We start from the raw sequence: 117,423 nt of genomic DNA, 5'->3' as shown, positions 1-117,423 counted from the left end.
TTAGCTTTGAGTAATTCAAATTAAAATGTACCATTACACTCAGAGGATCAATATGAAATTCAATATATGCTAATTTTGTATGAAGTACATGACTGATAACTGTTCTGTCCTGAGCTTTTGTTTTTATAGCACCCACTTGACCACACCAACAGTTTCTCGCCACCAAAAGGGGGTACTTGCAAAGAATAGGGAGGAATATTATCAGAAGTGGGGAAGGTAAGCCCCAAAGGGGGTGATAACACCATAACTTTCACTTATGGTCAAATTCTCAAAATTTGACCCCAAACTTGAAAAATTCTTCAAACATTTAGAGACAGAGTGGATAAACATAATGTTGCAAACCACATAAGGATGGAGCATTGGAATCGATAAGATGGTGAAATAACACGCAGTAAAATGTTGATCATGTTGATTATGTTTATTCCAGTGTGCAGAGCAAGGTTATTATCGTTAACGAAAACTAATGAAATAACAAAAACTAGAAGTGAAAAAAACATTTTCGTTAACGGAAATAAAAATAAAAACAAAAAAGGGGGTTGGGAAGCGTATCTGTAACCGGAAGGTCGCCGGTTCGATCCCCGGGCTCTCTGTCCTGGTCGTTGTGTCCTTGGGCAAGACACTTTACCCTACCGCCTACTGGTGTTGGCCAGAGGGGCCGATGGCGCGATATGGCAGCCTCGCTTCTGTCAGTCTGCCCCAGGGCAGCTGTGGCTACAACCGTAGCTGCTTCCACCAGTGTGTGAATGTGAGAGTGAATGAATAGTGGCATTGTAAAGCGCTTTGGGTGCCTTGAAAAGCGCTATATAAATCCAATCCATTATTATTATTATTATTAAAACTGTAATGAGTGTTCACAAAACTTGCGAAACTATTAAAACCCTGGTCCAGACTAAGATGGCGTTGGACATCTTCAGGGCGGAAAAGGGTTGGTGTGACCAAGGTGTGGTTTGGCTTGTTGTATGTATATTTCGAGATGATCTGGCTCTGGATGGACCAGTTACCAGGGCATGGAAGGAGGACAGACTCATTAAATGAGGAGAAGGAAATTTCTGGGATTGGAAATCCTCTGGGTGAGTAGTTGACTAAAAGCATGCATAAAATAAAAGCAATTTTTTGTTATTGATTGGTAATAGATTGATAATTGGCCACATTTACAGCTGTATTGACTTGTTGTGGGCGCAGTCTACTTCATGTTTAAGCACTCTAATTAACAGATTGAAAATAGTGACATTAAAGGAAGAGTATGCAGCGCCACCCTGTCAGACGCCAGTGACGGTGGGGCTCAGTGATGAATCAGGTGAGCTGGATTCATGGCTGAATCAAGACAAAGTTTCCCCTGCTGTGGTCAGTAAGGGAAAAACGGGGGGAAATAAAATTTAAAAGAGGCATTTATAAACGTTTATGTGTCAAGTTTATAAACGGGATAAAAGGGGGTGTTTTACTGTTATTTCAGCATCAGCATTATTATTGCATCAGAATCATATGGATGACGCAGACTGGGACATGTTTCGGTGCAGCTCTGATGACATCAACATGTTTACGGAAGCGGTTGTGGGATTTATCGGGAAACTAGCGGACGACACAGCAGAAAGAACTATCATCCGAACGTTTGTGTGATTTGATAAGTATCTGAGGCTGAGACCACAGGACTGTAAAACATGATTGTTGGGCTTCATATCTGTACTGAACAGTCATTTTAAGATTAGTTAGTAAATAACAATTAGCTAATGTTGTTCATGAGACTAAAGTCATCTCACTTTGGTAATGTAAATATGGCCAATATTATAGTTATTATATTAATAATTACCGTATTTCCCGGACTACAGAGCGCACCTGAATATTAGCCGCACAAGCTAAAATCAGGGGAAAATCCTGTTTTGTACATACATTAGCCGCACCTGACTAAAAGCCGCAGGTGTTTCAATGTTGACTTATCATATGTAAGAGAATTGTCAAAAAAAGAACAAAGCGAATTGTCAGGAAAGAGATGGCTGTTTGGAGACATCACTTTTATTAATATTTTGAAAAACAAGTTATGGGTACATATTTGCACATGTACTGTGCTTCATAAATGAGTAACAAATGTAGTATATAACAATAACCTACAGCACACCAGAAAAATAGATTCAGACTACCTTTTAGGCTCAGGTGCAGTGACACGGCTTTAACAAGAAGAAAAGTCAGTCACTCACCACCATCTTTCTCTTCTTCCTGCGCACTAAAACCACCAAAGTCCTCTTCTCCAGTGTCGGAAACGAACAGGCTCAGGATGGCTTCGTCATCCACTCTCCGCTTCTCTCCTTCGTTGTCACTTTCAAAACCAAACAAATCCTCGTTGTCAGTGTCAGAGTCGAACACCCTCAGAAGGGCCGTGGCGGTGTCCTCCTCTCCATCATGCAGCAGTCCAGCCCTTCGAAATCCGTTGGTGATCGTGGATGTTTTCACACTTTTCCACGCTGTCAGAATCCAATGGTGGAGTTGGGCATAACTTGCTTTTCGCAAGTTTATCGCCGCTCATCATCCAGCTGAACGCGTAGCGCTACTTTGAAGTTTGTTTTTCACGCTACTTCGTACGGCACTACGTTGCCTGGCGGATGGACATGTGACCAACATACCACTCTTGAACCCCGATCCTTCCGCCAGGCAACGTAGTGCCGTACAACAGCGGAACAAACAAAACAAATCCGCTCATGGACAATCCATAGAAAAGCCGCACCTGACTAAAAGCCGCAGGGTTCAAAGCTTGTGCAAAAAGTAGCGGCTTATAGTCCGACAATTACGGTATTAGTTATTACAGCAGTGAGTTTGAACTCTGTGTCAAACACTGAGCTTCAGTAAAGATTCAAATTGCAGCTATTTATATGTCCTATCACCTTAAATCTTCACTCAAAGACAAGTATCTTTGACAGTGTATCTATAGATGTATTATATATAAGAGACAAATATTGTTCTTTTAATATGTTGGCATTACTAAATTTGGCTCAATGCTTACATATATGTGTAAAAAGAAAATGTATGAGCTGTGATAACTGTTGCTGATAAAATGAAGAGTAGACTGATATATTAAATATTCCTTTATTGGGTGAGAAAATCAGACCATGTCATAACTGCTTTAAGTCATACAGAATAGATATCAGAGCCTTAAACAGTCTGACTTCTGTTAAATGGGTCAAACTGGGCAGAAAGTCTACAAACACATAACATCCTTATAGAATATGATGTAACAGTCGTTTCCCAACCAGAAGCCGTGGGTGGATAAAAACATCCGCGACGCTCTGAGATCACGCACCGCTGCCTACAATGAAGGTCTTGTCTCCGGTAATATGGACCTATACAAGGCTGCGTCCTACAACGTGCGCAGCCCGGTCCGAAAGGCAAAGCGGAGCTACGGGGAAAAACTAGAGTCACAGCTACGACAGTGCGACTCTGGAGCCTGTGGAAAGGACTGCGGACTATAACGGACTATAAACGACCAGCTTCTTCAATGATGAATGCAGATGCTTCACTGGCTGATGAGCTGAACACGTTTTATGCTCGCTTCGACGCCGCAGCAATTAAAACAACAAACGGCTGCGCGCGCTCGGAGTGCACCAGTGAAGAAAATGCATTCGTCATCACAGAGCATGCCGTGAGGAACACCTTCAGGAGGGTGAACACCAGGAAGGCAGCAGGACCAGATGCAATCCCTGGCCGGGTCCTTAGAGCCTGCGCTGATCAACTAGCACCGGTGTTCACGGAGATCTTCAACCTCTCCCTGGCCCAAGCTGTGGTTCCCACGTGCTTCAAACAGTCCATTATTGTCCCTGTTCCAAAGAAACAACAGCCTGCTTGCCACAATGACTACAGTCCAGTAGCACTGACTTCAATTGTGATGAAGTGTTTTGAAAGACTGATGAGAGATCACATCACTTCTTCACTTCCTGCCACCATCGACTCACTTCAGTTTGCTTACCGGACTAATCGTTCCACAGACGATGCCATATCTCACCTGCTCCACACATCCCTGAGTCACCTGGACACTGGCAGAGGGAATTATGTTAGGATGCTGTTCGTGGACTACAGTTCAGCATTCAACACAATAATTCCCTCTAAGCTTTTCACCAAGTTGACGGATCTAGGACTCAGCTCATCACTGTGTCAGTGGATCCTCAACTTCCTCACAGACAGACCCCAATCAGTGAGGGTGGGAAAACAAGTCTCCCCCTCCATCTCACTCAGCACTGGAGTGCCTCAGGGCTGTGTTTTAAGCCCCCTGCTGTACTCACTGTACACTTATGACTGTGTAGCCACATCAGACACCACCTCCATTGTCAAGTTTGCTGACGACACTGCTGTTGTGGGCCTGATCTCCGACAACATCAAGACGGCCTACCTGGAGGAGATTAGGAACCTGGAGACCTGGTGCCAGGAGAATAACCTCCTCCTAAACATCAGCAAGACTAAGGAGCTGATCGTGGATGTCACTACAAAGCAGGCGAGGAATTACAAACCCCTCGTCATCAGTGGCACGCCAGTGGAGAGAGTGGACAGTTTCCGATACCTGGGTGTCCACATCACTCAGGACCTGTCATGGTCCTGTCACATCAACACCCTGGTTAAGAAAGCCCGTCAGCGTCTCTTCTTCCTCAGAAGACTTCTAGACTTCGATCTGCCACTGAAGGTGCTCAAGAACTTCTACTCCTGCACCATCGAGAGCGTCCTGACGGCAAACATCTGCACCTGGTTTGGGAACAGCACCAAGCAGGACAGACGAGATCTGCAAAGGGTGGTGCGCTCGGCAGAACGCATCATTCAATCAGAGCTCCCTGACCTGCTGTCCATCTACACCAAGCGGTGCAAGTCCAAAGCTAGGAAGATTATGATGGATCTCTCCCATCCCAACAATGGACTCTTCTCACTGTTGAGGTCTGGGAAGCGCTTCCGCTCCCTTAAGGCCAAAACAGAGAGAATGAGGAGGAGCTTCTTCCCCCAGGCTATTCGGGGCCTGAACCAGGTGTAGGACTGGACTCTCCCAAACACGTCACTATAAGACTGGACTCTCACACACGTCACCACACGCACCACCACACATTTCCTATAATCCTATAATTCCTGTAATTTATAATCCTTATCTTTATAATCTCTTTTGCTATTTGCACATTCTTTACTGTAAATTCCTAAGTTGATTTGTAAATTTTTTGTAGTAAACTGTAAATTGTAAATATTGTAAAACTTTTCTTCTGTCATTTAATGGTTGGGCATTGTACAGCTACAAGCATTTCACCCCCATGTCATACTGTGTATGGTTGTGCGTGTGTGACAAATAAAATTTGAATTTGAATTTGAATTTATAACAAGCATTGCATTAAACATTTCTTGAAGCTTTTGACATTGTACTAACATTTGTGTTCCAGTGATTGTTATAACCTCAGGTTAATCTTCTATTTACAGGTGTCAGGATAATCATATGATCTTTCATTGCAGGTGTAACCATGATCATTTTTATACATATTGCAGTTTGTTGCTCATTATAGAGTTGTGCTCAAGTTAATAAGGGTTAAAAGCTACAGTCAGCGCGATGTTTGGCTGATCTATGGACTGGAGTGACTTTGGGCATGGAAGGCCGCACTCGCTTACATAACACTGATATCATGCTTTTCTTTGTGATCTTTTATTCAGTTATATCTTTTGCTAAGTTTTAAGTAGTGGCAGTTGATTAAACAGCATTCATTTAATATTACATACCTGATTCAGAGCATTATACACAGATCAACTTAACAATCTGCAAAACCTTGTAGCTACAATGTTGTGTCTCCATAAGGGACAGTTGGCTCCAGGAGATAGATGGGAGTCAGTGCCCGTCCTCGAGAAGGAGAGAATGTTCCTTTGCTGTGTCAAAAGTAGTCAACAAGTTCATATTGAAGTGAAGTTCATATTAATACAGGTTTTGTTTCTTGGCAATTCTGCGGACGCAGGCTCTGGGCGGAGCCAGGAGTTGAACAGATCTAACATGACAATTAAATTGATTTCATTCCCTGGCACAGGATGACAAGACTGGAGCAACGACACTGGATAGGAGAAGGTCTCATACTTTCTAAGATATGAGGTCACTAACCTTTTCTTTTAATTTTCTAGCTTCGTTGATTTGACATATGGGAATGTGTCAAAAAGGGGGGGGGGGGGGGGAGTTGAGTTTTAACATCAAACAAGGGTTATATGAACATTTTTATGACTTCATTTGTGCTTTAATAACTCAGGTATGGTAGAACTTAAGCTAATAGTGACCCAAAAGGTTTCCGGACTTTTTTAGAGAATCAGTGAGAAGCATAAATCATTATTTATATGTTTAAGCATTAATCATTGAAATGAACTGAATAGCGTTTAGAGGATAAAATGCCCGTGTTCATGAGAAGCTGAGTACCACACTGGAGAGGAAACCGTGGGATGGTAGGCAGAAGGAAACACGTGATTTTTGTGAAAACGGGGGCAAATGTTAGGATTAAAAATGGCTAATTTGTTTTTGATGTCTTTTGTTAAAATGAGTGGTTTTAATAATTTTCAGACACGCCTTGCAAATGTGCTTATAATGAGTTGGAGTGGCACTCGGTCTTTTGGAGGTCGTAAGCTTCGTTCGGCGTGATGGTCCGGACTGATATATTGCAGGTATTGACTTTGAGTGCAGAGGGCTAAATGCAAACACGCTTACACACACATAGGATATGATTGGAATAAGTCCCTGGGACATTCTGAATATTCTAAACCAATTCTGAATCACCAGAAGATCAGTAGATAACAACATTAGATTATTAGAGCTAGGCAGAGAGGTATTTTGGTTTTCTGTCTCTTACAGAGAAAGGAACAGACACCAGACGAGGTCACAGATATACGAGGATCCTTCGCAGCAGAGACAGACACAGTGGCTGCCGAGACACCAACTGGGTTCCAGTGTCATGGCGTTTGGGCTCCAGCTAGTCACCTCAAAAGGATGGATCCCATAAATACAGCAATAACCATGACGGGGTTGGCGGAAATCCAGGAACACCAGGCCAACGAGGTTCAAGAGGCTCTTGGTCAAAAGGGGGACACGTTCCTGTTCCTTTTTCTGGGGGATACACAGGATACACAGGACCCGAGGATACACAGATCGTTGTTTGAAATCGGGGCATAATAATCCCCTGATCTGTGCAACGTCTGAAGGGTTGTCTAACCCCTGAGGTTGAAGAAAGAAGAGCAGAGGATCACCCAACTGGAAGACACTGGTGGCTGCAGCAATAAAATAAAGGCTAAAAGCTCCTCGGACAGAGGTTCTAGTCTGAGTACATCTGAAGGGTATAAGGTCGCACCAAAATAAAGCTGTGGAAGAACTGGGGAGTGTCATCTGTACCTGCTATTGTAATAATAGTTTTTCTTGCATCTGAACTGCACAAACTCAGAGGTCATCTCACATATGGTTCACCCAACAGGGGGACAAAGGGCCTCAGGAGTGAGAAGAAATGAACCCGCCCACACTGGATTACAGGGTGTAGGCTAGCTCTTTATTCTAAAGAGCTCAACAGGGGGAGTGTGGGATTATAATATTATTTTATGCCATGTTATACCCCTAATTAAAGATTGTGAATTATTATGTAGATTTAGTTTGCATTATTCTCCTGAATTAGAAGAAGGTGATAACTATTGCATTTGTTAAACTGATTTGCATTACATTAGACTGCTGATTTATTGTGAATGAATGATATTGTTTATGATGCATTGTACTGCTGAGTAATAAGAAATACTGTTTGCAGAAAGTCATCGCCTTATTTGTCTGATTGGAAGAGAACAGAACATACTGGAGTTTTCTGCCCCATCTCAGCAGGAGCAGATAAACAGGGAGCCAAGGTCGTAGCTTAGGCGCCGTGTGAGAGAAAGAATGTGAATGTGTAGGCTTTTATGATTAGGTGGGGGCCACTAGAGGCTATAAGAGTTTGATCAATGCTCCACCATTTTGAGATCTGATGCTGCGTACGGTGTCCATCTCCCACACGTGTGATCATTAAAATCATCGTTTGACTCAACCCGGCCGGACCAGTGTTGTTATTGTGGTTTTCCTCTTGTATCCATCCCCAATATTTGAATCCGTAATAAGAGCCCACTCCGGGTCGGGGATGAGTTCCTGCCCCAAGTGGAGGAGTTCAACTATCTCGGGGTGTTGTTCGTGAGTGATGGGAGAAGGGAGCCGGAGATCGACAGATGGATTGGTGCTGTGGCCACAGTGATGCGGACACTGCACCGGTCCGTCGTGGTGAAGAGGGAGCTGAGTGTAAAAGCGAAGCTCTCAATTTACCGGTCGATCTACATCCCTACCCTCACCTATGGCCACGAGCTGTGGGTAGTGACCAAAAGAACGAGATCGCGAATACAAGCGGCGGAAATGAGCTTCCTCCGAAGGGTGGCTGGCCTCTCCCTTAGAGATAGGGTGAGAAGTTCGGTCATCTGGGAGCGGCTCAGAGTAGAGTTGCTGCTCCTCCACATTGAAAGGAGCCAGCTGAGGTGGTTCGGGCATCTGACAAAGATGCCTCCTTGGCACCTCCTGGGCGCCTCTTGGGTGAGGTGTTCTGGGCATGTCCCACCGGGAGGAAGCCCAGGGCAGACCCAGGACACGCTAGAGAGATTATAACTCTCGGCTGACCTGGGAACGCCTTGGTGTTTCCCCGGATAAGCTGGAGGGGGTGGCTGGGGAGAAGGAGGTCTGGGCTTCTCTGCTTAGGCTGCTGCCCCCGCGACCTGGCCCCGGATAAAGTGAATGAAGATGGATGGATGGATGGATGGATGAATCAAAAGGAAAAATACAGAAATCGCAGAGCAACAAAGGACCGAGACGACAGACTGTACACACAGAAGGTTACAGACACAGGTGAGGACAATCGAGACCACTAGACAAGAGGAGGAGCCTGAAACTAGGAGGAGCCTGTGATTCAGTGGTGCCTGGAGCAGCATCTAATAACCAACTCGCAAAATAAAACATAATAAAAACACAACAACAAACATGAAAACACCAGACATTATGATACAGACTTATAATTTGCACCGATGTTTTTTCGAAATTCTGTACGCGAAAAGTGAGCGCAAGAGCCCTCGGTGCGCCTGCTCACTGCTGAAGTCAACTTTATTGTCATCTCCGCTACATACAGTCCAGTATATAGAGAGATGAGATGACGAGGCTCCAGTTACAGCAGTGCAAGTAAACAAACAATAAATATAAGAGGAGTAAGAAAATAAATAATCACTTTAGGACTAGGGATATGTGACACAGGACCCACACACACATGGGTTATGCTTAGTGTCTTTTTATTTTGGAAATAATCTGCGGTTTTTTGGCACCCGCCTCGGACGCAGCCACTCCCTCTCTCTGCCAGTATCATCTGCTCCATCTCACTGTGGGCACACAAAAAGACATCTCCCTCATTAACACAGTTCTGTACCCCTGTTGCCTCCCCGCCTCCATGCTGCCGAGAGAGTTCATTGTGGCTGTATCCCAATTCAGGGTCTGCAGCCTTAAAGTACGCAGCCTTAACGGTCCTCAAGGGCCGCGTACTCAAAGACCGCTAAGGCCGGAAGTGCGAGGCTTGTAGGCTTGTGAAATGGGACGGTCTAGCCTCCGTCGCGCTGCCCAGGTTGCCATGATACTAACAGCTGGAAATGTTTCATACAGCTTTGTTTGACAGAAATGAAGGAGAACATATTTTGTACATTTGTTTCTACATGAGCTTTGTGTGATTTGATAAGTATCTGAGGCTGAGACCACAGGACTGTAAAACATGATTGTTGGGCTTCATATCTGTACTGAACAGTCATTTTAAGATTAGTTAGTAAATAACAATTAGCTAATGTTGTTCATGAGACTAAAGTCATCTCACTTTGGTAATGTAAATATAATATGGCCAATATTATCGTTATTATATTAATAATTATTAGTTATTACAGCAGTGAGTTTGAACTCTGTGTCAAACACTGAGCTTCAGTAAAGATTCAAATTGCAGCTATTTATATGTCCTATCACCTTAAATCTTCACTCAAAGACAAGTATCTTTGACAGTGTATCTATAGATGTATTATATATAAGAGACAAATATTGTTCTTTTAATATATTGGCATTACTAAATTTGGCTCAATGCTTACATATATGTGTAAAAAGAAAATGTATGAGCTGTGATAACGGTTGCTGATAAAATGAAGAGTAGACTGATATATTAAATATTCCTTTATTGGGTGAGAAAATCAGACCATGTCATAACTGCTTTAAGTCATACAGAATAGATATCAGAGCCTTAAACAGTCTGACTTCTGTTAAATGGGTCAAACTGGGCAGAAAGTCTACAAACACATAACATCCTTATAGAATATGATGTAGATCAATTTAAAGCATATAAACAATTACAGCAATATGATGCAACAAACACAGCAGTGCTACTAATCCAAAATACTCAAAGCTTCATAGAACTGAAACAAACATTTATCTTTAGGTCCATTCTGCTGCTGATACATACTTTAGGTTTCTGAATATTAAACTTGTTTCTGCCTTTCATAGTGTGTAACGTGAAGGCCCTGAATACTTTCTCCCACACTGAAAACACTGGAATGATAAAATGATTTGAACATTACCTAATAAGACGGATTCAGGACAGACAGTTATTTTAAACTTTTCTAGCAGTCATTCACAAACAGGGAACAGTCTGTCTATTCTCTCCATCTGTCAGCTGCTGCTGGCTCTTCCTCCTCCTCTTCCTCACACACTGCTGAGTTTGTCCTGGTGGATCATCAGGGGTGCAAAGCCTCACAGATGATGTGCAGCAGTGGGTCCCTCAGTCTGTCCTCACTCTGGACACTTGCAGTTGTCACACATGGAAATCAAATGTGTGATAAGCTGCAGAATTCAAACACAAATGTAACTTATAAATACATGTTCAGACTTTTATTACACAATCAGAGAGAAAGAAAAGAAGAGAGAGTGCAGGACAGACAGGTGACAGTCTCAGGTGTATACACTGCTACAAAACAGCACAAGAGAAGGAGAATTTAGTGATTGTGTTATTACGAGTACTAAACAAGAAGAGTTCCCAGATGGTACAGTGGACACATGTGTGACTCCTGTGATTAAAGCATCTTTCTATCAGCTTAACGAGTGAACCGTCAGCTCGTCCAAACAAACGTTAAAGTCCGTTTGGCTTGACACCACCGAACAGAGGCAGCAATATAACATAGCTAACATTAACAGTGCAGTGGATCCTGCTTATGCGGTGATATCCAGGACCGCAAACCGAGCAGCATTCACTGACTTTCAGCTTGTTGCGTTTGTGGATATATGACTGACTTTAATTATCCACAAAATCATCACATTCTCTGTAAGATTAAGGCCAACTATCAAACGGCGTATAAAGTAAAGGCTTTAAAACAAAGTAAATGCTGAAAGTACAAACATCGCTAATGTCACATAACTTTGCCGGCATGTGGCCAAAAGTAATGTTTTAATGTTCTTCATTATTAAACATTTGCACATAAATAAGTGACATAATATTCAGTACTTATTGTATAAGCCATGAGACCAGTTTTCCCGTGCTTCACTCGCGTACGTCAGTTTGAAGAGGAAAAAGAACTCCACGGGACTCCGATGTGAAAAGATGTAACAAAAAATTTATTCCACAGTTTGCATCTTACAGGAGTGGTCAGGTTTAACTTATCCTCAACAAAATAACCTACTACGGTAGGAAAACCGTGTGGCTCTGTTCTACCCTGCTGCCGCTTATAGCTTATGCCGTATTAACTCTTTTTCTCTCTCCCTGCTCCCGCACCGCATGCGCTAATTTGCATATATCCATGTTATACCCCTAATTAAAGATTAGATTAAGAGCCCACTCCGGGTCGGGGATGAGTTCCTGCCCCAAGTGGAGGAGTTCAACTATCTCGGGGTGTTGTTCGTGAGTGATGGGAGAAGGGAGCCGGAGATCGACAGATGGATTATATATCCGTGTTGCCCGGATTTTACTATAAACACGAGTCTTTAAGGCACATGCATTCATGGTACTACGTAACCAAACCAACACAGCAATAAAATAATTTTAGTTCCACCATAAACATGCATTTACTTCTTAAATTATTAATTACACAAACAAGCTTAACAATAGTGAAATATAAATACTAAAACATATGAACTATCTTAACTTGGCTCCGGTATGTGGGAGCCAAGTTAAGATAGTTCATATGCTCCCACATACCGGCCCCTAATTGTGACTCTATTACACAATTACCCAACTTGTGGAGCCAAAGTACACAAACTTCAGTCTCTGCAGTTGATTACTTCAGTCCGATTCCGGCAGAAGGCAAATCTTCGTAATAGGTCTGTCCAGTACACTCGTTTTGGTCTTGAGCCTAACCTGCCGCACCATTCCTGCCTTGTCCGAGATGGTATGGATTACTTTCCCTGTAATCCAAGAGTTGCGTGGGGCTGTATCATCAACAACAAGCACAATGTCTCCAACCAAAAAGTTGCGAGATGGACGGGTCCACCTTTGCCTCTCTTGAAGTTGTGGCAAATATTCCCGTGCCCATCGTTTCCAGAATATTTCTGACATGTATTGCACTTGCTTCCATCTTCTTGCATAGAGATCTTGCCTGTCGAACAGTCCGGGAGGAAGAGATGGTTTATTCCTGAGGATCAACAGGTGATTGGGAGTGAGTACTTCCAAATTATTTGGATTGCTGGACGCTTTGGTTATTGGCCGACTATTAATAATGGCCTCCGCCTCACACAGAAGTGTATGCAGGCTCTCTTCCTCCAGTGTCTGCAGCCTCAAGGTAACGTATGGGATTTTCTTCACTGACTTGATCAATCTCTCCCAGACCCCTCCATGATGGGGTCCTGAGGGAGGGTTGAACGTCCACTGAATGCCTTGTTGTTTTAGGTGGTCTTCAATTTTGGACACATTCCATTCAGCAATGGCTCTTTTAAGTTCACACTCTGCACCAATGAAGTCAGTTCCATTGTCAGAACGAAGGATCTTTATCTGGCCTTGTCTGGCTATGAAGCAACGGAGAGCATGGATGAAGGAATCTGTGTCCAGCGCGGCTGCCATCTCCAAGTGTATTGCACGAGTAGTTAGGCAGGTGAAAATGACTCCATACCTCTTCACCGTACTTGGACCACGTTTGATCTCGAACGGACCAAAGTAGTCTACTCCGCAGTTAGTAAATGGAGGGTCATCTGGCAAAACTCTGTCTCGGGGCAGGTCAGCCGTTTGCTGCTGCCCTGCAACTCCATCCTCACGCCGGCAGGCAATACACCTAGCGAGTATTTTTCTTACTGCAGAGGCACTGGGTACCCAAAATTTTGTTCTCAACTTGGAGAAAACATGATTGCGACCACAATGAGCCAAGTTCTCGTGTATTTCTCTGAGGATAAGCTTCGTGACGTGAAGATCCTTGTTCAGGATTGCTGGCCGCTTAGACTCCTCGGGTAGTGCTACTCTGCTGAGTCACCCTCCGACCCTGAGGATGCCTTGTTCAAGTACTGGACACAGTTTGAAAAGACTACTAGTCCTCTTCACCCCTTGACCTTTAGAAAGTGCGCTGATCTCCTTGGGAAATGTCTTCCTTTGACGGTAGCGAATGATTGCTTCTTCAGCCTTAGCAAGGTTCTCTACAGTTAGCTTGTTGGTGTCCCCTTGAAACAGGCTGTCCTTGAAACCTTTCATATCTCTATCGACTTCAGGATGAGTTTTAACAGCACTCAACTCCTTCCTTTTGAGACACAGTTGCAGCAGAATGCTCTTGACTTTAAGCATCCATGCCACTGCCCTTTTAAGCTTAAACCAGGATGAGAAGTACTGCAGGAACTCCAGCACTACATCTTCACATTCCTTGATTGTACTAGCACACACCAGGTTACCCTTTACGTCTGGGTCATCTGTAGTCAGGCCTTCAACTGGTTGCACCTCTTCTGGCCACTCTTTCGTGGATTTGGTGAGAAAGTCCGGCCCCTGTACCCATGTGTGGGACTGCAGGTATCTCTCTGCTTGGAGCCCTCTTGACGCAAAGTCGGCAGGATTCAGTGAGGTGTTGATATACCTCCATTGCTCTGGACTGGAGCATTTCAAGATGGCATCCACACGGTTAGCAACAAAGGTATGGAATCTACTTGTTTGATTGCTGATATACTTGAGTACCATGGTACCATCTGACCAAAATACAGATGGTTGGAGTGGAAGCTGCAATCCAGATGTCAGAACCCTGTCCATGCGTGCTGCCATTGTTGCTGCGGTAAGTTCCATGCGGGGAACTGTAATGGGCTTAAGTGGGGCCACTCTTGCCTTTCCCAACATGAATGCGCAGTAGACTTCGTTACGGTTGTTCCTCTGTAGCAAGTAGCTTACTGTACCGTAGCCCTCTTCACTGGTATCAGCAAAGTGTTGCAGCTGATTGTATACTGACTCTCCAAAGCCCACAGGTTTAAAACATCTTGGAACGCTTATGTTCTCCAGCTGGTGGAGCTCATGCATCATCAGATACACTTCATACATAGGTCACACCAAAACCACAATGACTTTTAACACAATTTAAAAAGGAACATGGCATCTTCATGGCAGATGTTTCCTGTCAACCTTTTGACTGCCGCTTCTCCAAACCCGCAGTTACAAGCAAACACGATTAACCTCTCACCTATCAATGATTCTCTCTAACTGAGTGTGTGTGTGTGTGTGTGTGTGTGTGTGTGTGTGTGTGTGTGTGTGTGTGTGTGTGTGTATGTCGTCCTTAAATGCTCTCTCATCTCACCCGTTGCACTTCTGACCTTTTACCAGAACAGAGGCTCATCCTTATGTGTAATAACCTAACTGGAACTATATGTAGTATGTTGAATAAATGTTTTAATCAAGAACCTCTACTAAAAGCTTAATAAAAGAATATAAGAGTATAAAAAGACAATTTGAATAACCTGCCCTTAGACTCTGCTTTCGGTTTCACTTCTGCAAAAGGCACACTCTGCAAACCTGCAATTTCCTGTCAGCCTGCAACTTAGTCTTTCTGAAAGACACACACTGTTTAAACATCTGAATACAATACCAATGCTGTAGATTATATTATTAATGCAATGGTAATGATGATGATTATTAACAATAGCAGTAAAATAATTTCCCTGATCTCCACAACAGCTGAAGCATAGTCCTTTAGTTCGCATGAAGTCAAGCTTTTCCTTATGAAGTGACTTCTTCATCCTCTTGCACTGTTCCATGGTGTGCTCTTCACCACGACAGAAGAGACAGGGTTTAGAAAATGCACACACCTGATTTCCGCTGACCTTGTTCCTTTCTTTAGAGGGTAAGTCCTGTGTAGTGGTGATAGTTGCAGCTGTGGTGAATCCTTTTCTGTTTCCACTTCTCCTTTGCAACCTCTCATCCACTTGCCCTCTAACTTGGACCTTTAAGGTGCTGTCCTTTATATCACCGAACAATGGATGCAAAACTTGTTTGGCCTGCTTATTGACAAACTCCGCCAGATCTGCAAACTTGACTCTGCGTTTTGCCTTGTCTAAGACCCCGCAAGCAAATGTTCTCCACCTTTCTCTCAGCTTGTACGGAAGCTTGGAAACGATAGCACGCATGTTGGCCGTGTTATCCAACTCCTCCATGTACTCCACATCCATCATTGCATTATGACATCCAGTAAGATAGAAGCTGAAAGCATGCAGAGCCTCTCCATCATCTGACTTGATGGTTGGCCAGTTAAGAGCCTTGTGAATGTATGCCACTGATATCTTGTAGGCATTTCCAAAGTGCTCTTCCAACAGTCTCTTAGCCGTTTGATATCCATGTATAGGTTCCATATGAAGACAACTCCGTATCAATTCTCGTGGTTGCCCACTTGTGTACTGTTCCATGTAGTACAATTGATCCTTGTCACTCTCTGTTCTATGCTCCACAACATGTTCAAATGACCGCATGAACAGCCGATACTCCAATGGGTCCCCTTAAAGTCACAGAAATGCGGCCTTTAAGGCTGCAGACCCTGAATTGGGGTACAGCCTGTGTCACCCCTCCTCTGCAGCAGGCCAGCAAACCACGCCCCCGACACAGCTTCCCCACCGGCCCACCGAGGCCGGGGACTAGGGATAAAAGGCTCAATAACAATTTAAAATTTATAATTTACAGTTTGATGATTTAAAGTCACACACACAACACGTCGAAAGGGGAGGGGCCGGCTGCCTCGAAATAGAGCACATTTCATTCATAATGTGGAATATCTAAGCCCATTATGTATTCATGATTTGAATCCTGGGTTGTGTGAAATCCCAGAAATACACCTTAGACAAAGTGAATCTGTGAACTAATATGTAGGTCTATTAGGTTATGTTGTGGTGATCCTCGGGTTGAAGGATGGGTGTTCATACTGGAGTGCATAATTAAAACCAATGGAAGATGGACAAGAAAAGTGTCATGGTCCCGGGCCATGTGGGCCCGGTATTCTCAGTTTTTGTATGTTTTGTATTTCATCCCCTAGTCATGCCTTGGTTCCTAGGTTCTTCTGTTAAGATGTTCCTTATTTGGTTACCTCCTGTGTGCCCCTGTGTAACTGTGAGCCCTCGTGTTTTATTCCATGTCTTCCTCAGCCCGTTATGTCTGTGTTTTCCCCGTGCTCTCTCTCCTCCTGTTTGAACCTCTGTACTTCCTGTTTGACTCTGCCTGTCTCCCGTCAGTGTTATGTTCACCCCGCCCTGTCTCGTTATGGTTATCTGTGTCAGCTGTGTTCCCCGTGTGTTCCCACTTTCCTCGTTAACCCTCTGTGTATTTCTGTCTGCGTCTCCCTCTGTTCGGCGTCGCATTCTCCCTCATGCTGTGTGTGATTCCCCCTGTGTTTCCTGGTGAACTTTATGTTAGTTTTTCCCAGTTTAGTTTTCCTATTATCTTTTGTCAGCAATAAAGCTGCATTTTGAGTTTATCCCTTGAGTCTGTGAGTTTTTGCGATTGGGTCCTCATCCTGCCTGCCACACAGCCGTATCATGACAGAAGAACGCGACCACGACATGGACCCAGCAACTCACAACCCCTCCGCTGAGCTCCGGGAGGATTTGATCTATACGGTGGAGTACCACTGTCAGGAGTGGGAGGCGCTGCCAGGAGACGAACATCGGGAGGTCGTAGCCGTCCGTCTACAGCGGATGGTGTCCGGACTCCCGTGGCTGTTCGGAGCGCTGCACCCCCACATCCGGGACTTCCTTGTTTCCACCGTAGGCGTCCGCCCGGAGCTGCCTCTCCAGTGTGAGGGGTCGGAGGACGTTCAGCCCGGTCCGCTGGAGGATTCGCGGCCCGGCTCATCTCCTCCCCCCTCTCGGCGAAAACGGCGCTCACGCCGCCGCCGCCCTAAAGTTTCTGAGCAAACTCTGGTGGTGAGTGACACTAACTGTTTCTTCCATGCCACTTCCAAGTCGGACCAACTCGGACAATATTCTGTTCCTGAGTCCGCAGTTTTTCACGTCTGTAACTCATCAGAGATGAACAGTAAGTTTGAAGCTGCATTTTGAGTTTATCCCTTGAGTCCGTGAGTTTTTGCGATTGGGTCCTCATCCTGCCTGCCACACAGCCGTATCATGACAAAAAGTTCAAAGCCATCAGGTGCTCAGTTTAGAAAAAAGAGAAAAGAAGAGGAGGAGAAACGAGCAAAAGATACAGGTAAGCAGATGTGTCATTGGATAATGGCAGGTCATCCTGAAACAATCAGAATCAGAATACTTTATTAATCCCTAAGGAAATAATGTGGATTACAGTTGCTCCAAGAAGAAATGGTAAAAATAGTAACAGTAACAGACTAAACTCCAAACAATACATTATGTTACAGATTTGAATAGTAATTAGTCATTGTCAATTGTTGATTTGTCCTGTTCTCATTGTATGACGAATTATGATGGCTGTTTGGTAGCCGTTTGCATACAATGCATACTCTCTCTCTCTTCAAATCAAATCAAATCAAATCACTTTTATTGTCACATCACATGTGCAGGCACACTGGCACAGCACATGCGAGTGAAATTCTTGTGTGCGAGCCCCACAAGCAACAGAGATGTGCAAACACAACAACACAAACGAGCAAAATACAAGAATGGCCAACCTGAAACTAATAAATATATGTACAATATATAATAGTGTATGCATTTCTGGATGTGTATACTAAATATTTTCCTACGTGTGTGTGTGTGTGTGTGTGTGTGTGTGTATACACATTTTTACAAATTAAATAGTAAAAAAAAAATAATATATATATATATATTATAATAATAATAATAAAATATATAAAATATACAGAGTTGAATATGTGCAAAACAAGTGGCATTTATATACAGTGTGGAGTGCATAATGTTGAAGTTCCAGTAGTGAAGCTGAGGTGTCTATGACGTGTTCAGCAGTCTGATGGCCTGATGGAAAAAGCTGTCTCTCAGTCTGCTGGTACGGGACCGGATGCTGCAGAACCTCCTTCCTGATGGAAGTAGTCTGAACAGTTTATGGCTGGGGTGACTGGAGTCCTTGATGATCCTCCCCGCTTTCCTCAGGCAGCGCTTCCTGTAGATGTCTTGGAGGGAGGGAAGCTCACCTCCAATTATCCTTTCAGAGCACCGCACTACTCGCTGGAGAGCTTTGCAGTTGTAGGCGGTGCTGTTGCCATACCAGGTGGTGATGCATCCAGTGAGGATGCTCTCAATGGCACAGTGATAGAAGGTCCTGAGGATGTGGGGGCTCATGCCGAATCTTTTCAGTCTCCTGAGAAAGAAGAGGCGCTGCTGCGCCTTCTTCACTGTTTTGTTTGTGTGTACTGACCACGTAAGATCCTCAGCCAGATGTACACCAAGGAACCGGAAGCTGCTCACTCTCTCCACAGCAGCGCCGTTGATGGTGATGGGGGTGTGTACTTCTCTGCACCTCCGGAAGTCCACTATCAACTCCTTTGTCTTTGCGACGTTGAGGGTGAGATGGTTGTCTTGACACCAGTGGGTCAGGGCGCTGACCTCCTCCCTGTAAGCCGTCTCATCACCGTTGGTGATAAGACCCACCACTGTAGTGTCGTCCGCAAACTTCACAATGATGTTGGAGCTGTTAGTGGCCGTGCAGTCGTAGGTGTAGAGTGAGTACAGGAGAGGGCTCAGTACACACCCCTGTGGAGCACCAGTGTTCAGTGTGATGGGGGATGAGGTGATGCTGCCCAATCTGACCACCTGGCGTCTGTCAGACAGGAAGCTAAGGATCCAGCTGCAGAGGGAGCTGCTCAGTCCTAGATCCTGCAGTTTCCTGTCCAGCTTCGAGGGAACGATGGTATTGAATGCTGAGCTGTAATCTACAAACAGCATCCTCATATACGTGTCTCTCTTCATAAGTGTGTGTTTCTCTGGCGAAATTCAGTATGGTTCCGACAACAGTTTTATGTTAATGCACAATCCTTAATATGTTTTGTGTGTGTGTCTGTGTGTGTGTGTGTGTGTGGGGGGGGGGCGCCAGAGGGAGTGTTCACCCGGGGCGCCAAACAGGCTAGGATCGCCACTGCTTACAATAGAAAATAGACATAAAAAATATTTATTCTGTGACCCCAGTTCCACTTAGTCTTGTTTTTCAACAGTAATCTGCTGAAATTAGCCGGGCTGCTTTCATCTTTAGCTGAGGAGAGAATTTAATTCATTTCACTAATCTAAGCAATTAAAAAGAGCCACTGAGGTTCAGCTTCAGACTACAGAATGAACACTTTAATAAACGCTACAGCTTAAATAAAAGCCCCCCCCCCCCCCCCCCCCCCCCCGAGGTTAAACCTGGAACCTGGAACACTTAGCAGATGCTCTGAGGCCTCGCTTGGGTCTGACTCAGGTCATATTCCAGTACAAATACTGATTACCTGAAGATTATGGAGGCAAAGGTCAAAATAATAATGATGATTCTAGTTTCCACAGCAGGAAGTTCTGACTCTGCCTCCACCTGCAGGCCTGCGTCCGTGCTGTGAGGAGGCACAGTGGTTCTCCTTCTCAGTGAGTCAAACCTGAGCACCAGCACCCTTCAAAGGAGGCTCACCGCCACTTACATTCACCCCCACCAGCTTTCAGTCAGTGACAGCTTCACAGCAGCTACACCAACCTGTCTGTCGTCTCCAGCTCCTCCCACCCCCACCACCCAGGAACAAGAACCTGAAGGCATTCCCACCTGCAGAGTCGAGACAGAGGTGTTAATCCTGGACCTGGTGTAAAGACCTCAGGACCGGCTCCTCGCTCACTGACCTCCACCCCACTTTAAACTCCTGTGGGTGGTGTTAGAGCACCATCAGCATTATGTAGCTGAAGTGTGCTGATGAGCCGTTATGTAAGCCCGTGTCAGAGCCTGTCCTGTCCCACTGTGTGAAGGTTCACGCTTCAGCAACATCATTCTCCACCCACAGCCCGTGCACACCCAGCGTCCCTTTATTCTGCAGTGGAAGCACAGATTTCCTCGGACGCTGAAGGAAAATCAAGCCAGAGAGTTCATAACTGAGCACTGGTTAAGCAGAGATGTACTCACAGTACTGGAACATGGCTCGGGGACGCGGGCCGGACTACAGGAGATATACGGTGAGTATCACACAATGCAAACCACTCTGATCCTGCTACACGTGAGACAGATGAGCACAAACATCTGTCCTAGGTCTACGCTGAGCTCACTGTTGAATGTGCTTGGCATCATTTCTAAAGCTTGATTCAGACTAACTTCAGTCCGAACTGATCCTCAAGTCTTTTCGGTACATGTCGGTGTGGAGTTGCTTTTCTCCCACGGTGCACATCAGGTTACTGCGTAGGGTTAAAATGGCGTTCTGGTTATGGCGACGTATATTTCACACGGCAGCACGATGGCACGGTGGTTAGCACTGTTGCCGCACAGCAAGAAGGTCCTGAGTTCAATTCCACCATCAGGCCGGGGTCTTTCTGTGTGGAGTTTGCATGTTCTCCCCGTGTTTGCGTGGGTTCCCTCCGGGTACTCCGGCTTCCTCCCACCGTCCAAAGACATGCAGCTTGTGGGGATATGTTAATTGGATAATCCAAATTGTCACTAGGTGTGAATGTGCGAGTGAATGTGAGGGCGAATGGTTGTCTGTCCCTGTGTGTTGGCCCTGCGACAGACTGGCGACCTGTCCAGGGTGTACCCTGCCTCTCGCCCTATGACAGCTGGGATAGGCTCCAGCACCCCCCGTGACCCTGAAAAGGATAAGCGGAAGTGACTGGATGGTATAGTTCACGTATAAATGTGTCAAACTTGCTTTGCTGTACTTTCATGCAGCTTTCATGTCTCGCTCTGATTGGCTTGATGAAAACAACCTGATTGCCCTGTTTTTGTTTTAATTAATTATCAAAATAAATATTTTGATAAACAACAGAATAAATATGTGCTGCTGTAGCCGACTCCTGACCAATCACAACAATCCATTTTACTCTGACCAAAACCCGACTCGTTTCAACAGAGGATGCCACATGACTCGAGCACGCCGAGGGTTTGGTTCCATCTGTTCTTCAGGTATCCACACTCCTGGGTTCTCAGTGGAACGCTGTTCACGCACAGCTTACCTGGTCAGTTTGGATTAAAGACATTTTCTATTGAAATTAGAAAACCCGAGACCAACAGACAAGACAAAAGTTAGAGCTGAAAGTAGAGACGGTTTCTACTGGTATGAGTGATCAACAGTCTATTGCTCCCTTTCTTTCACATGTGCTCAGTATTTATGCCCTTATACTTCTGTGTCTCTGAATGCATGCCCTGTTCTACACACTCCACATTAAATGTATATATGCACACCTGTATGCAGGTGGTGGAGGGGGACACGCCTCTTCCTTTGGGCTCCACCTGTTGCAGGAAACGCCTTCATTCTGCAGGAGAGGACGAAGAGGAGGAGTTGAGGAGGAGCTGCGCATCTCGGCCCAATCCCGAAGGCTCGCTGTCGGCTGGCGAGCTGAGCCGCTATGGCGAGCCTGAGGAGGAGGAGCTACAGAGACTGTGCCAGCGCTGCCACATCATGGCGTCCCAGCTGAACCGACAGGCTGCTGCTCTGGCCGACACCGCAGCGCTGAAGGTCAGAAACACATATGCACACACGTGTCTCGGAAACACGAAACCCGGCACCAGTGCAAGGACATCACTGATGTAGTTTCTGAATGTCTCTTTAGGCCTGTGGCGAGGGCGAATAACAGCGCCTGCCGAGCCACAGCCGCCTTTGAGGCGTGACCACAGGCTCCCATGAATAAACGTTAAGCTCTGTGGCACTCACAGATACGTCATATACATCCTGTATGTTCCACACGCTACAGTTTGTGGTTTTATTGATGTTTAGAAAAACGTTCCCATTAAAAGGAGGCTGGCTCCAGGCTCCAAGATTCACAGGGACTCTAACCCGTGTGTGACCACTGCACTCACCTGTTCTGTAGTTGTTTTCAGTTTGTTGTCAGAATTTGAGTGTATGTCGATGCAGGCAGGCCTGCGGTCTCTGATAACGCCGTCCACTCAGACTTCTCATCGTTTCCTTTGCTCATGTAGTTTGATGGAGTTCATGTTTCTGTATTTGCTATGAACTTTGATTGGGAGATTTGGAGGTCCACTTCCTGTCCTGGTGAATGTTTGACACTGAACTCCTTTGTCAGGCTTTTTTTTATATCAATGCATGAACATCAGAGTGGCTCACGTCTCCGTTGGGCCAAGCAAGCTTTGCTCTTCGCTCTCGCTCGCTCTGCAGAGCGGGTAGCTGTGATTATTCTGATGATCTCTCTGGTCACCGAGTCGCTGCTCGCTCTGCTGAACACAATAACATCACAAAGTCTGAATTACTTGTGTTCCTTCACTCGCCTCTTTAATCTCTTTTTTCCCCTCCATCTCGTTGTTATGTGTATTTTAAGTATATATTAGATCCAGAGAAAATAATTTTATCCTGGTATGCAGGAAGTATTTAGATCATGTATGGAAGGAAAAATTGTAAATTATTACTTGTAAATACTGAAATCCTTAAAATGAGCACTGACCGCCAGTTTGTGTTAGCTGAATTAGAACAGCCTTGTTCACTGACAGTCCGACGGATTAAAGTGTTTCCGGTCCGAGCATCTCCAGCGCTGGACAAGCCTCTCGTCTCTTTGTCTCTTTCATTGAACAGAAACGCATCTGCGGTCGTTCTAGCTCCAAGTTTAAAGGAAGTACAATGTAACTGCAGCCGTGGGACTCATGGTGTCCCGATCACTAAATAGACGAAGAATCCTTCTCAGTGTGGACATGAGGATCAGCAGCAGACTTATGGCTGACCTTGTGCTGCGGATGGATCGCCTCAGACATACTCTCTGCTGGACTTCGGTGCATCGTTTGTGTCTTCTTCCTGCCCATCAGGGACCCTCAATGTGAACAATTTAACCCTTAACCTCTATATTCCTGTTAATGTCTTCCTGTTAGCCTATCCAGAGCTCATTAGTTAGCAGTACGTCATCATCTGCCCTGATTTCACCAGCCCGCCAAACATCTCTGATATTTAGAATAAACTGATCATTGTGTGAGAGCTAAAAGGATCTGACTGGTTTGTCTGTTTGGACCCGGAAACGTCTCCTGGTGTCAGACTGATTTAGCTCGTGCATGGTGATGGGTATTTTATTTGGAGCAAGCAAAAACAATTTCATCAGTTTCTTCTCTGATTTCACGTAAATCTGCGCTAGAACTAAATTTCTACAAGTTTTCACATTTGCTTTAATCCTGAATCCTGTTTGATTATGGTATGCGCTACTGCTAAAGGTCTCGCTCCAGTAAAAGCCCTGAGGATGTGCTGTGTCAGCAGCAGCTTTATAAGCCTGACCTCAAGAGCCTGACAGGAAGTGCTGAGCGTCACTTCTGCCTGTGCATTCAGGCCCAATATTATCCTGATCATCACCACAGCACATATCTCACTTCATGATGGTGATGGGGATTTTGCAGGTTTTGAGGAGAATAAACTCTGAGCTCGGGTCTTCAGACTTTAAAAACCCAATTTAATCATTTGAAATGGGTCATGTGAGCAGGATAGTAATTTAATGAAGTTCTTCCATCATTAAATATATAAACCCAGTTTACTTAATTGATTCTCCGCATAGTGTTCTGTTTTTGATGCTCAGAGCGTACAAGCTGATAATAATTTCTATGATTCAGGTTATAGGTTTGATTAATTAACAGCTGGTTTCATAGGCAAACACACTGTGGACTCCTGTATGCACACACCGGGGGGCACTGCTGCACATCATTTTCAGAGCATGAAAGAATGGCTTAAAGAGAAACATCTAGGCTGTTTGTGTGTTGCACATAAAAGCAGCCGGCAGCTCTGATGTGGAGTCTGAGCGTCTTCTCAAAGTTTGATCCTCAGCCTGAGGAGCTCCAAATAAGCATCAGAGTCAGTGAAAGCTCCACCCTGCTGTCTGACTGCAGGGACACAGACACTGAAACATAATGCTCTGAAATGCGGACTACAAGAGCATTTCTTTCAGAGTCTGAGACCCCGAGGAGGCCTGCTGAGATAAATGACTGTGTGATGGAGGGCAGATGAAGCTCCACCTCCTGAGAGGGAAGCCCCAGATCTGTTAGAGACAACAAATGGAGTCCACGCTGAGCTGCTAATGCAGGCCGGCACGGACTGAGACTGATGGGGTGGTTGTAGCTCAGGTGGTAGAGCGGGTCATCTACTGATCGGAAGGTTGGTGGTTCGACCCCTGGCTTCCCCAGTCTGCATGCCAAATGTCCTTGGCATGTTATCCTTGACTAACCCCAAATTGGTCTCCGATGCATCCATCGGAGTATGAATTTGTGTGTGAATGTTACTTAGAAGCTTGTGTGAATGGGTGAATGTACAAGTTGTGTACAGCGCTTTGAGTGCTCAGAAAGAGTAGAGTAGTGCTATATAAGAACCAGCCCATTTACCATGATGATGCTCTCTGCAGGACCCGCTCATCGACTCCATCCTTCACCCCACCAGCTGTAACAGGAACATCTTCACCCTCACAGAAAACATGCAACATATGTGACCTTCAATCAAACATCTAAGGTTCTTCTTTGAGGCTGTGAACGAACAGACAGATTTCACAGCTTCAGAGCAGCTGAGGTTTCTCCTTTTCTACTTTTGGAAAAGACTGGAGATGCACAAATTTACATTCTTATCCATTCATACACAGTCACATCGTAGCCCTGCGAACATCCTGTCAGAGGTTTAGTTGAGGTTAGCAGGGAAGGAACATCTCCTACATCCAAAAGATAATTCTTTGTTTTTAAATTAATCAGGTCCCAATCAGCCCAAATAGCAAAGAGAAATTAAAAATGCATGCCATTAAAGAGATCAGGTCTTACGAGTTAAAGGCTTTACTCAACTTTATTTCCTGTGGTGAGAAGAGCAGAGCGGGAGAGAATAAAACTCTGCTTCTATAGTGACGTGTTTCTATTTTCCCGTTTCCCGTTTCTGTGGTCCTATGTTTCTATTTTCACGTTTCTATGGTCACGTGTTTCTGTGTTCCCGTATTCACGTTTCTTTGGTCACATGTTTATATTTTTACATGTTTCTGTGTTCATGTGGCTCTATTTCAACGTTTCTATGGTCACGTGTGCCTATTTTCACATATTTCTGTGTTCACTTGTTTCTATGGTCACGCGTTTCCATTTTAATGTGTTTCTATGGTCACATGTTTCTGTCACAGCTGCGGTGGCAGTCGTGTAGGGTTGAAGGGGAAAGGACCCAATCGCAGGCACTAATGATGCAAAGAGTGGGCTTTATTTACATGAGGTGATAATACAGACAGAGCAGAGATGGGACAGACGGAAACTAAGAACAAACCTAAACGGGGACAATCTAACCAACAAATCTGAAACCATAACTCACAGGAAAACATACTGGGAGGAACACAAGATGACCAGTAAGAAGCAGAATAAAACACAGGGTTTATATACACACAGGAGCAATCAGGGAATGGGAGACATTGGGAGACTGTGTTTACATTTCTATTTTCACATGTTTCTACACTCTTAGAAAGGATGTGTTAAAAAATGACACAAAAAATGTGTTGTTACACTATTAACACATTTTGTGTAAATTTTAACATAACATGTGTAAGAAAATGTGTAAACATTGAAAAAATGTGTAAAACGCTTAACACACTTGATGTGTTGCACAGTTTAACACATTTTGTGTGTTATTTTCAGAATCTAACAACAGGACCTAAAATTAGCAGCTCAGTAATTTGATACTAGCCCTGTGTTTAAATGGTAAATGGTAAATGGCCTGTATTTATATAGCGCTTTACTAGTCCCTAAGGACCCCAAAGCGCTTTACATATCCAGTCATCCACCCATTCACACACACATTCACACACTGGTGATGGCAAGCTACATTGTAGCCACAGCCGCCCTGGGGCGCACTGACAGAGGCGAGGCTGCCGGACACTGGCGCCACCGGGCCCTCTGACCATTTAGTGAAATAAATTGTAGATTAACAATGTATTATAACTATATTAACTGAATAAATAAAATGTTTAGTTATTGTTTGTTTTCCTTAATCCTTTCCTCATTACTTTCAACAAATAAAATATTTTATAATGTAATGTGGACCAAGGTATGGTGTACTAAAATTCTGAAAGAGGATTAATTTTTTATTTCTCAATATGTATGGCATACCAATTAATGGCCATGGCTATACTATAAGCATAAGTATCCACAAAGAACAGGCTTAATTTTGACCGTAACATGTGAATACAATTGAAGCAAAAGTAGAAAATGAAATGAGTAAGAACACACATGCTTAAAATTGAAACAAATTCTGCCCAGCAACATGACATACCGGCGGCGGCGGGAAGGGGGCGCTATCTTTCGCGCCAATGAGACAAAGGAGACAAAGATGGAGGTTACGTCGCCTAGTATGTTGTCAGACCTTACAGTAAGTATCATTTACCAGTTTATCTTAATGTACTGAAAATATGCCGGGTTTCTGGAAGAATGTGAATTTATATAAAATATAGGAGTTTAGAGTTTAAGTTAATTACTGCTTAACTATACCTAGCTAACCTTAATGTAACAGTCTTGCTAACATATCCTACTCTTAATTTTATTATTAGTTCTTGGATTTCGTGCCATACTCCATTAGAGTTAATGTGTTTTGGTAGTATTTTTATGTATTACTTTATTCATGTATTTATCTATTTACTTTATTTATGTATTAGAGTATTCAGAAATTGCTCTTAGAACCAGTGTGGTAGTTGGCTAGCGGCTCCGACAGGCATTATGTTGTCTATGAGCAACGCCAGAGTCAGCACCTAACCGTAGCAGTGTTGAGTAAAATGACAATATTGTCGTTAGCTCTGAATATAGCAAATGTAGTTATCACCGCGACCATTCGTTTACTAGCAGAGAATAGGAATAAAGACTGAGTAACTTTAACATGAAATATACCTCATATTGACAGAGATAATTATTTTTTCAAGCAGTTAAAGCAGTTTTTGCATCTAGTATGATTAACTAAAGTATGTGCACATTCTTTTTTAAGGCTTATTGCTGGAAACATGCTCTGATATAGTTTCTTTTTTATGCAGAACGTCTGAGGAAGTAATAGTCAGTGTTATTTAAAAAACCAAACAACAGCAACTTAACCATGCAAATTATCTTACTTATTTAGCCATGTGTTTCATTTTTTCAGCACACATATGACAACTTAGAATCTGTCAAAGTCCTTGTAACCACTTTTATAGATGAGAAAGAAATTTGTAAAAAAAAAAAAATTCTTATTGTCAGCAGTGCCACAGACATCAGACATCACTATTAGTCAGGATCAGATTTATTCACCAAGTAGCAACTAGAAGATAAAATCAATTTATTTATTATTCAGAATTTCTTTTAGTCATTGCGTTATAATCACGTAGTTAAGAAACCGCCTTCTTCTGCTGCAGCTTTTTGAGTAAACTCGTGCTTTTATGCTCTGTGGAAATTTGCTGTCATGACTTTGAAGATTATTGCAGAGAGGTAAAGTGTCTGGTGTTGCCTTTACACAGTCTACCATTACCACAGAAGAACAAAGTCAACCCCTGAAGTCACTCAGGAAAGCCCCACAGATTCTTAAGGAGTATGAAACCTGTCGGTGCCATCGAGGAGGCTCCTTGTGAAGACTTGCATTGGGGATTTGGTGGAGAGGTGTGGTTAGTAAGTATCGCACTTTACTGTACTTTGTTAAAATTTTGCAATGAATGTTTTCCTTTAAAAATGTTGAAGTGCACAGAAGTAAAAAAGTTTACCTTTGTTTTCCAGTTACCCTCTTAGTGCAGAGAAGCTAACTGTAGCAAAAAGCATCCTCACCACTTTTCCACCCTTAAGTGGCAGGACAGGGGGAAGGATTTGTAAGTAAATTTAGCATTTTAATAATGTAAATTCCACTACATACTGTAAATTGCACTTGTTCCCACTTACTGTGTATCGTTTAACCTTTATCTAATTATTTATTAGAGCTTTTTTTCTCAGTTAAAATTGCTCAGCTGTTACCCATATACCTCTGTCCTTTCTTCCTCAGGAGCATTATTATGATCCAGTCTCTCATTGTGGATTCCTAGAGACTAAACTGCGCAACCTTAGACGGAATCTCGACCAGGGGCAGAGACATTATAAGAAGCGAAAAGTGACAGATGACTGTGGTGAAGACAAGAAGCTCAGGCGAGAGGATGGGAATACCAGCAGCACAGATGAGTGGGTCACCCAAGTTATTGCGGCCCTCAGCTGAGAACCTTCCAATTATCATGTCAGGCATGGAGGAAACATACACCAGTCTCAGAGCCTGGAATATTCGGAGAGTACCCACGGTTTTTGGACATGCCAAGTCTGGTAAGTTGCTTGGTTCTCTGGTAATGGTTTATGTACTCCTTCTCCACTCAGTTGTGTTTTGCATACAAAGTATGTAACAGGAGTCGATACATTTGGAGGTATGTTTATGAGCTCCTAGTGAATATTTTGAAAGTTTTATAACTTCAGAGTTTGATCATTACTCCCTGCGCACTGATTACAATGAGCATCACTTTTCACATGGTCCAAAATCTTAGTCGTACCACCAAATGACTATCTAATAGTAGGGACATCAAATGACAATGCAGAAAGTGCTGCTTGTGGAAGTGAAAACCCTACAAAAAAATCACCTAAATCTGTATGAAACTCTGCTTTCAGCAGCACTATTTTCAACAAAAAAGCTCTACAGGACAAACCGCAGATAGACAACATAAGAAATTGTCTGCTAGAAAGTTGAACATCAGCTAAAAAGTCCTAATTTTTTCTCAGGGTCTGATGGGACCCAAATCATAGCTAAAATTAAGGAATAATGGACTTGTATTCAAATACCACTCCAAGTAAATTGTTGTTTAACTGTGTAGGTAAGCTAGATGTGGAATGGGTAACAGAAATGTGATACTGTAAAGTTTGATCTTAGCCATACAGCTACCAAATGGACAGAATGTACTTTTGATTTAATGTATTTAATGCTTCATTTTAAACTTAAACACTTCTTTTATTTCCGTAGGCTGGACTTGGAGTTTGGCAATTTTACAGGAGGAAAGGTGGATCTCTTTTTGCGAAAATGGGAAGCCAGTATCATTCCGAAGCTCAAATCAATAGCTGCCCTGGAAACAAGAACCCCCCCCCGCCATGTGTTAACACACCTACTCCCACCAGTTGGTGCCAGTCGTTGCAGCCTTTTTTGCACTGGTATGTATTCAGTAAAGTTCTCACGGTATTTACCTGAGGAAAGCATTTGTCTACACCTCACTGAATACTATCTTTATCTTCCCCCATCTCCAAGCCTGGAACAAGTATTGCATCGCTTTGCAGTGATCCTGAAGCATCATCCACAACACACCAACCCCAGCTGATATGCATCGGTGATCTAAAGAGGGCAACCAGGCAGTACATCATTGTTGCTAAGAATGACAGAGTAACCATTTCTCTGAATGATGGCCTGACGTGTGCTGTGGATAAGCTTTTCAAACTGTACTGGGTATGTAACTTGTCCTATCCAGCACCACTTGGCTCCGTCTTCACCTTCTTTGATTTTGTCTATGACCTGCCGCTGTCCACCCAAAGGAAAACCAAAGTACTGGAGCTGATTGCACAGATTAAAGGATGCAAGTAAAATGTTCACCTGTCCAAAATGTAGAGAGTCTCTGTTCACAGAGGTGAGAAACCTCATTTGGCATCTTTGTCAAATACACTGCTTATCAGGACTGACCATTTTTATGCCTATGCAGTGGAAAGGTCAGACAATATGAACTGATTGGCTGAAATTTTTGATTTTTGTATTTAAACCCAAGGTACAAAATTGTATAACCTGGATGCTATATTCGCCAAAATGTATGTTTTTCTGTTTGCATGCAACTGCACATTTGTTAAATGTTGACAATTTGTTGAAGATGACAATTGTTACCTTTAAAAATTTTAATTCATGTATTGTCTGGATTATATCAGAACATTATATATATACACTCAACAAAAATATAAACGCAACACCTTTGTTACTGCTCCCATTCCCCATGGGATGGACGTAGAGACCTAAAATTCATTCCAGATACACAATATAACCATCCCTCCCAAACAGTGGTCACAAATCAGTCCAAATGTGTGGTAGTGGGCACATCTGCTATATTGAGATAATCCATCCCACCTCACAGGTGTGCCACATCAGGATGCTGATCTGACATCATGAGTAGTGCACAGGTGTACCTCAGACTGCCCACAACAAAAGGCCACCCTGGAATGTGCAGTTTTTTGCGCCATTGGAGGTCTGGGGACCCAGAACCGGTCAGTATCTGGTGTGACCACCATTTGCCTCATGCAGTGCAACACATCGTCGCATGGAGTCTATCAGATTGTCAATTGTGGCCTGTGGAATGTTGGTCCACTCCACTTCAATGGCTGTGCGAGGTTGTTGGATATTCGTGGGAACTGGTACACGCTGTCGTATACGCCGGTCAGGCACATCCCGAACATGCTCAATGGGTGACATGTCCGGTGAGTATGCTGGCCATGCAAGAACTGGGACATTCTCAGCTGCCATCTGCCCTGAACAATGTGAACCATGATTCATCCGTGAAGCGCACACCTCTCCAACGTGCCAGACGCCATCGAATGTGAGCATTTGCCCACACAAGTCTGTTACGGCGACGAGCTGGAGTCAGGTCAAGACCCCGATGAGGACGACGGGCATGCAGTTGAGCGTCCCTGAGACGGTTTCTGACAGTTTGTGCAGAAATTGTTTGGTTGTGCAAACCAATTGTTCCAGCAGCTGTCTGGGTGGCTGGTCTCAGACGATCTTGGAGGTGAACCTGCTGGATGTGGAAGTCCTGGGCTGGTGTGGTTACACGAGGTCTGCGGTTGTGAGGCCGGTTGGATGTGCTGCCATATTCTCTGAAACGCCTGTGGAGACGGCTTATGGTTGAGAAATGAACATTCAATGCACGGGCGACAGATCTGGTTGACATTCCTGCTGTCAGCATGCCAATTGCACGCTCCCTCATTGCTTGTGGCATCTGTGGCATTTTGCTGTAAGACAAAACTGCACATTCCAGGGTGGCCTTTTGTTGTGGGCAGTCTGAGGTACACCTGTGCACTACTCATGATGTCAGATCAGCATCCTGATGTGGCACACCTGTGAGGTGGGATGGATTATCTCAATATAGCAGATGTGCCCACTACCACACATTTGGACTGATTTGTGACCACTGTTTGGGAGGGATGGTTATATTGTGTATCTGGAATGAATTTTAGGTCTCTACGTCCATCCCATGGGGAATGGGAGCAGTAACAAAGGTGTTGCGTTTATATTTTTGTTGAGTGTATATTGGAAAAATTGAAAAAAGGGCAATCATATATATGATTGCCCTTTTTTCAATTTTTTTTGACATTTTAATGATCTAGAGAGATAGAAAGCTAGTCAGATATGAATTTTGTTTGATTTTGTAAAGTAAAAATTGTGATATAGCTTTGGCTAAAATTGAATTTAAAACATTTTAATTGAAAAGATTCTGACAGTTGTTGTTCATTCAGTTTGTAATGATTTATAATATGCCAAATAAAAAATGGAATTCAATAAGTGTATAATATATACCCATCTTTTTTCTCCTTTTTTAAAAAAAATTGAAATGTACACATTTTAACACATCTTTGTGTCAAAATAACACATCTTTGTGTTTACATTTTTTAACACAGAAGATGTGTTAAAGGAGCAGACACATTAATTGTGTTAAAACTGACACATCATGTGTTGTCCCTAATCTGATGCAGCACATGTGTTAAAATTTAACACATGATGTGTCAATTTTAACACATCCCTTCTAAGAGTGTATGTTTACATGTTTCTAGCTCCTGAAACTTCTCTGGCTTCAGTTTCAGGATCGTTTCAGCTCATCCTTAAATCCTGAAAACATTCTGTGTGAACACTGATCCACGGCGCCCTCTGTGTGGCCACGCCCCCATATTATTTCACTCACTGTCCGTTTTCATTTCTCTTGGTGATGAACTCAGTCATGTGTCGCAGTCTCTGATTAATTTGCCAGCTACTCTTAATTAACAGATCAATGTGTGTGTGTCTCTGTGTGTGTTTTTTCAAACAAATTCAGACAAATTCATGTTTGTTGATAAGCATTTGAATTTCATTAACTTGCAACAAAATAAAAATGTAACAAATAAAAATGAAATTCTAATGAATCAGACAAGTGCAAAATCTGACTGTAATAAAGACAAACTGTTTTTAGCACTGCTGATTAGTGGTGGGCAGATCAATCCAAATATCAGTTGTATACCAATACCAAGTCAGCATAAGTATCGGATTGATACTAGCCTGGTGAGATCGATTCTTTACTTTAAGTTCCGCTCTTGTTTGCAATGTTGTGCTTTCGGCAAAGACGAAACAGCCAGGTCGCCAGACTCACCGCTGCTGTGTCAGCACAGAGCAGGCACACTTTGCTCCCCCTCCCCCCTCTTGTGCTTAGATATTGCGTTGTTACGTGACTTTGGTGATAAAGTGGCTTAAATATTATTTATATTTATTTATTTATTTATTTAATAATTTTTTTTGCCTGTCCCGTTTGGTTCTTTTGCCATCAGAATTATTGTCTAAAGGCAAAGAAAGATGCCCAACGGATTTACTTTACCAAATGGACCATCCCAGCCTTGCCGTAATGGTCTATTTGATTCACCTTTTGGTGTTTATTTTATTTTCACTTGCTAAATACAGGACAGACTTGACTGGGGAACAGAAAGGTGAGAAAGAAAGACGGAAAGAATAACAGCGGAGAAGAGGGACGGTGATAAAGGGCAAAAAACAAAAAACAACAAAATAAGCAGACAAAAAATACATATATCAATCACCTGGATCACCTGTTGAGAAAGAAAAAAGGAACACAAGCAGAAGAAAAAGAGAGCAATATAATAAACAACATCACGATTATCTATGGGAATATAACGGTAAGTACTAAATAGTAAACATTATTGTGCAGCACGTAAGATCGACAGCGCACAGTGTGCTTTGAGGTAGGAGCCAAAAAGGGTGTAGTTTGTATGTGTGAGCACCCGTGTGTACACCTGTGAGCATGAGCACGCTTGTATTTAAAAGGTTCCTTCATGTAATGATCTGGGTGTCGGGAGCCACAGCCCCGTCCACCAGGGCATGAAGCAGGTATGGAGGAGAGCAGGGGCCCGTTCTTCGTACCTCGCTAAGTAGGTTAGCTGGATTTGATTGTTGACGATTTCGCGTGCTCTTGGATCGTTCGGTTCCCCAAAGCTCCTCCGGGACTTGCTGTCATAGCAACAGAGCCGTAAGCGTAAACCTACTCGGGAGCAGGTTTACTTTATGTAAACAGGATTAGATCGCGGCCACGCAGGTATGTCCGCTTCATTTATACGAAAGCAACAGCGATATTCCACCACTGTTTCACCATAAATAAATAACATCAATGTAACTAAAGACAATGCAGCACCTGATCCATTTATTGATTTCACACAGATACATACAGGTCATTTCCTAAAAAAGGGAAATGTACTATTAACATTCTATTACATGTATGTGATTATTACAGATGTAATTCATATTTCAGAGTAGCAATTGCAAATTACTTCGTGTAATCAAGATGAGAGACCACGGCTATAAAAGCGAAGGCGGATTTGGGAAGTCTGTCGCAGCCATGTCCTGTCCGTATACGCGAGCCACCCATTGCGGAAGGTGCAAGATTGATAAGGAGAGTTTTCAGAATTCAGCGTATATTGTGGGACAGACAGGATCCTTTAGCTCAGCGCGACAGTGTGCTCATAGAGAGATATCGATTTTCCCGTGAGGATATTATTTACTTAACCAACTTGTTGACGAGGGGGGTGCAGGACCACCACCTGTCTTTTTTTTGCTCTGCCCTTTTCTTGGTTGCTGTTATAAACAAACAAACAGATTATTTCAGGGTCTCTTTCCAAGAGACGAAAAGCAATATAAGTGATAAATATTACCATGCTGTAGAATATTCTTATATTTCACTTTTACTTGTTCCCATGTTCTAGTGGGTCCTGTTGTGGCTCTAATGTGAAAGGGGATATAATATAACATATTATAATATAATGTAATATAATATTGGATAATATAGTGTAATATAATAAATCTACCCTACCGCCTACTGGTGTTGGCCAGAGGGGCCGATGGCGCGATATGGCAGCCTGGCTTCTGTCAGTCTGCCCCAGGGCAGCTGTGGCTACAACCGTAGCTGCCTCCACCAGTGTGTGAATGTGAGAGTGACTGAATAGTGGCATTGTAAAGCGCTTTGGGTGCCTTGAAAAGCGCTATATAAATCCACTCCATTATTATTGTTATTATTAAATTACTTACGAGTTTAATTTGTCAGCAACTTTCTGCCAGCCCTCTCTCCTTGCTTTTGCAGCCTTTGCAGTGTTCCCTTGCGTTTTAATTAAACTCTGAAACTCCTGAAATCCCTCACTCAAGAGTTCTTGCTCTGCTGCCGAAAAATACCGAGCCGAGCGCGCTCCGTCGACATTTTCACCGACCAATCAGAGGGTTGCCGATCAATGTTTCCACTATCGATGCGTAGCCCCTTTTACGACACCCAGTGATGTCACATTACTGCGTCCAGCTGTACTAATCGTCAACAGCAGGTGTGTTCGGGGAACCAGATTAGCGAGCTCACGGTTAGCGCGATGGTTTGGTCTTGGATGTGTCATTTGATCTTGGATGTAGTAAGCGACGTACGAAGAACGGGCCCCAAGACTCCAGACATCCAGAGGCCCTCAGAACACAAGAGACCAAGGAAGAACAACGGAGGGCCAGCTGCATCAATATCCCAGAAAGAGCTGAGGAGAGCCCCAGATGAGGGGTCACTCAGCTGTGCCAGAGTGACTGAGCCCCAGGCAAGTACAAGTGATTACAATAATCACTTGTACTTGCTGTAACAGTACATTCAACAGCTGCAACTCTCCCGCTGCCAGCGGTACACATCACCAACACCACCAACAACAACAACAACACAAGCAGAGCATTGTTGATGCTGCAGCATTGCTGCAGGTTGCTTCACCAATCTCCGACAGCTACAGCCAGGACTGTTTTGAAGCACGCGCCTGCAGGGTCCCCGTGAATCTCGGCGAGGAAGCACTCCTCTGCCGCCACACTGATGATTAATGAGTTAATTAGCAGCGAGGGAGGCGAGTTCAGCTCCTGCCTTTAAACACGCTCAAAAGAGCCATTAGCTCTGAAAACTCTCTCACGGCCTCGCGGGAGAATTAGAGCACTGATTGATGCTCTATGTAGGTGTGGCAGAACCAGCTCTGACATGAGCTTCATGGTAAATGGTAAATGAACTGATTCTTATATAGCGCTTTTCTACTCTCCCGGAATACTCAAAGTACTCTTCCCCTTAGCACTGACTCTAAACTGAGTGCTTTTCTAACAACATTCACACACACATGCTGCACAATAATGTTTAACATTTAGTATTTACTGTCATATTCCCATATATAATTGTGATGTTGTTTATTCTATTACTCTTGTTCTCTTCTGCTTGCTTTCTTTTTTCTTTCTCAGCAGGTGACCCAGGTGATTGATATATGCATTTTTTTTCTCTGCCCGTTCTGTTGGTTTTTGTCTTTTGCCCTTCTCCCCCGTACCTCTTCTCAGCTGTTTCTCTTTCCCTCTTTCTTTCTCCCCTTCTTTCCCCCAGTCAAGTCTGTCCCGTATTCAGTAAGTGAAAATAAAATAAACAATAAAAGGTGAATCAAATGGACCATTACGGCAAGGCTGGGATGGTCAGTTTGGTAAAGTAAATCCGTTGGGCATCTTTCTTTGCCTTTAGACAACAATTCTGAGGGCAAAAGAGCCAAACGGGACAGGCCCCAAAAAAAACAAAAAAAAACAAAAAAAACATTCACACACACATTCATACTCCGATGGATGCATCGGAGAGCAACTTGGGGTTTAGTATCTTGCCCAAGGATACTTGACATGCAGACTGGAGGGGCCAGGGATCGAACCACCAACCTTCCGATCAGTAGGTGACCTGTTCCGTCTAAAACTTTTTCACTCTGTCACAGAGAAGCAGGAGTGTGGCCTTGTGCTGGGGAAGAGCGCTGCAGAGATTTAGAGAAGGTCAGGGGCAGCTTCACTCTGTCTTTAGATAAACTTTAAACCACAGACTGTATATCAAAGGTGGATGTTGCAATATCCATGAGGGGTGGATCCAGTTGTGAGCCAGCGCTCTCATTGGCTGATGACTTGTGACTGACAGGTAGTTAGCCAGAGTGAGCATGCTCTGAATAATCCAGAACATACAGACTTCATGTTTCACTCAGTAAGACCAAAATCACTCAGGGAGGGGCAGCTATCTGCTGTGACCGGTTGGGGTGAGAGAAGGAAGACAGCATAAAAGACATGCTGTGGAAGAGAACCAGAGATTCTTCTTCTTGAATTTGCCCCTCGATTGGCGGTTGGTTGTCGCATCTCCGTCGGATGTCCTCGTTTCGAAGGCGGTCTGGGAAGTGATACTCATAATACTTCCCAAAGGCAGTGCATCTGGAAAACTTAGAGTTTGTTGAACCAGAGATTAATAACAACTATGAATAGGGATGGGTATCGTTTAGGTTTTATCCGATACCGGTGCCAAATCGGTACTTTTGAAACGGTGCCGGTGCTTAAACGGTGCTCAAACCAGTGCTTAAAGAATGGAGAACACAAAATTGGTCCAAAAACCTCTCATGTTCAGCTGGTTTTTTGTAAAAAGATAACAATGTTAGCCTTTTCTGCAGCTGTGGGGCATATATGGTATCACTCTTGGCTGGAAGCAGTGCTTAAACAATGGAAAAAACACAAACTTTGTCCAAAAACCTCTCATGTTTAGCTGTTTCCCTCTTTTTCTTTGGTCATTTTAGCCTTTTTGGCCAGGGTGAAGGGAGTATCTGCCATCAAACAAGAAGACAGCTGCATGTAGCTATGATGATGTTTGCTAGTTCACCTTACATGCATTAATGTAATAACGTGGTTAGCCTACTCAATGTAAATTGCACCCGAACAACATTAAGCTACTCACGCAGAGAAGAACGGCTGCTGCTGCCATCATCATCCGTCATCACTACATCACTACACTGGCAGGGCTAGGGGCCAGGACTCTCCTCTTCGTGTTTTTGGGGGATGTTGCTAACTCCGGGTCCGATAACAGGCAACCCACCCGCAGTAGATGTGCTCGGTGTGAGGTCTCGCAGCAAGCTATCAAATACGGCGCATTTCTCGGCTTTTTAAAAAAACGCTATGCATCGCCAGGTGTTTCATCGGATTTGAGGTGTTACCTCCTTTGACAGTATCACAGTATCAGCTTAAAGCACTTGTTGCAGGCTGCTGAGTTTGCATATTTTGCTGTGAAGTACAGCCAGACTTTTGACCGCTTCGCCTTGGGCATTTTAATTTGTAGCTCTGCTCTAACAGAACGTACGTACCTGGACCCGCCTACTATCCTCGGAAACGTAAAATGATTGGCTAGAAGTGTATCACAGCTCAGGAAAAAAAAAGCACCGAAATAAAGCACCGAAATGTACGCTGCTTTTCGGTCTGGTTACTACCGTTTATGTCAGAACCGGTGCCATCATGGCACCGGACACCGGTACCCATCCCTAACTATGAATCATGTGATTAAAGTGAGTGTGAGGAGCATGCTCGGATAGTAAAGGGCCCTCCTGAGGAGCTACACAGCGGTCCTGGTGGTCAATAATATAACACCCTGAAACACTTTGAGTGAGCTCACCTCAGCACATCTTCTCACCTCCAACACCTTCAACACCTCCACCTCCAACACCACTTCCAACACCTCCACCTCTGCTTCAGAGCAGGTATTACTCTTGAAGGGATTTCATGCATCATATTTAAAACGTTGATATCCTTTGTGAGCATGCAGCCACAGCTGTGACTGACCACAGTGAGAAAAGGAAGTGACATCAGCACAGGGCCTGCTGCAGATGCAGGGTCCCAGCTCATGGAACAGCTCTCTGTCATGTGTGTGAATAAAAAGTGATTTAAAGAGAGGCGCCGGCTGCTCTCAAACTGAGACTACACTCAGCGTGGAAGTAGCTTCGGGATCAGACTGCACAACCTGGACTATCCAGGGAACCGGGGTCAGCTGGTCCAGGGAACCAGGGTCAGCTTGATCAGGGAACTGGGATCGGTCATTCAGTCTGTTTGCAAGTGTGTCGGCTTGAGCGGTAAGGTGTCAGCAGGTAGAAAAGGTTTGATAGTTTGACGTTACAAAGAGTTTGAGCTCCAGATGAGTTCAGTGATGATGTCATGATTGAAGCTCCACCTACAGCTCCTGCTGTGCGTGTTTCAGTCAGGTGGGTTCATGAGGTTCTGCTCGGTGTCTGTTTGCAATGATCTTGTTCAGCTTGAGCTGTGCATCTCCTGGACATGGTCACATTACGTGAAAGCTTCTGACTGGATGATCTTTTTAATCATTTTAGGAAGTTGCTTTTTGATGAGAAATGTTAATTTCATATTTTTTCCCCATTTTACCTCATCTGGCTCTCTCCATCTGTCAGCCTCCTCTGTTACTTCCTCTCTCTCATGGCTCGTATTAGGCTGTAAAAGTTCAGAAGTGGTTCTTGTTGATGAGGTTTTTTTTAACTGAAATCCTGCCAGCTGCTCTGCAGCAGCAGATGGGAGAGGTCAGAGGTCAGAGAGACTGTCAGAGAGATTTGTTTGTGTCGGAGCAGCTGGTTTCTGAAAGTGACTCCAGAGAGAGGCTCTTTATTTGGGCCAAAGTGAGAAATTTCTTCACGTGAACATGAACACAGTTCAACTCCTACATGGAGCTTGCCGCAGCAGCCAGCAGGACAAACGGCTGCAGGGCCGAGGAAACGTGCACGTTTGATTTTAGGGTGAAGCTCTTCAGCTCGGGCTGTTGGGCTGCAGCTGTCTGATTGGTCATGTGAAGTTATTCCAATCATGCAGGGCGCCAACCTCCATTGATGATCAGTGACTCGAGTCAACAGGAGGTAATACCCTGACACAGCCAACTGTAAATCTGAGGTTGACAGCTGTGTATGTGTGTGTGTGAGTGAGTGTGTGTTTGTCTGTGTGTGTGAGAGTGTGCATGTATGTGCATATGAGCATGTATTCGTATCTTCGTGGGGAGCAAAAATTGGAAGTTTACTATACTACACACTTATGGGGACCTAAATCCCCGTTCCTACAAGTTTGAAGACATTTTTGAGACTCTTTTGAGACTTCTGGTTTTAGTGTCAGGGTTACAGTTAGATTATGGTTAGGTTTAGAACAGTGGTTCTCAAACTTTTCACAATGAGTACAACCTCTTAAAATATATGGCTCTTGAAGTACGACCCTTATGACCGACATTAAAGTACAGTAGAATAGGCCTATTTAACACCACATACAGTTTACACGAGACAATTTTATTTCTTATATGAATGTTATTTATTTTAACTGTCATAAACAGGATGTGACATGTGATAATAATAACAACTGTACTGCATTAAAACATTTGCAACAGGTGGGATCTTGGAGTGATGACCTGATGAAACCTAGTTGCGGGCCCAAACAAGGATGTTGTGTTTTTAACATGTTTTACTGCTATTTAATCTGAACAAGCCCCTAAAACAGTCAGTGATCACCGACGGCCTCTTTCAGTTTTTATCATCACTATTCATTTTCAAGCTCAGTTTTTAAAACCTTACGATGTAACTACAGCTCAGCAGTATTATTATATTGCAGTACATTATATTGCAGTTGTTCTCCTGACATTTGTTCATAACCATCGGGAACCCTCACTGAGTGGAAAAAAAGTTAGCGTTCATCCTCCAGCTTCACTGTGTTTATATTATGCTAACATAGCTGTGTCACTAGCCACCACACAGCACATCATTATATACCAGCTAGCCCAACATCGGTAACCCTACAGACACCACTGCTGTTTAGTTTTCTGTCTTCATTTACAGTGGGGCAAAAAAGTATTTAGTCAGCCACCGATTGTGCAAGTTCCCCCACCTAAAATGATGACAGAGGTCAGTAATTTGCACCAGAGGTACACTTCAACTGTGAGAGACAGAATGTGAAAAAAAAATCCATGAATCCACATGGTAGGATTTGTAAAGAATTTATTCGTAAATCAGGGTGGAAAATAAGTATTTGGTCAATAACAAAAATACAACTCAATACTTTGTAACATAACCTTTGTTGGCAATAACAGAGGTCAAACGTTTACTATAGGTCTTTACCAGGTTTGCACACACAGTAGCTGGTATTTTGGCCCATTCCTCCATGCAGATCTTCTCGAGAGCAGTGATGTTTTGGGGCTGTCGCCGAGCAACACGGACTTTCAACTCCCGCCACAGATTTTCTATGGGGTTGAGGTCTGGAGACTGGCTAGGCCACTCCAGGACTTTCAAATGCTTCTTACGGAGCCACTCCTTTGTTGCCCGGGCGGTGTGTTTTGGATCATTGTCATGTTGGAAGACCCAGCCTCGTTTCATCTTCAAAGTTCTCACTGATGGAAGGAGGTTTTGGCTCAAAATCTCACGATACATGGCCCCATTCATTCTGTCCTTAACACGGATCAGTCGTCCTGTCCCCTTGGCAGAAAAACAGCCCCATAGCATGATGTTTCCACCCCCATGCTTCACAGTAGGTATGGTGTTCTTGGGATGCAACTCAGTATTCTTCTTCCTCCAAACACGACAAGTTGAGTTTATACCAAAGAGTTCTACTTTGGTTTCATCTGACCACATGACATTCTCCCAATCCTCTGCTGTATACTCCATGTGCTCTCTGGCAAACTTCAGACGGGCCTGGACATGCACTGGCTTCAGCAGCGGAACACGTCTGGCACTGCGGGATTTGATTCCCTGCCGTTGTAGTGTGTTACTGATGGTGACCTTTGTTACTTTGGTCCCAGCTCTCTGCAGGTCATTCACCAGGTCCCCCCGTGTGGTTCTGGGATCTTTGCTCACCGTTCTCATGATCATTTTGACCCCACGGGATGAGATCTTGCGTGGAGCCCCAGATCGAGGGAGATTATCAGTGGTCTTGTATGTCTTCCATTTTCTGATGATTGCTCCCACAGTTGATTTTTTCACACCAAGCTGCTTGCCTATTGTAGATTCACTCTTCCCAGTCTGGTGCAGGTCTACAATACTTTTCCTGGTGTCCTTCGAAAGCTCTTTGGTCTTGGCCATGGCGGAGTTTGGAGTCTGACTGTTTGAGGCTGTGGACAGGTGTCTTTTATACAGATGATGAGTTCAAACAGGTGCCATTCATACAGGTAACGAGTGGGGGACAGAAAAGCTTCTTACAGAAGACGTTACAGGTCTGTGAGAGCCAGAGATTTTCCTTGTTTGAGGTGACCAAATACTTATTTTCCACCCTGATTTACGAATAAATTCTTTACAAATCCTACCATGTGGATTCATGGATATTTTTTTTTTCACATTCTGTCTCTCACAGTTGAAGTGTACCTCTGGTGCAAATTACTGACCTCTGTCATCATTTTAAGTGGGGGAACTTGCACAATCGGTGGCTGACTAAATACTTTTTTGCCCCACTGTATGATACATTTTAATTTTTGCTGTGGCGGATAAGATGCCGGATTTTTGGCATCACGACCCTACTTCATGGTTCGTGCACTTTGAAACTCAGTTTGCTCTTCGTGGCATTTCAGCCGACGACACAAAATACCATCATGTGGTGGCCTTGCTGGATCAGCTGTCCACCCGCCGTGTGATGACCCTCCTCCGGGATCCCCCCACCCAAGGGAAATACACCGCTCTCAAGGCACTGCTGCTTTGGCGCTACTCCCTCTCTGATGCAGAGTGGCTGAGAAACTCCTCTCTCTCTCGGGCCTGGGTGATGGTACCGCACTCAAGCTTATGGAGGGCACGCTGTCCTTGTTAGGAACGGATGACGGCGGATTCCTCTTCACTCATGTCTTCCTACGATAGGTGCCTCCCCAACTACCTGCTGCTGGTCGCGAAGGATTACCACTCACTTGCAGAAGAAGCGGATCGCATTCTCCTGGCTACCAGGAGCTTTGGCATCAAGGGTTCCGATTCACTGGCGGCATCTCCCGCAGCCCTACCAATTCTCCCACCAGCGCTCCGTAGCGGCCACGACCGCTGGCGATAAGGAAGGGCTACTCTTTATAGAGGACTGACGCTCAGTGACACATTTTCTGGTTGACTCCGCCTCCCGGAAAAGCCTCAGGAACTCTCGTGTCGTCTTTGCATACCTCCACAATAGTATATTATTTAATCTTTAAAGAAAATTGAGATTTTCCGCATAGCACCAGAGACAGCCTGTGTGCCGTACCACTCTTTGAGAAAGACTGGTTTAGGGTAAGCGGTTAGGGAAAAGCAAAATGTCAATTAGATGTCCCCACAAGATATGAATACCAGATGTGTGTGTGTGTGTGTGTGTGTGTGTGTGTGTGTGTGTGTGTGGTTTTCCAAGCTTGCTGCTCTGACAGTTTTTGGTTGTTGATTCATGTTGTCGTCCAGCTGTACCAGCAGTGAGCTAACTTATTTTGAGATTATTTCTGCCAGCTTTAATTCTTCATGGTCCTCAGCTGTGTCAGTAACTGGATTTTGGTGTTCCTGTTATTTTGTCCAACCTTCCACATGACTGTCCTCTCTCTCTTCACCTCTTCCAGGATCTGGCCTATGCCTCCTTCCTCTTTAATAAGCTCCAGCGTCTCCAGTTGCCTCGCCGTGTTCGCCATACTTCTATCGAAGCCCACTGTGATGTATGCGGTGCCTCCTTCCAGCAACTGAGGCAACTCGCTCTGCAGCGGGCTCTGGGCATCAGCGGGGAGATGGCACCACGCCCTGCCACTCCCAGCGCTGCCCCAATCTCAGAGAGCAGCTGGGTCTGCAACGAGCTCCCAGTGAAGCAGCAGAGGTGGAAGCACGAGGAGCAGCAGCAGGAGGGAGGAGCCCCATGGAGATCGAGCATAGTGCAGAGCACCTACCTCGGTGGGGGCGGAGCTAAAGGGCTCGCCACAGTAACGCCCCTTCCCCTGAACCCAGCTCAGAATCTGGAGGGGGTGTGGAGGGTCTCCTGCTGCACACCTGAGCTTCGAAACAGTGCGGTAAGCACCCTATTTAGCTAGTTGTTCAGGAGAACCACAGATGTCAAGGGTCAGGGGTCACCTGGGTCAGGATTGTATTTTCTCCAAACGTGCGCTCTCTGCTGGTCTCCATATGAACTGTTCAGTTATCTCACACCAGTTTGCTCAGTATGGCTCCACCTGTACTCACTTGTGCACAACTGTAAACACACACACCTGTGCACACCTGTACACACGTGCACACCTGTACTCAGAAACCAGAAGCTTCAGCCTCACATTTCTTTCTGCATGTTGGGTCTGCGCTTCCACAGGCCCCGCTGGTTTAGAAACGTATTCCTATTAACGAAGCAAGGAAGCAAGACAATCAGCGATCGATCAATTTCACTTGCTAGCAAAGGGAGCCAGACGGCAGCAGTCCTCTGCCCTCGGTCCTCTGCCCTCGGTGTCAAACGAGTCCAAAGAACCAGCTTCCCCTGCCGCCTTTTATTCTGTTACACACAAACAGTTACAGTACACACAAGCACCACCCTAATACCCCCCCTATGGTTCTAAAAGATAAGGTACTATGTGTGTATGTGTGTGCACGTGTAAGCACATGTGTGTATGTGTGTGTGTATATGCATGTGCGAGAATGTGTGTGTGTGTGTATGCATGTGAGTGTGTGTGTTTGTGTTTGGGGGTGCGTTTGTGTGACCTCCTGCCCACAAAAGGGTCATAAAAGCAGGAAGCTTACTAAACAAGAAAACAGAACCCTCACATAGGATGTCTCATAATAAAACACTATAGCCTCCCCCACCGTTCAACAGGCTGGGCATGTCAACAGAAACAAAAGAATGTCATTGATCCTATAGTTTGTAGGGAACGCCAGGACTGACATAATGAATTAATTAAATAGACCATTAAATAATTAATTAAAATGAGAAATAATTAATTTAATAAATATTTATGACACCTTTAATTAATTATTGACTGTTTTAATTAATTAATAACACATTTAAATAATTATTGACAGTTTTAATTAATTATTTACCGATTTATTTATTTAATTCATTATGGCACTATTGTCCCATTCATGTCTCACTTTGAAATAATTTTATCTGTCAGCCTCACCCATCAAACTAAGTGGGCGGGGTTGCCACTGCAGCTTCTCTAACATTTGATTGGTTGCTGTGCAAAGTAAGTCAAGACAGGTCGATCCTAGATAATCGATGGACTTGGGGAAACCAGGTATCCCAGAATGCATTTCAAATCACAGGCAGTAATGGTGGTGGTGTAAAGTTTTAAAATGCCAGCTGTTTAAATTACAGCTACTTATGCAGTAACCATGGTAACCACGGACTCTGAGCGGCTGGATCGACGGAGGTCAGACAACAATTTTACATATATGATCTTAAAACAGGGCACAGCCACTTTACGTCCTAGCCTAATATCAAATGTGAACTCAGACTGAGTCTATGTTTGACGTTTTTTTTTTATATCTAATCTTCTCTCTCAAACATTTAAACAGCAGCGAGTCTGCAGCTGAGGGAATACAAACTCAAATTGTCAGAACAGGTTTGATAGTTTCTTCTGTGTATTAATTTGGTGATTTGTTAAATGTACAAATGTTATTCTAATCTGCTGCTGAGTCTCTTACGCTGATGAAAATGCAGAAAACACAGATCACGAACACCTGTTCAACCAATCACTTTCATTTCACTTTGATCTGTGACAAACTGACGCGCTCATCTCTGTTACAGTGTTGCGTTAGACTGCTATAATTTTTTGTTCTTTATGCTGTAGATTTTCACGTCTCTGGAATAGTGGGCAGTAATAAGGATGATTTTCTGTTAAATCATATTGATATGACCCGTGAATTATTCGTAGATGACCGTTAGATTAGTCAGCTGGGAAACGCTGGGTTAACTCAGAGAGCTTGTGGAGGTAAGCATCAACGACACAGAGCTCTCAGTTCTCACTCCTTCTTTATTCGTGTCCAACATCAACTGCGCATATCGCGCCACAAAACACAGGAACACACTTCCTATACACTGGGTGTGAGTGGAGCCCTCTAGTGGTCCACCACACATGCCCCCCGAACACCCAGCAGAACTAGTCCAGGACCCGGGGCTTAAGCAAACGGCCGGAACGGCTGAACCGGGGGGTGGGGAACTGACAGAGGGCAACCCAGTCCGGGAGCGAGGCTGGCACTGGCGGTCAGAAAAAGCTGCAGACGAGTCGGACTCCGTTGATTTTGGGTCGCTCCTGGGGGAAAAAACAGAATCCATCAGCCCGGTGACAGGTGGGCGGCCGCGGCGAGGGGCCTGGGCCGGGACCACCTGATCCTCTTGCATAACATGTGCAGGCTTAAGTCTGTCAACAGAGACAACCTCCTGCCTACCGCCAAAGTCCAAAATGAAATGTTTGTTGCTTGGTTTAAGAACTCTGTATGGCCCGTCATATGGTGGACGCAGCGGAGTCCTATGGGCATCGTGCCTGACGAAAACGAAAGGAGCAGAGTCCAACGAACTCGGAACAAAAGTGTCAGGCAGGCAGTGGTGCACAGGACCAGGAACAGGAAATGAGTCTCTTGGGGGGGCGAAAAGGCAACAAAGAGGTATCGAAACATGGGGGAGGGCTCTCAGGTAAGAATTCCCCAGGGACCCGGAGAGGCTGGCCGAGGACCAGTTCAGCCGGGAAAACCCCGAGGTCTTCTTTAACCGCGCTATGCAATCCCAGCAAAACCCATGGAAGACGGTCGACCCAGTCGCCACTTGTTAAGGAAGCCCGGAGCGCGGCCTTAAGTGACCGGTGAAACTGTTTGCACACCCCGTTAGCTTGCGGGTGGTATGCTGTGATGCGGTGGACCTTGACCCCCAGGCCGTCAGCCATAGCAGACCAAAGCTCAGAAACAAACTGGGGGCCCCTGTCCGAGGTAATGTTAGCAGGGGGACCGAAACGCAAAACCCACGTTGACAAAAAAGCCCTGGCCACCGTCACCGCTGTCGTGGACGCCAAGGGTACCGCCTCCTGCCACCTGGTCGTGCGGTCCACCACAGTCAAAAGGTGCGTGAAACCCTGTGACTGCGGCAAGGGACCAACCAGGCCCACATGAACGTGATCGAAACGCCTACCCGGGACACGGAAAGGTTCAAGGGGTGACTGTGTGTGCCGGTGGATTTTCGAGCGTTGGCATGGGATACAAACCGCCGCCCATTCTTTCACCGTCTTGCAAAGGCCCGGCCAAACAAACCTGGCGCTGACCAGCTTGACCGAGGCCCAGACGCCGGGATGAGAGAGGGCATGCACCGAGTCAAAAACACGACGACGCCACAAAAGGGGAACCACCGGGCGGGGGCGGCCGGTGGAAACGTCGCAAAGAAGGTGCGGACCGCGTCCCACACCGGGGTGTACTCCAGCACGAGGCCCGTTTTTGTTGACTGAAGGGAAAGGACGTCTGGGTCAGCACGTTGCTCAGCGGCCATGGCAGCGTAGTCGACGCCGACATACACCGGAGAAACCAACACACGTGAGAGACAATCAGCGACGTGATTGGACTTACCAGCCACATGCTGAATGTCTGTGGTAAACTCTGAAATGGCCACCAACTGGCGCTGCTGGCGTGCGCTCCATGGGTCAGAGACCTTGGACATCGCAAACGTCAAAGGTTTGTGGTCAACGTACGCAGTAAAGTTGCGACCCTCGAGGAAAAAACAAAAATGTCGTGTCGCGAGGTGCAGGGCCAGCAACTCCCTGTCAAAAACACTGTACTTGAGTTCAGCATCCCGGAGCGTACGACTGAAAAAGGCGAGCGGTTGCCAGAGACCTGAAACCCGCTGTTCCAACACCCCACCCACTGCCACGTCGGACGCGTTGGTGGTCAACGCGATCTCCGCCGACGGAAGCTGGTGGGCCAGCAGGGTGGCGTCAGCCAGCGCAGACAACACCTGGATGCGTTCCGGCAGCCAGTCAACCGGATCTTTGGCTGTTTTACCTTTTAAGGCAGCATAGAGTGGCTGTAGCAGGTGGGCAGCTCTGGGGAGAAAAGCGGTTGTAAAAATTTATCATCCCCAAGAACTCCTGCAACGCTTTAACCGACGTGGGACGCGGAAAAGTCGAAACGGCCTGGACTCTGTTGGGCAACGGAAGCACACCTTCAGCGGAAATGCGGTGCCCGATGAAATCCAGAACAGGCAACCCAAACTGGCAGTTGGAAGGGTTGATGATCAGGCCGTGCGCTGCCAAACGCTGGAAAACCTGGCGCAGATGGGACTCGTGCTGGCTCGCTGAGCAGCTGGCCACCAATATATCATCCAGATAAAAAAAAAAAACCGAACGGCAGTCCACGCAAAACGGAGTCCATCAGCCGCTGAAAGGTCTGGGCAGCACCTTTCAGGCCAAACGGCATGCGCAAAAACTCGAACAAGCCGAAGGGGGTAATGACAGCAGGTTTAGGAACGTCTTTGGCGCGCACAGGAATATGGTGATACCCCCGCACCAAGTCAATTTTAGAAAAAATCAATGTTCCGGCGAGATGGGCAGAAAAATCCTGAATGTGGGGGATGGGGTAACGGTCATTCTCCGTGGCATTATTTAAACGGCGGAAATCTCCGCATGGTCGCCACTGACCGTCCGATTTGGGCACCATGTGAAGCGGAGAGGCCCATGCACTGTTCGAACGCTCTACAATGCCAAGGCGCTCCATGGCTGCATCCCCGGAGGTCACTACATTAGCCCGAATCAGGGGTCACCAATGTGGAGGTAAGCATCAATGACACAGAACTCCCAGTTCTTACTTCTTCTTTATTCATGTCCAACATCAACTGCGCATATCGCGCCACAAAACACAGGAACACACCTGTGGTCCACCACAAGCTGAAGATATCGTGGACATGCTGACCTCGCTCCGTGATGTACAGGGCCGTTTACCCTCATGATTAATATTCACAATAAAAATATTAGCTGAACATCATGGAGTCTGTATGTGTTTCATAGTGTCGAACAACCTTTGTACAGTTAAACCTAGCAGTTACTACATGACGGAAACACCAACGTTATTTCTTTTATGCGTTTATATGCAGGTCATGCTCATTATTGAACAAAAACCCAAACATCTGATGTTAATCGGATTTATTTGCTCTCTCTCCTCCTTAAACATGTTTTTAATGTAGAATTGAAACAGGTATGACACATACGAACATCAGGAAATAAAAACCCAATAAATATAACCTCAGTAAATGAAGTCAGTGTACTGCGGGGGTTATGGCAGCTGTGTACCAGGACCTGCATTTTGTTGGCGGTAATAACAGCTCAATTGCTTGCGAGGCAAGCGGGTCTATCCCACCCTTTGCCATGAGACTGGGCTGGGCAGACATCTCCGAAATCATCAAAGGGCTTTTGCAAAGAGGCTCTATCTTGACAAACCAACCACACATCTGAAGATTAAACCACTACATTCTCGGCTAAAAAATATTAAAACGGTAATTGATGACACACAAACAAGGTTTTTCAAAGTTCAGTTCTGTTAGTTTTAACATGTCGGTTGTTGTGTGCTAAAAACAATGGCCACAAGGCCAAAGCAATGGTTCTGACTCGATCAGCGTTAACCCCGCCTCCTGGGTTGGATGGATGAGGTTGACAGATAAAATTATTTCATGGTGAGACCTGAAGGAGTCAACTGTGCCAAAATGAATTAATTAAATACACCATTAAATAATTATTTAAATGTGGCAATAATTAATTAAAATGTTAAATAAATAATTAAATGTTGCAATAATTAATTAATTCAATGCATCAAAAATATTTAATTAATTAATTATTTCCCACTTTAATTAATTATTGCCACATTTAATTAATTATTTAATGGTGTATTTAATTAATTCATTATGGCAGTCCTGGCGTTTCATAAGTTTGAACTAAGACTTACAAATTTAAGTAACACAATGACGACATTTAACAATTTGACTCCAACACTGCACATGATTCTAATGCAGCTGTAAAGTCAGGCTACAACTCTTTGTGTGTGTGTGTGTGTGTCAGCTGCAGTTATAACAGACTGAAATTTCCAGTTTCTCCGGTGTTCCCAACCTTCAGCAGCAACCTTTGGAAAAAGACAAAGTTAGTCTCAGGTGTTTGATGGAGCAGTTGTGACAGCGTGATGACGGCAGCGGGACTAAAAACTCTCAAAGCGCTGTAGGAAGCCAGGTCTTCATCATGGGCCTCATTATTTGCCATCAGCATGCTGAGTTTAATCGTGGCAGCCTCTGATCCTCCACCAGCTCCGTTTTACTCCTTCTCCTACAGCAGTGATATGATCGTTCTGAGATTCACGATTCGCAGAGGTCGTCATCATCCATGGGGATACGTCCTCACAGTCCCACTGTTGACACAATGCACCTCCTCAGACCTGGATCGTTTGTTTCATGGATTCTTGTATAATAACTCAGACAATCATATTCAGGATTATCTCAGCTCCATGATTGGCATTCAGACTTACGCCTGGGCAGGAGTAAACATGGCCGCCGATCACAGTGTGAGGAGAGGTTGTGATGATGTCATGTCCTTGACACTGCATTTCAGTGGCTGCTTTTCAGTAGGTGTTATTTAATAGACATGGCTTTTATTGTGAAAGGGTGAACATTGACTTGGTGACGCAGAGAAAGAGAAACAGAGTCAGAGCTGAGGTGAAGATGATGAAAACGAGTGTCACATGATTTTATGGATTTATCCTGCTCAGCCACATACACACCTGACCACACAACATGCCTCAGAGCCAGTCATATCCCACAGGTCAAAGGTCAAGTTCAGCACAGTTACAATAATTCACTCATTAAACCTTCACACAGGTGTGACATGATGACAGTGATGACATAAGCAGAAGGTGAAAGGTCACAGAGCATGTTTTCTTTGCTCTGATGTTTTAAACCTTCGCCGTGTCTGTTCCTCTTCCAAACTTGGATGGAAACCATCACTGCACAGCCGTGAGGCGGTAATCGCAGCGTGCTCTGTGGCCCTCGTGTTTGATTGGTCTCACTCAGGATGGCGTTTTGGCGCTGGCTTATCCCGTTGCCGGCTCTCTGTGTAATCCTGTTAGCCAGCCGAGCGTGTTGCGGTCACACAGCTGAAGAGTGGATCTGCCCCAGTGTGCCACTTCCTGTAACTGCGGTAATTCACCATAACTAGGCCACGGATCTGAGGCCAGAGACAGGAGCTGTGCTACTGCAGCTGCAAATAGCTGGACGTTTCTGAGATCACACTCATCTGTGGCTCCATTATCCTGGAATGAAAGCACAAAAGGACAAAACAAGCTGCTCTGTATGATGAAATGTAATTATAGCAGCAGACCAGCTGACCGGTCATTAGCCCAGTAGGACTAGCCATTAGCCACGGTAAACCGGAAAAAGCCTTCAGTGGTTGAAGCAGCCATGTTTGAGCAGAACAGGAAGTCTGGATGGCAACGATCAGGCTAACGACCTGAGGTAATTAACTAATGATCTCCTCATCCAGAGCTGCCTCCTCCTGCTGCTGATGAAGCCAGGAGCTAACGGCGTTCATCTGCAATTTCTGATAAATAAAGAGCGTTGGGGGAAGTCTGACCTCTGAATAAAAATAATACTGGGATATCGGCATTATTTACTATAAATATTATACTGCTACAAAAATATATTTAAACATAAATATCAAAGTCTGAGTACAGATGTTTCTCTAAAGGTGCAGCATTGACGGCGTCTGATGGCATCGGGATCCTCTGTGAGGTGGTGTCAGTCTGAAGGAGACTGTCTGCTTTTATTAATTATGTAAATTATGAAAAATGTGATGAGTTTTATTAAAAAATAAACGATTTAAGAACAGAACAAACATCAAAAGGAGACTGATGCTGGATTTCATGTTTTGGCTTAAGACCTGATATTTGTCTCATCTGTCAGGGTCTGACTGCAGATGGAGGTCATCTGACTGTGACGGGTACAGCCCAGAACGTTCCCGTTAAACCAGCAGCCCACAGCGTCAGCACCCAAACCAGCCAGCCACCGTCTGCCGCTGCCGCCTTCTTGATCAGGTCAGTGAACGCAACACGACAGAGAGACGCAAAGCAGCACATGCTGCACATAGATCAGTGTGACTAACCAATACTAACGTGCTTTAGACCTGCATTCTGGCCAGCAAGGGGCGACTCCTGTGGTCTGACTGGATGAAGTCTGTGAGCTCAGTGCAGGGGCGGATCTAGAGAAATTTTCTTAGGCTGGCATGAGGGTGGCAAAGAAATCAAATGGGGTGGCAAAATCAAAGCCCCCCCCCCAAACGCATATGCAGGTGGTTACATATGGTTAAAATGATTCAAATGCAGTAAGTATACATGTTTTTCATATAAATATAGTCTATAACTTAATTTTTGTCTGTAGCCCACATAATTACACACTTTAGTTACATAAACCATGTGAGTTTTGATGTTATGTACTGTATAGCCTGTATAATAAATAAATATGTAGCCCAACAAGTATAAAATCCAGAAAGCTACACAACATGGGGCGGTTCATTTACAAACACAAGCCTAACTTGAGTTTCACATTGTTTTTTGTTAGAAAACAATCACATTGTTACAGCTTAAATTACACAAAATGTCAGAAATCTGCACTTTCATGAACAAAAATTTAAACCTAATTCTTCATGATTTGTTGGATTCACCCACTGACGTCTGAAATACAATCGGCCATTTTTGACTCCTTTTGAGTTTACGTTTGTATTTCACCCTCAAATTGTTTCTTTTTTTTTTCCCCTTGCCTTTTTGGTATCATTCTTTTCAGCTCAACTGAATTTAGTTGTTTTTTCACTGACATGCTGCATTAGTACTACTATTACTATTAATAGTACTATTACTGATCTGAAATCACACAAAGAACTTAAATCCTAGTAGTATTTTTTACTGTAAAAAAGAAAACCACAGACATGTTGAGTAAATTTTTATAACTTGAAATGAAAATATAAATTGTACATTTTCTAAACATATACAACTATTTATCTAAAAATGCAGCCAATGCACATGCTGTTTTTTTCATTTTGTACAACCATTTAAAAATATTACTAAAACTAAAATGAGAGAACAATCAGGTGTTGCAATAAGATGCCCCGCAAATGATGTGTGCCAGTAAAAAAAAAACAGCACAGGGATAAACCTGCAGGCCTGACAACAGGATGTGTACCACTCCGCTGGTTTTCTACTTAGTGACAGTGTTTACATTGCAAATGTGCCTTAGTGACATTCATTAGTGCCCTCAGTGACACACAAAATAAAACGACTACACAACAGAACAGCTACACAAGACAACACAACACACCAAGTAAACACTCCACACTAAACGTCACAAATCTCCCACATCTAAAAACTCTCTCTCTCTCTCTCTCTCTCTCACTCATTCGCTCTGTCTCGCTGCCGTTACCGTCATTCCCAAAACTCTCCCCTCTTCCTAAACAACTAAATCCCACATGTTGACTTTTTTTTTAATTGGTCGACATGGTACATTTTTCCACCGATAGGAAAGTGGTGGCTTTTTTTCCTTTCTTTACTGTTTTTGCGCTGTCCTTAGAAAATGCTTAAAACACACACACACAAATACGTGATGACAGTATTTAGAAAAAAGCATGGCTTATATATATTATCATAACTCTGGATTTGTCACGGCTGGGAAGGCGAGCCGTGTGGTGTGGAGGAAGGAGGACCCAAGATGCAAGCAGTGGATGAAAACGCTAGTGAAGTTTATTTACAAGGTGTAGTGGCAAACAAGCAGTGGGGGCATGACAAATAACTGAAAACATCTAAACTGGGAGAACTAAAATAACAGACCTGGGAGCATACGACAAGGGGATGAGGGGATGAGAGGCAGAGAGGCAGACGACGAGCAGGACACCGAGTAACACAGACGAACCGGCAACAGGCAGGAGAACACACAGGGCTTAAATACACACACCAGTAATCAGGGGATGAGAGACAGGAAGGCAACACAGCTGGGAGGAATCGGAGCTGACGGGACAGGGGAAACGTAAACTGATCACACTCACATCAGACAGAGACCTTCACAATAAACTAGGAAACTCAAACACGGGGAACCAAACAAGACACAGAACTAAACAGACTGCTTCACAGACGGGTTGACACCATAGACAGACAGAGACACAGACGCAGACTCAAAGGCAAACCGAATATAACACATAGAACTCAAACAATAATAATAATCATCATCATCATCATAATAAACTAGAAAATGATAATAAACTAAAAGCGCTGTGTCACCGACCCAGGACCATGACAGGATTTACTGGCCCGTAATTAAAATGTAAAAACTTTGAAGTCCTAACTTTCAATGTGGGCTGACTCAGCTTGGCCGCAGCTTGTTGCTATGTCAGCTTAAAATAGTCATATGATTTGGAGGTGCAGCGTGGACCACAGAGGGTTAATAACACTCACCTTCCTTCCATTTCCAGAGTGTAGCATCCAACCACCTGAGTAAAATCCGAAATTCCCATGGTGTTGTTCAAAATGTGCTCTGGCACAATCATAAGCATGAATTGCTACTGAAAACAAGAAAAAAGACAGTTCTGCTATGGGCTGAACTATTTGTTAATGGTGCAAGGGGGGGACACTATCCAATATATTCAGTTTTAGCATTTATATTCACTGTTGACTGTAACTACGATAAAAATTGTTAATGCTATCTTATTTTAATAAACAACACCGTCATATGCAAAACTGGGGTGGCACTTGGGGTGGCAAGGGATCATTTTAGGGTGGCACTTGCCACCCCATGCCACCCTTCTAGATCCGCCCCTGGCTCAGTGAGTCATCACGACTCTCTGTATGTAAACTGTACGAAATAAACATTACAGCCAATGTAGCTCAGACTGTAACGATAAAACACGCTCACGCTTCTGTTAATTCACAGAAAACCTGGGTCACTGTGAACAAACCAAAACACTGCTTTATGAGGGAGGTCCTTATCGGCAGGGAAAACTGTGAATCTTATGAAGCTCTCTGGGCTTCAGTTGTGTTTGTCCTGTGAGGGAAGCTCATACAGCAGAACCTCATGTGTGGATTCACACGGAGATCCTGCTGCTGTAGGAACGTCTCCCTCAGGGATCAATGAAAGTGCTCCAGATTCAGATTCTCTCCTTGCAGAATCTAATTGGCAGCTTTTCCTCCTGTCCAAGCTGTCAGAGGTGGTGTTCGGCATCAGGGGGGCTTTGACTCCGTCTGTCTGCTCAAATCTGGTATTCTGACCCATTCTGGATGTTGAGGGTCACAGAGGGAATGGAGGCGGTGTGTCCTCCTGTTCGGACACACAAATGATCTGAAATGTTTTCTAGCCAGCTGTTCAGGGCGCGAACAAAACACTGTCAGAGTGTTTTATTTGTGTTTGTGTTTATTACATACATCCAATCAAAAACGTAGCTATGTTAATGCAGGGATCCCCTCCAACTGTCGACTCCACGCCGTCTGCAGGTACGACACCTGAGCCTCCGGCTGCTCTCCCCACTCGCTGTTTGCTCACTGCTGCTGCTCAGTCACAGCTGTAGGCTTAGCTCAGCCCGATGCAGCATCTTTACAGCGGTCAGGGCCACCTGATGCTGCTGTGCTGTGAGGAGGTGTTGTCGGAGGTGATGGAGACACTGTGGACACGGGGCCGAAGGTTCGGACCGGCGTTGAGCCTGGAGCACAGAGCAGAGCCACACCTCCTGCCGCTTAGACTCACAGTGAAACCCCAAAATAAAGTGAGGATTAGACCCACTCCCACTATTAGAGTCAAGTTCCCCAAAGTGGATTTCTGGCTCACGGCCCAAGCTTTTTTTATCGACTTCCTGTCCAGAATAGAGCCTCTCCCAAACCGCTCAGACCCAACAGAGCCGCAGCGCTGCAGCAGAGTCTGCCCAGAGAAGGACTGCTGGTTAACTGGCTCCAGTGTCAGTGAAACCCAATCACAGCTGCTGCTGACTTTGAGAAAGTCAGTGAACATGGAACACAAACTTCTGCTGCTCTCTGTGCAGGGAGAGCCTCGTGAAGACATTCGTGAGTCAGAGTGCAGATAGGTAGAGCTTGTGGTTTAACCAGCGACAGGTCACCTGACGCTGCACGCTGGACAGTTTAAACTTCTCTCCACCTCGACGACGGTGACCTGTCCAGGTCCTCTTTGCTAGTGTGCAGACCTGCCTTTAACACCTGTGGGACTCCAGACCTGAAGAGTCGCAAGTACAGCCAGAATTCCTGCAGTCATTGAAGTAAACATCTTCCACTTAGGTTAGATTCTGTTATCGTGTCCTGTTGGAGGGCATCAGCAGTAACACAGTCCTCAGACACTCTGAGACACGGATCAGCCTTTGATATATGGATCGTCTCAGGCTTTTATTTCATAGCTCAGCATGTTTGTGAGGAGGACACTCTTTACTCAGTAACTAAGGCAGGCTGAGCTTTCTGCAGACGTGAGACTTTAAAATGACCTGTGTCCCTGATCCCTGTACGCATGGAATACAGAGTGATAGAGGAAGTGATGTAAGGAGGTTACACAGAGCAGAGAGTCACCCCTGGGGCTCAGCTGGGAATCAAACCTTCAACCTTGAGAGCAGTGTGTTGATAGAGTGGAAAGCTGAGGAGTAATGTGACCCACATCCAGAGAGAGCTGAGTCCTGAAGGCCTCGCTGAGCCGATCGTGCTGCAGACATGAGTGTGACGGAGGGTTGGTACCTGCTGCTGCCCACCCCAGGACTTCCTGTCCAGACCGCCTCACAGTTTCCTGTCTCATGCCGAAGAATTACCCTTGTGTAACCTCATGTAATCATGAATGTGAAACTGAAAGAAACAGAAGGTGATGATTTCCAGATTTCATAATTTATTATCAACAGAGCTTATAAAACATGTCAAATGTCTAAATTGAGAAACCGTTTGACATGTTTTAAATGTTTCACAGTGCAGCAGCTGCTCTCATCTCACAGACTGATGTTGAAGACAATGACACTGCCCTCAGATTGAAAACGAGTTCATATTTGATTAAAGATCATATTTTCTGCATTCTACTGTCAATAAACTTTATGAACATCCTGACATTTTGCAGGTTCAACATGTGTCCCATCACATGTGAACTGTGTGAAACAAACAGTGGTTCAGCGGTTCACATGGAGTGCACGAGACTGTCCGCAGTCCATCCTGATTGTGCCAATTTCATTCCCGTTAAAGTCATCGCTGTCACGACTGTTTGTGATTCTGTGACGGTTGATCACAAAAGCTCTGCCCACTGTTGTCCCTGTTCCTGCAGCAGATAAAAGACAGAAACCTCAGTTTTCTCTGGAGCGTCTTCCAAATGAGCCACTGCTGCACCTCTCTGGGTTTAAGCAAGGTTTATGTCTTGCCATAGTGAGAAGTGGTATGAATTATGAGTTGTATTATTTATAACTGCGTGACACAAATATTTGATGATTCATACTGAATTCAAAAAAAGCCACTGGGGAGTTTGGGCAAAGGGCCAAAGCGATTGAGCTCATGAAGCAAAGTCACATCATTCCTTCAGAGTTTATCTCTCACTGTCAGACAGTCGGACTTCAGCGGCCTGGAGTGCAGGGCGTATGGCAGGAAGATAAAAGCTGGTGGTGCAGAGGTGGAGTTGCTGACGGCTGTCCAGGATAACAAGGGCTGAGATGATGTTTGGAGCAGCACTCTGAGGAGAAGCTGGACCGAAGGAGCTTGCACCCACACACTGACAGCAGGGCCCTGGGTCTGACAAACATCTGCCTCAGAGGACATCTGATCACAGAGTCATCAGATGATTCTGGAACAAAGAACATTGAGAAGGACGTCCTCGTGTTCAAACCATGTGTCAGACCGAAGGTGGTACCAGGATCACAACGATAATAAAACCATAAGACACCTGTTTATGTTAGAATAAAGCCCAAAGTTTGCATTATTAGGGGCGTGGCCTCTGTGACTGACAGGTGGACACAGGCTGCAGCTGCTAGCTTCACCTGAACTGGAGGTCTAGAACGTGTTTGAGCCTTTTGAGGCATTTTAATGACATCATGTGACCAAAAATATGGCTGCCACTAGGTTACTGTAGTAGTAGAGTGTACAGGAATGTGGAGCTTCAGTTTTAGGGTTTTGATTGGATGTTACTGATTAGCAGTCGGGGGTGATTCATGGTCTTTCAGGTCTAAACAGAGCCACTTTGTGTTATTGTGATTGGTCAGAAGGTGATGTCAATCTAACATGCACACCTGGAGACAGACAGAGAAGATGAAACCAAACAGTCAATGATAAAAAAAAAAACTGTAAATATGAAGGGTGAGCGGTGGAGCCTCTGAGCTTTTAGCTCCACGCTCTCACAGACGTGGTTCTTTTAATTGTGTCTAATCATTCAGTGAGTGAACCTAAGACCACAGCTGATCATTACCTGCCTGCAGGTTAACTGTGACAGATGGCCTTGGGCTGCTCCTATCGATTGGCGTCTGCTTCAGAGAATTGATCTGGAAATGGATCTGTGGCTCTGATACCTCTCCTCGCTCTCTGCAGCAATAACACAGCTCTCTCCAGCTCCTCCTCTGATCAATAATCATCTCTCCACTCACATGTTGCTTGTTTTCCTGGGCATGCATTCAAACGTGTCCCCAGAGAGCAGCAGCAGGTAGGAACTACAGTAAAACTGCTGTCAGGCACATTTTGGCAGGTTTGTCTGGCCTGAGATGACCTGAAGGGGAGTTATGATAAATATAATTTCAGAGCAGCTGAGCTCCTGCAGACAGCGCTGAATGAACCCGAGCTCCTCATGCTGCTTTCCTCAGCTCTGATTTGTTCACTTCTGACAGTGAACTCTGTGTACTTTCCTGCTTAGGAAACAGCCAACCAGCTTTGGACCGGAACGGTGTGTCACCACCGTTGGGCTACATTATGGAGGGTTTTTTACCCCTCTGCCATAAAATGCTGGTGTGGAGTTGCTGTCATCCCGCTGGGCAGACACATGACTTTGTGACCACGATTACTGAGGATTGTCAAACTCTTACCACATGTACATCTATGATCTACCAGGAGGCTGAGGGGAGCACTCCTTTCCCATAGAGAAGGGTCGAAAGGAGGGAGCTGAGGTCTTCCAGGCATGTCCTAGCAGGAGGAGGCCGGGGGCAGAGCCCGGACACGCTCCAGAGATTACATCTCTCTGATGGTTACATACCCACAATCCTTCACTCTCATCGTCGCTTTTTTTTCCATGTCATACTCTGCAAGATACACATTTTACCTGCAAATGAAGAGTTCCAGTGTGTCTGCACAGGTGTTCGTTCATAAAGCTGGAACAAGCCTCGTGCACGTGTGCATAACATTGTGATGAGATTTGATGAGAAAGAGTTTTAGTGCACACACACACACACACACACAGACACACACACACAAGCCCGTTCAGCCATCTTAGCGAGGACCTTCATTGACATAATGGTTTCCCTAGCCCTTTAATTAACCATTAAAAATCAATGCCTAACCATAACCCTTACCCTAAACTTAACCATAACCTAATTGTAACCCTGACATTAAACCACATTTTGAGCCTCAAAAAGGCCTTCAAACTTGTGAGGACCGGCGTGTGTGTCCTCACAAGTGACTGTTGGTTCTCACAATTATAGTAGAATGCAGATTTCGGTCCTCACAAAGATGGCAAGACAGGAACACACACACACACACACACACACACACACACACACACACAAACTCATTTTCATACGATATTAAGGACATCTCATTGACATTTTACTTTCCCTAGTTACTTACCCTAACCATCAAAAATGAATACCTTAGGCCTGACACTAAAACTACATTTTGAGCCTCAAAAATGCCATCAAACTCGTGGCGACACTCACTTTGTCCCATAAGTATAGTAGCATGCCAATTTTATGTCCTCACAATGATGTCTAAACATGTACACACACACACACACACACACACACACACATTCTGCCTATGTGCACAGAAGCAGTGTTGGACACCTGGACATCCCATTCACATTAAACTGAAAGGGTTTTTTTCCTTTGTCCTTAAAAAAACCATTTACTTTTTTATTAATTATTGAAATGGATTAATTTGTGTTGATTGATCAGTGATTGCAGCTCACAGACTGAAGTCTCCTGTTTGCTCTCCTTCAGTCTGTCTGTGGTTTCATATCAGTGACCCAGCCTGCAGGTTCTCAGAGAGGTTACACTACACACACTCACTCGAACACATACACACATGCTGAGTGTCTTTGAAGTCCAGCAGTGGGGGTGTCTGTCATCTCATGAAGTATTCATGTAGCATATCAAGTGTGTGTGTGTGTGTGTGTGTGTGTGTGTGTGCGCGTGTGGTGGGGTGAACAGTGGTTTCACAGCTGCTGTGTGTCGACACACCGAGAAGGCGGGGCAGTGAAAAGAGAGAGAGGGGGTGAGCGAGGAGAGTGAGGGAAGGTGAGGTGAGCAAGGCAGACGGACCCACGGACGGAGGGAGGGGAGGAAGAGAAAGGAGGGAGGCTGGAGCTTTGCCAGTGTTTCCCAGCAACAACGGCAGGGAGAGGCAGGAATCCTCCCGCTCTCATTCACTCGTTTATTTCCACCTCTTATTTCAGTCCTTTATTCCTCCTCTGCTGATGCCACTTCCTTTCACCCCTCTCTCTCTCTCCTGGAGTTGGAGGAGGAGGAGGGAGGTGGGAGGGGTGGAGAGGAGTGGCATTGCGATACTGCAGGAACAGACTGAGGAGCTACGGGAGAGAAGAGAGAGGAGATGAGCAGGAGAGGTGGGAGAAGGAGGGAAGAAAAGAAAGGAGGCGAAATTAAAGAAGTGGAGCTTTGAAAAGGAAGAAATAAGGCGAGAGTAGGAGAGGAGAGATGACAAGAGGAGAGAGGAGGAGAGGTGGAAATAATGAAGAAGGAAAGGTAAAAGAAGAAGGAGAGGAAGGTGAGAGTGTGGAGAATGAGTTGCTGCAGGGTCAGAAAGATGGAAGAATGATTCAGTACGAGGAAAGAGTGGAAGGAAGGAAAGCCGGCTGAGGCTCTTCATTTGGGACCGAGTGAGGCGAGTTCTACAGATTGGCTGCAGGGCGTGAGGACGGAGGGAAGGATGGAGGGATGCAAAGCTTTGTGGAGTACACACCATCGCAGGTGGATTGATAACAATCATAAAATAAAGTGAACTCATCCTCCAGGAGTCTCTGCAGAACTTTGCTCCAACCAATATGAAAATGTCCCGTGATCAGATTTGCACTTCCTGTCCGAAACACGGAAAGATAGATTTGGAGTTTAGCCATATGGAACAAACTGAGGGAAACGTGTTGAGATGCCAAGGTGCTGGTTTACAGATGAATACTGTCAGATATTTTTAGATGTATTTTTGATCAGGAACTCGGCACATGTTGTTGGACTTCAGTGAGAAAACTCTGATCACCTGAACATCACTCAGCAGAGGATGATTGGATTGATGACAGCGAGACGGGGTTGGGAGAGTTTGAGGATATGTTTGGACCTGTGAAGGGAGCAAAGACAGAAGGATGTTCATTCACGCATGAAATGAATGTGATGTGAGTTATTGCTTAAATGGGAACAATCATGAAAAACCTGAAGGGGTTTTTTGGTTTCCTGTCTTATTTTTGATTGAAGGACAGACTGAATCTTTATTGTTTGACAGAAGTGAGTAGGAATAATAATCTGCTGAAAGCTGAACATGGTGATAAGTCTGATGTACTCAACTGAATGCTTTAGGATTAGCAGAAGTTTGGGATCCCTCCGCAGCACTTTGGTAGTTTTAAAGATCTTTTAGGTTCAACCCCTAAACTTCTTTATGGATTTGGTAAAAACCAGATGTTGAAAATGAAAATGAACTTGTTAAAATGTTTAATCCCTCTGAAAGGACAGACACACTGTTGATGCTGTGATTGACGAACCAAGAAACTCTGCGAGTTTAGGAAAAACCATGTTGGACATCATGTTATCATCATTGTCTGGATGCATGGACAGTGTTCTCCTGTTGCAAAAGTAAAATGATTCTCGCTTTAAAGAGCGGTTTATTGGAGTTCAAGGGGGATGGAAAGTCAAACTGGTGGATGAAAAGCCATTTTGTTGGGAGCATGAAAATGAAGAGAAACCTTGGAGGACTTTGAGGCACCTGTTCTACCTGTAGAATTTACGAAACGCTACACTCGTGGATGTTTACAGCTGAATGCAGAAGGACAACAAAAGAAGAACCTTAAGTGCTTTAAAAGAGGACACATCTGGATAAACATCTGGGTAAACCTGAGACAGTGAAAATGGACTATATGGATATGGACCACCATCAGCGTTTTTCCTTGATCAGCTGAGTGTCCGCCGATCATGGGTAGATTTCTGGGTGCGCTTGGTTTGACACTGGATCTATTTTCTGGAGAAGGCTTCATAGGTCAGCCTCGATGATGCGGCCCGGGTGTCCCTCCTTTACAGCTGTGGTTTTAACACTTTGTTTGAATAGATCTGGGTCTTTACAATGGTGAATGAGGACGAGAAGAAGCTTGGTCCCAGTTCCTCTTTAAGATCAAGAAGTTTGAGCAGATAATGGATTGGAAGGAACTGTGAGTAATAATAATAGTGATTTTTAAATCCTATTTCATCTCAGTCCAGCTTCATGTTTGAGGTACTGACAGTTCTGTGGAAGGCAAAAGCCGAGAGACGTGGAGAGACGTGTTCGCGGTGATAAATGAAGTCCAGATGTAATTGATACTGTAGACGCGTGAAGCATAGAGTGTAAAATAACAGCTTCAACGAGTCTCTGATGTCTCTTCAGTTTCTCCTTCAGGGGCTGTTAAACATATTTCACCCTTTGTCCAATCTATTGCGGTTGCTCACCTGTGGAGTCAGACATCCACTCAGAGAAGATGGAGTCATCCCTAACCCAGTGACATCACTGAAACACCATCATTCGAGCTAACACGTGAAATTGTGTAAATGTAGATCACATGTCTCAGATCACGGGTGGGTGTGGATGGTGATGGTGTCAGAGCATCAGCACATCTGCATTAGCATTAAAAAGTCCTTTAAAGAAGTGTGTCAGCCGCAGAAGGACGTAACCGCCATCACTGCGGATGAGTTCCTGTTAGGTGACGTGCACAGAGAATGTCGGGTATGCCGAGGGTTAGCACAGGTTAATACGTACCTGGTTAAACACAACGATCAGGCTGAGGCTCTCCCACAGTGCGTAAACAGATAAACTGTGTTGAGGTTTACCTGAGCAGATGTGTGGACGATCTGCACCCTCTATGGCGGTATCCTCATCACCATGTTTGCCGAGCTTCACATTTTCTTCGTGAAGTAACCGAATATTAAGCATGCTTTAATGACTCTGAGCCACGGAGCAAGTTCATTAGCATCCTAATGCTGAGCCTAGAGAGAGCTGCATGACTGGGATCAAATAAAATAATCAGAGTAGGTTTTTTTGTATTTACTTTGAATTTTCTTGAGGTGAAAATTGGGGGTGAGAGAGGTTTGAAATGTAAAAACAACTTTAGAGCAAAAGCATCAATTCGATAAGATAATCAGTTGACCTGTGTGACCGCCAACTGTGGTCTCTGCAGTGGGGAACAACCCAAGACCAAAACACAGGTGCCTTCCTTATGGCCCTTGTCGCTGGTGGCCCTGCTTTCGCAGAGTGCTTTCCTCTCTTGTTGTGATGCAGCGCCGCAGTTTAATGGGAGCGGGACGGTTTTCATCCTCTTTCTTTCTCTGCATGTCCTGCTGTACCTTTGCTCCATCTATCTCCAAAGCACCAGGAGATGCTGCTGCTCCCTCGGACACACGGTCACACACAGACACTCTCTCTCTCTCTCTGGTAAATGTGACGTTGGCAGTGAGTCCTGCCGGTGGTTGGAGGCAATAATGAGTATAGTATCTGTCTGGGAGGGAGTTTGAGCCTCCTCCTCCTCCTCCCTTCTCTCTCTGCCTGTGTTTGACATGGACCTTAAACTCATCTCTTAATACTCAGTCTCAGATCAGCTCTTCTCTCTCTCTGATCTTATTTTATGTTTTCTTTTATTTCCTGTTAAACGGTGTGTTTGGGTGCAGCTCGGTGCTCTCTGACTCTGTTTCTGTGTTTTGTGTCTTCAGGGCGGCTCACAAGCTCAGTCTGTCCCGCAGGAAGAAGTCCCCGCCCGGCTCCGCCTCCCTGCCCGGCGAGTCCCCAGAACCGCTGCTTTACACCGGGGGCTTCAGCGGGGCCTTGCAGCTCTCCCCGCCTGCCATCCCACCATGTCTCCTTCGAGCTGGGTCAAAGGTCAAGGACACGCCGGGAATGGGAAAGGTGAGATAGTGTGGTGTTAGTCTGGATCTGATGGATGTAGCTACTGGGACTTTACCTGCTCAGCTGATGGAGTCGAGCCTTGAAGTCAGCGGTGGGGGTGTAGGGGAGGGTACCAGGTCACTGTAAGCTCTAAGGAGCTCAGAAAGAATCAACTGCACTTCTTCAGGTTTGGTGAAGAAGCTTTACCTCGCTCATGTGGCTATGGGCTGGCTGCAGGTGGGCAGTCTCTCTCTCAGGAGCTATCGTCCCTCGGCAGGATATCTGCAATCAGCAGGAATCTGTGCTGTAGTCTTAGTCTGGGCTCACACTGCCTGTGTCACATGTTTCTAACAATGGGTTAAACATCTGCTCTCCAGAAGATTAGCCCTGTAACCAGCATTACTCTAAGAAGAGTGTCGTTAGCTCAGAGGCTTTAATGAGCTCTGCAGCCCATCGGGGGGCGCTGACAGGCTCGTCTCTGACAGGTTAATGTTTGTTGGCGTTTGGGTGCAGATCAGACGCTTGGCTATCAGACTGTTGGTGGACGGAGCGATTAGCGTCTGAGCTCAGGTCTCCACCAAATCACCGTAATCACACGATGTCCTTGCTAACCTCTCAGACACAGCTGACTGGTGAGCCAGGTAACTCTGGCGCACCATTAGCTTGAAGCGTGAGCTCCTCATTTCTGTGCTCTCTCATCTCTGCTGACACAAAGAAGCACCGAACTGAGACTCGCAGACATACATGGTTCACTGACGTGTTTGAGTTTGATGACTCTCCGTCCATGTGAAGCCCTCATCATCCCCCTAAACTCTTCCTATGCCAGCTGCTGTGACTGCAGCAGTAAGTGTGCCTGAATCCTGAAGAGGAAGCTCTCTGCTGGCATTCAGATGTCAGGTGATTCCTCCTGCAGCAGGTGGGCTCTGTGTGAGGTCCCCACAGGTCAGGGTGTGCTGCTGGCTTCAGAGCCCTGCAGGCACCATGTAGGGACTCCATGTCTCCTCGCTGGAGCTCAGGTTCCTTCATCTCCATCCGCCGGCAGCTGCAGGAGCTCACATCTGCATCCTGCCAATGCAACGGTTAATGAGGCAAGGACAGAAATGAAAGAGCATTTTAAAGGAGACGCGGTGAAGTTAGGAGGATCATACATCTCTGCTCCTGCACCTTACACTGAACTAACAGAGTCACTGCCAACACCTACAAACTACTCACAATGTAGATCATCATTTCATCTTTCTCCTTCTTCTTTCCTTCTGATCTGAACACAAAGTTCTCATTAAGAAAACTGAAGCTGCTCGTATTCTTCTTCTTTTTCTTTAATGGTCTGCACAACAGATCACCTGCCTCCATCTCCTCCTATCCTAGCATCCACCTCTGCATGTACTTCTTCATCCATGAGCCTTCTCTGCTACTCCATCTCCATCCTCTACCATCCCTCCTCTGCACATGCTTCTTGATTTGACTTTGTAAGAATTTAGTGACATTAGATGAACTCCTGGAAACAGGCAGAGTCAGAGGTAAGTATTCACTCTGACTGCCGTCTCTTCTCTCGTTTGCATTCAGCGCTGCATTCATTCCTCTGAACCTGCAGTTATTCTCTTTAATGTCTTAAAACTTCTCACCATGGCCTCTGGCTGCTCTCTGTGTGGGCGAGAGAGCCTGAGCTGGATTCTGGGTGTAAACACTTCATCGTGAGTGATATCAAACTCTGAGTTCAGACTGAGGTCAGAGCTGTTTCTGTTTGAAGCTCTGCAGTTTGAAAGCAGCCCTTCAGATTTTTGCTATTTGCTATCTTTTGATGCTGTACCTTTAATCTGAAAATATCACAGCGAGGATCTGACCCAGCCTGCTTCTGCAACACTGCACTGAAACATGCACTTCCTCTGACGTCCAGCAGAGGCAGCAGGAAGTCAGTGCCCACATGTTTACAGCCTGATACACAAACTGTTTGGTCTCTATAAATATGTGTCCCTGTATAACAGCTGCATTTGAATTATTAGGGGTGTGGCCTCTCTGACTGACAGGTGACACAAGGGGTTTTAGCTTCAGCTAAACTGGACCTCTGTGCTGTGTTTGTGCTGTTGGAGCTTTTTGGAGCATTTTTAATGACATCATACATCTGCACTAACAGACTGTCCAGGAAGGCGGAGCTTCAGTTTTAGGGTTTTATTTGGATGTTACTGATCAGGTGAAAGAAAAAATGAAGAAAAAATCCTGTAAAAACATTTGTGATTGAACATAAATGTGCCGAGTAGGGCTGGGTATCGTCACTGATTTCTAGAATTGATTCACAAGGTCCCGATTTGATTTGATCCATGATTCGATTCGATTTGATTTGAATTGGGGAAATTTGCCTCAGACAGAAATATTATAATTCTGATCATTTATCAGTACATATCCATATTTTTATATCTTTAAAAAGAAAACTGACATTTCTGTAAGCATCACAGCAAATGCTTTTGTGTCAAAGTAACAGAGCGAAAACACAGAAAAACATGAAGGAGAATTTCCTGACCTGTCTTTTTATAGCAGATAACCACCTTAAAAATATTCTGCAGTAAAACAAAAACAGAAGAAAACCATTAATCTACACATGAACATTACCTGATGTTTCTGAAGTGAAAGCAAATTTACAGAGGTTTAATTAGAGACACAGCTAAGTGTTTTGCAATATCACATAATATTGAAAATTTTCTTCAGTATTGAACAAAAGAAATGGGGCTTTCTTGTCAGAAGTCAGTTAAATTAAAAAAAAGAAAAACAGCGGCCGTCAGCGCTGTACATAACAGTAGACTTGTGCGTAATAAACAAGAAAATAATGCAGAAAACAGAGATTTTTAGATGAGAAAGTGTTTTTGAAGTGTACTGAGAGAGAGAGCTGTGCATGAAGTGTCATTTTACTGTGGTGGAAGCAAAACAGCAAAAGAGAGAATTCATGACGATGTTTATGTGAAGCGAAATGTGAAGTGAAATGTGAAGCGTAGTTTGGATCTTCTTTTGCTGCTGGTTCAGTCAAATTTGGTTGGAGAGAGACATAGCCTGAGATTCTGGCATTTCGGGCATAATAAATTTATATTTAGATTTATATTCATTCAAGATTTTAATGAATCGATATTGCGTTATTCAAGCTAGAATCGATTTTAATCTGAAAATCAATAATCAAAAAAATAATCAATAATCAAAACCCACCCCTAGTGCCGAGTGACTGGAACACATAAAATTAGCTGTGACTGGATCAGATGGCGACTTTCAAGCTGCTTCCTGTCTGTATCCGTGGTGACAGAGGAGCTGGCTCGCAGAGACTCGATGTTTAAAACCTGCTCCGTCTCATTATTGGCTGTAAACTCAAACTCCTCGCCACCAGCTCAGCAGCTCTATGACAGCACAATAAAACCCTTTAGAAGGCTGAGGGACACGGGCTGTTGAAGGTCAAAGGTCAGGAAAGCAGTGTGACTCCCTGCTCAGTCCAGCTCTGATTACAGTCTAAAATGTCATCCTGGAATACCTGAAGAAGAGCTCAGGACGTCTCTGGAGGCGTTACGGCTGATTCTGAGCTTCTTTCAGCACAAACAGTTGATGGTGTGTATCAGGTGATCTGAGTCAGGTGATCTAACGCAAACTCAGTGAAAACCACATGGAAAACAAAACTAAACAGCAGGTAGAAAAAATCAAATCAAAGTTTAACTAAACAAAGTCAAAGAAGCACAGTTTCCTTCCAACTCGGTGTCAATATCTCTGAACGCTTGTACCCAAGATAACGAACGGCTGCAGGTGAAGCAAACGTGGCCACGTTCAGGCCAACCATCTATCACTATCTGAGCACCTCTGGCTTAGTTTAACGTTTCATGATGCAACTCCATTGTCCAGCCAGAGACTTGATGAACGCAGCAGTCTTCTCTGTGCTTCATGCTTCCTGTCTGTCCTCAGGTCAGAGTCATGGTCCGGATCTGCTCGGTCCAGGATGAGTCCTCGGAGTCCATGTCCTTCCTGAAGGTCGACGGCAGGAAGAAGCAGCTCACGCTGTGCGAGACGTCAGCCCAGAGACGGTCCTCAGCCTCAGCGCCAAAGACCTTCACCTTTGATGCCATCTTCTCGCAGGACGCCTCCCAGGTGAGTTCTCCAGCATCAGGAACTTTACCATATCTTCTTCCGGGGATTAGTGTGGGTAACGTTACAGCTGATAATTTAGCTGCACAGACCTGCTGCTGGTGACGCAGAATGAACAGTTTAAAGTGAAACTTTCAGAGTTTTCTGAATAAAAATCTAAATTCAGGGCACGCACGAAGGTTTGAGCTCTTCATCAGCAACGTGTCAGCATGCTCTTTACCCACAAAGAGCAATGACAGCAGCAGACAGATCACAGTGCTGTGTGTGTGTGTGTGTGTGTGTGTGTGTGTGTGTGTGTGAGTGTCAGTGCTGAATGTTTGTATCTGTGATGTGACATATACCTGCAGATAGATTCATAAAAACATGTTTATGATGTTCAATTTTTCAGCTCCTCCAAGCAAACAACATGGCACTCAGCATCATCGTGCCTGCTGGGCTGCAGATCTTCTCTCTTTTTAGACACCTGACTGCATCGGTGATATAATGGTTTCATGTTTAACACGAGTTTTATTGGAGAATTGGAGAAAACACCTGGGTCAGTGTGGAGTCCACGCTCAGGTGTCTGACTGCTGGACAAAGTGCACCAATAAGAGACTTCCCTCATTCTTATTAATTTCAGTTTTATGTATATAGCACTAGATCACACCAACAGTTTCCTCAACAGTCAATCGTTGTTGTGGAAGTTACTTCTTACACAAATGAAAGAAAGCAGTCCTACATATTTGTTTAATATGTGCATTGAAGAACATATCCTGGACAAAAATGACTCCAAGGTTCATCACAGTGTTACTGCAAGTCAAGGTAATGCCATCCACTGTAAGAACATGCGACTCACTATGGAGCCCACGAACTTGCAATCCACAAGCCACTTTGCTAGCTATGACTGTGTCTACTGCTGTCATTGTACTGAGCCTTAATTGCACTGGCTGAGTCTTCACATTTAGTGCAGAGACCAGATCTCCCAAGATGAAAGTTGAATCGCTCTGTGTGTCGAGCAGAGCATATGTGAGAATCTCGCTGTGGGGGTCTTCTGCCAATGACACAAAAACAGGAACAATGCTAGACGTAGCTGAGGAGTATCTTGTCAATGTGTGTGACATGACTAGGGATGGGTATCGTTTAGGTTTTATCCGATACCGGTGCCAAATCGGTACTTTTGAAACGGTGCCGGTGCTCAAACGGTGCTCAAACCGGTGCTTAAAGAATGGAGAACACAAAATTGGTCCAAAAACCTCTCATGTTCAGCTGGTTTTTTGTAAAAAGATAACAATGTTAGCCTTTTCTGCAGCTATGGGGCATATATGGTATCACTCTTGGCTGGAAGCAGTGCTTAAACAATGGAAAAAACACAAACTTTGTCCAAAAACCTCTCATGTTTAGCTGTTTCCCTCTTTTTCTTTGGACATTTTAGCCTTTTTGGCCAGGGTGAAGGGAGTATCTGCCATCAAACAAGAAGACAGCCGCATGTAGCTATGATGATGTTTGCTAGTTCACCTTACCTGCACTAATGTAATAACGTGGTTAGCCTACTCAACGTAAATTACACACGAACAACATCAAACTACTCCCGCAGAGAAGAACGGCTGCTGCTGCCATCATCATCCGTCATCATCCTGCTACACTGGCAGGGCTAGAGGCTAGGACTCTCCTCTTCGTGTTTTTGGGGATGTTGCTAACTCCGGGTCTGATAACAGGCACCACACCCGCAGTAGATGCGCTCGGTGTGAGGTCTCGCAGCAAGCTATCAAATACGGCGCATTTCTCGGCTTTTAAAAAAAACCCGAAATGTGCGCTGCTTTTCAGTCTGGTTACTACCGTTTATGTCCGACACCGGTACCCATCCCTAGACATGACATTGCGGAGTTCCTTTGTCTCATTTCCTGCAGATGGTGAATCGCTGTTTAACATTTCACTGGCTCCCTCAATTCTCTCTATGTGCAAGCAAGTTGGATGATTTCGACCACATACAGTGGGGCAAAAAAGTATTTAGTCAGCCACCGATTGTGCAAGTTCCCCCACCTAAAATGATGACAGAGGTCAGTAATTTGCACCAGAGGTACACTTCAACTGTGAGAGACAGAATGTGAAAAAAAAAAATCCAGGAATTCACATGGTAGGATTTGTAAAGAATTTATTCGTAAATCAGGGTGGAAAATAAGTATTTGGTCAGCTCAAACAAGGAAAATCTCTGGCTCTCACAGACCTGTAACGTCTTCTGTAAGAAGCTTTTCTGTCCCCCACTCGTTACCTGTATGAATGGCACCTGTTTGAACTCATCATCTGTATAAAAGACACCTGTCCACAGCCTCAAACAGTCAGACTCCAAAATCCGCCATGGCCAAGACCAAAGAGCTTTCGAAGGACACCAGGAAAAGTATTGTAGACCTGCACCAGACTGGGAAGAGTGAATCTACAATAGGCAAGCAGCTTGGTGTGAAAAAAATCAACTGTGGGAGCAATCATCAGAAAATGGAAGACATACAAGACCACTGATAATCTCCCTCGATCTGGGGCTCCACGCAAGATCTCATCCCGTGGGGTCAAAATGATCATGAGAACGGTGAGCAAAGATCCCAGAACCACACGGGGGGACCTGGTGAATGACCTGCAGAGAGCTGGGACCAAAGTAACAAAGGTCACCATCAGTAACACACTACAACGGCAGGGAATCAAATCCCGCAGTGCCAGACGTGTTCCGCTGCTGAAGCCGGTGCATGTCCAGGCCCGTCTGAAGTTTGCCAGAGAGCACATGGATGATACAGCAGAGGATTGGGAGAATGTCATGTGGTCAGATGAAACCAAAGTAGAACTTTTTGGTATAAACTCAACTCGTCGTGTTTGGAGGAAGAAGAATACTGAGTTGCATCCCAAGAACACCATACCTACTGTGAAGCATGGGGGTGGAAACATCATGCTATGGGGCTGTTTTTCTGCCAAGGGGACAGGACGACTGATCCGTGTTAAGGACAGAATGAATGGGGCCATGTATCGTGAGATTTTGAGCCAAAACCTCCTTCCATCAGTGAGAACTTTGAAGATGAAACGAGGCTGGGTCTTCCAACATGACAATGATCCAAAACACACCGCACGGGCAACAAAGGAGTGGCTCCGTAAGAAGCATTTGAAAGTCCTGGAGTGGCCTAGCCAGTCTCCAGACCTCAACCCCATAGAAAATCTGTGGCGGGAGTTGAAAGTCCGTGTTGCTCGGCGACAGCCCCATAACATCACTGCTCTCGAGAAGATCTGCATGGAGGAATGGGCCAAAATACCAGCTACTGTGTGTGCAAACCTGGTAAAGACCTATAGTAAATGTTTGACCTCTGTTATTGCCAACAAAGGTTATGTTACAAAGTATTGAGTTGTATTTTTGTTATTGACCAAATACTTATTTTCCACCCTGATTTACGAATAAATTCTTTACAAATCCTACCATGTGGATTCATGGATTTTTTTTTTCACATTCTGTCTCTCACAGTTGAAGTGTACCTCTGGTGAAAATTACTGACCTCTGTCATCATTTTAGGTGGGGGAACTTGCACAATCGGTGGCTGACTAAATACTTTTTTGCCCCACTGTATAGTGCATGTGTGCCTTCTTTTGCATTCTTTACTAGTGTGGCCCTTTCTTAAACAGCCGAAGCAAAGACGGTTTTCACGAATGAAAGCTCTCTTTTCATCAGGAAGCCTTGTGGCAAAGGTTGGGCACTTGGCGACACCGTGTGTTTCATCGTTGCAGACGAAGCATGGTGGTCTTGGCTTTGAAATTAAGGTCCCTGGTTTACCTGCAGAGTGCTTAGCTTGAGCATTGGTGCTGAGTGCCTTGGTTCTCAGAATCAGAATCAGAATGGGGTTTATTGCCAAATGTTGAGCAGGTTTACAACATTAGGAAATTGCTGCGGTGCTTCAGTGCAAACATGGTGTCATAAATAACACTTAAATAGACATGGAAAAAATAAAAGTGGGGATAAGAATTAAAAGTGCTACGTGGAAAGATATGTGCATGAGATATACATGAGATATATACATGAGAGTAAGAATTAAGAGTGCTTCTCTTAGGAAGCCTTTCATCTGTTACTTTAGTGGTTAATAAGAAGGGAGAAGCAATGGGGTTGCAGGCTATTCTAGCTTCCCTTTGTAGAAATCTGGTGAAATGAGCAAATGGTGGATACTCTTGACATCTGTCTAGTTCATCCACAACAACGCGACCCCATCTGCGTACCAGCCATTCGGGCAGTTTTTTGAGAAGTTTATGATTTTCTTCACAATCATTTAGAATTGCCAGCCCTTTAACATGAGGGATGGCCTCGGCACAACTTTGAAGGAAATCTGAAAACTCTCTGAGGGCTACTGGGTCATTGGGAGCTATTTTTGGCCATTTCATCAGTTTATCCCTGAAAGCCTTGTGGACGACAAATGAACTTCCATACCTCTCCTGAAGAATCTCCCAGGCACCCTGATATGCATCTTCTGAGTTTCGATAGAAGAATCCTTCGACCGCCTTCCGTGCCTCACCTGCAAGATAACTTTTCAAATACAACATTTTTTCGCCTGCGGGGAGGGGTTTGTGGCCAGTCAATGCTATAAAGGATATCTTCCAGTCTATAAACTTTAAAGGGTTACCAGTGAACACTGTGGGTTCAGGTTCAGGCAGACAGTTGGAGACGAACAAGCTTGCAAGCTCCTGTGTTAAGCTGACCTCCTGTTGCTTTTGCAAAATCTCAGGTGGTGCACACTGCGGTCGAAATGATTCAGCCTGTGGATTCAATGGATTCTGAGATTCAATGATTTGGCTATCAAGTTGTGATTTGTCATCTGCTTCATACTTAAGGCTTTCCAATCCATTGTAGTTGTTGTAAGCTCTCACTCTGGCTGCTGCTACTTTTACCTCATTTTCTGCCTGTAGCTGTTGCAGTTTAGTTCTCTCTTCCTCTAACTTTGCTGTCATTTCTGCAATCATTTGTGCTTCCTTGATTTTCCACTCATGCTCTAAGCTACTCAACTTGGCTTGCTGTTCATGTATTCGTTGCATTGCCTTCGCCTGTTCTAGTTTAGCTGCAAGGTCAGCTTCGGCATCCACACGTTTGCTAGAAGTCGTAGATGTGGCTCCAGAGTATGAATCTGAGCCCTTTGAATGCTCTGAAATAACTGTTTCTGTTTTCCCAAAAACAGATCCATACTCCTCCTTACTTAATATCATCCTTACACGCTCCTTCTCGAACCTGTCATTAAAAGTCTTATCTATATCTTCTAGTTGTTTACTAATGAGATCACAAATTTCTGTTGTTAGGGCAACACAGGCATCCATTCTCTTGACAACATCTGGAGTAGAAGTATGATTACGTCGGCTAGGCTCATACAGTTCATGTACTAATGCTTCTTTAGCCTTAATGTCCGTTTGTGTTCTAACAAGGTCTTCGTTTGAGAAGAAACCTTTCAGCTTTGTTCTAACTCCTCTTGCTAACTCCTTCCAGGACTCATATGCCTTGCTAAATGACCTTTCATTTTTCTTGGCCTCCTGTTCATGCATCTCCTGCCCCTTTTCTGTTAGTCTTCGCTCTCTGGAGCTGGACCTGGCCTGTTGTGCCTCTGTAGATTTGTCTATTTCTTCAACGGGGGACCACATTATTATTAATTTTATTTTTGGCTTGTTGCACCTGCCCTTTTAAGTGTATATATCTGAACTCAAATGGGTTGAGTGGTGGTTTCAAACTTATTAACACTCAACTTAGATATTTACACCTTTAACCTCACAGACTGGCAACAAAACCCAAATAATACTGATGATGCCCTCAAATCAGACAATTTGCCACTTAAGTTTTTACAGAAGTACAACTGATAGCATAAAGCCCAGATTCAGTCTTAGACATTCTGATGTAAGAAATGTGGGATATTCAGCATCACAAGTTTACATGCTACTGTGTTAAATACAGAAGAGGTCTTTCTTTCTTGCATTACTTTAGACTGCCATGTTGAAGATCATTTGCTCACACAGCTTACAAGATGCAGATGTGCATGACATTGTATTTATAATGTCCTTATTTTGAGTCCTTTACTGATCCAGCAGTCTCTGGATGATGCGATACACTCCTTTACTCACAGTTCGACGAAAGAATAAGATGAGCGTAGATGGCTGCAAGGCAGCGATGAGTTTCACTGTAGCACCCCTTGGCATCAAGAACAACAGAAGAGTCTCTAACGGGTGCAGCCATTTATTTCCTCACCACACACGGCTCATTCTCTGGACGTTGAGCACCATGAAAACTATAAAATAAGAAAAAATTGATACCCGTACAGTACTTTTTGAACTATAACAATGAGGAATAACAACAATGAGCTTAAGTTAATTCAGGCAAGTTCAAACAAGTAATTATGAGATATACAGTCACAGATTAAATAAAACAAAAGGGGTTACTTCAAACAGCATCAAGGGATTACACAGTTCAGTTAAATAAAATATAACAACAGATCACCTCTCATCACATACCTCAGTCCGCTTGCCAAGGGTGTAAAACTCCGGTAAACACTTAAACACTTCGGCCCGTTTCTCATGGGGTGCTGCTAGCTTGCATGACACACATGTCTTGCCAAAAAAAATAGCACATGGATGTAAGTAACGTAAATACAGAATAAAAAGGTTTTCAGATAGCTCACAATACAAACGCAGCAACATACCTTACATTAGAAACACACTTATCATACTTATCAAAGTATTATCGTAACTTACATGGACTTTGTACAACTTATTCCTGCCGCGACAGACTGCTCCATACACATTACGGGGTATGCCTCTGAGCACATCTGTCCTTAGTGCGACTGCGCATACAGTTCCGACAACCCCCGCAAGGATGACTTATGGTACAGATCAGCGGTTCATTACATTGTATTTAAGGCACTAGAAAAGTCAAGATACTCAATCTCCATCAAAGTAATTAAGTAATAGATATACAACAACTATTTTTGGTTTGATTGTTTTTATCAGAACTCTTCCTGTAATTCTACACATTTATGTATTCCTGCTGATGATTTCTTTCGTTTACTGAGCTGTCTCTTTTTTACCTCCTAAATCACCATGGTAATGAACGCTGAACACTCATTTGGTTTAAAATCATCTGGAAGCACTAGATTTTTACAAATTCTCTTATTTACATCTTGCTTTCAGTGTGATATGAATGTTATATGTGCAGCCATCACCTTAGAAACAAACAGCAGCACTGAGCATACTCAGACACATCATTCACTGCCATTCATATCTTGAATTTACTGCTGTGTGACACAAATCACTAGATTAACCAGTTTCTGCCACTTTTGTCTTTAAGACTATTTTACTGTTAGATTTTATCATCGTCTCATCTGATATCGTCTCTGATTGGAGAAGGTGGAGCTCACAGGGAGCAGAGAGCCACAACAGAGAAAGTTGATAACCACAGTGATGAGACCCATGATCTCTGACTGAGGTTCCAGGTTTAGTTGAGTTAGCTAACTCAGAGGAAGCCTGGATATGTTAACTTCCTTTGTAGGACACCTCTCAGGTGTGTAAGCTCAGCTTTAAAGTCAAGGCATCCACATGGGGAAGGATTCACTTTGTCACTCACAGCTGGTCCTAAATGACTTTTCCTGCTCTGGTTACCTGCAGCAGGTCACATACCTGCCATGCTGTTGCTGGCATGTCAGCAGCGGGCTTCGGTACACCAAGTGCTCCAACATCTCTGACCTAAAGCTTGTCAAAAATACTGTACTGTGTGTATTGTTATGTATGAGGCGCTGTGATAGTGGCAGTGCTCTAAGTGATCGCTGGCTTCTCTCTTCTAGGCTGAAGTGTGTTCAGGAACGGTGGCAGAGGTCATCCAGTCGGTGGTGAATGGCGCGGACGGCTGCATCTTCTGCTTCGGGCATGCTCACCTGGGTAAACACATGATACGCCACCCACACACACAAAGACATAATTCTGAAAAGTCACATGATTGTTGAGTTGACCCTGCCTCCACAGGTAAGACGTACACCATGATTGGTCGGGACTGCTCCACCCAGAGCCTGGGTGTGGCTCCAACGGCGATCTCCTGGCTGTTCAATGTGATCGAGGACCGGAAGGAAAAGTCCGGAGCTTGTTTCTCAGTCAGAGTGTCGGCCGTGGAGATCTCCGGCCGCGAGGAGACGCTCACCGACCTCTTGGCCGAACTGGCGGCGGCAGGGCACCAGGAGGCACCAGGCCCCGCTGTGTTGCTGAGAGAAGATCCCATCTGTGGATCCCAGGTACAGGAAACAACTCGCACTTTGAGCACTTTTTAACCAATCACACAAACTGGCCTCTGATATAAACCGAGGACTGTGATTAGATGATATATAACTAATGATTACAGCTCAACATGATATCCAATATGTTCATCCAGTCATCCGGGCCACTCATGCCGTTCCCTTTCCAAAAGACCTCGCCATCTCCTCCTTTCCTTCTCTTTGTCTGTTCCTGACCTACTCACTGAACTCCTGTTCACTCTAGAGACTTCTTCACTGTTGACACCTGTCCAATTAGTCCTGACCTTCCTCCTCCAACTCGTTCAGTTTGTTTTATCTCCCCGGGCTCCTTCTATCTGCGCTCACTTTAATTTTCTTTCTCTTTTTCTCCTCTCATTCTGACATCCTTCCTTTTTTTCCTTTATCAAACCTCATTCTGTCTTACTTTAACTTTTATCTCGTTCATTTTCTCTCTAAGAGTAAAGAAGGATTTCTACTTTGAGCCAGAAGAACATCACAGAGCTGCAGATGGCAGGAAGATGATCACAGTCTGGTTTCTGTGCTGCAGAATGATTTAAAGCTTTGTTTCAGTCCGAGCCTGACTAATATGGGGTAAACTCTTGGCAGTGTCTGCGCCTGATTGCAAGATGCCTATGTGTTTTAATCGTGCCTGATGTTAAACTGAGTCAGGAGAAAGACATCAATATTGGATAAATACAGCTTCCATCAGGGTCATAGCTCAGTGAAATCTGAATGTGAATCCATCCATCCTCTTCCCCCTGTCCTGTGGTAGCTCTCAGACTCTGTGTATATATAAATCTAAGTTGGCTTTATATGAACAGAGAAGAAGAGCTCTTTCTTACTGCAGGATCTTCATTAGGGATGGGTATCGTTTAGGTTTTATCCGATACCGGTGCCAAATCGGTACTTTTGAAACGGTGCCGGTGCTCAAACGGTGCTCAAACCGGTGCTTAAAGGATGGAGAACACAAAATTGGTCCAAAAACCTCTCATGTTCAGCTGGTTTTTTGTAAAAAGATAACAATGTTAGCCTTTTCTGCAGCTATGGGGCATATATGGTATCACTCTTGGCTGGAAGCAGTGCTTAATCAATGGAAAAAACACAAACTTTGTCCAAAACCTCTCATGTTTAACTGTTTTCCACTTTTTCTTTGGTCATTTTAGCCTTTTTGGCCAGGGTGAAGGGAGTATCTGCCATCAAACAAGAAGACAGCCGCATGTAGCTATGATGTTGTTTGCTAGTTCACCTTACATGCATTAATGTAATAACGTGGTTAGCCTACTCAACGTAAATTACACACGAACAACATTAAGCTACTCACACAGAGAAGAACGGCTGCTGCTGCCATCATCATCCGTCATCATTTCACTACACTGGCAGGGCTAGAGGCCAGGACTCTCCTCTTCGGGGTTTTTTGGGGGATATTGCTAACTCCGGGTCCGATAACAGGCAACCCACGCACAGTAGATGCGCTCGGTGTGAGGTCTCGCAGCAAGCTATCATACGGCGCATTTCTGGGCTTTTAAAAAAAAACACTATGCGTCGCCAGGTGTTTCATCGGATTTGAGGTGTTGCCTCCTTTGACAGTATCAGCTTAAAGCACTTGTTGCAGGCTGCTGAGTTTGCATATTTTGCTGTGAAGTACAGCCAGACCTTTGACCGCTTCGCCTTGGGCATTTTTAATCTGTAGCTCTGCTCTAAAAGAACGTACGTACCTGGGCCCGCCTACTATCCTCGGAAACGTAAAATTATTGGCTAGAAGTGTATCACAGCTCAGGAAAAAAAAGCACCGAAATAAAGCACCGAAATGTGCGCTGCTTTTCGGTCTGGTTACTACAGTTTATGTCAGAACCTGTGCCATCATGGCACCGGACACCGGTACCCATCCCTAATCTTCATCATGTACACCTGCAAGCAGAAGCTGAAAACATGGACTTTCATGGTAGCCTGCAGCATTTCACCGTGAAGCATGCCTCTGTTCTGTGCAGCCACCTCAGTCCCAGCTTATCTGCATCTCATTAGCTCTTTCTATCAGCTGCAGAACCAGATAGAGGTTCGGGCGAGCAGTGCCGAGCGAGCAGCATCCTTCCTGGACGCCGCCCTGGCAGCAAGGAAGAGCAACCAAATGCCGAACAACCAGGAAGTCCGAAGGAACTCCCACTTCCTGTTTACCCTGCACCTCTACCAGGAGAGACTGGACAAGAGCAACAAGGCAGCCAGTGAGTGTGTGGGTGGTCATAACTGATATTTTGCCAGAATTATTAAAAGTTGCTGTGACGTTAAAACTCTACTCATATTTGTGGACCAGTTTCGCAGCTTCTTCCTCTTTTCAGTATGTTTGTTATCAGGAAGCAGAACCTCAAGCAATAAAACCTAAACCCTTTAAAATTCAAACTTGAGATCACTGAGGGAACTGATAGTATATCAGGAACATATACCTCACTCGTCTGACACCTGTTGGTTTGTGGACTCCACGTTTTGAAGGCTGAGACTAACCAAAGAGAACACTGATGGCAGGTTAAGCAGATACATGATGGACTAATGCTCTACATGGTTCACTTCTGACACGGTGTCAGACAAGTAACTGGACATGCTCCGATGAAATGGCTGAGAGATTCAGGCTGGGTGGAGCTCTCTGAGTTTGGTCTCCCTTCCTGTTGAGATGTTCACAGACGTTTCTGAAGGTGAAGGCAAGGTTGCAATTCATTCCATACAAACTGTGGATCTGGGAAAAAGCAGGGCGCTTTGAAGAGAAACTGGTACTCAGCATGTCATTGAAAACCCTAAATGAAGTCTGAATGGCTTATTTGGTTCAGCTGAAGCGAGATATGATAATCCTTAAACCTCCCAGCAGTACACAGACCTGCACACACACTCCAGCTGCAGACTCATCAGCTCAGCAAGGACTTGGAGCAGCAGCAGGTTAGAGGCTCTGACCCCGGGACAAGAATAAAAGCCCCCATTAGCGACCATGCAGCTGTAAAATTTGGCAGCTCAATTAGTCGTTAGCTCTTTTTTTCCACACTCCAAACATGTAGCTGCTAATTAGCTTGGTGTTGAATTGCTAACATGCTCAACAGGAGCGTTTACAAGCAGAGCAGCTACACTAACGCTGCCTCCACCCACGTCTACCTGTCAGCAGAGCCGCTTCCTCCGTTATTGGGCTTTTATGCTGGAATAAATCTGCATGGCTAACGAGCCCTGATGGCTTGGCATCCTGCAGTGTTTATAGAGCTGTGGAAAAGCATCCACTCAGTGGCGCTCAGCACTTTCTAAATCTTGCTGATGTGGCCGGTTAATGGTTCTCGCCATCATTACTCTGAATTAATGAAATGAGCAGGCAGTTAAACTGAGCGGATCAGACTGATACTGAAGCTTAGCGGGATGCATTTGGGACGTGTTCAGATGAAGCTTCTTTAACATTTGCACATGCATGCAGGCGTATATATGTTTCTACATTTGGTTAGTAATGTATTGGAAGTATGATCTGATGACTTGAGATTTGCTGCAGGACTTTACTTCAGCTCGCACACAGCCCACGGGCATTTTATATGATTCCTATCATTCACAGATAAGGAAGAGATGTCTTTACCCTAATGGCTGCTTGGTTCCTGATAAATGATTCAAAGCAGCCAATAAGTTATTACCAAAGCTATTGATTATGTTTCTGTCTATAGACTAATGAATAGATTGTTGTCTCAGAACTAATGAGCAGTTAAGCAGGCAGTGTCATACATTATAAAGCCCTCTCAATCTGCATGGCAGTGTCCAGTCGGAGTCGCCTTCACCTCCTGGATTTGGGCAGCTGCGAGACGGACATCAGCAGGACCCGAGAGGGGGGCGGGGGTCAGTGTCTGTCGTTCTCGGCGCTGGGAAATGTCATCCTCGCCCTTGCCAATGGAGCCAAGCACGTTCCCTACAGGTACGGGCATTTTGATGAGCTCAATGGGGTCAAAGGTCACAGCAGCCAAACAACAGATGGACCAATGATCCCCGTGAGGGGGGTGGGGGTCAAGCTGTGAGCTTTAATGAGCTTTCAGTCAGTGTTAAATGGTTGTTTATGCTGATGAATAAGTCACAGTAATGATAACTGATGTTCAGTCCTTTTTTGCTCCTCACATTTGGTCTTTTCTGTTTAATACCTATTTCTGGATGCTATTTTTTAATTATATTGATGAACTTTCACCTCGCTCCTTCGTCCCCTTTTCTTTTCGTTTGTGAAGCCATCAGCATCACATGTGTTTTATTTATGGAGCGAATATCTGCACCAAAGAATCTCATCAGTTATCATCCACAGACTTCAAAGACTAACATACAAGCCTGTCGATGGAAGAATCTTTGATATCTTTATGTTTTCATGTTTTTTAATGACAAGCAACCCTTGAGTTGTTTGATGCTCCAGTCACATCCATTAATAAGATTTTTTTTCACACATTTACATGAGTGAAGTTAGTGAGTGGAAGTTGAACCAAAGAAAACCCCCAAACGAGGACTTGTGATATTTTAGGTCAGTCGGTGGCTGGAGTTCAGTCGTGTTGGGTTAAAAAGGAGAAAAAGCTTAGACTGTTGTATGTAAATTCTGTGTTTGATCCGTCTTCTGTAGCGATAGTCCAGGTCTTTTCAAAGGCAGAGTTTCATGAACATTTCAGTCTGTCTCTGCCTCTGGATCACATGTGGCGTGTAGTTCAAAGCGAACTTCATTAATGTGAAATGAGAGCTCGTTCCTATTCCTTTTTGCCTATCTGTGCCAAACTGTTGTGCGGTGTAATGAATGGTATCTGCGGCCCCGTGGGGATTCTCAGGCCCGCAGCATGTCTTCCTTTTTTTGAGCTAACGAAGCATTTTTTTAATGTATTATTCAGGGATAGCAAGCTCACCATGCTGCTCCGCGAATCCTTGGGCAACATCAACTGCCGCACCACCATGATCGCTCACATCTCCGACTCCCCGGCGGGCTACATGGAGACGTTGACCACGGTGCAGTTGGCCTATCGCATCCACCGCATGAGGAAGAAGAAGTCGAAGGTGCTTCATCTTTATTCAGGTTTTCTTTCTGGAGCTCGTTGTGGCGGAGGTCACGGATCTCTGGTACAGTGTGCAAAACACCAAATGTTATATCACCAATACAGAAACCATTTACTCACATGTGGATGAGATTGATTAGGTTCTGATTGTTGTTAGGTTGAAGTTCACAGAAAACTGCACCTCAAACTTTAATCTCAAGTCTTTGTCTCTGAACATTAAACATCTATAACACTGAAGGCAAAACAAATTCAAAGGACAAACTGAGGTTTAAAAGTTATCAAAGTCTTCAAACCATTCTTTGGGATTTCCAAACATTTTGGACTCTAAATGAATTTTCACTAATTTCTTGAGGCTAATAACAATAAACCCCTCACATCTATTTTAATGAGTTCAGAATGTCATAATTCACCGACTTTTCCTATCATGGTTTGATAGATAATCAATACCAGTGTATCTACAGGGATGGGCGTTTGTGTGCTGAGATGAGCCTCATTAGGCAGACTTACACACTGTATGTTGAAGATTTCAATCCAGAGTTAGTAGCATGTGCATCTCACTCACATTCATTTTAATGTAACACAGTGCATGGGCACTCATGTAATGATTTCCCTTCAGTTTAATCGCTGCATGCTCCAGCTCTCTTTAGGAGGTTAATTCTGTATTATTTCTCTTTTATTCGCAGCATGCCTCCAGCTCATCTGGAGGGGAGAGCTCCTGTGAGGAAGGCCCATCCTGTCGGCCTCCTCGTCTTCGACCCTTCCACCCTCTGACCGTGGCCCTCGACCCGGATGTTCCGCTGCTACTCTCGAGTGATCCCGACTATTCCTCCAGCAGTGAGCACTCCTGTGACACTGTCATCTACGTTGGGCCGGGAGGGAAGGCAATCTCAGACCGAGAGCTGAGCGACAACGAGGGTCCGCCTTCCTTCGTTCCCATTATTCCGTCCCTGAACAAAAAGCGAGTCAAAGATGCACCCAAGTCCGACGGTGACCACTTTAAGTGTAACACGTTTGCAGAACTACAGGAGAGACTCGACTGCATTGATGGCAGCGAGGGCCCGGCCATGTTCGGCACAGAGAAGAAATCAGTAGCGCTGAAGGCTCAGAGTGGCCCTCTTAAACCCACAGAGGCAACGTCTCCACCCAAATCTGAGAAGAACTCGTCCCACATGTTCTCAGAAAGCACACTGACAACATGCATAGACAAATCAGATCAGGATCAGCCCAAACTACCTTCAGCTGGTGGCTTCATCGAGACGTCCAAAAGGACGAGTGCAGATGGAGAGAAGCTTTCAGGCACCCCCGTTCAGCCATGTGTGGTAAAGTCAGGGGGGGCTCCAACCCATGACTCAGAGCCTGTAGTTCGAGAGAAAGTCTACCTCAGAGGAGCTGTACCCAAGCCACTGGCCTCACCGTCCTTACCCAGGACAACGAGGACGGCACCTCGGCCTAAGGAGGCTCTTGGCAGGACTCCCCCTGTCAGTATAAGTGAACAAGCAATGAGGCAAGACCAGCCACCCAAATCTATAAGCCCTAACCTAAACACAGATGGAGCTGCTCACACAAGCAGGTACCCCACGGAGGTGAACAACCTCCGGGCCTCTCTGTTAGGACGATGCCTGGACGGAGACTTTCTGAGGACCACAATCACTCTGCAGCAGCCCGTGGAGTTGAATGGAGAGGACGAGCTCGTGTTCACAGTTATAGAGGAGCTCCCGCACAGCCTTGTCCCAGATAATGGCCGTCCCTCCAACCTCCTCAGCTTTAACACCGACTGCTTTCCACAGACTTTAGCTGCTGGCTCTCGCCCGGTCAGCATCATCAGTAGTATTAATGATGAATATGATGCTTACACCTCTCTACAAGGAGCTGTGGGACCAGGCACCGAACACCAACAAGGTTTGCTTTCCCACAACAAAAAGCAGCCGTCTGTTGGCTCATGGCTTTGTGAATCAGCTGAAGGTGATGGTATTCATTCACAAAGCAGGCTTTACTTGAGGGATAAAACAATGGACAATGCCACCCTGCTGAGCTCACCATGTATATTCCATAAACAGCCGTTCTTACAGCATGGCATTAGGAGCTCCTTAAATGACAGCGGTGTCTGTTTCTCAGAGCTGGAAAGCGACCCTGCTAGCCCAAACAAACCATCTTTTACTAAGTGCCCTCCTTCCCCCAAGTCAGCCAAAGCATCTCTAAAAGGCTCTCTGAAGGTGAAAGCCAATACCCTGAACACATCAGTGTCAACACAGATTCCCCGCCATGCCACCCATTCCAGTCTTCCCAGGAAAACCAAGCCTACCTCATCTGCAGCTGTGGGCTGCAGCAGACAGGAAGGCAGGCAGGATGATGTTTTGCTTCAGCGAAGCAGTTATTGTGATACCAGAGAGGCGGAGTTGCTTTCTGCAAGTAAGCCAACAAGAAGTGGCGTGACTAATGTTTCCTCCAAGAGGTCCGGAGGGAACAGCAACAGTGTACCTCGCCCACCAAAGATGCAGATGTCTTCTTCAGCCCAGAGGGTTGTTGATGGCTGTGAGAAGTCCAGCAGCAGGAGAGGAGACACTCTCATCAAATTGCCACGACTCACTCGGGGCGCAACAACTCTAGGAACCGTTTCCACCCCCCAAGAAGCTGCTTCAGTGATCAGTACACTGAGGTTTTCATCCCTGGGAAAAAAGGCAAATGGACAAAAAAGCAGCACAAAGTTTGGACAGTCGAGTCAAGAACAAAAATTAAGAATTGTGCTGTCTCCAAGTGCCTTAAAAACAAGCAGCAACACTGGAAAGTCCTCAGAGGATGAAGTGCATGTCAAGCTCAGAGCTGGTTCATTCAGCCACAGGACATCCAGCTTTAAAACTGAACACAGTTTTGCAAGGACATCCTCAAGCCTGAAGACGCAAGGAGCCAAAGATTCTTCCAGGTACTTTGGGAGTCTAATGTCTTTGGAAAGGTGCGACAGCCCAACCTTAGCTGGGTCCAAACCTGAGCTGTTCAGAGAAAACAGTGGTGCTACATCTGGAGGAAATGGCAGATCCAACAGATCAGTGCCAAGACTCAGTGATCCGGCATCCACCTCCACATCGGCCTTTCCGTCCCAAGTTCCAGCTGGTGTTTTTGCAGCAACCAGCAAACTGTGGCAGGTCCACAGTGGCAGCGGATCAAGAGGAGCAGCTTCTGGTGGACTGAAACTTCGAACGTTGTCTGCCAGCACTTCGAAGAGCCCAAGCTCCTCCCCCAAACTGCCAGAGAATGTAGCTGGGTGCAACACCAACCTACCTTCCAATGGCAAGTCCCCATCTCGCTCTGGAACCGGAGGCAAGACAGTAAAAGGCACCATTATGGGCACCAAGCAGACCATCGGCAGGGCAGCCAACAGCCGGATTAGCGAGTTGGTTTCAGGTAGCCAAAGGAAGATGTTTGGTGGTGGAGCTGGAAGCGACATCCCTGGCAGCAGGACTGGTAGCATCACTGGATCACCCCTCAACGCACCATTGCCATCACCTTACAGCAAGATCACAGCGCCTCGGAGGCCACAGCGCTACAGCAGTGGGCACGGCAGTGACAACAGCAGCATCCTGAGTGGGGAGCTGCCCCCCGCCATGGGACGCACCGCCCTGTTTTACCACAGCGGGGGCAGCAGCGGCTACGAGAGCATGATCCGAGACAGCGAGACAACCGGCAGCACCTCCTCGGCACACGACTCTATGAGCGAGAGCAGAGCATCCTCATCAAATAGGAGCCGAGTTTCTAAATCGCCCAAGAAGAGAGGAAACGGTGAGTGCATGCCGCCGCCAGAGATGGGGTAATGTAACACAGGTAACACTTTAGGTTCTGCTCCATGCAGCACTGCCCCTTTTTTACAGTGATCAGATCTGAAGAACAAAAATCTTTAATATAATGAGCTCATCACCTAAATATGACATGAATTCAGTTCTAAGGCTCAGTGGAAGCTGAAGATTTTTTAAAGCCTTTTTAAAATTGTCTTTTCAAGTCAAGTCAACTGTCTTTATTGTTATTCCAACCATAAAGACAATTGCCAGTACATAGTGAAGCAAGACAGCGTTCCTCCAAGACCATGGTGCTACATAAAACAGACAATCAACACAGGACTACATAAAGTGCAAGTGTGCAAAAAAACAAAACAAAGACAGAAGAGAACGATACAGAGACAACAGTGCCGACACAACAGTGCAGGCACAACAGTGCAATAGAAAAGTGCAGCAATGACAGTGGATTGTGCAAAAAGTAGCTTGATGTGTATGTGTGTGTGTGTGTGTGTGTGTGTGTGTGTGTGTGTGTGTGTGTGTGTGTGTGTGTGTATGTGAGATAAGTGCAGATAAGTGCTTTTCCTTTTTTTGGCCCAACATTATTACTGTAAACATGATGTGGTATGTCAGCTGCTGTTCCATCAAGGGCCACATAAACACCAATGTCTGGCCACTCCTCCCCCCTTTGTGTCTGTCAGCAGATCCGTCCCGGTCACTCCCATGTTAACCTCACAGCAGCTCACATAGACTTAAACGAGCCCTTGCTCTCCGAGGGATGGTATATCTAAGCAGTTATGGAAACGCAAAACGAAAGGTTTATGGGTTTTATGAAACAGCGGCTCGTGCAGAGGAACTTGGAAGCTTTTCTATCACAATGTGATATTATTTAAATAACCTGTGAAATCATTAGAGCTGATGGCCAAAATTTAAATCTCAGATTTGATATTCAGCAACTATTTCTCCGTGCATCGACTCAGAAAGTGAAAGAGCAATAAAACTCATCTCTGCTGAAGAATTAACATATTTATGGCTTTTTCCAGCATCCATCAGTGTGTGATGATGGCTGCTCGCTACAATATTCCTATGAGTGCTGAGCACACCGAGTACAGGTGCTACTGCTGTGGGAGCATCTATCAAAGGCAGCTCTCCTCCTTGATATCATGTGAAATTATCTCTCAGCCGGTGTCTTTGTACAAAAACTTGACATGGGCGCACATCATGTGGCACGCCGCTGCCACGTCCCAGCTCCCAGCAGCCGATTGCAATACGTGCGGCCTGATGCATACGGAATCGGCACTCTTGTGATCTGTCTGCCATTGGCCTGTGGATCTCGCCTCATTTCTGCCTCATGAATGTTTCATGAGGACAATTCCCAGTGTACATATCCAACTCCAATTATCACCCACACATCCTCCCATCCACTCCACAGAACTCCACAGCCTTCACACCCACTCCTCCTCAATCTGTCATCATGTCTGAATCCTCATCAGTGAGCCCGGATGTTTTTAATAAGCCATAACGGTTTTTTGTTTGTGGAGCACATGCCTGCTTCTGCTTTTACTTGGGAACCTAATTTGACAGCCGTGTGTACAAAGTCGTTAAAAATACGAGTGAGGTCTTCAGGTGGACAGCAGCGGCCTTAAAACCTGATCAGCAGCTCTAATGGATGTTGACAGAGGAGGAAGCACCACAGAAGAAGAGAAGGCTAATTAAAGCTGTCTGCTGAAATCAGCAACTTTTTATTGAGCTTATTGTGATATTTCACTGGCTCGCCTAGGGATGGGTATGGAAACCCGGTTCTTGTTGAGAACCAGTTCCCACTGTTTCAATTCCTTGGAATTGTTTGGCATTTTTGCAAACGATTCCCTTATCGATTCCAGTCGCCCCAAATGACGTCACCACGTTGCGGAGCGTCGCTTACCTGGCAGGAAACACGGCGTGTAAGCGGCTCAAATACTCAAAAGTTTGGTTATACTTTACGAGAACGGATGACAACAGGGCAACTTGGAATACTTGCAAAGTAGATATTTAATTTAAGGGAGGAAACACTACGAATATGCAAAAGCATTTGCTCACAAAACACACGATGACCTTAAATAAATGTCGTGTTGTTAATTCCGCTCCGGACTCGTGAATCTCAACCCAGCAGCAGCGGTAACGTTTGCACGTCCTCTCCTGTTAATGCGGCAGATAAATAATCAACTAACAGTGCATATTATGTTAGCGCGATCGGCCTTATTACAAAACCTACTGTGCATTTAGGTGACCACGATGAGAGACAAAGACAGAGTCTGGCTGGCTCAGATGCTGGCAGTTCTCGCTGCAGTCTACCAGTAGCGTCTCCTTTCAGACCAGGATAGACGAATGTCACCGAGCAGTGACTGAGTTTGTGGTAAAAGTCTTGCACCCATTTGCCACAGCAGATGCCCCCGATTTCACTTTGGTAAGTGAACGTGTTTAATTGTAGGCAGGACATTACTGGATATTCTTGTGTAATTGCTACAGAATAATTTATGTTACACTTTGTTATTGCTACAGAAGAATGTTTATTTTATTATTTTACATTTACATTTTTTTCCTGGGGACCCTGTGGCACCCCATTGAAGAGCCGTAGGCTGTGGATCTCTTAAGATCTCACTATTGGGTTTGTAAGGCCATGTTACTCCTAAATTTCTATCTTGTTCAAAGAGAAGATATAAAACAAAGTTCTAAGCTAATCGACCTTAGTGTTCTCCTTTTTTAAAAATAAGAATCGATAAGAGAATCGATAAAGAATCGAATCGTTAAACAGAATTGAAAATGGAATCGGAATCGTTAAAATCTTATCAATACCCATCCCTAGGCTCGCCTCACAACAGACAAACAGCTTTCTGTTAGCGTTTGGCGAGCGTTTATGTTCCAGCTGTGACTTCAGGTCCATCACCACCTGCTGCTGGCATTTAAAGGCACCGTCACATATTACACATAAAAGTGTTTTTATGGCCAATGTCATGTGGACAGATTCAAAGTGAATAAAGGATAAGACTCGACAGCTGGCTGATATTTGACTCTTTACTTATTGTTTAATAATGTCTTGCACAGTCAAAGGAGCAGTTTAAGACACATTTCAGTGCGTGTGTCTTGTTCAGTGGTGGTTGTCTTTCAGCCTTTCTTACCTTGGCCATGTCTCTGAGTATTGCACACCTTGTGCTTTTGGGCATTCCAGTGATGTTGCAGCTCTGAAATATGGCCAAACTGGTGGCAAGTGGCATCTTGGCAGCTGCACGCTTGACTTTTCTCAGTTCATGGGCAGTTATTTTGCGCCTTGGTTTTTCCACACGCTTCTTGCGACCCTGTTGACTATTTTGAATGAAACGCTTGATTGTTCGATGATCACGCTTCAGAAGCTTTGCAATTTTGAGACTGCTGCATCCCTCTGCAAGATATCTCACTATTTTTGACTTTTCTGAGCCTGTCAAGTCCTTCTTTTGACCCATTTTGCCAAAGGAAAGGACGTTGCCTAATAATTATGCACACCTGATATAGGATGTTGATGTCATTAGACCACACCCCTTCTCATTACAGAGATGCACATCACCTAATATGCTTAATTGGTAGTAGGCTTTCGAGCCTATACAGCTTGGAGTAAGACAACATGCATGAAGAGGATGATGTGGACAAAATACTCATTTGCCTAATAATTCTGCACTCCCTGTACAGTCACCAGTCTGTGCCCTTCATTACACACGTTCTTGTAGTTTGTGCATGCCCAGCTACAGTGCTGATTTAAAATATGGTTCTTGAACACGACACCACAGACTGAGCTTACAGCTTTTCCTTTGACTTCAGTGAATAAAGAGTTTTTAGTCCGGGCCTTGTTAAAAACGCAGCATCGCAGATTGGTCAGTAAACATTTACCTGCACATGCATCTGTACATCAGTGAAAGTCACACTGGCTGGACAGGAAGGTTCACATGGGCTGATGTGGGCCAACCTGGGCTGACATGGGCCACGGCCCGTGAAATGCCCAGGTCTGGTTTAAGGCCATGTGGTGCAGCTGCGTTACAGCCTTGATAGTCCTGCCTGTTATTGAGTGCTATTGGCTGTCTTTTTAATGACATCACCGGCTCCTTGACACTGACTCAGGTACCTGCTCAGAGCACAGGTGTGACTAACTTCCTCGCTGACTGCAGCTTTAACTGAGCGAGTCAGCTGGCTGTGTTGAAGCTGTTCAGTGAGCATTCAAACACCAGTCTCCGAATGCAGGGCCCTGATGTTAGCTTCCACAGCTGGAAACACCTGCACCCCTAGCCCTGTGAACTTTACCTGACACACAGTCTGCTGCATTTACTGATCATGAGTTATTTCATCTCTTTCCTTTTCCACCTGCAGGGTTCCTGCGGCGGCGGCTAATCCCTGCCCCCCTGCCGGACACCTCCTCCCTGGGCAGGAAGCTGGGTGGTCAGTGGGTGGACCTGCCGCCGCTGGGCGGCACCCTGAAGGAGCAGTTTGAGATAAAGGTGTATGAGATCGACAACGTTGAGTGTGTGCAGAAGAGGAAGGAGGCGCTGATGGGATCTGAGGTGAGTCCTCCACCTGACCAGTAGGTGGTGGTTAAATAATGACGTGCTGCTCACATGCCATTCAGCATCACAGCATGCTGGTTTAGTCCCCTCACGTGGAGGTCGTGTTAGAACCCTCCGCTTCTCTGCGATGCACTGACAAGAATGACTCAAACACAGCCTCCTGAAGCACGTGGAGTTTCATCTGGACCCTCAGCCTCAGTCTGAGCGCACTCAGAGGAGCTTTTTATATTTTTATCCAAATCACATATATAAAGCAGACCGTGGGGGGGATGCTTGTCTGGTCTCTGTGACAGCCGCCTCTCTCAGTGTTAACGGGTCATTAACCCTCGGCAGAGCGGCCTGTCGGGCTCTGATTTATTTTCAATTAGAGGAAGGTGACGTGCTCTTCATATCCGGAGCACTGCTCGGTGAATAATTGGCTTCTCTCTGTTTTTTTTTATACATATCACTGTACAATTTTTCAATTTTTCTATACATATTCTGTACATTGTTACCTGTATATATGGACTTCGGTTGCTTATGTTTATAGGACCACCTTGTGTCTTCCTTTTATATTTTATTTTTCCTTGCTGTAAGAGCTGTGTAACACCAAAATTTCTCATCCGTGGGATAATAAAGGTTTATTCTATTCTATTCTATTCTATTTGTGTCCCAGCAGACGTTCCACGATGTTGAGAAGGTGAGTTGTCCTTTACACGTTCATTCCTACATTCCTCCAAACAAACCATCCATGACATGAAACTCGAACCGGCCCTGGTGTGGAGGACCTCTGTGATCCCACCGGAGAGTGCAGGGTTAAAGGTCAGAGAGGGTGCCGGTCTGACTGGCGGCCGGTGTAGAGACGCCAACATGGAGGCCGTGTGGTGTCGCTTGTCTGTGCTCAAACTTTTGTCTCACACACTGTGCCTGTCATGCTTTTTGTGTTTACCTGTTCACACTGGATTCATTCTGCTCGCTTCACCTGTCGGAGGTGCTTCCTGTCCTGCTGCATCTGTTCATGTGTATTTTACACCTGCATGCTTTCCCCAAATCCCAACTTGTCCTGTAGCTCCAAATGAAACAAGGCTTTCTTGCTGCTGACACAGAGACCTGAGTTGGCTTTACATCAGCAACTCGCTGGTTTCACTGGTTTCCCCTCCCATGGGCCTCACTGAGGTTGGTCACGCCTGTGTCATGGCCCCACATGAACAATTTGTGATGGTCTAACTGGAGTCAGTCAGTCTGACTTCACCTGACAATCTGGCCTTTTTGGCTGCGTGTCACAGAGAAGCTGCTGCAAGTGAAACATAAACACACAGTTAATGTTCAGGTCACTTATCATCTGGATGATCAACTCTTTTATTACTGCTCAGCTGCCCACATTTACAGACTTTCACAACAGAAACATCCCAGGATTTTCAGAATAAAGCTCTCTGAGGGGCAGCTGTAATGAAGCGCAGGTCTGAACCACCTCTCTGTCACCTGCTTGTCCTCAGTTGTCCTTAATCCTCCTCTGATCACAGATTAGCACTGCACTGACTCCTAATTAAAGCCAGACACAGGCTGGAGTCTCGAAGCCTCGTGCTAATCCCCCCTCCTCTTCCTTGTCATCGTCCACACCCCTACCAGCCGGTGTGTGCAGTTCGAGGCTCTGACTATGTGCTCGCTCCTCAGGGTCTGCTCTACTTCAATGCCCGGTTGAGGATGCTGGAGAAGCGGCAGCAGCAGATCCAAGAGCTAAAGAGCAAACACGACAGGCTGAAGGCGGAGCTGGAGGAGGCCAAGAGCTGGCTGATGCTCCACCCGAGCAGGTGGAGTGGAGAGTGTGAGTATGAGCTGCAGCGGGAGGGAGCTGGTACTCATATAATAGATTACTCACCGTTTAGAAAGCCATCAGTGACCGGCTGCGATATTTCTGTGATGATGAACCACAGAAACCTCAGAGTTCAGCTTCATGTGTTTGTCATTAACTGAACTTAACTGACCGGGCCAAGCGTTCAGAGATGCTGTGCACGAGCAGCTGAGGCAGCGTGGTGATGTCATGGTACAAACGTCGGCCCGCATGCATCTAAATAGCTAACCGCTTTCTCCGTGTTTGCAGTTGACGTGGACCAGGACCTGGACTGCGAGTCCCAGGAGTACCTAGAGGCTCTGGCTCAGGCCACGGGGGAGCTGGAGTACTGCGTCAACCTGTGCAAGTCCCGTCTCATGATGGAGACCTGCTTCGACATCACCGTGATGACGGCAGGTGACGCTGCGCAAGGGGGCCGTCAGGAGGTGGAGGTGTGAAAGGTTCGCTGACTCACCGACGGAAGATTGAAGCAGACGTCCTGTCAGAGCAGAGCAGCAAATGGCTGATCGGAGATCAGACCTCAGAGGACGCAGCTTTGCAAGTGCCTTCTATTCACAAGCTCAACGACTCTGTGAGCTTGTTTGTCGTGGTGTTTTTTATGGTGCTGAATTCATCCGTTGTGCAGCAGAGTTTAGGAAAAATGATTCAGCTCCAGCATGGACTCTGTTCACCTGTAAGCTCCACCCCGAGCCTCAAACCTGAAGAACCCAGAGCAGGACCATGGGTTTGATCCCGCTCAACGACTTAAGCACTCGAGTTGAAGTGAACCAACTCTGAAGTTGGTTTTAGGAAACCGCCTCGTCCACCCTGAGTTCAGCCTGCTCATGTTCTCAGTGACTCAAACAGATGTTTCAGCAGGTAAAACATCTGTGGCAACATACATGATGACATCATCTGCACTGCAGCCAGAACCACAGAGCAGGAATGGTATCTAACTGACAGATGTACAGACATACAAACACACATTAAAGGGGACGTGAAACACTGAAACACTATGGTCTCCTCTCAGTAAATAACAACTCGGATGTGTTTCTGAAAGAGAACAATGTTCTGACAGTATCCAATTTTAAAATCACTGAATAAAAGCTAGAATCTCGGTCAGGTGACATCACGAATCACGTGACCGACGATCGCAAGTTGCCCATTTTAATTCGAAGCGTCCAGAACAGGGGTGTCCGTATATTGACGTGAAGAAATATAATGCAGTTTTTTTCTGTTAGGGAGGATTTGTTTGTTGTTAAGTGTAATGTCAAAATAAGTTCTTTAAAAAGCCAAAAATGATTTAATATGATGGCAATATGAGCAGAGAGTGCAAACATACTAAGAGATTGACTATGTTAGTTCAGTGAGACAGTCAAAAACTAATGTGTACACTTATGTCTGCATTTTTATTTTGTTAAATACGAACAAAATGATAGCAGAAGTGCTGCCACGTGTCTGGCCAGAAAGACAGGACCATTGTGTTTATTTGGTAGTTCAATGAAAGGCTTTAGTTAGTTAAGAGTGAGGAAAAGAATCTGTGTTCACGTTTGCAGTTTTGTCTTGTTATACACTATCTGAAATTTAAAAAAAACAAACAAAATATTACATTTTCAGAAATATTTGTGGGTGTTTTCTTGTTTGTTTCTTTGTTTCTTTTTTAATACCTGAACGCTAAAGTGGCCCTCCAATGAGATGACGGTGCCAGGAGTGGCCCACAGCTCATTAAAGTTTGAGACCCCTGGTCCAGAAGAGCACTGATGTGTAAAACCTGGAGATCTCTGACTGAAGCCCCACCCACTTATAAACTGTCAGTCACTTGTGGTTGCCTGATCGATGGTCTGTGGCCACGTTTATGCACACTCACTTCCTGTTGGACCCTGAAACGTTAGCTTGTCATGACGCATCGGAATCTTTTCTCGTCCACGACTTCTACAGCCACATGAGGATGTCTCTGAAACTCCAAACTGTCCCCAGATGCTTTCTCAGACAGAGCAAAGATCAAACTCTGAGCTCCACACATGACCCCACCTCCAAACACAGTATACTCTCTGAAGAATACAAAATAAAAGTTCAGAGTCAGCTGTGAGGATGTAAAATTTCACATTGCAGATTTCCATCACACGTGTGATGTGCAGCAGGAACTGACACACTCAGATTCAGACGTTTCCCGTCTCAGGCTCTTTCTGAAGTGGCTGCATGAAGCATCGTTCTGCATTATGTTCGTGTTTTTGTTCGTCAGGTTTCGTGTTTTTCTTTAAATTGATTAAATCGCTCTGCTGATGTGGCGTGTTAACCGTCTGTTTCCTTTTCTTTGTTTTTGTATTGTACAGTTTTCTAACTATTTGTAAAAAAAAAAAAAAAAGAGGAGTGCGTGGGTCGGCGCAGAGGCAGCATCAGGAACATGAATAAAGATTCAAAGATTTCAATTCATGTTTTTGTTATTTGGTGAACTCTTTTTGTGCTCCAGGCTGAGCTGGTGGACTCGTTGCACTGCAGCACTTACCAATCACACGTCAGCATACGGCCAGTCTGTAAATCAAACCTGACCCAACAGAGCTCAGCTTCATCAGGTCGCCTGTTTAAAGTCCTCCATACAAGAGACATCATCATTCAGGAAACACTCCTCCTCCTCCTCCTCCTGCCTGCCTCCTCCTACTCCACCCCTTCTCCTCCTCCTATCCTTCCCATCCTCCTCTTGTCCTCCCCTCCTCCTCCTCTCGCCCTCCTCCCCTCCTCCCCTCCTCCTCCTCCCCTCCTACTCCTCGACAGTTTCTGCTCCTCTCATCTCCAGGTCTCTCACACACCTGACATTTCACTTTCTGTCATGTGACTTCACACCTCGGTGGCAGTGGTCAAGTATGAGGAGGTAAAACGTCTACAAATGTCAGACTAGAGGACGTGAGGCCGGACTGAGCAAACGTGTTTGTTTATGTTAAGTTCACATCCAACCAGCTCCACCTGCACTGCCACAGATCTGGACCAGACTCACCTTCAGTCTCCGCCTCAGCTCAGTGTTTGTGGGCAGGGCCTGAAAGGATTAGATCACAGCTCCCTCTGAAGGCATGTGAGCCATTGGCCTCTGTCCGATCACAATTCGGAGGCCAAGCGTCCGTTTGTCTCCTGCTCAGTGGAGTTTCCCTGTTTCCTTGACTTTTTCTCTTTACCTTTCAGTAATAACCTTCCTGCTCTAAATCAAAGGCTCCTGTTAATTCATTTGACCAGGCTTCACGCAGCCATGGCAACACAGATGAAAAAGCTTTTCATCAGTTCGTTTCTGCTAAATTAGCCATCGTTCAGGAGGTGGAAACAACCTCACCTCCTCCACTCTTCCTCACTGATGGCTCTTAATTAGCATTTGTCACCTGACCTGATTGCTGTGGAAACGCTCGCTGTCAGTTGATTATAAACTGTGACCTGGGTTTAAAGAGACGATTTCACTCAGCATCACTGATGGTTTTTGTGTCACTGCAGAGATTTGTGTGGCATGTCTGATGCCGCCATCATAGAGATGAATATTTGTGAACACAGTTGACCCGTGATGTGAGCACGGCCTGGGTTTAAAGATGGACATGTGAGGACAGACATGCTGTGTCCACGTCTCAGTCACACAGGCCCCGACCGTTTGGCAAGTGGTTGCTAGACGAAGCCCGTGGTCACCCGTTGACTGCTGCCATGATCTGCAGGAACACGCTACTAACACTACACAAAGAAGAACTGGAAATGGTGGATGCCTTTTTGTATTGATTTATACAACAGGAGCGATATGTTAACGTTGCTTTAATCAGTGCATATGTATATGAGACCTGGACCCTGGTTAGGCTTTAAAGACACAAGGAAACAGCATTATTAATAATTAATAGTACAAATACATGGAAACATTTCACAATAATCATTAATATAAGCAGAACCGCTCCAGAGATTACAGATTTGATTATGTAACATTTTATCTTTGCATTTAAGATCTGTGAAAGTTTTCATTTGTTTCATAAATTAATAAAAGATTCTGATTCTGATGTCAAAGGGATCCAGATCTGTGAAGTGTCACAGATGACAACCACATGATGTTTCAGTAACTTACAGTCGCTGTAAAAGCACGCCATGGTCTCGGTGCTACTGCTGAACCGTCAGTCTGATTGTGTGTGGCGGTTGCAGGTTACATTGGTTAGCTCACCCCGAACGTTCACACAGTGGAACTTCACAGGCAGTCGGGAGCGAACACTCCGAAATCGCTCATCCTGATGCTTTTACTTTGAAGGGGAACATCCTCTGTTTCCGGTCTGTGTCACACTTTTAGTCTCACTGACAAGTCGTTACATGTTGCCTTGACAACCAGTGGTTACCAAGGTCAGCCCTGACCTCAAACAACCAACCAGATCTGAACCAGGAAGTGTACGAGCCAGTGATGCTGCTGCAGGGTGAAGGTCCAGCACAGGTGGGTGGAGTGATGGTGCGTTCAGACTTCGGGTGGTGCAGTTACAGACAAACAGGCAAATCTCAGGAGTTAGTCAGTTAGTCTGACACCTGTCAGTCAGAAATGTGGGAGGAGCTTATGACTGAATATTCACAGGTTTGCACAGGTAACACGAACCCGTTACTATAATATTATTATAGTACTATATACTATATAATATTTTGTGTCATTTTAATCAGATGTGTCTGCAGCTCCGGCTCTCTTGCCTTTCCATACAGTCTGACCTCTGTCCTTTTAGTGACGGTATAGGTGAGTCCTGACAGTGGAGGTGTGTCTCCTCTTGGTTCTGTGTGGATCGTCTTTAATCGTTGAGGCTGGACCAGCACTTTCACCTAGGGCTGGGCGATATATCAAGTTTTTTAAAAATATCGATATATTTTTATACGAGATATAAGATGTGACCATATCCTTTATATCGATATATACGTTATAATTATAGTTGTGGAGCCACAAGTTTGCCTCTCTTTCGTCCACTTTTGTCTTTACGCAACGTTACTCCGCCTTGCCTCTCCTTCACTGAACACAACTCTCCCTCCTCCCCCATAGATTCACCTGCAGGCAGCAACAAGATGAACACGGCAAATCTCCGTTAACGAGTTACTGCGCATCGCTCTGTGCGTGGGGCTGGATGGCGTCAACGTGCTAATGAGCTAACCACGCTAATGAGCTAACCATGCTAACGACATGCAGCCCACAGGGGCTGCACAGCCTAAAATCCTTTCATTTTCTCAAAAGTTGACAGCCCGCCTTATGTATGAATTCTAGTTGTGCTTGATGACCGTGAACCGATTTTATGTGGAACACAGCGCTCAGCAATCTGTCAAAAAATGTTTTAGTACGACTTTGGTAAGCTACGGAGCTGCACCGCTTGATAGATTGTCGGAGCATTACGGCTACCGAGGAGCCTCGCGTAGTAATACGCACTGTGCTTCAACGTAATATTACCGTATTGTGTGTGTATAAGGACCATAAATGGCACCTGAAGCGGATTTCAAACTCCAGGCTGTCAGTCACACAGTAGAACTTGGGAACAGAGCAGCTGTGAAATCTGTCTCTTTGTTATTATGCTCAGCGTCTTTTAGTTTACATTTTGACTGCACAATTGTGAGCTTTTTGTTATGGACAAAAACAACATACTTTTCTTTTATTTACGGAGCATTATTTTTAATAAATGCTCATAATTTATTTTTGAGTAGTTTTTTTCATGTACATCTATGCTTTATGTTAATAAAAGTTCCTGTGTGACATCTGGGACACAGCTTTGACTAAGAGCTCTCTTTTTGTTGTTACTTCATGGCTTTAAAAAAATATCGAGATATATATCTTATATCGCCATCCAGCTAAAAAATATCGAGATATGAATTTTCGGTCATATCGCCCAGCCCTACTTTCACCTTTGACGTCCAGCAACAATAAAAACGTAACAGTGAGGCAGTCGGCCTGCTTCCAGCCTCTGATGTGGAGTGATTTGGATCGGCTCAGCATTGATGCTGGACGCCATCACCATTTATCGGAGTCATTCAGAGTCTGCAGAGTGTTCTGTGTGCTGACGTCAGCAGTCTTTGAAGAAGAGGAGCAGCAGTTTGACGTCTCAGTCTGAGCTGCAGACTTCAGGTTCCTGACAGCTCAGCGATGAAAGGTTGTGTTTGAGCATCGTGGTGATGTCACTATGAGGACAGCGAGCAGCTCGTCTTCCTCTCCGTCTCCGAGTTCTGCCATTAAAATTTGTTCATTCTAATGCATCAGCTGAACTCTGGCTGAACTGAGCTGTCGCCGCTTTAAAGGCACGTCTGATCAAACAGGAAGTCAGCTACAGCGAAGGCTGATGCAGAGAGATTTAATCTATATTTAATCTGATGAAGACAAGCGAGGAGGAGGAGGAGGACAACAACAACTTTAGTGCTGTGATAAACAGAAGTGACGAGAGTACTGACATTCAGGACTGAAGTAGAAGTACAGATACTAGTGTTTCAAATACTGTAATTAAAGTTGAAGTAGTGATACAACTTCTTTACTCAAGTAAAACTGAAAAAGTACGCAGCAGAGATGGCGCCCACAGAAGCCAAACATGTCCGTCCAATAAGGGCACAGCTCAGAGCCGAGACCATGTGATGGTCCTACACCTCTCTGCATTTAATCAGTAGTTGTTATTAATCTCTGGTTCTGCCAGAGGTTTCTTCCTGTTAAAAGATATTTTTTCTTCTCCACTGTCACCAAAGTGCTTGTTCAAAGGGGTTGTCTGATTGTTGGGATCTCTCTGTGTTACTGTGGGTCTTTACCCATCTAAAGACTTTTTTTTTCATACGTGTTTTCAGAGTCTGAACCCATGATCAGCATAATGTGGCCTGTTCATTAAGAGGCTCATTACACGTCTACGAGTACATGCACCCAGCACAACATCCTTCCTCTGAATTCATGCAGTAATCAAGCCCATTCCCTTATGAGACAGGTGTTATACAGATGTGTAGCTGCTCTGTGTGTATGCACAGGTAGTGTTATGGCCTGACAATGTGCTCAAACTGGCACAAATGAGACGGGTTGTAGGTGAGGTCAGCCCTGAATTTACATGTTCACGTCACTAATTCCTTTCTTTGTTCCTCATCAGCGAGACAAAAACAGTGTTCTCCTGGAGTTGGAGTCCGACCTCAAGGGGTTACTCTGACCCTGAGGTTGTCGGGACCTCGAGGATAGCTCACTCCGGGTTCGGTCAGAGTTCAGCGACAGTGTCATATGATGCATTTGGAGGCGAGGCTCACAGCATAAAGGTCTGAGCAAAGGTGTGCTCAGATGTGTGCAGAGACCGGCACCATGGTTCGGTTCTTGCAGGTTTAAAGAATTGATCTGTCTGACGGCAACCTACAGGTCACCTCTCCCTGCTACTCCTCCTGCGCCTGATTTGCTATCCTCGCTGTTATTAAAGTGCTCGGCCACCGAGGTCCCACAAACGCTTTCAGCTCAGATAAAATTATTATTTTTATTGAGATGATTTTAAAAATCTACAAGTGAAGCAAAAAATTGGATCTCAAATAAGGAAATGTTTATATTTAGTTTATGTTAAAACTGCTCACACTCATACAGAGGTAGTGTCTTTAATCATTTTTTATTTATTTTTGTTGTTTTTTTAGGCACCACAAAAGTTTTAAATAAGATTGGATAAGTTTACAGTTTGAACACAGAGCACAGTGATGAATGATTAATTGTGATGATTATTGTTGTAAATGGTTCACAGTAACTGACTGCATTTCAACAGTGAAATACGATGAAACTGGGATTAAAGTGGAAGTTATTCACATTTTGTTTCTTTTGTTTTTAACATTTTCTGTCGTTTAGATTCATTCAGATGGAAAAATGTTTGACTTTGAGTTTCTTCTGCTGACCTGATCAATAAAACATCTTCTTCAGAAAAGTGAGAATAATTGATTTTTTATTGGGAATCATCTTTAAACATGTTCACACTGTTTCCTAGTTTGATTTACTTCTTCTGTTTAACTCCTCCTCCTTGTTGAGTTGTATTACTCTGCTCTGATGAAGCTCTGATGATCTTTAACATTCAGGAGACCTGTGAGCGCCACCCATCAGCTGATTTGAGGAACCTGCAGGTCAGAAACAATCTGAGCTAATGAGTTTGAAGGAGGAACCAGCTGTTTGTCATGAAACACGTACTGTTTACATAAACTGTGACATCACAGCCAAAGGGTAGCTGCCTGTCTGTTTGTATGTGTGTTTGTTAGTTTTTGTTTGTGTCTATTTGTTTGTATTTGTTTGTTTGTTTGTATGTGTGTGTCCCATGAGCGTCGGCCTGACGATGAAGTTGCTGACATCAGTTGAGCTGTGGCTACAACTGTAGCTGCCTCCACCAGTGTGTGAATGTGAGAGTGAATGAATAGTGGTATTGTAAAGCGCTTTGGGTGCCTTGAAAAGCGCTATATAAATCCAATCCATTATTATTATTATTATTATTATTATTTTTGGCTGCTGGCTGATCTTGTCTCTTCCCCAGCTGTGGGAACCAAACCCTCAGCAGATTCTAATGAATAAAAGCTCACTGTGATCCTTACTTCCTGCTTCCTCTGAATATCAGAACCAGCAGCTCTTATCAGTCGCTCGATGGATCAATGATTTGTCCTTCTGTCAGGGTAAATCCATCCCATCACACCTGCGGGGTTTATTTTGAAATCTCCAGTTTGGTGTTGTGGTGACCTCTGCTGCTCTGAGGTCTGGAGGCTCAGCAGTGAGGATGAGGCAGTCTGACCTTCATCATCAGACACATGAAACTTCCTGTTTCAGTTTGTCGTCCATGCAATGATAATGACTTAATGCAAGGTTAATTAATGCAATGATAATGACTTAATGCAAGGTTAATTAATGCAATGATAATACAGATAATAAGTAACAGTGAAATTATTTGTTTAATCCCACAGTCGTAATTGTGAGTATTGGTTCTTTCAGCTTCACGCTGCGATCAGCTGACTCTCCTCTGAGGAAACATTTCTGCTGCAGTTTCATCGTTTTGGTCACTTCCTCCATTAAAGACTCTAAGGAGCTTGGAAAGAAAAGCATCTGGACTTCTTTAAGTTGTTTGAAGACGTTTCAAATCTCATCCGAGAGGCTTCCTCACTTCTAAGGCCAAATGGTGGAGAGTCCCAGATCTGGTGGAGAGTCCCAGATCTAGAACTCTCCACCACGCTTTTCTTTCCAAGCTCCTTAGACTATGATGACTTGGATGACTGAGAACCTTCACAGTCCACTTAAGACTGTTTTTTAGCTTCCAGCTAATTCAGGTGTTTCCTCCCGTTTTGTTTGGTTTGATCAGACGAAGCTCTGCAGTCAAAACTGACACACCTGGCTCACCTGTGTGTGTTGACGACTTACCTGCTGCTGCTGCTTCCTGTGTCTCTCTGAGCGAGGTTCAGCACATCTGCACACAGCTGTGTCTCTGAGTGTTGAACAGCAGGAGGAGCCAATGGCTCGCTAACCGCTCAGATAATGAGCTCATGTCTGTATCTGCTCACAGACTCAAGACTCACACCTGGAGCCAGGTAACTCCCAGCAGGTTTCTACACTGTGGGAGGGGCTGGGTTACCTGGGGGGAGGGGCCGGGGTACCTGGGAGGGGCGGTCTGCACTGGGATTCCTGTTAGAGATCCTGTTACACAGCGTGATCGGCTTATCTGAGGTCTGTGTGTGAAAAGAAACTTCAGAGGTGAGCTCACGTCAGATACGACACAGCCACCTGTGAGCTCCCGAAGGTGTCCACAGGCACACCTGTCACTGGATCTGATGGATGGAGAACAGGAAGGTCATCGAGTGAACTCAGCTGCCCACACCAGGAGGCGAGGGGAGGCCCCAAGCAGCTGCTCAAGGTGTGACTGTTATCACGCAGATATTCCCCATCATTAGGATTTATGTCTTCATCACTCATGCTGCCTGTTTGAACTCACCTGACCCTTGACCTGCAGCAGGTCTGAAAGTGTGACATTATCAGGTGACATCATACCTCTAAAGCTTCATAACTGATGCTTCACCACCTGCTCAGCTTTTGTTTAAGATAAGATAACCTTTATTAGTCCCACATGTGGTCAAGGCAGAAAGTGGACACTACAGAGTTAAGAGCAGCAAAAATTAAGAAAAACAATAGAATTGTATAAAATAAAAAAGAATAAAATACTATGTTCCAGGCAGTGTAAACTAAAATGTTCGGATGTACGGTCCAAAGAATGTACAGAATAAAATCTAAAAATTTAATAAGGACATCTGTAAAAATATACATATATGTACGTAAACAACAGCATCAGAAATGCTCCAGAAAAATTGCACATTGTGCCCAGCAGTAATAGTTTCACCTGAGAATTGCTCATGTTGCATCAGATAAATTGCACTTTGTAATATTGTAAATCAGGGAGACTGGGCGAAGGCTATAAGGTGTATTAGATGTGTGTGTGTGTGTGTGTGTGTGTGTGTGTGTGTGTGTGTGTGTGTGTGTGTGTGTCTGTCTGCATTTGTGTGGTCATCTGTAAAGTCTTTATTGTGGAGTCTGACAGCATATGGAAGGAAAGACCAGCAGAGTCTCTCCGTCCCACATTGTGGGTGCCACAACCTGCCACTGAAGGAACTGCTCAGTACTGTCAGAGTCTCCTGCATGCAGTGGGAGATGATGTCCAACAGGGATGACAGCTTAGCTACCATTCTTCTTTCACTCACTACCTCCACTAGGTCCAGGGGGTATCCTAGAACAGACCAGAGAGCAGACCAGACCGTAAAAGATGACTGAGGCTACCACAGAGTCATAGAAGGTCTTCAGAAGTCGGCCCTTCACTCCAAAAGACCTGAGCCTCCGCAGTTACAACAGATACAACCTGCTCTGCCCTTTTCCGTAGAGAGCATTTATTGTTCAGATGAACACCAAGGTATCTGTAGCTATGTACAGCCTCAAATGAACTGAATTTATTCTTTATTGTTTATTTATTTTGCCAATTTTGTTTCCTCAGCTGAGATTAAAGTGTCGAATTATTATTATAAGAATCACCTCAAACACAGGTGGGAATGTTTGTGTTTGGTGCATCAGACTGAAGCTCAGACATGGGGGACAGAAAAGAACCAGCTCGGTGTTTTTCGCTCGGTCTCATTTTTTTCCCTTCTTAATCTCAAACAGCGCTGATGACGTCACAGAGACGGGCTCGTGCAGCAGTGTATCTGAGGGCGTTCTCACACAGGTGAACCCCGCGCGTTCTCACGGCGCTGATAACGGGAGTGCTGCAGGGCGTGCCCCCCGGTCCTCCCCACGGTGTGCAGAGACATTGTCGCGTGAACGGAGTCCAGAGAGGAGGAGGTGCGTGCGGGCACGAAGGTCTTTGTACACAGGCAGCAGCCGAGGGTGTGATCTGCAGACACGTCACCGTCAGAGCCGCCATGGACCGGAACCAGGACCTAGACCGGAACACGGCCGCGGGCACGCGCTGCGAGCCCGGCTCAGCCTCCGAGGGAACGCGGATCAGCGCGCAGGACTGCCACGAGCTGCTGAGCAGAGCCAAGCGGGACCGCGCAGAGGACGAGCAGGAGCGTGTGTACAGCTACATGAGCGCGCACTACCTGGAGGTGCTCCGTGCTCCCGCGCTGTACGGCCGTCTGAGCGCTGCGGAGCGCGCACTGATCTTGAGCAGGAGGACGGAGTGGGCGGGGCTAGAGGCGGGGGAGGGGGTTCTGGCGGTGGCGGAGAGTGGGGAGGAGGCGCGCGGCCCGCGGCGCGTGCTGTTCCTGCACCCGAGTGCGCGGCGCTGGGAGGAGCTGACCCGCCTCCCGGAAGAGGCCCCACCCACCGGCTCTGGAATGTGCACTCTCTTCAATTACCTGTTCGTGGCGGGCGGTCTGCGGGGGGGACAGGCCCAGGACAGTGTGCTGTGTTTCGACCCGCTGAGCGGGCGCTGGAGTGGCGTGCGGCCGCTGAGCGAGCCGCGCTGCCAGCTGCGACTGGTGGGTGTGGACGGGCTGCTGTACGCGGTGGGCGGGGGCTGCCTGCTGAGTGTGGAGCGCTACGACCCACGCGCCGACAGGTGGAGCCATGTGGCGCCACTGCCCAAAGGCTCGTTCGCGGTGGCGCATGAGGCCACGGCGTGCGACGGCCAGCTGTTTGTTTCGGGGGGGTCGCTCTTCTACCGCCTCCTGCGCTACGACCCCCGCCGCGATGAGTGGGAGGAGTGCCCGTTCAACGAGAGCCGCCGCCGCTCCGCCGACATGGTCGCGCACCGCGGCCTCGTTTACCGCTTCGACGTGGACCGCGAACGTGCCGAGGTCAGCGTGCACAGGTACAGCACAGTGGTGAAGGTGTGGCTCGAGGCCGCCACTTTTCCGCTGGAAAACACACTGCCATTCCGATGCGCTGTGCTCGGTGACCGGATCTACTGCGTCAACCGCAGCCGCACGCTGCAGTTCCACATCGGCGAGGAGGAGGCCGGCTTCCTGCCCGAGGCCCTGCCAGCCCCCACCGGGGCCCGGGGCAACCTGGTGCCCTTTGTCCTCAGCCTGCCCCAGAACACTCTTGCCTCTGATCATGGATCACAGACCATGACCTCTGACCCTGGCATTTAAGATCTGCAGTCGGGCTGCTTGGCCTCTCCTTGTCGTCGCTGTGCCTTCTTGTTCCTAACTTTGACGATGAGAATGTTTCCTGCGTGTGCATGGGTGGCGGTGGGCCGAGCTGGGACTGTTTTTATTCGGACACTTCCTGTTTGGTTTGTGACCGTCAGAGAGGATGCTGCTGCTCGTGAGGAGCTGAAGCGTGTGTTTAGAGTTATTGATGTCGGACTTTGATCATGGCTCCTGATGCTGCATGTCGATCAATAAAGCAGAAATCTGAGTGAACGCGAGTGTGTGTGTTTCATGTGACATCATCACCTGTCAGGAGGAAGGACACATTAGTAAACATTGATGTGCAAAAACCTATTTCATCTTACTAAGTAGTACTGAAGTTCATTTTCACTCTGCTGATAGACTCAATAACTTCACATATTATTCCAATATGGAAGTTAATGTAAAGTTAACTGTGACACACTTTTGAGCTGTTTAAAATGTTTTTGATGCTTGACGTTAACAAACATCCTGAGAGAGCTCCACACCCACTAAATGCGGAACAGGGAAATTAATAATAATAATAATGACAGTAATAAATATTTGCTCTCAGCAGCAAAATCTTGTTAAATGTGATTTAAAACCATTATGTTTAAGGAATTTAATTCTGAATCATTTTAACTGAAGTCAGAGGAAAGCTGCTGCAGCAGGTTCAGTCTTTACATCCAAATATATATATTAAATCTGGGTTTATACAAGCAGTCTGAGCACAAACAACAATATTAATTTTAATTATTAGAGCCTCACAGACAGAGTACAGTAAGACTGTGTCATTAAAACAGCACCCTGAGTCGGGCTCACGCTGACAGAGAAACAGGAAACGCTGGTTGGAGAGCAGCTGAAGATGGAGGTAAAGACAGATTATTGATCATCAGAGCAATGTCTGCATTCATGCTGAGCGTATCCTCAGCGAGGGCGTTCCATGACAGGCTGTTTAATGAAGGGTGCAGTTTGTTATTCATCACACTTATACAGCTATGTATGTGTGTGTCTCAGACTGCTGCAGCTCTTTCTGCTGACGCTGCAGATTTTGAAGCAGCAGTGAGAGGAGACTGCTCACAGAACTGATCTGAGACTGATTCCAAAAAGCAGCTGCACAGACTCTGAGCTGATGAAGGCTGAGGATGAACTTGCTGCTGATTCACAAGTGTGCAGAGGTCGGGCCAATGTAGAGAGAGCAGGAAGGGCAGCAGCCATCATTTCAGAGTCTGCGAGGGCCTGATCCCCTCCACCCTTCAATTGAGTCCTCTGCCGCTTTCGCATCATCTGGCTGCGCAATCTCAGTGCTCTTTGTCTAAGTCACAAGTTAAATCAAAAAAAAAAATCTTTATCCAGAGTAAACCTGCTGTCGTGTCCTCTAATGGAGAGAGGCGTTCATGACTAAAATACAGGGAGTGCAGAATTATTAGGCAAATGAGTATTTTGTCCACATCATCCTCTTCATGCATGTTGTCTTACTCCAAGCTGTATAGGCTCGAAAGCCTACTACCAATTAAGCATATTAGGTGATGTGCATCTCTGTAATGAGAAGGGGTGTGGTCTAATGACATCAACACCCTATATCAGGTGTGCATAATTATTAGGCAACGTCCTTTCCTTTGGCAAAATGGGTCAAAAGAAGGACTTGACAGGCTCAGAAAAGTCAAAAATAGTGAGATATCTTGCAGAGGGATGCATCACTCTCAAAATTGCAAAGCTTCTGAAGCGTGATCATCGAACAATCAAGCGTTTCATTCAAAATAGTCAACAGGGTCGCAAGAAGCGTGTGGAAAAACCAAGGCGCAAAATAACTGCCCATGAACTGAGAAAAGTCAAGCGTGCAGCTGCCAAGATGCCACTTGCCACCAGTTTGGCCATATTTCAGAGCTGCAACATCACTGGAGTGCCCAAAAGCACAAGGTGTGCAATACTCAGAGACATGGCCAAGGTAAGAAAGGCTGAAAGACGACCACCACTGAACAAGACACACAAGCTGAAACGTCAAGACTGGGCCAAGAAATATCTCAAGACTGGTTTTTCTAAGGTTTTATGGACTGATGAAATGAGAGGGAGTCTTGATGGGCCAGATGGATGGGCCCGTGGCTGGATTGGTAAAGGGCAGAGAGCTCCAGTCCGACTCAGACGCCAGCAAGGTGGAGGTGGAGTACTGGTTTGGGCTGGTATCATCAGAGATGAGCTTGTGGGGCCTTTTCGGGTTGAGGATGGAGTCAAGCTCAACTCCCAGTCCTACTGCCAGTTTCTGGAAGACACCTTCTTCAAGCAGTGGTACAGGAAGAAGTCTGCATCCTTCAAGAAAAACATGATTTTCATGCAGGACAATGTTCCATCACACGCGTCCAAGTACTCCACAGCGTGGCTGGAAAGAAAGGGTATAAAAGAAGAAAAACTAATGACATGGCCACCTTGTTCACCTGATCTGAACCCCATTGAGAACCTGTGGTCCATCATCAAATGTGAGATTTACAAGGAGGGAAAACAGTACACCTCTCTGAACAGTGTCTGGGAGGCTGTGGTTGCTGCTGCACGCAATGTTGATGGTGAACCTCGGAGTTCACATCACGCAGGACCTGTCATGGTCCTGTCACATCAACACCGTGGTGAAAAAGGCCCGTCAGCGTCTCTACCACCTCAGACGCTTGAGAGACTTCCAACTGCCCTCCAAGGTGCTCAGGAACTTTTACTCGTGCACCATAGAGAGCATCCTGGCGGGAAACATCTTAACCTGGTTCGGGAACAGCACCATGCAGGACAGACGAGCTCTACAGAGGGTTGTGCGGTCAGCTGAGTGCACCATCCGCTCCGAGCTCCCTGACCTGCACTCAATCTACAGCAGGCAGTGCTGGACCAAGGCCAGGAAGATCGTGAAGGACCTCAGCCATCCCAACAACAGACTGTTCTCTCTGTTGAGGTCAGGAAAGCGATTCCGCTCCCTGAAGACCAACACAGAGAGACTGAGGAGGAGCTTCTTCCCGCAGGCGATACGGTCTCTCAATCACACCACCACACAGTATTGACCCACACATACAGTTCTTACACACACACTGGACATTCTGGACATTGTTTTCACTTCATCACTTAAATCACTTTAAGCATATTTGCACTGCACAAGACATAATGTGGATTGCACAACACTGGACATTATATTCTTCATTTCCGGTTAATACTTGTACAGCTGCTGTTATTGTGTATATATTTATTTACATTTATATTTATATTTTTTCATACATTCTTATATAGTTCTATATTGTGTATTTTGTTGTACAGTTATTTTATTTTCAACTTTAATTTATATATTTTATCTTATTCTTTCCCAGTTAAATTTACCCTTCATTCTAATTTGTGTTGTACAGTTATTTCATTTTTAACCTTGATTTATATTTTATTCCTTCCTAGTTAAATTTACCCTTTTTAATTTTTCATATTTATTTCCTATCTTATTCATAGCCTTTTCCTTTTTTGTTTTCTTTAGGTCACGAGCAGTTGTCCAAGCATTTCACTACATATCGTACTGTGTATGACTGTGTACGTGACAAATAAAATTTGAATTTGAATTTGATTTGAATTTGAACAGATCAAAACACTGACAGAATCCATGGATGGCAGGCTTTTGAGTGTCCTTGCAAAGAAAGGTGGCTATATTGGTCGCTGATTTGTTTTTGTTTTGTTTTTGAATGTCAGAAATGTATATTTGTGAATGTGGAGATGTTATATTGGTTTCACTGGTAAAAATAAATAATTGAAATGGGTATATATTTGTTTTTTGTTAAGTTGCCTAATAATTATGCACAGTAATAGTCACCTGCACACACAGATATCCCCCTAAAATAGCTAAAACTAAAAACAAACTAAGAACTACTTCCAAAAACATTCAGCTTTGATATTAATGAGTTTTTTGGGTTCATTGAGAACATGGTTGTTGTTCAATAATAAAATTATTCCTCAAAAATGCAACTTGCCTAATAATTCTGCACTCCCTGTACAAAGAGGACACTCTGAAAACACTCTGAGACTTCTAACAATCAGAGAACAATAAGAAACATGACGCACAAGGGCATCAGTGAAATCATCCAGAGGGGCACCACAATCATTTTTTTTTTCAGGACCCGTCTTTGATATCGTGTACACACTTAAACAGAGACATCAAAATAACCGGGAAATAAAATTTGGATGTCATCAGCAAACTTCCTGAAAATCATCAGCAAGTGCGATGAAAACAGAGTAGGACCCAAAGCAGAGACCCGTTGTACACCACAGGAAACACAGGCTGAGGAAGAGGAGGATTTCGCGATGGCTACAGAAAACAGCCTTTCTGACAGACATGAGCCTTCAGGACCAACAGCATGCTCCAGTTTAGATGAATGAATGTATGATCACCACAAGAGTCCAAAGCAATCTAAAAAACACATGCAAGGACATTTTTGATAATAGGCTTCAGCTGGTATATTTAATAAAGCATTTAATAAAAGTAAATTATAATAAAATATACTGTACTATATCCCTGGCCCAATAACGTGGAGCGATTCATTAAGAAGACGACAGGGGAGGATATCTGGAATGGAATTAGAAGCTCTTAAATAAGAGATTACTTCCTTTAAAACAAAGAAATGTCCCAGGCTCAAACAGCAGTGTTTAGGAGGTAAGAACAGGCCCAGCACAGCCTGTTAAAGCACAGATTTTATTCATTCTCACTAAGCACAGAAGAAGCCTCCACAGGAACAGTCACAGGTTTGGACACAGCCAGGGCAGTAACGGCTACCATTAGTGAAACAAAGAGTTGTAACATGAGGTCTGTCTGTCTCTCTTCCTCACTGTAATGCGTTTGGAGACAACGACAATGATGCAACTCTAGATTAAATTTGGCACTCAGGAAACAGGAAGCAGAGCTCAGGCGCTCACAGCCAAATCATGCTGAGAAACCGCAATGCCACAAAGCTGCTGATGAGCCTGTTTTATAGTTTCACACTTCAGTCATTCACACAGCTTTATCAGCACACATCTGTTTAACCCATTGCTGTAAAGTCACTGTGTGCACCAGGGGGAGCATCTACACTGCGATAAAGGGACAGGAGGATCCAGACGTGTGAAGGAGCTGCTGGTTTCACTGGAAATGCAGATATTATGTGGACTCGGTGTCACTTTATGACATCCTGCTCTGTGTGAGGCGCCTCAAGTCCTCACAATCATAACTGACTCTTTCATCTGCTCCAGCAGTGGATTTCAAATGGAGACATAAGGGAGAGGCAGCACGAATGCAGCTCTCGGTTTCTGAACTGGTGACATCGAGCTCAGTGCTGTTAATATTCCCACAGCTACAGCGTTCCCTCGTCTGCTCGGAGAACACACTCCTTCATATTTTATCTGCTGGGCGATACAGGCAAGCCACCCTGCAGGCCGGTCTCCACAAATGACTGGATTTTAGTGTGCTCATTTCAGTGTGAGGAAAGCTGCAGACTCCACAGTCCTACAGTATCGATCAATCAATCACGTCCTCTAAAGAATCCAATCAGAGGCTGAGACCCCCCGTGCATTCTGTGCTATCCCAAAAACAACCACTTACAGACTAACTGATGTTTGTGTCTGCGCATGTTTTAACAGAGCAACAGCAAATCAAAAGTCAGACTCACCCACAGTGGCCCCAGCAGACTGTTGAGCTGCACTCCAATCCCATACGTGAGGTATCCGCCAACTCCCTTCTTCCCAGTTCTTTTTTAAATTTTTTCCGTGTCAGTGTGGAGGGGCTTGTGGAAACACAGACCCAACATTTACTTGGTCCTTCGAGCTGGATCCTAAAACATCGCATCCACCGAGGAGCGGGAGAGGACGCCACCGCAACGTCTGGGATGATTGACGTAAAGCCCTGGTGTTTCACTTTGCTTTGTTACCAGGCCGGGAAGTTTGCGCCTGAACTCCCCTCGGGATGGATGACGATTGACGGGATCCAGAGACTCTTCCCATGAATGAAGACAACACGAACAGTAAGTACAGGAGGCCTTAGAGAGCGGCTACGTGACCCTGCGTTGAACACAGGTACGGGAGCGCACTAGCTGCGTGAGAGAGACGCAGGGTTCTCCGCCGTGTGGGGCGTAGAGACAACCTAGGTTTGGTGACTCCGCCGTGAAGAGAGTCTGGAATCTCCGCCATTTGGGGCGTTTGAGAGTTTAACAGAGAGCGCTAGCTGTGCGTGTAGACGCAAGCGGTAGGCCTATGTTGTGTGTGTGCGGGCCAGACGTGGTCTGCATGAGTGTGGCTGATTGTTGTCTTGTAATGGGGAATAAACTGTGTAAGCCTGCCTTGAAAGAGGATGAAATACACTGCAAAGTCTTTAGTGGGCAGCACGTGGTGTGTGGATCGCTGACGATTACTGTGAGAAAGAGTGTATACACCTGCGCAGCGCTAACATTTACATTTCTTTTTACAGCAGATGGTTAATCATGTGATTTGATCATGTGATTTACAGCAGGACACAACTTAATGATGTTTTTCTACCACAGGATTACTGAGATTTTGTGTGAAGAAAACTGTAGTTACAGGCTATATGTTGATGATGAAATTACACTGTGTTGTTGAGAGAATGTTGGAGAAAATGTGACTGTTACAGGGGAGAAATTAATACAGTGTGATGAGACCATTGTTACTTTTTCCACAGCAAGTGTTAACTTTATGACTTTTCACAGCTCCTCTGGAATCTGGATGGCCGACACCTGACAACCAGGATGAACCGTGTGTTTGGCTAATGTTTGTTTTTCTTTAAGAGTGCTTGTAAAGGATTCAGCACAGACAGACAAGTGACAATTGAACAGATGTGCAGTGGTTACAAAATAGTTACATGGGGCTCATTATCTGACCACTATTGGGCTCATGGTGAGTAACAAACTTAAGGGAAGTCACTGATTACAATGTGGAATGACGTTGAGATGTTAAATGATTTGGCAAGGCAAGGCAAGGCAAATTTATTTGTATAGCACAACAAGGTGATTCAAAGTGCTTTACAAAGTGCTTTACAGAGACATTAGAAACAAAAACAAATAAAAAGTATGATTTAAAATTGATTAAAACAAGCAAACAAACTAACTAACTAAACACACACATTTCACACCTGTTCGCGCGATCTGAAACCTTATCGTAAGGGGAGCTACCAGTCCTTCTGTGGACGAGCTACTTTCTATTTTAAATTCCCTGAATTTAAAATACTCTCTAGACCCAGTCTAGACCCAGTTGGGGAGCTACCCAGAGCTCTAATCCCACACCTGTTCGCGCGATCTGAACCCTTATCGTAAGGGGAGCTACCAGTCCTTCTGTGGACGAGCTACTTTCTATTTTAAATTCCCTGAATTTAAAATACTCTCTAGACCCAGTCTAGACCCAGCTGGGGAGCTACCAAGAGCTCTAACCCACTTAACAAACAAACAAACAAACAAAACAGTATGTAAAATCAAAACAGATAAAATCTGAACAGTAGATAAAATCAGTAGTTAATGTAAGTTTTGAAATTTAAGCTTAACTAATTAACAAACAAACAAAACAGTATATAAAATCAAAACAGATAAAATCAGAAATAGATAAGATCAGTAGTTAATGTAAGTTTTGAAATTTAAGCTTAAAAGTTTGGAACAAATTATGGGAAAAAGTAGGAGTTTAATGAGTTTAGAATAAACCTGCAATGATACTTGTCTCTGTGACGCTGAATACTTTATTACTCTTATGATCTATAGTTGGTTGCAAATGTGAAGTTGTTTTAACTTAAAGACTTTTTCTTCTAGGATACAGGCTCTGGGTGGAGCTGGGAGCTAAACAAGCAAAACATTTAATTGCTGACTAATGTTTTTACACAGGGTTACAGCTTGGAGTGAAGCTGCTCCAAGGGACAAACCCTGGAGATTGTTTTAGGGAGACTGTGCAACATTCTTGTACATGTCTCATTGGGGAGTTGACACATGGCGAAAGCCGTGTGGCAAGAGGAGTGTCATTTTTTAATTTGTAGAGACAATATACCCTGATAGCCAGTGTGAGAACTAGTAGAACAGTAAAGTTAAGACTTAGGAAGACAGGCAGGTAGGGATGGGTATTGATAAGATTTTAACGATTCCGATTCCATTTTCGATTCTGTTTAACGATTCGATTCTTTATCGATTCTCTTATCGATTCTTATTTTTAAAAAAGGAGAACACTAAGGTCGATTAGCTTAGAACTTTGTTTTTTATCTTCTCTTTGAACAAGATAGAAATTTAGGAGTAACATGGCCTTACAAACCCAACAGTGAGATCTTAAGAGATCCAGCCTACGGCTCTTCAATGGGGTGTCACAGGGTCCCCAGGAAAAAAAATGTAAATGTAAAATAATAAAATAAATATTCTCCTGTAGCAATAACAAAGTGTAACATAAATTATTCTGTAGCAATTACACAAGAATATCCAGTAATGTCCTGCCTACAATTAAACACATTCACTTACCAAAGTGAAATCGGGGCATCTGCTGTGGCAAATGGGTGCAAGCCTTTGACCACAAACTCAGTCACTGCTCGGTGACATTCGTCTATCCTGGCCTGAAAGGAGACGCTACCGGTAGACTGCAGTGAGAACTGCCAGCATCTGAGCCAGACTCTGTCTCTCTCGTCATGGTCACCTAAATGCACAGTAATGGCAGGTTTTGTAATAAGGCAGATCGCGCTAACATAATATGCACTGTTAGTTGATTATTTACCTGCCGCATTAACGGGAGAGGACGTGTAAACATTACCGCTGCTGCTGGGTTGAGATTCACGAGTCCGGAGCGGAATTAAAAACACGACATTCATTTAAGGTTATCACGTGTTTTGTGAGCAAATGCTTTTGCATATTCGTAGTGTTTCCTCCCTTAAATGAAATATCTACTTTGCAAGTATTGCAAGTTGCCCTGTTGTCATCCGTTCTCGTAAAGTATAACCAAGCTTTTGAGCATTTGAGCCGCTGGCGCCGTGTTTCCTGCCAGGTAAATGACGCTCCGCAACGTGGTGACGTCATTCGGGGCGACTGGAATCGATAAGGGAATCGTTTGCAAAAATGGCAAACAATTCCAAGGAACTGAAACAGTGGGAACCGGTTCTCAACAAGAACCGGGTTTCGATACCCATCCCTACAGGCAGGACATGGTTAGACTGTATAGAATTAGTTAGGATATACATGAGGACTACTCCAACAGAGAACGGTCTGACTCTTTGAGATTACATATGTTAGAGCATTTAGAGTTCTAGTCTTCTATAGTGATGATAGAAAAGCAGAAGAGAGCATATTAGCAGATTAGATGCTTGAAATGTTTAAAAATAAAGAAGTCTTGAGAACAAATGATCTGCCAGATGATTCTGTTTCTCCGCAGGAGCAGAGTCTGAAGTCTGGAGATTGGATGTTGATAAGGCCATGGAGAGGAAGTGCTGATCCAGTCCGCGATGGAAAGGTCATATCAATGTTTACCTCAAATATTGTATGATAAGTAGGGCTGGGTATCGTCACTGATTTCTAGAATCGATTCAATTCCGATTCACAAGGTCCCGAATCGATTCGATCCACGATTCGATTTAATTCGATTTAATTCGATTTAATTCGATTCGATTCGATTTAAATCTGGGAAATTTTGACAGTCAGAAATATTATAATTCAAATCAGTACATTTACATATTTTTGTATCAATAAAAAGGAAGCTGACACACGCAAGACTTTATCAAAGGTGTGAGCATCACAGCAGATGCCTTTGTGTCAAAGTAGCTGAAGATAAAACACAGAAAAACATGAAGGTGATTTTCCTGGCCTGGGATTTTATAAAAATATTCTGCAGTACATCAAAAATGAAAGAAAACCATTAACCCTTTAAGACCTACCATAGAACCAAGTCCGCCAGAGCTTATATTATATTTTTACATGCTGTGGAGCCATTTTTGGGAGCATTTCAAGTTGCTATACATCAATAATACCATTATAGCCCAGATGTTAATAATATGTATTCATTAAGTGCATAGTAATTACATAAATTGCAAAAAAGTGCAATAAACTACAAAAAAATTGAAAATAGTTTTTGATTTTTTAACATATATTTGTAGTTAGAGAAATTTAAGAGGCTTATCCCTCAAAACTGTAAATACAAAAAAGTTGCACAAAATAGTTTCCCACCACAGGAAATTTATTTTGAGTGTCTTCATAGTTTTATTTTTGAAATACACCAATTTTTTTACACTGCAGGAAAAACAAAAATAAATATTATACTGCAAATTTGCAAAAAAGCAGCATATGCATCAAAATAAACTATTTCCAGCAGTGCAATATGAGTCCTAAGCATCCCAGAAACGACACAGAAAGTCATAAAGTCAAAGATAACTTTTAAAAAGAGCAGTATAGGCCCTGAGGCCCTGATCGCAAAAAAGACTACATTTCCGCGAAAATGACGTCACTTCCGGTTTCGGCCAGGTAATGGCGGAAATGCAAAAGTTCGCGCTGACGTCTATTCCAACGTAGGAAGTGTTTTGATCAGCTGATCGGACCGGCAAAGCGTGTTTCTGGAATATTATGTTTTTGTTCCTGCAAGCGCTTTTTATGCAGTTTTTGCAGAGCTTTATGTGGAAGGAAACCGTGACCTAGGACAAGCTGATGGCACAATATGTAAGTAAAAAAATTTTTGCGCCAGCTTACGTGGTTGCAGTGCTACCGGGATTTAAAAATAGTTACGCATAACAGAGCGTTCCCGCTCCGATCGGCTCTAAAGGGTTAATCAGCATATGAACATTACCTCTGAAGTTACAGCGGTTTTATTAGAGACACGGTTAAGCGTTTTGCATTTTGAATAATTTTAAAAAGTTTACATTTGTTCAGTATTGAACAGCAGAAATGAGGTTTTCTTTTCGGAAGAATGTAAAAGGGAAAAAAACAGTGGCTGACAGCGCTGTAAACTACGGTAGACTGGTGCGTAACAAGCAAGCGAATAATGAAGAAAGGGAAACTGTTCTTGAAGTACAGAGAGAGAGAGGGGGGGAGGGAGGGAGAGAGAGAGAGCGAGAGAGCTGTGCATCGCGGTGGAAGCAAAACAGTAAAAGTCAGAGTGAATTCATGACGATTTTATGTGAATCGTTTGGATCTTCTTTTGCTGCTGGTTCGGTCAATATTGTTTGGAGAGAGATCTGTCATGATCCTGGGTCGTTGACCCAGCGTTTTGTGTTTCTTTTTGGGTTCATCTTGTGTTTGGTGTTTATTCTGATTCTGTATTAATTCTTTGGGTTGGTTGTCGTGTTTATTATCCCTACCTGTGTCTCCCCTCTGTGCTCCGTTCAGGTCCCTGTGTTTTTGTTGCAAAACAGTCTGGGTGTTTCCGGTTTTACTTTGTAGGTCTGCCTCTCATCATGTCCATTAGTATCAGCTGTGTCCACCCCTGCATGTCATCTCCTCATTACCTAGTGTGTATTTATAGTGTGTGTTGGCTTCTGTTCATCGTCGGATCGTCTGTGTTTCTCGGTGTAACTACGTCTCTCTGCATTGTCCGCTCCCCGTTTCATGCTTAGGTTTGTTATTTAGTTTTCCCAGTCTAGGTTTTTTCAGTTATTCGTCTTGTCTCACTACCTGTTCAGTCGCTCCACTTCTGCAAATAAAACTTCATTCTCATCACCAGTCAACTGCCTGCATTTTGGGTTCTTTTCCTCCTACACCACACGGCTCACGCCGGCAGCCATGACAGCACGATCCGACCATACTATGGACACCGCAGGCTCCGCCCGTGAGGAAGATTCTGTTCTGTTGCGTTCCTGCCAGAGGCCCGTGGGCCTGCTGGTTCTGTTCCGTCTCTGCCAGAGGTCTCCGCACCTGCTGGTTCTGTTCTGTGTGTGCCAGGGGCTCCAGTGCCCACTGGTTCTGAGACTGTTTTTTCTGGGGGGCCGGAGGAGCCCGTCCAGCGTCCTGCCTCGTCAGCTGGGGGGCCCGAGGAGCCCGTCCAGCCCCAAGACTCGTCAGCTGGGGGGCCCGAGGAGCCCGTCCAGCCCCAAGACTCGTCAGCTGGAGGGCCCAAGGGGCCCGTCCAGCGTCCTGCCTCGTCAGCTGGAGGGCCCGAGGAGCCCGTCCAGCCGCCAGCTGCAGCCTCATCATCCTCGCCAGCTGCAGCTTCATCCACGCCGCGGGCAGCAGCAGCTTCTTCCACGCCTGCAGCGCTACAGTCTCCGGCTTCCACGCCGTCGCCTGCTGCAGCCTCATCATCCTCGCCAGCTGCAGCCTCCCTGTCTTCACCCACACCGTCGCCTGGTCCAGCCTCTCTGTCTTCACCCACACCGTCGCCTGGTCCAGCCTCCCTGTCTTCACCCACACCGTCGCCTGGTCCAGCTTCAGCTTCATCAGCTTCGCCGTCGCCTGGTCCAGCTTCAGCTTCATCAGCTCCGCCTGGTCCGGCCTCCTCATCAGTGTCATCAGCTTCGCCTGGTCCGGCATCTGCTTCAGCATCCTCCTCGCCTGGTCCAGCGTCTGCTTTGGCTTCATCCGCTTCGCCTGGTCCAGCCACTGCTTCATCCTCGTCTGGTCCAGCCACTGCTTCATCCTCGTCTGGTCCAGCCTCCGCTTCATCCTCGTCTGGTCCAGCCTCCGCTTCATCCTCGTCTGGTCCAGCCTCCGTGTCTTCAGCATCGCCTGGTCCGGCTCCAGCACCCTCATCAGCTTCGCCTGGTCCAGCTTCAGCCTCCTCATCAGCTGCTGCCTAGCCTGGTCCAGCTTCTGCTTCTGCTTCAGCCTCGCCTGGTCCAGCTTCTGCTTCTGCTTCTGCTTCAGCCTCGCCTGGTCCTGCTTCTGCTTCTGCTTCAGCCTCGCCTGGTCCTGCTTCTGCTTCTGCTTCAGCCTCGCCTGGTCCAGCTTCTGCTTCTGCTTCAGCCTCGCCTGGTCCAGCCTCCGCTTCTGCTTCAGTCTCGCCTGGTCCAGCCTCCGCATCCTCATCATCCTCATCAGCCTCGCCTGGTCCAGCCTCCGCATCCTCATCATCCTCATCAGCCTCGCCTGGTCCAGCCTCCGCATCCTCATCATCCTCATCAGCCTCGCCTGGTCCAGCCTCCGCATCCTCATCATCCTCATCAGCTTCGTCTGGTCCAGCCTCCGCTTCCGCCTCGTCTGGTCCAGCCTCCGCTTCGCCTGGGGCTGCAGGGGCCACGCAGCCTTCAGGTCCCCTACTACCGCCTCCTCATCGTCGGTCATCTGCCGGGCCGCTTGTTGGGCATCTCCGCCACCATGGACGCCCTCCTGAGCACCCCCCTGAACGCCGCCACTGCCTTCCGCGTGGCCGGCCCCCTTCTCCCATCACTCGCGAACAAGACCCCGAGATACTTGAACTCCTCCACTTGTGGCAGGAACTCATCCCTGACCCGGAGTGGGCACTCCACCCTTTTCCGGCTGAGAACCATGGCCTCAGATTTGGAGGTGCTGATCCTCATTCCCACTGCTTCACACTCGGC

The 117,423-nt window shown here is 45.1% G+C and overlaps 2 protein-coding genes and 1 pseudogene across 6 annotated transcripts; all 3 read left to right on the top strand.

The window, feature by feature from the left end:
• Positions 1 to 20,386: 20,386 nt before the first annotated feature.
• Positions 20,387 to 93,821, top strand: LOC146558527 (kinesin-like protein KIF26A). 5 transcript variants are annotated; one of them, XM_085246307.1, is made up of 16 exons: positions 20,387 to 20,581; positions 21,808 to 22,071; positions 43,187 to 43,624; positions 51,508 to 51,638; positions 63,695 to 63,887; positions 67,794 to 67,976; positions 75,782 to 75,875; positions 75,960 to 76,222; positions 78,258 to 78,441; positions 79,988 to 80,144; positions 81,085 to 81,247; positions 81,930 to 85,020; positions 89,385 to 89,575; positions 90,234 to 90,257; positions 91,232 to 91,382; positions 91,659 to 93,821. In XM_085246307.1, the coding sequence occupies exons 1-16, from the start codon at positions 20,522 to 20,524 to the stop codon at positions 91,844 to 91,846; spliced, it is 5,775 nt and encodes a 1,924-aa protein (XP_085102433.1). In that variant the 5' UTR covers positions 20,387 to 20,521; the 3' UTR covers positions 91,847 to 93,821. The 5 variants fall into 5 exon arrangements, with proteins under 5 accessions (XP_085102433.1, XP_085102434.1, XP_085102435.1 ...); XM_085246308.1 differs by having other exon boundaries at positions 20,388 to 20,581; positions 90,237 to 90,257; XM_085246309.1 differs by lacking the exons at positions 20,387 to 20,581; positions 21,808 to 22,071 and adding an exon at positions 39,424 to 39,521.
• Positions 26,809 to 30,135, top strand: LOC146558528 (uncharacterized; annotated as a pseudogene).
• An 8,753-nt stretch (positions 93,822 to 102,574) lies between the features above and the next one.
• LOC146558526 (kelch repeat and BTB domain-containing protein 11-like) lies at positions 102,575 to 104,219 on the top strand. Its single transcript, XM_085247869.1, has one exon. The coding sequence runs from the start codon at positions 102,771 to 102,773 to the stop codon at positions 103,944 to 103,946; it is 1,176 nt and encodes a 391-aa protein (XP_085103995.1). The 5' UTR covers positions 102,575 to 102,770; the 3' UTR covers positions 103,947 to 104,219.
• Positions 104,220 to 117,423: the final 13,204 nt, after the last annotated feature.

Source organism: Mchenga conophoros, linkage group LG15 (assembly GCF_057382185.1).
Source record: "Mchenga conophoros isolate Kocher_MC1m ecotype Shallow Benthic linkage group LG15, M_conophoros_male_GT1.1, whole genome shotgun sequence".
Classification (NCBI taxonomy): Eukaryota; Metazoa; Chordata; class Actinopteri; order Cichliformes; family Cichlidae; genus Mchenga; species Mchenga conophoros.
Note: the sequence above shows the minus strand (reverse complement) of the source record. Positions and strands in the feature narration are given on the sequence as shown.

Bases quoted from the DNA above. Each gene is read 5' to 3' on its own strand.
- LOC146558527 (XM_085246307.1), top strand. From the start codon at position 20,522: ATGTACTCACAGTACTGGAACATGGCTCGGGGACGCGGGCCGGACTAC. The intron at 43,625-51,507 runs GTAAGCACCCTA...CTCATCTGTCAG, and splicing joins CTGAGCTTCGAAACAGTGCG to GGTCTGACTGCAGATGGAGG. The intron at 63,888-67,793 runs GTGAGATAGTGT...GTCTGTCCTCAG, and splicing joins ACACGCCGGGAATGGGAAAG to GTCAGAGTCATGGTCCGGAT.
- LOC146558526 (XM_085247869.1), top strand. From the start codon at position 102,771: ATGGACCGGAACCAGGACCTAGACCGGAACACGGCCGCGGGCACGCGC.